Source organism: Pinus tabuliformis, chromosome 9, assembly GCF_031772625.1.
Source record: "Pinus tabuliformis cultivar Carrire ecotype Pingquan chromosome 9, CPIR1, whole genome shotgun sequence".
NCBI lineage: Eukaryota > Viridiplantae > Streptophyta > Pinopsida > Pinales > Pinaceae > Pinus > Pinus tabuliformis.
Window position 1 is genome coordinate 2,014,856,165 of NC_142307.1, and position 144,179 is coordinate 2,015,000,343.

General features: G+C 38.2%; 1 pseudogene; it reads right to left on the bottom strand.

Annotated features, from left to right (window-relative positions):
- Positions 1 to 42,883: 42,883 nt before the first annotated feature.
- On the bottom strand, positions 42,884 to 101,039 carry LOC149157156 (putative flavin-containing monooxygenase 1; annotated as a pseudogene).
- Between the last annotated feature and the right edge of the window lie 43,140 nt (positions 101,040 to 144,179).

Genomic DNA, 144,179 nt, shown 5'->3' on the forward strand with positions numbered 1-144,179 from the left:
TTCTGTATTGGATACTTTTCCCTACAACAAATTGGCGACTCCGCTGGGGATCGTATCTTGTTGGTTGTTTGTGTTTTTTGCTATTCATTTCATAAACACAAGGAGTACCGAATCGAACTGCATTTGGATCTTTCAAATGCAAAGTAGAAGGCAGCTACTCTAGCTCAGTTTCTGGGCATGTTTATGATTTGAAGAGCTGATCCACAAGGACTCTGAATAGCTCTTAGTGATAGCTTTTCATCCTCCTAATTACCCTTTAGTGTGTACTCGACTGATAGCTTCTGATTTGGCCAAAAACTGTGAATTTTTGAGCAATCTGTGACCTAGAAACCAAGAGAAACGAAAGTTTCGTTCTTCAGTGCAGGCACTGTGAAGGCAGTCTGCATTTCAGCGTAGTTCCCGAAGGGGCTACCTGCGCTGAATGTCAAACTGACAGTGTACTACCTGCGCTGAACCAGTCTTGCCTTGTGCTACTGGGGTTCCCTGCTGTTTCTTGCCCTGTTTTCACCCTTGTTTTTGCAGCCTGTTACCAGTCAATATACCTATCTGAAACCAACTTTCCTTGCCACTATTCCACCTCGGTTGTATAAAGAAACTGTGTTTGTTCTTTGTGTATTTCTTACATCATTTACAGTTTCCCATAACGAAAAGCGAACTAGTCTTGTTGTGGCCTCTTAGATCCAGAACTGTGATAAGTGTCACAGTGATCTTAAGAGTTAGTTTGTTTGCTGTTCATAGCTGATTGAGCTTTTGCTTTCGTCATATGGTTTGAATTTATATATTTCTAGTGTCGAAACAAGTAAATCTTAAGGTGTCTTTTGATTTTGGACAAGCTTGTTTGCTTTCACTTGAAATTGAATTCAAAATTATACAACAGCTTTCTTTTTGTAATACATCAACATTAAGAAAGAGAAAAGAAATACCTGCATTGTGCATGTGCATTTTGACAGCTTGCATGTTGATTTAGGGAAAAGTGCATTAGTGTGTGCTCTATGATCTGTGTGAAAAGATGATGTCTTTCTTTTCCCTCAGTAGTTAAGATTTTCAAAGTTGAAAGATTGAAAAGCTTGCTTATCATCTTAGACTGCATTTAGGAAGTTGTATATACATCTCGTGGTGATCCATAAAGGCAAACTGCTAAACAAGATCAACTTAAAATGAATTGAATTTACATAACAACGCTTTGAAACATAACGCAAACACATAGAGGTCTAAGCTAGAGACGTGTTCCGGCGTCGTTAAACGTGATATCTTAGCATTGAGTGGTTGGGTGATTCCTCCACGGTGAAGCGATAAGTATCAATACGGACTTGTGCTCCCACGTACCGTCGCGTATATATTGGGAGACCCCTATAGGAACAAATCCTTTATCCTTAGGAAGCCGTGTCGGCCGCCCTACTGATCACGATGCAGTGAACACAGCATTCACGAAGATCGACCACCCGTACCGTAAAACGTATTCTGTGGTTTCGCGAAAGGTTTGGCACACCCTCTGCCTAGATCTCCAGAGCAGTTTCTTTTGGCCTTTTTCAAACTCTATAACTGAAAAAGTCCAACCGAGCATTTGTCACTTCGGGCTCGTTAAAACATCGAAGGAGACTAGAGTCATCTTTAGCTTTTTCTCGACTCTTAAAAAGTGAAAAAGCAAGTTGTGTCTAAAGCGTCGTTATAAAATTTATTTTAAACGGAACATAATCACCTCCTATTCCTGCGTTGATCTGTAGGTTGAGAACATGGAACGCCCCAACCAAGGAATTCCCCATGATGGAAATCCTAGTCCTTTCTCCTCTTGGGGAGAAGTTGGTGCGCCCCACATGGCCACATTGTCACTTCCAGGACTGACAATTGGCCTGCCAATTTGGCTATTCTCAACCAATGTAGTTCAGAACACCATGGTTCCTGAACAATCGAGTCAACAGTTAGATCAGTCTAGAGCTGCCCACCAGCCTTCTACTTCCTATAACTCTTCCTCCAATCCTTCATCTTCGCAAGGTAGAGCCGGCAAAATCCAAGCTCCCATGGAGAAGAAGGAAAAGAAGAAGAGAGAGAAGAAGAAGAAGGAGCCTAAGGCGACTGGGGGCAAGCAAAAGACATCTGACAAAAATCCACACACAGCACAGACCGGGCCTAAATCGCCATGTGTCGTATGTAGAGGAGACCACTTCCATAGAGATTGTCCCTGTATTCCCCGGATACTAAGGGACTGGTCCCCTCGTTTGCACAATTCGGGAGCATCAACCTCTGATAGCCATGTTGAATGCTTACCGTCAACCAACGAAAGTGAAGGTTCAAGACAAAGAGGGGGAGTAAGATCTCCCTGCAGACTGTGTGAAGGCGATCACGCCATCCACCGTTGTCCCTTCTTAGACGAAGCGAAAAGAGTTTTGGAAGATCGTCCGGTTTCACCGTTGAGACTTCCTCCTGGATACAAAAAACTCGTGCCAAGTCCTTCGTTGGTTGAAAATACAGCTGGCCCGCTCAAGTGGTCGGCTGAAGCGTCAGTCACTAAAAATGAACCTATTGAATCCAGATCGGACGAAAGTCCAAAGGTCGAAATGGCAGTTGACCCGGTTCTCCCTTCAGAAGTTTCATCTTCAGATGACACCGTCATTGAAGATTCATCTTCAAATGACACCCTCACTGAAGAGAATAAGGATGACACCATCCAGATTATTTTCATCAACACAGACTCTGATGAGCATCAGGGCAATGCACCCATTCCTTTATCGCAGGAAGGAACATCGTCAGGGTCATATCCGGCCGTATATTCGATCCCACCACCAAGCAACCTGGTTGTATCCTTTGATTGGAACCAACTAGGCAGACCCCGGTTGCCAGCCGGTATACCATTCAGAATCATTGTCCAAATATACAGAATGATAATGGTTGGCACTATCATTGATGAAGGGGCATCTGTGAGTATCCTTTCCTCTATTGCTTGGAAAGCACTGGGTTCCCCAGCACTTTTACCTGAGATAAGAAATCTCTCGGGTTTTGATAAAGGAACCAGTCGACCATTAGGGATCCTCCCCAATGTGCCTGTTACATTGAAAGGGAAGACCATTCAAATGAACGTGATGGTTGTTCAAGGACCCTTGGATTATAACCTACTCCTTGGACGAGACTATATATATTGCATGGGGGCAATAGTCTCCTCACTCTTTAGAGTAATGTGTTTTCCACACGAAGGAAGAGTGGTCAAGCTCGTAGATACCAACCAATCGCGAATAGTCAAATACCAACCCTGAATGGTCTATTCAATCAAGAAATGTCTCCACCCCCAGTCCTCCTTCCCGATGAATGCGAGTAATTCGGAAAGATGGGACTGGAACCCAGGGGGCATGCATCCTGGTCTGCTTCGGGCAGAAGAAACCCTGGGTATAAGGTAGAATTTCCGCGAAAGAATATGACTAGTCCGTACCCCGTCCGTATTTGGAAGAGGGGTTGTTCTAGAATAGGATTCTTTTGTCAAAGTTACGTGTTTGACAACAGTCATTCACCCTTGTCTATTTCGATAGGCATTGCCGAGGAAGTTTTTTGTTTGAAAGATTAACGAGACAATCTTTGGGTAACCAGAAAGAGGTAAGCCTAACCCTTTAAAACAAATGTTTTATCGGATAAGTAGGGGCAACCTTGAAATTGTATTTTATACTTGGGGGCATGCAAACCTTTTGGAGTGCAAGCAAAGAGCGGTTATTTATCTGTTTTTTGGATTGGTCGTTTCCGAACTTGCATAAAGAAAGGATGAGATGGAGTAAAGCTTAGTGAAGATGAAACTCCTTAAAAAATAGAGATCTCACAGGAGACATTTCTTATCTTATGACTGGTATAATCGAGCAGTTTTAGCATAAAGTTCATGCTCGTTAAAAAATAAACGCAAGATCCGAGCAGTTTTAACGCAGTCTTCATGCTCATTAAAAAATAAATAAAAGCAGTGAGCAATGTTTCCCCCAGAGTTTAAGCTCATTTTTAAATAAAAAATGAACCTATTTCCAGTAAATGACCATTGTGATCGTAAATTCATCAGCCATAAAAAGCCTTGGTCGTGTTTGCACCTGTCACCTCCACCGTCATTTGGCCGATCGTTCACCTCCATATGATTGTTTACCCATTTTGAGGAACAGCTGCGAAGAGTGATTTCACCTAGCCATCCTTGTGACACTGCCGTGATTGGAAAATTCCAACCTGTACCTGGAATCTGCTGCTATCCCTGTTTATCACTCGTTCCTCAAAAGATGAGTCTTCTTTGAGCTCTTTTCATCTGACTCGTAAAATATGAAAAGTTTGCCGAGTTTTGGCCTTCCAGCTCGTTAAACGACCGGAAGAGCTATCCCTCCTCTAGATTTTAATCTTTTTTGGACCTGAGGGATTATTGCACAAAAAGATCGAGCGCTTGTTTTGTTCGGCTCGTTAAAAGTACCGAAAACTCATCCCTTCTGTATTGTTTTATACTTTTTGGGACTTAAGGGATTAGATGACGAAAAAGGAATTTTGGAGTTAACTTTCTGTACCTTTTCAGACTCTCTAAAAATGAAAAGGACCGAGTTTTCCTTGTCGTTAGACTCGTTAAAATGATTAAATAGCGACAAACTTGTCTTTAGACGAGAACAAGTTTCCCTATCGCTAGGCTCGTTAAAATATAGCGATGGGCTTGCTCGAAGGGCAGGTTATAGAACAAGCATATGTTATCCTCCTCAAGCTTGACAAAAATAAAGAGGTACTGGTCAGAAATGACTGGGGAAAAATTGGGAGAACCTCAAAGCTTTAATGGTAGCAAGTCGCTCTTGAACATGACACTTTTCCTCCGTACCACATCGGGTTGGGTTGTTTCATTCACCAGTCTCATCACCATGGTCTTCGCCAAACCATCCACATTTGGGGTAATGCTACCGAATCCATCGCATCAGTGTCGTTATATGTTCAAGAGATGTCGTTCAGAAAGAGTCAACCGTGTCCCATCCACTGCCATACATTATCCTTCATCCATCCATGATCGCCACCCTGAATCATATGTCACAGATTGCATTCACCTCCACTAAAATCATTAGCTCCGTTCCATGTCACTGATGTGGGATTCATTAAGGCCCTCCTTTGACGGATCGCTTCTTGTCGACTTCAACTCATTATCCAAGAAGTTGATCTAGGAACAACCCCCTCAGTACTTTGAAGCTTGCATGCCTCAATGGCAAGTTTCTCACTTCCGGCGACAGGTATACATCAATGACCTTCGACCAGAAGATTTTGCGTGGTGTTCGACGCCAAGTCCTTTATTCACACCACGTGAATTGTACTACAGTACCTTGAGGATCATTATCATTATCGGTGATTCCTCTCGCGCTTGTTAACGGTTTACATCATTGACCGGTAATCAAGCGATGTCTTTCCATGTTCGACTTCAGCGCAATTCTCACATGGATCGACTTGTACTTAGAGTGAAGATCGAACGAGTTTGAAGACCCCGGATCTAGTTTCATCCATCCGGGCTGCGATATATATTCAGGAAATATAAAGACATTTGTCATGTACATCATTGCAGCAGATGATCATCCTACTCAAAGGATGATAATTTCAGCAGAGAATTATCAGTCTACCATCAGACGATCGTCTGTTCTATGTACCAAAATGAATTTATAAAGCTGAGCATGGGAATGCCCGCCTCAGATAGATCATGAAAGCAAAATGAAAAATAATGTATTGTATTGTATCTTATTACATGTCACCTCTCAGCGATTGAATGAACTTCGGATCCTCCTGATAAAGCATTTCACCCGATAAACGACCTCATGCTTTAGGGGGCAACTGTTATAGACATTTTTGTGCCTTGCAGCATGAAGCATGAAATGTCCATAATCTAAGGGATCCAAAGTCCCTAAACATGTTGTTCCTACCCCTAGAGGAACAAGGTCAGCAAACCACAGCACTGAATATCAGTTCTCCACCTGAAAACACTCAAAAACAAGCAATTTCTGGATCATGTCAACTGCTCCACTGAGCATCTGCGCTGAATGTCAACTGCCCCTCTCTGTACCTGCGTTGAATGTCAAATCCAACAAAGGCTACCTGCGCTGAGCGAGATTGGACAAGTGGCACAGTCATTCCTCAAGGTGTCAATACCCAGGAAGCTTCCAAAATGACACTTGGATCAGGGAATTCGCCTAGTGATGAGTAAGAGGTTCTTAAACTCCAAGTGGAAGCAAGGATCTCCAAGTGGACTCAAGAACTGAAGTATAACTGAAGTGAGAGAGGACACTAGTCAGCTTGAAGCCAGCCTCAAGCTGACTCATCCTTTCTCCAAAACTCCTATATATAAAGCTCTCTCATGAGGTCTAAGGAGGCTGGAATTTTGTGAATGTAAGGAAGTGCTGTTGGTTTGAGTTTAGAGCTATTGGGTGATTGCTTTGAAGGAGGTGAAGAGGAGATTTCTTTCTGCTGGGAGGTGTTGCTGGATTGGGCCTCTTATGGTTGTAACACTCCTTGAACTTTACTTCTTCCATTAATAAAGCATTTGAGGTTCTTCTATATGCATGTGTCTCAATGGTGTATTGTTATACTTGTGTATTTGATTTATTCTAATCCTTGAATCAATTATGAATGTATGCTTCTTGTAGTTTCCCTCTCTTGCCTTTTTGCAGGATCTTTTTGTAGCTGGGCCAGTGAAAGAGCAAGGAGCTGGGAGCAAGAAGCAAGGAGAGAAGATTGGATCAATCATTAGCGAAAGACATCGGTTAGTGGATCCCTTTCTCCCCTTGTTTTACTTTCATAAAGAAGAAATCTTAGATAGCTTTGCTTCGGTTGTTGCTGAGGTACTATCACCCTTAGAGTGGGATAGGGTCATTCCGTATTGGATACTTTTCCCTACAACAGATTGGGCGAATATATTGTCTGATAAGTTAGCCTCTGCAATTCTTGATTTTAGATTCAATTCACGCAAAACCACCAGGACTATTCCCCCCTTCTATTACAGTGCTTATGTTATGGATATGCTTTGCTTTAATTCCGAATACCCAATACTTGGGTGGAGGTGGATGCCACAGGACCCTAAGCCAATCCACATCTACCATCAGATGTTATGGAAGGCACATTATAAAGACCACTTGTATCAAATCTATAATGGTTTCATGTTGCCTATCTATTATGCTATTTTTGATAAGCCTGCCCCAAGGATTTCCGAGGAGGCAGAAATTGACTTGACTGCTGTGGGAAATTGGTTCGAGGAAGATAAATTCACATATATAAGGGTGTTTGGTAGCGCCACAAGACCCCATGTCCTCCCATTGTATGTACCGGATAAATTGTTGGCACGAGAATTAGCTTACCAAATCACAACCGGTGGAACGTCCAAAACTCTTAAGACTTCCAAAAAGCAGCTATGGCCCATATTCCCTTTGAGATGTGGTGTTTATACCATACTTGATTGGAAACATGCTGAGAAGGAGGCAGGAAAAATAAATATGCTCAATCTTGCGACCATCCCTAACAGGCAATTCGATCCCCGGAAGGTTGCCTATAATGTGCTTGAATAGGCCAAACTCACTAAGTTTGACCATGAAAAAGATGAATTTGATGATTTGTTTTCTTCAGCAGAATCATTGTCTCAAGTTAAAACATTGGCCAGGATGAAATATAATGATGAAGGACTGGTAGAATTCAACAGGCTCAGAGAACAGAGGTTGCAAACTCTGCCTCTGGACTTGTTGGCTACTACACCAACAACTAAGTCAAGCGAGCCTGAAGAGAAGAGTATTGACGAGCCTCCTACTATAGAGAAAATTCCCGAAAAGGGAAAAGAGTCAGAAAAAGGAAAAGAGAAGGAAACAGAGTGGGAGAAAGAAAAGAAGCAGGACAGTGAAGTTATTGATTTAGAGACTCAAATTGATCCCAAACTCCTCCAAGAGTGGTAACAATTTGACTCTATTATAAACAATCCCAAGACTTCTCAAGGATTTGACACACCCCAAGTGACAGTCAGTCAAGAAACAACCACAACTATGGTTCCAAGTGAAGGAACCAACGGCCTACCCAGTAGGAGATACGCGGAAACAATTCCCACAGACCCATCCGATCAGATTGTTTTACAGATAGAAGACATACCACCATTAGATGTCTTTTACAGTCCTAAACACAGGGCTGTGGTGAAAAGACAAAGGAAAAGGAGGAGACTTGATCAATCTTCCCTTTTGCCAGATCAAATAGATATGGCTAATGTGGTGTGGAAGGAGGAATTAAACCCTTCCGATGACCTTACGAAACTCTCCCAGTATGCCGGAGCATATACGACAGCCACCATGGATAAAGCCTTGGAAGTGAGAAGTCTCCTTAAGGAAAAAGATCAAATGATTGATTCATTGCAGTCGCAGGTGTCTGAAGCACAGCGGAAAATAGAACAATTGGAACAATAACTATCAACATAGCGGCAGACAAACAACCAATTAAATGAGCAATTGCTCAAAGAGAAATAGAGGATAGATTCGAGTGCAGTGCAGAAATAGAAGGAATTGTCCGAAGCAGTGGCCAGATTAAAGGCGATGAATGAACAAATGAGCAAAACTAAGGATGAGAAAATCGCTCAACTGTCACAAGAAGTAGAAAAGTTCAGGAGCCTTCCTCAAGTAGCAGAGTTCAGAGCAGAAGCTCTACAAATAAATAAGGCATTGGTTACATAGCTAAAACTACTATGTCATAACATTTCTCTGGCTTAACCTCTTTGTGAGATTACTACATCGATAGTTGATAAATCAGTTGAAGCTAGATAGGATTTAGAACAGGCCGATGAGACCTTAACCAGTTTTCTTGCTTGGCAAGACTCCCTTGAAGGACAGGCTTCAGATCTGCCCAAAATTCTAGAGTCACACAAAGACATCCTGTTCCTAGAATGGCAGACGCAACTAATGAAGGCAGAAAGAGAAACCTCAAGATGTCGGTTATCTACTAGCAATTTAATTTAATTTGTCAACTACACTCTTTATCTGTCTAATATGATTTCACAGTGTAATCCAGGAAAATTGACATCAGCCAAAGCCTTGGAACAAACATGCAATCAGGAATTGGAAAAGAAAGGAAGACTAATCACTGGCATCCAAAGTTTAACTTGGGATACCTTTTGGCTTTTCTTAATCAAGCCATACAGTCAGAGATCCGCACTCAAATGTTTAACTGATGCCATCAGTTGCATGATCCCCGAGATCCAAGATGCCACATATTCAGCTCAACTGAATTCTCGCCTACGTTTCCCTCCAGAGGTGCAACCGATGCTAGATATCTGCCAGCTCAAGCCGAAGGGAGATCATCCGAAACAATGAATCATGTTGCCGACTGAGGACAAGTTGATTTTGAGGAGATATTCATAGCATAGTTGTACCAATTAAATAGCACTTTTATTTTGTAATTAGTTAGCTTAATTAGTATTTATAGGTCCTTTCATGCATTTGGAAAGGGTCCTTAGTTTTTGTATAAACTCAAATTAGGAAGTCACACTATTGTGCTTCTGATCTATTTTTTATAAAGACTGGGCCAGTATTCTGAATTTTGACAAAGAAAGCTTTGATGATATGTGCACTATTGCCTTTTGTGGAAGTGTTTCTAAGTTGGAAAAAGGAATTTGAATGCGATTGATATCGGGAGTGACTCAAATAACATATGGTACTATTATCTATGCTCTTGTGTCATTTTTATGTGAATCGACATTCGTTTAAATTTTGCTATCATTGAATATATTTATGTGTTTTAACAACATTCCTTGTACTTTTCACTACTGAATGTCTAAGGACTGTTATTCTTTCAATCATATCTATGTCTATGATATATATGAGGAATAGTGTAATAATGTTTGCTTGATTGCTTTGTTCAACTATTTGGGCTTAGTAACATATGAATAAACATCTTTGCTTACCAACAAGAGTCATCCATATGCCTGTTTGTGAATGAAGACCATCCAAAGTTACACTAAAAGTAGAAATTTCCCGGGATAGGATAGTTGTTTATAATTTTACTTTTAGATTAGATCATTCATCCATTATCATTAGAAATTAGAGAATCAATCACTTATCCATCCTATATACCAATCATTTGGAAACTGGTCCCATCATATCCAGTCGGAGCCACCACACCAAACGGAAAAGGAGCTGCCTTTAAGGTCCAGACCGGGTGGTTATCCCCGATGTTGATGCAGCGATTTTCGAGGCATCAACAGGTGGCAGACCTTTAGGTTCTTGAAACAATACATCATATTCTGAAACAACTTTTTCTAAATCATCTTGCTGTTTAGCATCACAACCCTCAAATACATTGGTTTTATCAGGTTTCTTTTCCTTTACAACCATCAGTAAAAATTGTTTGCATGAATTTACAATTCATTTCATCTGCCCTGAGTTTATGAGAGTATAATTATTCTTGAGCTTATGAGCTCTTACAATATATTCGATTCCAGTTTTAACGAGTAGATACTTGTTCTCAACTCTATAGAAAATAGCGTTTCTATCATACAAGTAAGGACTTCCTAAAACAATTCCAATATATCCAAAGGAACTATATCTAACTCAACCTCATCTACAAATGTTGACCCAAAAGAAAACTTAAGTTTACATTGTCTAGTCACTTGTAGCTTTGCTTTATCACATAGCCAACCTAATGGATATGGTTTCTTGTGAGGTGTGGTTAGTAACCCCAACTTCTTTACAATTGCTTCAGAAATTACATTTACTTGTTAGCCACTATCAAACAAAGTATCAAACTTTTGATGATTGGAAATAACTTGAATATGAAAAATATCACGTCTTTTTCTCTCATTTTTTTCATTTTCAGTAGATTGTGCAGAATTACTAGTAGATGCTTTAGAATTTTTACCTTTTATACTTGTGGTTGTGATTATTGCTTCATCTCCTGAGTCTGACCCCAAATCCTTTTGAATAGCTGCAACAGTCTTCTTCTTCTTGCCCTCGAACTTCTTAGGTTTCAGCTCTGGATGCAGAATCCAACAGTGTTCATCACCGTGCCCATCCTTCTTACAGTAAGTGCATGAAGACTTGTTTTTCTGTACAATGTTTGTTTTCCTCTCTTTCCATTTCTGTTTTCTTTTCTCCTTATTTTTGCTTGCAGTGGGTTTGGATGATCCCCCAACTTTTGGGTTTCCATTCTTACCTCTAGATTCGATATGCGTAGCCTGAACGGATACTTCATCTATACTAGTGGGATTAAACATGAGGATAGTGTGCCTCATGTAGCTGTGTAGACCACCTATATACTTCAACAGAGTCTCAGGTGAGTCTAGAGAAATTCCTAGCATCAAAGCTCTCTTCCTAAATTCTTGGGTGTAACCTTGTACACTTTTCCCTTTTAGTTGTTGAAGAGTTTGCCAGCTCATCATGGCTTGCTGCATGTAGGCTAGTGGATAGAATTGCTTTTTAATTGCAGAAACAAATTCACTCCAAACAGAAAGAATCTTACCATGTTTCTTCATGTCAGCTTGTGTCCTGCCTTCCCACCATACCAAGGCAGTGCCTCCAAGGTGTAGGCTGGCCAACTGAATCTTACTCTTGTCTGAGTCAATGCTTTGTACTTTGCAATAAAAATCAATCTGTTTGATCAAATTATCTAGCTTCTCTGCATTCAACTCTCCATCATATATCGGTAAATCAAATTTAACATCTAATTTAATCAAAGATGTCTTCTTTTTATTTTCAGGGCTATTAGGAGGTGTGAGAAATTTTTCTTCTTTCCCTTTGCCTTTAGAGTGGTCATGGAGGAGAGATTCTTCTACTCCTTTGTCTTGTTTGGAGCTTGATGAATCTTCATCTCTATGTTTCTTAAAGTCCCTATACATTTCCTCCACCATGGATCTCAGGGTCATAAAACTATCCATGAACTGGGGGTCTGATTCCAAGGGATTTGCTTTTGACATTTTCCTCTTAGAATAGACTCTTCCAATTTCCACATTAGTTTCAGCCAATTCTCCTTCTCCTAATTTAAGCTTTGATCTAGTTAGCGTTCAACAACAAGATCCAGCACAAGCTTGTCTAACCTTAGTAACCTAGAGCTCTGATACCACTTGATTTGGAATTTATCTAGAGCAAAGAATTAAAGGTATTACAGAATTGTGTGCATGGATGTGCCTATGTTATTTTTGCAACGGATTGATAAGATTTCTAGAATACATAGACACTGCAGTAAACAGTGAAAACATAACAGTCAAACATGTAAACAAAACAAGTTTAATAAGGAGTTCACCCAATGCTCCTGGGCTACGTCTCCTGGTCTAGGGTTTTAGTGGTGGCCTCTCTATTATGTTTTCATGTAGAGTTTTACAACAATGAACTCGATTCGAGTCTCACTAACAGAATGAAGTTAGTAGGAATGGAGTGCATAGAATCTCCTTACTAAAACTCGACCTCTAAGGGTCACAGTAGTATGACAGGCCCATATCGAGGAGCTTGCTTGAACCTCTCAAGCTTTCAATGGAGTACACAAAGTCTCTAACTCTCTCTGGCTCTGTCTAGCTTGATGCTACCCTTAGGTCAGCTCAACTTCTACTATCTGTTCTCTGCTATTAGCTTTTTGCATCTTTGTGTGTTTCCTTCTTCTGCTTTTGTCAGTTCATGGCTTTAAAGCCAATCTGCTCTTTGACTGCTCGTTTCCGCTTCCCGGCCTTCTGGTTTCCTTTCCTCTGTCTGTTCGAACTCCTTTGCTCTGCGTCATCATCACCAGGTAATGCCTCGTAGGGAGGTGGCCACCTACTTGCTAACGAATTGGGTGCCAGATTCCCTAAATCATATTCGAATGGCCGTTAAATCTGTTTACTTCAAGATCGGCTGTGAACACGAATCATTTACCACCTCATTATCCACATTAGACTTCAAATCCCTGTCATCTTGCTTTTGACCTGTCAAATCCGGTCAGCCATCGAGACATATCTATGTCGTCGATTTGGGCCTCCCAGATCCTATGGTCATCCTTCGTATCAGGCGGACAAGTCGCATGGTGTTTACCCATCCGATGCGGGTAGTTTTCTCTCTCATCCACCGGATGCGTGTCGCTCAATGTGTGGCATGGGGCGGAACTTAGTCAATACTGCTTATCGCCTCGAAGCCTTTTGATATCCTGCCAGTTTGGGGAATCCCACGCTACGGAACCGAAACAATTACTTTTCTGAATTTTATAGCGATTTCGAGTCCGAGCGCTTAGGGGCTTTCCTTCACTTAGGGTGATGCCCTACGATACGTGATTAGCGCTTAGCCTCTAGTTTTGCCAGTTTTATGCCATCGCGATTTACCATGGGCCAACAGTCTGCGCTCTTAACCAAGGGTCCTCGTCGCTCCGCTCTGGCCACAACTACAATTGTTATGAGGATTCCTTTTGATAGCTTCGATCCTTTCTAGGACTGGAAACTTTTAGCATAATTTGAAACAATCATGAAAACTTAGAGAGTTTCTAGGATCCAATTCGGATCACTTCTAGACACTAGCTCGAGCCGAGGCCAGGACTTAGCTGTGACTAACCTGCCCAAATTAGGCAACACCTGGCCTAAGGACCACCTTGAGAAAGGAACCGACCACATGCTTTAAACCTCAACACCACCTAAGCGAGACGAAGACCACCCTTCCAATAGCTCCCAAACAATCCACACATGGGTCAAGACCACCAGCTCCAGTTGAACCTCCTCTCCCTCTGGAGCCAAGAACCCAAAACTTACAAAGCTATTTCCAACCTCAAATCAACAAAATACACCCCCCTTGAAGTGACCCCTCACAAATCCAGCAAACCAAAACCCACAACAGGATCGCCAATGATACCACCCCGCATCCCAGGACCCTGTGAATTGGTTGGGGAGGCGCACTTCAATAATCCCGCTCCACCAAAGGCAAATTCACAACCAACCCAAACTGAAACCACTCCAAAAAACCAGAAGCCACATAAAACCACCCCCGTCAGACACACATACACCACATTCCTTGTATACTTTCTCTTGCCAAGCCCAATTAGGCAATTGACAGCTACTGACACCCACCATCAAGGGTGGAACCTTCTACGACAATGTCGACCCTTCAGGCAGCTCAGAGCACCCCTGCAACATCCTCCTCTTCTCCCAACACTCCACACATAGGATCCAAAACTCTCTCCATTGTAGAATTACCATAGAACACCCCCTCCACCCTCCATAACGTTAATGCGCTCACCACCCTCTGCAAGACCCAATGTGACTTAAGGTTTCCCATGCTGGTATTTAATGTATCTCATACTCAAGGTAATATGTGAGGGCCATGAGGCCAACTCACCATCCTGTAGCCACATGCTTACCATAGGTGCCCATGTGTTCCCTGGGGAACATCATCCTCTCCATTCCTCACCCCAATCGGGGATCCTTTTTTTAAAGCTTGCCAGGACTACATCTTCATCATGTCCAATATATCACCCCAATCAGGTTGGGGAATTGAACCAGTGACTTCACATTAGGAAGTGCCTTAACATAACACCCAATCAACACGTATTAAATACCTAATGGACATTTTGTAGAGATTGATTTAACAAAGACAAATTTATGAGTTTCAAAGAATATTTTTTTCCCCTATGAAATACATATCTTGGAGAAGTAAACCAGGTACTTTCCCTCATTCCAAGGATGGTACTTGGGGAAAAATGTAGTTTGTAAAATCCAAAGGATTTTTTAACATAGGGATTAATACCATTACGACAATATACTCAATAAGGGTTCAACATTCACTTTCATAAATTGAACCTGGGTAGGGAGGATAATAATAAATCATCCCAACCACTCATGCTAAACATAATGGTCAAATTCTCAGTAACTTGTTAATGTATCTCATGATTTGTTTTTCACATTTGTTGTCATTGATTTCAACTGCAACATTGTTAATGATGGCTAAGTCTAGGTGCACAACTTAGGTGGATTCCTCCCTAAGATCAAATAGTAGAGGGCCGAGTAGGGAAAGCAAATGAAATTTGGTTTTTCCACAAGGAGAGATAAAGTATTATACCGTAGGTGTCGAAGGTAATATTGTACTAGTATGTGATATAAGACCAAACATGGTATCCACATATAAACCTAGGTGGTTCATAACGATGAATCCCCTTAACAGTAAAATAAAATACTTTTTCACAAAACAACATTCATAATCTCACCCTTTAATTCACGATTAAACCATAATTAGTAGATACTAGAGCAATGAGCACCGAATTGCTTGTTAATTGAGCTCATTGGCATGACATGACACTTCCACATGGATGATAAGTGGCATATCTAGTGACATGGCAACAACAAGTGACACGTGGTAGCCATAAACAATATTTTTGTAAGATGATTTGCAGCTGATATGTGACAGGTACATGTCAACACTCATACACATGGAAATATATGATTGGTCATAGAAGATGACATGGTAGGTGACTTAGTGGGTGACATAGAAATGATGGGTCTACCATCGCGGTACTAGGGTGTCAAGCATTGAAATGAAATTTTATGTATGAAAATCAAGGTTAGTATCTGCTATGATGTGGTAGTGAGGATGTGGTAGAGATGACTTGGCAAAAGGATAGGTAGGTATGGTAAAATTGTGGCTACAACAAGTCGAGCTCCAAACGACATATATGTTCTAGATGAAGCAACTAACGCATGTATACTAGCTAAAGAAGATGAAAGCTGGTTATGGCACAAACGAATGGGTCACATAAACTTTGACAATCTTGTCAGGATAAACAAAATGTAAGCAGTACGAGAAATGCCGAAAATCTCAAAACCTTCCAACACACTATGTGAGGTCTGTCGGCACGGCAAGCAGACAAAATGCGGATTTAAAACAAAAGAACACTTCACATCACATCCATTGGAATTGATACATAATGATCTATGTGGTCCTACGGGAACAAAAGGCTTAGATGGAGAATTATATTCCATGTTAATGATAGATGACTATACCAGGATGACAACCGTCAGTTTCCTAAAGAAAAAATTTGAAGCATTTGAGTGCTTTAAGATTTAGAAGGAGTTGGTCGAAAATGAAACTGATTTTAAAATAAAGTGTCTAAGATCAGATAATGGCAGAGAATTCACTTCCAAATTTTTCAGCAATACTCTGACGAAAATGGAACAAAAAGACAATTTTCAACAACACGAACATCTCAGCAAAATGGAGTTGCTGAAAGAAAGAATAGAACCATATAAGAAATGGGTAGAACAATGCTGAAGGACTCAAAATTGGATGAAAATTTTTGGGTTCAAGCAATTGATATGACATTCTTCATTATCAACATAATTCTTCTCAGAAATAATTGCAATAAGACCCCATATGAATTATGTAAAGGAAAACCAACTAATGTAAAATATTTTAGAATCTTCAGAAGCAAATGTTATATCAAAAGAGAAGATCAAAAGTTGTGTAAGTTTGAATCGCGTGTTGATGAAGGTACCTTTGTTGGTTACTCATGCAAAAGAAAGGCCTATAAATGCTATAATCTAAGACAAAAACAGATAGTGGAGATTATAAATGTTACATTTGACAAAGAAAGTGTTGTAACGAATAATGATATGGATCTAGAATATTTGAAGCTTGAGACAGAGGCTGAAAAAGGTATAGAGAAAATTCTAGAACAAGAAGCAACTGTCAACCAGGAAGAAGTAAATAATAATCAACAAGATATACAAAAACAAAAACAAGAAGATCCTCCAAAGAGAACAAAAGGATGGATTCAAAAGAACCATCCATCAAATCAAATCATTGGCGACATAAATGAAGGAATTGAACAAGAAAAGGTCAACATCTTCATTTATCACAACAAGCTCACATTACTTTTATAACAACCTTTGAGCCTAGTGGTTTTGAGAAAGCCAGCCAGAATGAACATTGGGTAGCAGCTATGAATGAAGAAGTGGATCAAATCTAGAAAAATGACACCTGGGAATTAGTTCCACGACCAAAAGATAAAAATGTCATTGGGACTAAATGGGTGTTCAGGAACAAATTGAATGAAGATGGACATGTTACCAGAAACAAAGCAAGATTGGTTTGCAAAGGCTATGCACAAGTGGAAGGAACTGATTTCGATGAAACATTTGCACCAGTTGCTAGAGTGGAAGCCATCCGGATGTTTCTCACCTATGCATGCTTAAGAAAAATAAAAGTCTACCCAATGGATGTTAAGTCAACATTTCTGAATGGAGAATTAGAAGACAAAGTTTACATCGAACAACCTGAAGGTTTTATACTATGAGAAAAATAAGACTATGGTTGCAGGTTAAAGAAGGCTTTGTATGGTCTCAAGCAGGCTCCCAGAGCATGGTATGCTCGTCTTGATGGATATCTATGTCAACAAGGGTTCAAGAAAGGTACTGTTGATAGCAATATTTACGTACAAATAGATAAGGATAATTTAACAATCGTTGAGGTATATGTGGATGATATAATATTTGGTCGCAATGATGATAGACTAAGTAAGAACTTTGCTACAAAGATGCAAAGTGATTTCGAGATGTCTTTACTTGGTGAGTTGACATACTTCTTAGGGCTTCAAATATCTCAGCAAGAGAAAGGAATATTTATATGTCAAGCTAAGTACATCAAGGAAATGCTCAAGAAATTCAAAATGGAAGATTGCAAACCCGTCCTTACTTCGATGGTAACAGGTTGCAAATTGAGCATAGATGACTCATCTAAGGATGTGGATCAGAGGTTGTATAGATCTATGATTGGTAGTCTTCTATATGTAACAACCTCCCGACTAGATGTTATGCAAGCAGTTGGACAAGTAGCAAGATTCCAAGCAGCACCAAAAGAATCACATATTATTGCCGTCAAAAGAATTCTTCGATATCTAAAGGGCACAACAAAATATGGATTGTGGTATCCCAAGGGCAACAATATCATTATTCAAGCCTTTACATATGCAGATTGGGTAGGAAGCATTGATGATCGTAAGAGTACTAGTGGAGCAGCATTCTATCTAGGTGGTTGTCTCGTATCATGGTTGAGAAAAAAGCAAACCTCAATCTCGTTATCTACAGTGGAAGCAGAATACATTGCAGCAGAAACTTGTTGTACTCAAGTCCTTTGGATGAAACAAACTTTGCAAGATCTTCAAGTACAATTCAATGAACCTATTCCCATCTTCTGTGATAACACTGGTGCCATCAACATCTCCAAGAATCTTGTCATGCATTCAAAAACAAAACACATTCCGCTAAAATATAATTTTGTTAGAGAACAAGTCGCTGAAAAGAATATCAAACTTGAATATGTTAGTACAAAAGAACAAATCACTGATATTTTCACTAAACATTTACCTCGTGAAGCATTTGAATATCTTTGCTAGAATCTTGGGATTCTACCAAGTTCTCATTAGATTTTCCTTATTCAGAAAATAAAGGGGGAGTGGAAGTGTGTACAAGTCCACAGGATGGTTGTGTGTCAAGGGGAGTTACCCTTTTCCATTGATTTCAAAGAGGGAGAGAAGGTAGTAGGAAGAGGTGCCCTGATCGTAGGGGGAGTACTTGTGTTGCCATCAATGCCAAAGGGGGAGATTGTTGATCTAAAGATGATTTGAGGTTGTCATTGATGTCAATCCAGGAAGCACCAGGGGATACCTTGATCTTGCAAGGGAATTTTGACTTGAAAACTTACTCTATTTTGAGTCAAGGATCCTCTATATAGATTCTACTCGTCGAGATGTTTCCGTTGATATATAGCACGCCAAGTAATTCTTCTTGGTTTGAGAGATATTCATGTTTGAAGTTAGTAACCCCAGTTACTGGGCTAAAACCCTATGGGGTTGTGGCTTGGCACTCATAATTGGTTTTGGTCAATGAATTGTCATTAATTAATAATTTTTTAAGCTCCTAAAACCCCTCCAACATTCTCTATAGGAGCCCCTCTCAACTCTATAAAAAGAAATCTCATATATCCTCCAAATGGAGTGATCATGGAATTTTCGCTATAACTTCATTTCTGTGAAGTCTTAGATCCTGAAATTAAAACCCATTTGATTCGCAATCCTAATGAAGGTCGTGACCAAATTTCATATCTTGGTTCGCTATATTTTCAGAGATATGATCTGTGGAATTTAGGGTTTTTTCAGGCTACCGAATTTCATCTCAAAGAAGCAACCTTAGGAAAATCGTCATAACTCTCTCTCTGAGAAGAGGATTGGAATTCTGTAAAAAGTGGCGGATAATGAATGGAACCTAGTTTTCTCTGTATCAATTTCAGTGCCAAAGGAGGAAACAGTGACATGTGGCATGTCGTACAAGTTCTCTCTACTGAACTAGTCCATAATTAGGTCATTGTGAGAGATTGGGCATAACTTTGCCTTGAAGAGTCCAAATCGGGTCAGACTTGTGGCATTGGAAAGAAGACTCAGAGGGTTGCTACAGGACTGAATATCACATGTTGGGAATCTGAAATCGCAGAGATACATCAGATTAAATATCGTGCTCCTAGAAGGCAAGAAAATCTAGATCAAGTGTTGTCAAGGGGTGCAAAGGACCATACTTTCTAGGGCAGCAAAGAGCAAGGTGCAGCAAAATGATGTAGCAGAGGTAAGCTACAGGTAAGTATCTTTTGTATATGCATGTTCATCTTTTAATTGCATTAGGCTCTTTGTATTCTAATTTGTTGTTTTTGTTTAGCACTAACATATGATCTGCATGATGAGGTAAGTTTTGCTATTATCATGTCATGGGTATTTCGTTGAAGACTTTTTGCAGGTATTATATATTCATCAAGAGAAGACTCAATGCATAATCTAATGTTCTAAAGAGTTAGAAAGGGTAGCATGAAAAGAGCAGCAATCAAGGTGTAGAACAGTGACAAGAAGTTCACCACATGAAGTCTTCAAGTGGGAAGCACTACATACAATCATTGTAAAAGTATCATTGTACAGAGTCATTGTAAAAGCATACTTGTAAAATTTGTACAAGTGTCTATCTTATGCAGGAGCATCAAGACCATTTTTCCATTTGTAAATATGTGATTAGAGGGGGTGTGACAATTCTTAATATTTTATTAATTAATTTGTTATTTTTAATAAAATAGGAGAAAGTGAGGATTTTGTAAATATTCTTTTAAGGAATATGAGAGAAAATAGAGTTAGAATTAATGAGGGAGCCTAAGTTGGAATTAGTTTCTAAGTCTTAGGGATGAGAATCTATCTTTTAGGGATGTTGAGAGATTTAGGGATTTGTTGAGGATTTTAAGGGATTGAGCATTTAATTTAATGATATTTTTAAATTGTATAAACAGAAGAAGTTTTAAGAGGAAAAAAAAGGAGAGGAGTGAGGAGTGAGTGTGAGAAGTTCCGCTTGGGAACTTTGGGCAATTTGTAAGGGCCATCAATTGAAATGACCTGGCCAAGTTTGTAAGTAATCGGTTTGTTTTAAATAAGATATAGATAAATTGGATATGCGCATTAAGCAGTTGTCATTTGTCTTGTATTGTATGTATTGCATGCTTGTGGAAATTTGTAACTACTGTGCGCCAGAATTCAATGGAAACTGATAGGACTATGTGTAATTACGGACCAAACTGTGTATTTATTGACAGCGGAATTTTAAGTTTGAATCTGCATGAATAATGTGTGGCATTAAACCGTGGATTAAGAAACCTGTGTATGAATGTGTTGAGGCGCAGCATAATTCCGTGGTAAGTTAAGGATGGTTGGCGTATTTAAATTCTCGGCGTTCCGCTCATCAATTGAATACATATTTAACCAGCTGTGTGTTTAGAATAGAGTTGCAAACCGGCAGATAGCACTACCTTCATTATCATTTCTGAAGTTCTGATAAGATTTATTGCTGGTGGTTGTTGGTATTGTGATTTGGTATTGCTTCATTCATCCTTGTCCAAGGACCGAGTATTAATACTTCCCCAGAGCGCTGAGTACAAGAAAGAGGAGTCGATGAGCCGATTTCTTGTTAGCTTCGCATTTGTTGTGCGGGTGGATTGTAAACCTGTGTGTTAATAAAGGAATTTATGGCTTGAACTTGAGTGTGTGTATAGACCGTGGGTGCGCACTGCTATAAGAATTATGACAGCGGTTCATGGATAATCATTGTGTTGCATTAAATTGCTGGAAGGACATTAACCCCATAGCAAATACGCGCAAGTGTGAAATCGCCCTTGACAATTCTGAAAGTTTCACAGATGATAGTGCATGATTTGGATCGATTCCTCAATGGATGCGCAGTCTGTTGTTAATTTATGTTTGCATGGCTATGCCGGTGCGGAGATCTGGCAAGAGAGTTCATAATATGAAATGCCGGATAAGGGAGCAGCTGTTACGGTTTGAAGACAATGCGAATATTCTGGAGCAATATATGACAATCGGCTGCTAGCAATGAATTAAGAACCGGTTTTGTTATTGCGCGTATATATATATGTAACAGTTAAACCTCAAGGCGCTGTGTACACGGAGTTAACCATAGTCAACAGGAGTGTATTAATTACAAGTCTGTCCAGAATTGCATGCGTTGACATCGTGGCATTATTAGTGCTCTGTTCATAAAGACGGTGACTCACAGCGAGATGGGGCAGTGTGGCGGAAGCGAATCATCAACTGGAAGTTGCTCTCTGCAGAGAGAGACGAATAAGAAGCTGTGTTGACGTGTACCGAGTCTATAAACCTGGTTTGCTTACACTTTGTTTACAAAACCGTGACTGTTAAAGGCATCTAAACTGTGACAATTCGGGGAGGCGAACAGTATAACCGTGTTTCTATCAGCGTCGAAAACCTCATCGTATTGCGCCTATGCTGTGATGCATTAGAATTGGAACGATATCATATAAATTGTGATATATAATGACACCAGTCCGATTGTTGTTTGGAAAGCGTGATTTATATGTGTGTTGATTGAAGAATCGGTGTCAATCCGAGCTATGCCATTCCGCTAGGGAGATTGATATATGGTAGCCTGCCTATAAGTCAGTGCCGTATATATATGGGAGATTTGTTTTAAAATAAATCCAGCATACTGCCAGCACCAGAGCAGAGAGGTGCAGAAGGGATTATGCGCAAGTCCGATTTTAATATGTGTCATTAAGGGCGCTGTTGTAAATCATGAGACTATAATGCGGAAACAAGCTTTTATGTGCTTGGAAAGAAGATCCTGGTATTTGCAGGTCTAGCCCTGCATCAATTTTTGGTATCAGAGCCGGACGGCTCTGTTGAAATTGAAGATGTTTGTTTTTCTGAATAATTGCAGGATGGCTCTGTTGAGTTGGAAATTGCGTTGAATAATTATTACACTGTGTATAGAAAGGCTGGAATCGCCTTCCCATTTCCGTAGTGATGCTTTTGCTGCGTATTGATGTGTTTTAATTGTTATATGTGATTTCTGAGTGTTATATCATTGTTGAATGGCGTGAGTGCAAGTGAAGAGGCGATCTGAGGCCGAGTTTTGGAATTTGAGAACGGTCTGATATAAACTGTAACATATATGGACCGTGGAGCAGTTGCTAGCCGAATAGCGGAATAGCTCTGTTTGAAGGAGGAAGTTTTTTTTTTAATTGCATGTGATAAGATCAGATTTTGAGACTGATGAATGTTGTAGCACAGAGATGCCGTGCAGGTGGGAGATGAAGCGAGATCAATGGGATCTTGAAGGTGAGATGTTTTTTTTTCTGATTTGAAATTTGTGATGAGAGTTTATGGTTGCAGAGAAGACGATGGCATTGAACCTGGCATTCAGCTAAAGGCTGAATAAGGAGGACAATTGTAGTGTCCTGAAGAGGAAGGTGAGTTGAAGAGATAGCCTGAAGAGTGAGCAGAGGAGAGTGCTCAAAAAGGTTCCAGAGGCAGTGAACCAAGTACTTACCAAAAGACTGAGTGAGGAGGGCTTGGTGAGGTAAGTGGCAGCAGAAGAGATTGCTGTCGTAGAGGCTAGTGCAACTCATGGCAAGTGAGAAGATGATCATGGAGGATCACAGAAGAGGTTCAGAGGAATGCCGCAGCGATGAGATGACTGCAGAAGTCAGAGAAAGAGAGATTGCAGTAATGAAAGTGCAATTGCAGGTACTAGAGGAATGGCTGCAAGAGCAGGAAAACCAGAATAGAGGATGGATCTTTCCACTGAAGGGAAAGAAAGTGAAGTGGCAGAAGCTACAACAGAAAAGAGATCGACAGATAAACATGCAGTTAATGGAAGAGATGAGAAAGCTCGAGCAGATAATGGATGTACAATTGAGACGTGAAGAACTCAGAGCAGCTGAGTTGGAAGAGGAGGAGATCATTGATGATTTCTTGAACTATTGGGCAGATCCAGATCAGTTGGATAATGTGAACTCTTGTGTTTTTATAGCTGACAGTTGTGATGTGATTACAGGTTTTGTTGAAGAGGAAGTTCATGTGAATGAAGAAGAGGATCAGCTGGAAGAGCTGTTATATGAACCAATGGTTAAGGTTGTTGAAACTTGTAGTTTTCAAACTGACAAGTTGTGTATGAATGCAGGGACTGTAAGTGATGGTGATGTTATGCTTCAGCAATGTCACAAAGAAATTGCATTGCTAGAATATTTGTTGAAGAATTCGGAGTATGACAGGGAAATGGCAGAAGAAAGAGTTCAGTACAGTGAACGAGTGCAGAAAGATATCATGGAAACAGATGGTGTGAGAGAAAGACTGGTTGACAGTCTTGAGAATTCTTCAGAGGATTCTTTGGGAAAAGAGAATCAGCATACTGATGTGCTGGTTGAGATGGAAAATTCAGGACAGCATACTGAAGTGCTGGCAAAGGAGGACAAGGCACTGATGCCTTCTGATTTTTATTCTAACAAGTGTTTTGTGAATGCAGGTATTGTTGCAGAACATTTGACTCAATTGAGAAGTCAAATGAAGGAAGAAGAAGTTTTCTGTTCTAGAAAACAAGAGGGCATGGATGATTGGGTGGCAGTGAAGACTGAACAAGTCAGAACAGAAACAAGCAAAGAAATAAGAAGACAGCAAGTGACAGCACAGATAGAGAAAGTAAAAACTGAGCAAGCCGTCTTAGCTCAGCAGGGAGCTGGAAATCAGCAGCCGGGAGATTTATTAGACCGAGAGATTGAAAGTATCAGAAGACTGATGACAAAAGAATCCCGGAAGAGACCAGCAGTAGCAAGGAAGAGAAGCAGCAGAAGCAGCAGCAAAATGAAAATAGAGACAGATTGTGAAAGTGCAGCAAGTGGAAAGTTACAACACAAGATATGGGATCCAGGCATACACAGATCCGAACACATGATCAGGCGATCATGTTTAGTTTAACGTTGGGAGTCTGATGCAGGAGCATCAAGACCATTTTTCCATTTGTAAATATGTGATTAGAGGGGGTGTGACAATTCTTAATATTTTATTAATTAATTTGTTATTTTTAATAAAATAGGAGAAAGTGAGGATTTTGTAAATATTCTTTTAAGGAATATGAGAGGAAATAGAGTTAGAATTAATGAGGGAGCCTAAGTTGGAATTAGTTTCTAAGTCTTAGGGGTGAGAACCTATCTTTTAGGGATGTTGAGAGGTCTAGGGATTGTTGAGGATTTTAAGGGATTGAGCATTTAATTTAATGATATTTTTAAATTGTATAAACAGAAGAAGTTTTAAGAGGAAAAAAAAGGAGAGGAATGAGGAGTGAGTGTGAGAAGTTCCGCTTGGGAACCTTGGGCAATTTGTAAGGGCCATCAATTGAAATGACCTGGCCAAGTTTGTAAGTAATCGGTTTGTTTTAAATAAGATATAGATAAATTGGATATGCGCATTAAGCAGTTGTCATTTGTCTTGTATTGTATGTATTGCATGCTTGTGGAAATTTGTAACTACTGTGCGCCAGAATTCAATGGAAACTGATAGGACTGTGTGTAATTACGGACCAAACTGTGTATTTATTGACAGCGGAATTTTAAGTTTGAATCTGCATGAATAATGCGTGGCATTAAACCGTGGATTAAGAAACCTGTGTATGAATGTGTTGAGGCGCAGCATAATTCCGTGGTAAGTTAAGGATGGTTGGCGTATTTAAATTCTCGGCGTTCCGCTCATCAATTGAATACATATTTAACCAGCTGTGTGTTTAGAATAGAGTTGCAAACCGGCAGATAGCACTACCTTCATTATCATTTCTGAAGTTCTGATAAGATTTATTGCTGGCGGTTGTTGGTATTGTGATTTGGTATTGCTTCATTCATCCTTGTCCAAGGACCGAGTATTAATACTTCCCCAGAGCGTTGAATACAAGAAAGAGGAGTCGACGAGCCGATTTCTTGTTAGCTTCACATTTGTTGTGCGGGTGGATTGTAAACCTGTGTGTTAATAAAGGAATTTATGGCTTGAACTTGAGTGTGTGTATAGACCGTGGGTGCGCACTGCTATAAGAATTATGACAGCGGTTCATGGATAATCATTGTGTTGCATTAAATTGCTGGAAGGACGTTAACCCCATAGCAAATACGCGCAAGTGTGAAATCGCCCTTGACAATTCTGAAAGTTTCGCAGATGATAGTGCATGATTTGGATCGATTCCTCAATGGATGCGCAGTCTGTTGTTAATTTATGTTTGCATGGCTATGCCGGTGCGGAGATCTGGCAAGAGAGTTCATAATATGAAATGCCGGATAAGGGAGCAGCTGTTACGGTTTGAAGACAAAGCGAATATTCTGGAGCAATATATGACAATCGGCTGCTAGCAATGAATTAAGAACCGGTTTTTTTATTGCGCGTATATATATATGTAACAGTTAAACCTCAAGGCGCTGCGTACACGGAGTTAACCATAGTCAACAGGAGTGTATTTATTACAAGTCTGTCCAGAATTGCATGCGTTGACATCGTGGCATTATTAGTGCTCTGTTCATAAAGACGGTGGCGGTTAGAATGGAGTTATATTGTAACAGAGCCGAATGGAGGAGCGATTCATTATAAACCCGTGTGCATCACTAGACCGATTGCAGCTCCGAATGGAGGGAAGTGTAAAAGGTAAGTTCAGGAATTGGGACGACTTGATGTAAGCCACTGTATCGAATATATAAAGGTGGAACTGGCAAGTGCTGCGATTTATATAGCGACCGTCCAGGGTTTGCGAGCCATTGTTTATAGCATACAGCCAGCACCGAGAGCAGAGAAGTGCGCAAGTCCATTTTTATATGTTTGTTCTAAAAGTTTCATGGAGATGGTTTTATAACTCTGTTAGTTAACAAACATGAGTTTTACAGCCTTGCTAGACAAACAAGCTCGGCTTTTGGTTAATCATAAGATTACAAGTCATGAATCAAGCGTTGAATGTTTGATGTGGTTTAATGATCCTGGGTTTGGCGGGTTTAGCTCGCTATCACTATCTGCCAAGAGTTGAAGAGGCAGTGTCGTGAGTTCTAGGATTACCATGAGGTGGTTGTGTCATAGTTGGGGTTATGGTCTATTGTGTCTTCTTCTTCTACATCATTCTATATCATTGTAAAGTGGACCATTTTCCCTGGTACGGGAGTCCATTCTTCTTTTATTCTTCTATAGGGTGGTAGGGTGGTGCTAGGCTGGTGCATGAAGTCACCAACAGGTTCAAGCCTGTGAAAACTTCAGGGTGGTAGGGTGGTGCTAGGGTGAGTTGTAGCTCATTGGGTGTTGGGGCATCCGTTTAGTTGACTACTGAAGAATCTCGGGCATTGGAGCATCCATCCAGTGGGAGTTGGAGAAGAATGATTTTCTAGATTATAGGAAGTTGGAGCTTTCTTTTCAATTGGAGTTGAAGATTAAAGAATTATTGGAAAAGTGTTCAGTGGTTTTTGACACGGAGGGGGTTTTCCACCTAAAATTTTTGTGCCTCCTCTGTTCTTTTATTCACTGTTGTTACTGCATAAACATTAATGACAATTGGAGATTAAATAATGCTCTGAAAATATTTAAAAGTGCTAATTGCTAAGGAATACTGATTCAACCCACCGCCTCCACCCCTCCCCCCCACAGTATTTTCCAACACTACACTCACTTATCCTTGAATAGTTGAATACTACATGGTGCCTAAACATCAAGTTGCCTTTTGAGTAAGCTAGTATAACAAGTTTAATCTAAACAAAAAGGACATTTTAAGGAGTTGGTGGCAAGACCCCAATAAGTTCATAAGCAAGTTAAATGAAATATATAAAGCAAAATCACTCAGAAGAGCATATTAGCTAGTTGCAACTATGTACTATAGGCTATATGGAAAAGCTATAACTGAGATCTTCTAAGAAAGTTGTGTATACATGTGCCCATGATGGATTCATATTCAATTGGGCTGAAATCATTGTAGCATTCATCCAGGCTAAGGTAACAGAGGCTCAAAATCAAGCAGAAGGGTAGCAACCTAAGTTCTACATGGCCTCGTACCTACTTGATGGCATATGTTCCAGGTGTGAAGTTGAGATGATGGGGTGGAGGTGGACTCTAACCCTAGATATTCAATCGATTCATATTTACTGCAAGAAGTTGTGGGATAGCCAACATACAACATCACAAAAAAACATAGTTGAAGGCTTTATCTCACCTCTCTTTCACATTTTATTTGATCATGATTCACCTTGTATGTCATATCATGCTAAAGAAGCATTACAATAAGTTTCTTACTAGTTCATCCCACCAGACTAATGTATATAAGAGTTTTTGGGTCATGGAAGCCTCCACACCAACTCCCACTATTCGTCATCAACAATATAATTTTATAGGAGATTGCATATCAGGTAACCACAAGTGTTGGTGTCGTGTTGGTAATATTGAAGAAGGCACTGTTATCACTTAAGAAAAATGTCAAATTCTGAGCATCAGTTTTTATTTTAAGATTGGTGTCAGTCTTGGTCTGGTTCTTCCATGTTGTTTTAGGGTCTAAGATCTTGAATAGAGTCTTGTTGGTATGTCAAAAAGGGTCAATTCTCTGTTCTTGTCTATCATCGGTCTCATATCACACATGAACTCCATTTGTTGAAACTTGTTTTAAGGTTATTATGCGCTACGAAACTGTCTAGGAGTTTTCGTAGCGCAAAAACCCAGTCTAGGTGTTTTCGTAGCGCAAAACCCAAATTTTGCACTGGCTGTGCTAAGAAATCAGGGATTCGTGCAGATCCATAGAAAATCTCATCCAGCTGTCAAATCTATCAAAATCCGTTATCTTTACATCATCAGTTTTCATTCCATACACTTTGCCTATCACATTCAACTGCTTATCCTCATCATTAGGGTCATTAAATGTCTCGGTACGCTCAGGTTGCAAGTTTCAAAAAGAAACCAAGTAATCACAATCATAATTATTTTTGAGTTCATGCATGAGGAGAAAATTGACAAGCGTTCAATCAAAACCCCTTGAAGATCAAACGAGGCAGTTTTCAAGCGAGGCAGTGAACGAGATTGAGACAGTGCAAGTTTTTTCAAATTTGCATTTTGTGGGAATCTCATGGAGGGGTCTGCAGAAAGAAAAGATCATAGGTCCAGCAAATGTCTGAGGAATGAACCTGAGGGTTTAGATATCATCCTCAAGAATAATGAAGTTGAACAGGCCTTCAAACAGGTTGGTTGTTGGAGGTTTTGCGAAAAACTTCAAGGAGGCCATATGCAAGTCACTAGGGAATTTGCTTTAAACTTCATAGCACTGAATTCGAAATTTGGGGTGCTTGAATTACCAATCTCTCCAGAGGTTATATCTACAGTCACCGAGATTCCGAGGGGACAGGAAAGATGGTTCAAAAATTTCAAGTTTGATATGACCCCCTGCAAGGAATTTCTGAAGCCAAAGTTCATTGATTCAGACTTAAACAAATCTGTGCACAGGTGTTTTGTCAAGGACTCATATGCCAATTTAATTACCTACATACAGAGGTACTTCACCTACGAGGGGAGGTATCATAAGGTGTATTCATATCACTTCAAGCTTCTGCTGCATTTCACAGGAAAGATATCTCTTGATTTTCCTTTTTACTTGTTTCGTAACCTAGGAAAAATGTGTGACAAAGTTCAGTTAAAGAAGGAAGCCTGTGAGACCTCGTTGTTTCATCATGGCTTAGTCAAATTAATCATTTTGCATGAGCTCCAGAAAGTAGATAGGGAATGGTCCGTGTTCATGTTTATGTCTGGCTTCAAAAATGAAATTGGCCTCAGCCCTCAGGCTACGAAGAGTTCTCCACCGGTAGTTAGTCATCGTGCAGAAACAAGATCGAGGAGATTCGTAAAATTGAAGGCTAGGAAACAGGTAAAGGAGCCCACCAGACCATTAGTAATTCAAGACACACCCCAACAATCACAGAGAAATAAAGCTCAGAGCAAAGAGGGTGTACATGAGCAGTCTACAGGTGAAGCCGTTCAGAGAAGAATAACTAGGAGCCAGTTAGTTAAAGAAAAAGGCAAGACAGTGGTTACTGAGGAAAGCCCGGTTTCAAAGGGAAGTCTGAATGACTTGCTTCAAGCTATTAATATTGAGGAATCTCCTCTAGTTCGAGCAGACTTGATAGAATCAGGTAAAGACAAAACCCTGAAGGCCAAAGCCTCTAAAAAGCTCAAATTTGATGATCAGGTTTCTAAATTTGTCTTTAAGCCAAGAAGACATATGACGAGGCGTTCAAAAGAGGTACAAGAGGAGCTACCAGAGTCAAGTGAAATAGAGGAGGTAGAAAAATCTCATGAAGAACCTGTGATTTCATCAGGAACACCATCTCAGCTGTATAAAAACAATAAAGGTAAGGCAGTTATCCCTCAAGAGGAATAATGTTGAAGAGTTGAAAAATAAGTTGAAGTTAGCAAACCTTGAAATTGCTAAACTAAAGAAAGCCTCAAGGAAACATGCAATCAAGGAAGCTCATTTTAATAAAATGGAGACTCTGTGGGAAGACAAAACAATTTCAATACCCGAGGTGGTCGATTGTCATGCTCAATACTACACCTGGTCAGTCCCTGCAATAAAGGAAGCCAAATTCATCAGAAAAGTTAATACAAGACTAAGAGCTGGGATCAGAATTATGAAGAGGAAAATCGAGGATTTGAAGATACAACTAAGCCAGTGGGAAGGATTTCCTTAGCTAAGGAAAATCACTCAGCAAGTAAGGTTAAGTCATAAATTTTGAGGATTTACCTTTTTGAAGTTTTCTTTGAAGAATGGTGCCTCTGCACTCAGTTTTGAACAACTTCAGGGCAGATGAAAAGGACATTTCAAGAGAGAGAGAGCTCAAGACAGTCAAGTTTTGGCATTAAATTGTGTTTTTGAAATTACACAGCAGTTTCGTAGCGGCAGTTTCGTAGCGCGCTACGAAACTGCTGTAGGTGATGCCTAATGCACAGCAGTTTCGTAGCGCGCTACGAAACTGCTGTAGCTGCATGTTATAATTCGGTTGACCAATTTTGAGTGACAAAGGGGAGATCTTTTTGAAAGGGAATTTTTGAAAAGGATCATTTATAAAGTGCAAGCATCCAGCAAGGGCAAAACAAGCCAAGGAAAGATAGATATGAACCATAAGTTATTTGTTATAAAAATGATCACAGCTAGTATGGTTCATGATATTTCAAGCAACATTAAAGAGGTTTTGTCTTCACACATGTTTACGGGGAAGGTCAACAGTGCATGAAAAACATGGCAGTCCAATACATTTTTGTGTAATTAAAGAAGAACAACAGGGATAATTGATTTTGAAGATCCTTGTGGAGACCAAAAGCAGAAAAACAGGGGCAGTTTCCTAGTTTCCAGGAGCAATAAAGGGATGAGGCATCAAGGTCCAGCAAAGAGTTTCAAACCTCCACCAAAGCTAAACTGAAGAAGGACATTTGTCAGAGAACGAGTTTGGATTGTAATAAATGCTACTACCAACATGATGAGGAGTTATACTCCTAATTGTACTAGGTCTCTAAAACTGCCAGTTTACAGTTAGTTGTATTTAATAGTTAGTTTAAAGTGTCAATAGGTGTCATAATAGGAAGAATTCGAGTTCCCCTCATGCTGGAGGAGGAATCTCAATTATGTAAAGAGCTCTAGATATAGCAGAACATCTAATGTACAAAGGGTTGGAAAATTTCAGAGAAACAGGATATTGTGCTTTGTGTAAGACTCTGTTTTAGTAATACAAGTATTTGGCTTTGCTTCTCAGGAATCAGAAGGAATTCAATGTTCAGAATCTATTGTATTGTCCTTTTCTCAGTATTTGCAGTGGTATGAATGTGTGATTACTTAGAAATCACTGATTGTGCTCTAATTTCCTTCATACATTTATAAACTGTGTTGTCCTATATGTTTCTGGTGTGTTTTAAATGTGTTGAATTCTAGATGCCCTAACTTCTATGTAAGGCTGATATCATTGTTATACTGAAACAATTTTGACTCCATAAGCCCAATGGATACTTTCTAATCGTGTTTCCACCATTTACATTTCTTCATTTGTTTCATAGAGTTAGCCGTCTTACTCATAATCAAAATCTTTAATCTTGTGAGAGAGCCCTCTCAAGTTGGGGAGGCTAAGCCTCAGCCAAAAGTAGGTTTGAAACAGTTACTTAAGGTCTACCTGATTAGCAGCCTTTTAGGGTCTAATTTTGAGATAACATTTTGGTGCGTCTGTCGGGAGCCTGAAGATTATTCATTCCTGAAATCAAGAGGCTGAACTTCTAAAGGTAGCAGGAGCTCAGAAAACGTTTTGAGGTTGCAATCTACCTTGGTGACTCCATACATTTTCAAAAAGTTTAAAAGGTGGCTTCGAGAGGGAGATATACACGGAGCAATCCTGACCCAAATCCACCTACTCCTGTGGACAATCCAAACACACTTTCAAGGAGAAGACAAAGATTTACTGAAACACTAGGTACTTCATCTTTTTCAAAATCTTTGCTCTCTGAATTTTCAAGAAGTCCTGAGGATAAAATAGTTGATGACAAAATTCATGAGGTGTTGTTGAGATCAGAAAACGAAGAAGAACTCATTGGAATTATTTTAGATTTGCAAAAAAGAGGGATTGATACTTCATCTTTGGTTTCACAAAAAGATAAAGAGGAATTTTGGGAAGTTGTTACTTTTGAATTATTGTTAGAAAGGGAAGATTTAGATAAACTTAAAGAACTTGATCCTTTTGAAGTCTTACTCAAATCTAAAGTTGGTCTTCCCCTTCCAAATTGGAGTACATTTGTCAGTGGTTTGCAAAGCCCAAGTAGTCCTTTTCATATCAGCACCTCACCCTCTACTTCTACTAGTCCTAGTGGTTTCCAAACACCAAGTAATCCGTCTCATATCAGCGCTTTTTCCTCTGTCCCTTCAGTACCTGTCACCACTATTCCTCCATTAATCATGGCTGTACCTACTAGGTATGCTCCACTAGCACTCCCTGTTGTTTTACATGACCTTCCTAGTAAATATGCTACAAGAATTCCAACATGGGCTGGTGATGAAGAAATCACAGCAGAAGAACATGTAGACAGATTCAATGATTTTTTTGACAGAGAGGAAGTTGATCATGAGGATGTAAAACTAAGACTATTTGCACAAACCTTCATTGGAGAAGTTAGAAAATGGTTTAAAGCCCTTGCAGCTGGAAGCATTCACAGTTGGACAGAGTTTGAAGATAGCTTTCTAAGGAAGTGGGGAAATAGAACTAATCCGGTGCAAGCTCTTTCTGAATACAATAACCTTAGAAGGGCACCTGATGAGACCATTCAAAACTTCTCGAAGAGGTTTAACAAAGTGTTTAATTCCATCCCAACCCGTTTAAAACCTCTAGAAGCTTTGGCACAACTGAGATATGCTGAAGCATTTGATTCTGATTTCTCTCTGTTGCTTAGAGAGAGAGACTTTGCTACACTGGCTGATATGCAAAATGATGCAATTAAAGTGGAAGTAAACATGGTTGCTGCCAAAAAATCAAAGATGGGAAAAGCCAAGTTGAAAGAAGAAGAGAAACCTTCCTCCTCAACTCCAGAAGATAAGATTGACTCAATGATGAAGACCATGGAGAAGTTGATGGATCGGTTGGCTCTTGGAAATACTTCTGCTCCTCCTGTGCAGTAGGAACCTCAATTTAGAAATCCTCAGTTTAGAAGACCTCAAAATCAGCAAAGGCCAAGAGAAAATAGGAATCAACAGCCTGATCCTCCAGTAAGACCTCCTTTCCAGCAAAACTTGGTTGATGAAGAAGATGAGCCTGAAATTACTGAAGAATCCATCCATTGCCTTGATCAAGAAGTGTCAGGGATTTTCTTGACTAAGGAAGAGCATGATGAGTCCAATATGACCAAACAAGGAGAGGAACCTTCAGCCTATTAAAAGGTTATCAACATGCTATCTTTGAGATGCAAAAACAGTACAATCTCAGAAATAGAAATGTGCCAATTACAACAAACAAAACACAGCCCAAGAAGGATGCTCCAAAGGCTGTTGAAGACAAGAAAGACAACCCAAAGGCTGCTGAAGGTAAAAATGATTCTCCACTTGGCAAAAAGGATGTTCAAACTCCATCTCCTACTAAAGAAATTGAGAAAATTGTTTCTGTTTTCAACCTTGAGAATGAAATTGTGAAAATCAAAATATCAGTCCCTTTCAGCGAAATTCTCAAGGTAGATAAATACAGAAGTAAGATTGTAGAGATGCTTAATTCACAACCAGGAGTGGCTGATATCTTAAATGTACAAGAAGATAATCCTATCATATACTTGGGTCCAAGACTTGAAGATGATCAGAATGAAGAATTTCCTCCTTTCTACATAAGCATTAGTATTCATGATATGACCTTACATAATGCTATGTTGGATTCAGGGGCCTCTCATAATCTTATGCCCAAGGTAATCATGGAAAGGTTGGGATTACAGGTAACAAGACCATATAAGGATTTATTCTCTTTTGATTCAAAAAGAGTTCAATGCATTGGTTTGATTAAAGATGTTGTTGTGGGTCTAACACAAATTCCAGCAAAGACAATTGTCATGGACATTGTTGTAGCTGACATTCCACCCAAGTTTGGGATGCTGTTGTCAAGATCGTGGGCAAAAAAAATTAAAGGCACAATGCAGATGGACCTTAGCTATGCTACTATCCATGTTTTTGGTAAGCAAAGGAGGTTGTATCAGGAGACCAGGATGGCTTATATGGTAAGCAGCAAAGACAAACCTCAAAATTTTCCTATTTATTCATTTGATACTGGGCTTGGATCAGCCATCCTTTTCAATGAGTCAGTTGGAGATGAATCAGAGGAGATGCTTTCAAAAAATAAATGCCAAGGAAATCAGCAAGAAGATGAAAAAGAGACAATGAGCTGGTGGTCATTGTACTTTGATGGATCAACAGGAAGAGAAGGAGCAGGGGTTGGAATTTGGATCACAAGTCCAAATGATGAAAGTAAGTTTTTCTCCTACAAACTAAACTTTGATTGCACAAATAATATGGCTGAATACGAATCTCTGATTTTGGGCTTAGAAGCTTTGTTAAAGTTGAAGGCTTAAAACATTTCTATTTTTGGAGATTCTGAATTGGTGATTAAACAAGTGGAAGGTGCTTATCAAACAAAGGATGTAAGGATGAGAGCATACAGAAACTTAGTGTTAGATATGTTGGAAAAGTTTCAGGCATACTCTTTCACTATCAAAACTAGAGACCAAAACTCCATTGCAGACTCCCTTGCTGTTTCCGCCAGTCTATTTATTATTCCTATGCATTCTTCTGAAAAGTATGAGGTGGAGGTTCGTCATCGACCAGCTATACCAGACAACATCACTAATTGGCAAGTCTTTGAAGATGATCAGCAGGTAAAGAATTTCATTGAATTAAAAGAAGAATTTGAAAGCACTCAAATGGATCAACAAAATATGTTTGTGGAGTCAAAGGAAAAGTCTGAAGTTTTACAATTAAAAAACAACTTAATACCTAAGGGTCTCATTCCTCTTGAGAAGCTGTTTGATCAAAATGATGTGTTCAAAGCTCCAAAATTATAGGCTGATGAGGAGGAAATAGAGAGCTGCAATTTAGGAAATTCAGTTGTGCCTAAGATGGTTAAGATCTCAAAGTTTCTTTCAGCTGAGATGAAAACTAAATATGTTGAGATGATGAAAAGGTTTGTTGATGTTTTTGCATGGAGCTATGCTGATTTAAAACAATATGATGCTTCTATTATTCAGCATACTATTCCCATTAAAGAAAATGAGAAACCTTTTAAGCAAAATTTAAGAAGAATTAATCCTATTCTTATGCCATCGATTGAAAGGGAAATTAAGAAACTCTTTGATGCTAAAATCATTGTGCCAATCAGATTCTCAAACTGGCTTGCAAATTTAGTTCCAGTTAGAAAGAAGAATGGAGAGATTAGGATTTGTATAGACTTCATAAATTTGAATAAGGCTTCATTGAAAGATAACTATCCTCTTCCCAAGATGGATTTAATTCTACAGAATATTGTTGGTTCACAAAGGATGTCTATGCTCGATGGTTTCTCAGGGTACAATCAGATTCTCGTGCATCCAGAAGATCAAGAGAAGACAACCTTCACAACGCCATGGGGAACGTTCATGTACACCAAAATTCCTTTCAGTCTCATGAATGCAGGGGCCACTTTCCAAAGAGCAATGGATATTGCCTTTGCTGAAGAAAAGGACAAATCAGTGGTGGTTTATCTTGATGACATCACAGTTTTTTCAAAGAGAGAAGAAGATCATTTGAAGCACCTTGAAAGAATTCTGCTGAAATGTAAAAAGTTTGGTATTTCTCTTAGTCCCACTAAAAGTGTTTTTGCTTTAACATCAGGCAAGCTACTTGGTCATATTATTTCTAAAGAAGGAATTAAGATTGATCCTAATAGAGTTAATGCAATTCTAAAGCTAGATCTGCCAAGAAGCAGGAAAGAGATTCAATCTTTTCTTGGAAAGGTGAATTTTGTTAGGCGCTTCATTCCAAATTTTGCAGAAATAGTTAAGAATATAACAAGGATGCTGAAGAAAGGAGTGGACTTTAAGTGGACATCAGAAGCAAAGAAATCTTTTGAGGAAATCAAGAAAGCGCTTACACAAGCACCGGTACTTATCAGCCCTGATTTTACCAAGGAATTTCTTATTTTCACATTCGCTTCTGAAGATACAATTGCTGGAGTTTTGTTGCAAAAAGGGAAGCAAGGTATAGAACAGCCTATTTCTTTCTTTAGTAAGACATTAGAAAATGCTGAACTGAAGTACAACATTTTAGAAAAGCAAGCTTATGCCTTGGTGAAAGCCATAAAAGATTTCAGAATCTATGTTTTACATTCTCATATTGTTGCTTATGTTCCAAGTGCTGTAATAAAAGACATCTTAACACAAGCAGATCCTGATGGAAAAAGAGGCAAATGGATAGCAAAGTTGTTGGAGTATGATATTGACATTAAACCTACCAAATTGGTGAAGGGTCAAGGCTTGGCAAAGCTGATGACTCAGTCAAATCTGGACTGTCTTGACATTAATTTGGATGCCCAAATTGCAGAATTTTCTGAAAATGAGGAGGAATTGGTCCAAATCAATGAGAAGTTCTTGGTTTCAGAATGGTACAAGGATGTGGCTTTTGTTCTTCAGCATAATAAAGCCCCTACCAATTTAACAAAGTCCAAAGCACGATTTGTCAAGCTAAAATCTTTAAGATATTTTGTGTATGACCAAAACTTGTTTTGGAAAGATGCAGGAGGGATTTTGTTAAACTGTCTACTTGAAGAAGAAGCTGATAAAGTGATTGAAGAATTTCATAAAGGAGATTGTGGAGGACACCATTATTGGAAAGCTACTACAAACAAGGTCCTAAGGGCTGGATATTTTTGGCCAACTATGTTCAGAGACATTTATAAAAAGGTAGCTACATGTCATGAACGTCAACTATTTGAAGGAAAGAGGAAGCTCGTGCCGTTGCCTTTGGTTCCTATATATGTTGAAGTGCCTTTCCAGCAATGGGGATTGGATTTTATTGGGGAAATTCATCCTCCTTCATCAGGACAGCATCGCTGGATTCTCACAGCCACCGATTATTTCACCAAATGGATAGAAGCGGTTCCAACAAGGCAAGCTAATGATTCAGTGATTATCTCTTTCCTAGAAAATAATATATTGTCTAGATTTGGTTGCCCAATGAAGATTATAACTGACAATGCTCAAGCTTTTAAGTCCAAGAAAATGATTAATTTTTGTCACCAATATCACATCACTCTTGGACATTCCACTGCTTATTATCCGCAAGGAAATGGCCTTGCTGAATCATCAAACAAAAGCATTGTAAGGATCATTAAGAAGCTGCTGCAGGAAAACAAGAAAGCTTGGCATTTGAAATTGAAGTATGCTTTGTGGGCTGATAGGATTTGTACAAAGAGATCTATTGGCACTTCGCCATATGAATTAGTGTACGGTGCTGAAGCTATATTTCCAACATCACTTGGGGTACCTGTAATGAAACTAATTCAAGGATTAGAAGAGGAACCAAACACTGTACAAAGGAGAATCAATCAGCTGATAGCCCTACAGGAGAAGAGAAATGAAGTGTATGATAATCATCAGCACAGTCAGAACAGAATCAAGAATACATTTGATAAAAAGATCAAAGAAGTTAGTTTCCAGATCAATGACAAAGTGCTGAAATGGGAGGCTAGAATCGAAGAAAAGGGTAAACACGGTAAGTTTGAGAATTTGTGGAAAGGTCCTTATCAGATTGCTGCTTTCCATGGAAACAACACTTACATTTTGCAGGAAATTAATGGAGAACCATATGCTGGAGGGCCTGTTAATGGCAGGTTCCTTAAGCATTATCATTGTTGAAATACTATCAGTTTCTCATAACATTGTATATATCCGTTTTATCAGTCTTTCTTTGTTGATAATAATGACAAGTTGAAACAGAAGGCTTAAGCCCGAGGTGAAGGCCCAAGAAGTCTAAAGGGGATGCTTGTCAAATAAATTTCTGTTTACAATAAGAGGATAAAGCACTGGACCTGCGAGTTCTTAGTGTACCACAAGGGCACACTATCCCAAGTGGAGCCACTGTTATCACTTAAGAAAAATTTCAAATTCTGAGCATCAGTTTTTTTTTTAAGATTGGTGTCAGTCTTGGTCTGGTTTTTCCATGTTGTTTTAGAGTCTAAGATTTTGAATAGAGTCTTGTTGGTATGTCAAAAAGGGTCAATTCTCTGTTCTTGTCTATCATCGGTCTCATATCACACATGAACTCCATTTTTTAAAACTTTTTTTAAGGTTCTTATGCGTTGCGAAACTGTCTAGGAGTTTTCATAGCGCAAAAACCCAGTCTAGGTGTTTTCGTAGCGCAAAAACCCAGTCTAGGTGTTTTCGTAGCGCAAAACCTAGATTTTGCACTGGCTGCGCTACGAAATTGGGGATTCGTGCAGATCCATAGCAAATCTCATCCAGCTGTCAAATCTATCAAAATCCGTTATCTTTACATCATCAGTTGTCAGTCCATACACTTTGCCTATCACATTCAACTGTTTATCCTCATCATTGGGGTCATTAAATGTCTCGGTACGCTCAGGTTGTAAGTTTCAAAAAGAAACCAAGTAATCACAGTCATAATTATGTTTGAGTTCATGCATGAGGAGAAAATTGGCAAGCATTCAATCAGAATCCCTTGAAGATCAAACAAGGCAGTTTTCAAGCGAGGCAGTGAACGAGATTGAGACAGTGCAAGTTTTTTCAAATTTGCATTTTGCGGGAATCTCATGGAGGGGTCTCCAGAAAGAAAAGATCATAGGTCCGGCAGATGTCTGAGGAACGAACCTGAGGGTTTAGATATCATCCTCAAGAATAATGAAGTTGAACAGGCCTTCAAACAGGTTGGCTGTTGGAGGTTTTGCGAAAAACTTCAAGGAGGCCATATGCAAGTCACCAGGGAATTTTCTTTAAACTTCACAGGACTGAATTCGAAAGTTGGGGTGCTTGAATTACCAATCTCTCCAGAGGTTATATCTACAGTCACTGAGATTCTGAGGGGACAGGAAAGATGGTTCAAAAATTTCAAGTTTGATATGACCCCCTGTAAGGAATTTCTGAAGCCAGAGTTCATTGATTCAGACTTAAACAAGTCTGTGCCCAGGAGTTTTGTCAAGGACTCATATGCCAATTTACTTACCTACATACAGAGGTACTTCACCTGCGAGGGGAGGTATCATAAGGTGTATTCATATCACTTCAAGCTTCTGCTGCATTTCACAGGAAAGATATCTCTTGATTTGCCTTTCTACTTGTTTCGTAGCCTAGGAAAAATGTGTGACAAAGTTCAGTTAAAGAAGGAAGCCTGTGAGACCTCGTTGTTTCATCACAGCTTAGTCAAATTGATCATTTTGCATGAGCTCCAGAAAGTAGATAGGGAATGGTCCGTGTTCATGTTTATGTCTGGCTTCAAAAATGAAACTGGCCTCAGCCCTCAGGCTATGAAGAGTTCTCCACCAGCAGTTAGTCATCGTGCAGAAACAAGATCGAGGAGATTCGTAAAATTGAAGGCCAGGAAACAGGTAAAGGAGCCCACCAGACCATTAGTAATTCAAGACACACCCCAACAGTCACAGAGAAAGAAAGCTTAGAGCAAAGAGGGTGTACATGAGCAGTCTACAGGTGAAGCCGTTCAGAGAAGAATAACTAGGAGCCAGTTAGTTAAAGAAAAAGGCAAGACAGTGGTTACTGAGGAAAGCCAGGTTTCAAAGGGAAGTCTGAATGACTTGCTTCAAGCTATTGATATTGAGGAATCTCCTCTAGTTCGAGCAGACTTGATAGAATCAGGTAAAGATAAAACCTCGAAGGCCAAAGCCTCTAAAAAGCTCAAATTTGATGATCAGGTTTCTAAATTTTTCTTTAAGCCAAGAAGACCTGTGACGAGGCATTCAAAAGAGGTACAAGAGGAGATGCCAGAGTCAAGTGAAACAGAGGAGGTAGCAAAATCTCATGAAGAACCTATGACTTCATCAGGAACACCATCTCAGCTGCATAAAAACGATAAAGGTAAGGCAGCTATCCATCAAGAGGAATATAGTGTTGAAGAGTTGAAAAAGAAGTTGAAATTAGCAAACCTTGAATTCGCTAAACTGAAGAAATCCTTAAGGAAACATGCAATCAAGGAAGCTCATTTTAATAAAATGGAGGCTCTGTGGGAAGACAAAACAATTTCAATACCCGAGGTGGTCGATTGTCATGCTCAATACTACACCTGGTTAGTCCCTGCAATAAAGGAAGCAAAATTCATCAGAAAAGTTAATACAAGACTGAGAGTTGGGATCAGAATTATGAAGAGGAAAATCGAGGATTTGAAGATACAACTAAGCTAGCGGGAAGGATTTCCTTAGCTAAGGAAAATCACTCAGCAAGTAAGGTTAAGTCCTAAATTTTGATGATTTACCTTTTTGAAGTTTTCTTTGAAGAATGGTGCCTCTGCACTCAGTTTTGAACAGCTTCAGGGCAGATGAAAAGGACATTTCAAGAAAAAGAGAGCTCAAGACAGTCAAATTTTGGCATTAAACTGTGTTTTTGAAATTACACAGCAGTTTCGTAGCGCGCTACGAAACTGCTGTAGGTGATGCCTAATGCACAGCAGTTTCGTAGCGCGCTATGAAACTGCTGTAGGTGATGCCTAATGCACAGCAGTTTCGTAGCGCACTACGAAACTGCTGTAGCCTCATGTTATAATTCGGTTGACCAATTTTGAGTGACAAAGGGGAGATCTTTTTGAAAGGGAATTTTTGAAAATGATCATTTATACAGTGCAACCATCCAGCAAGGGAAAAACAAGCCAATGAAAGATAAATATGAGCCATAAGTTATCTGTTATAAAAATGATCACAGTTAGTATGGTTCATGATATTTCAAGCAACATTAAAGAGGTTTTGTCTTCAGACATGTTTACGGGGAAGGTCAATAGTGCATGAAAAACATGGCAGTCAAATACATTTTTGTGTAATTAAAGAAGAACAACAGGGATAATTGATTTTGAAGATCCTTGTGGAGACCAAAAGTAGAAAAATAGGGGCAGTTTCCTAGTTTCCAGGAGCAATAAAGGGATGAGGCATCAAGGTCCAACAAAGAGTTTCAAACCTCCACCAAAGCTAAACTGAAGAAGGACATTTGTCAGAGAACGAGTTTGGATTGTAATAAATGCTACTACCAACATGATGAGGAGTTATACTCCTAATTGTACTAGGTCTCTAAAACTGCCAGTTTACAGTCAGTTGTATCTAATAGTTAGTTTAAAGTGTCAATAGGTGTCATAATAGGAATAATTCGAGTTCCCCTCATGCCGGAGGAGGAATCTCAGTTATGTAAAGAGCTCTATATATAGCAGAACATCTGATGTACAAAGGGTTGAAAAATTTCAGAGAAACAGGATATTGTGCTTTGTGTAAAACTCTGTTTTAGTAATACAAGTATTTGGATTTGCTTCTGAGGAATAAGAAGGAATTCAATGTTCAGAATCTATTGTATTGTCCTTTTCTCAGTATTTGCAGTGGTATGAATGTGTGATTACTTAGAAATCACTGATTGTGCTCTAATTTCCTTCATACATTTATAAACTATGTTGTCCTATATGTTTCTGGTGTGTTCTAAATGTGTTGAATTCTGGATGCCCTGACTTCTATGTAAGGCTGATATCATTGTTATACTGAAACAATTTTGACTCCATAAGCCCAATGGATACTTTCTAATTGTGTTTCCACCACTTACATTTCTTCATTTGTTTCATAGAGTTAGCCATCTTACTCATAATCAAAATCTTTAATCTTGTGAGAGAGCCCTCTCAGGTTGGGGAGGCTAAGCCTCAGCCAAAAGTAGGTTTGAAACAGTTACTTAAGGTCTACCTGATCAGCAGCCTATCAGGGTCTGATTTTGAGATAAGAGGCACCATGGCCTACATATCCCTTATATGTAGACATGTACAAAATAAATAATTACAAAGAGTTGCAAGTAAAATATACTGACTTGAAGAATTTCAAATTTGGGGAGCTAGGTTTCCATAGATATGACCCATGGGGTGTGGGCACAACACATTGCTCTAAATGTAAGTGCAAGTGGAGTTATTTATAAAAAAATAGGAAATATGAAGAAAATATAAAAAAATGTTACAATCTTGTGGAAGCCTTGGGAGACATGAATGGCTCATACCCTACAACAGGGAAATATTCCAAAGGTAAGGATGTAAAATATAAGAAATATGCTTAGAAAAGAAAAAAGAGAGGAAGCTTCTATAAAAGAAAAGGAGAAGAAGATTAAAGAAGATCTAAGGTTGAGGAAAGAGAGAGAAAAGAGAGGAGGAGGCATGATAGAAAGTAAGGGTAGAAAGAGAGATTAAAATAGGAGGAAGAAGAAAATAAGAGACAATATGAAGAGCGAATTGAAAGGGAAATATTGGAAAAAAATTTAGTCTCATCTGTCTCTTTAAATTGTATAACAATTATACACCATAATTGTAAAGTAAATTTGTCTTTTTGAAACAATCCAAATCAATAATTTAGCTTTCGTCAAATGAAGAATCCTTCGTTTCACAGAACTCAATGCACAGTAGCCTGCTCGTCATTTCAATTCTAACCAGTGTCAGGTGGGTCCAAGCCATTATGATCTTATTCAATTTTTCAACATGGTATAATGACATGGAACATTTTGATAAGGATTCGATGTGTATAAAGACCAAGTTGAGAAATCCAACACTTTTGATTCGTTTTGATGTAATCGCATTAGAATGCATCGATTAAGCTATCATTCCTTGCATGTGATATTTGTCTTTTCTATTGGACATGCTACACGAAGGAGTTTGGCAAAGATTATCAGTGTAAAGTTATTATCAGTGCAAAGAGTGTTGATAAATTGAGTGCTAATTTTCATGGAATCGTTCAAATTTCAAATCAGCGGTTAAATAAGAAGAAATTGATTCACTTCTACCAAACTTATTCCTATGTTAAATACACATGCACTTTCTGCAGACAGCCTTATATTTTCCTGGACACACTATTGTCTACAACTCTCGATAATCAAAATTACTGTAAGGAGAGAAAAGCTCGCAAAACCAATTCTTTCTCATTGGATTCCGTCCCATGTCTCTGCAAAGGGTATCGTTGTCCAATATCTGAAAACTGTCGAATAGAAGGGTGTAAATTTCTTCATATGCTTGGAGTGGTTGTCGATATCTGCCTCCATTTCCTTGATACTTAGAAGGACAAATTTTCCTGACAGAAAATGGGCGAGCCACTGAGTACGTATTTCAGTGGAATGCAAATTCGATAAACATTCTGGATATCCAAGAATTGCCATACAAGGAATGCATGGATGGATGAGTCCCATGTTTATTCTCAGTAGAAAATTGACTTAGGCGTTAGGGGTCAGACCTTCATCAGTCACCAACTTTTTCACCTCAATTGAAGCACTTGAATTAACAAAAACAATAAATAGGAAAACATTAAAGAGTCCAGAGCTGTAGTGAATAACTAACCTGTATAGAGGAACTACAGCTGATTCCTCGTGAGAGTCTGCAAAAATCTTTGGAAGTAGGCTCTTCAGTTTTTTTCACTGTCATAACCAATAGCGAACAGCACAAGATCAGCTTCCACCACCGTTTGATCATCTAATACAATCCCCTTACTGCAAAAACCCCAGTTGGTAGATTTTCGAAAGTGTATGAAACCTTTCTCTGCTTTTGAAAAGTCAACTCCTAAAGAAAGCTGTGGTGTGGAACAAGGCCGTACTTTCGCAAAGGAAGTTTCCAAATAAGGTAGAGCTCCACAAACTTGAACATTGCCCATTTCTGCAGAAAAAGGGAGACAAACGATGAACTCTTACACTGTACATGAATTTAAATAATAAAATTGTTGAAATAGGGGCTACTTTCTATAAAGTTATCTTCACTCTACTACTTTTATTGTGAATTTTAAGTATGTTTATGCGGATTTATGTCTGGAATTTTTGGTGTTGTGTACAAGTAAGCGAAAAACTTCAGACATATTACCACTGCTTTAAAAAAATCCAGAAGTTTTGGAAACAACTTCTACAAATTACTCCTAATATTATCCACCGATTTCCTTTCGGAAATACTCTTCCTTCAGGAACAAGATGCAGGATGTTAGTGTGAGGTTGTAAGTCTGCATCTAAAACCTTTGTATTCCTGAGCTGCCATGTTGGTTTCCAACTACTTTTATATTCATCCCAACTCTGATCTTCATTGATTGTTCTCAAGACTTCTTGTTGTTGAGCCGGGTCCCATTTTGTTACAATGATCATTACATGATCTTGATGCTAGTTCTGAATATGTTCTCTGCTGAGAAAGTTTGGCAAACAATTTTCATCTTCTTTTATATGCTCAACTTCAAAATCGAAGTTAGCAAAGAGAACTTACCATCTTGCGAATTTTGCTTCTCCTGGATTTTTGATATCTTTGGTTAAGACTTTTTTGAGAGCTGATGCATCTGTTCTGAGGAGAAATGGCTTATTGACAAGATGTATTTCAACTTTATCTATACAGTTCCATATTGCTTTAACTTCTATTGTGGAATAATTTTTCTCAGCAGGATTCCATGTACCTGAAACAAATTGTACAATTTGTTCTTCACGATTATTCTTTTGCTTCAAGATTCCTCCACATCCAATATTGCTGGGATCAGATTCAACAATCTTATATGCCTCATCATCAGAAATGTGCAAAATAGGAAGAGATTTCACCTTGGCTTTTATATTTTTGACTGCTCTGGTATGTGCCTTAGTCCAAGGTTCTGGATTTTTCCTAAGATGCTGATTCAACAAACTTCTATTCTTAGCACAGTCTTTGTAGAAGTTGCTAACATAGTTTAGGCATCCAAGGAATCTTTGGACCTGCGTCTTATCAGAAATAACATCTGGAAATTTGCTGCAAATCCAGACAATTGGATTTGACATGTCCAAAAAGAGACACAATATTTCCGTACAAACTAGAGGTTGCTTCCGTCATACAAACACCCTATATCCGACAGTTTTACATGCCCCCAGCGAAGAGTCAAAAGCAAGTGTAGTGGTGTTAACAGATTCTCGAAATCAAAAGATTGAACACCAAACTATAAGATGGGAAGATCTTAATTTCCCAGAACATTGGGTGATATCCAATCCCAAGCCTCTTGCCATAAAGAAAATCACGTCTGTTGATATTATAGAAGAACCCTATTCTGCTATTCTTTCCTTCCCTCCAAGATCAACTATTGATAGGCAAAGAATAGATCAGATGTGCAGAAGTTCACCATTGTACAAAAATCCTGAGCTTGTAGATACAGCTTGTTCTAGCTCCAGTTCAAATTCTTGTAAACATATTTCATTATTTGAGTTCGCACAAATTGTCAATTTCTCTTCACTTGAAGTAAAATGTCTAGAATGCCATTGCTCTGTAAATCTTAGCCATCTTGCTGAAATGGTCATGCATGAGAATCATCATCCTAGGACAGGTGAAGCCCCACCTTCTACTTCAGTAAATCCTTGTCCAAACCCTAAATGTTCAGACATACCATTTCCCCATGACTCTGAGCATATCCTGATCATGCATGAGATAACTACTTTGGAAAATTAAAATCAAAGGCTAACAACAATTTTTAGCACCATGAGGCCAGCAAAGCATAGCTATGGGCTAGGATACTTAGAGCAAACCAATGGTTTAATTCCAGATTCAAGATTTGGCAAAATCCCAAATGACTGTAAGAAGCCTGCAATCATGGAAATGCAGAAATTTTTTACTTTGATGGATGGCTGTCTGAAGCACAAAATCGGTGCTCAATGGATGAAAGCAATGTTAAATTTGGACATTTTTACTTATCCAAAGGCTGAAGAATTTAGCCTAAGTCATTCAATTGAAGAAAAGATCAGACTATCCCAAGATTGGAAACAGTTCATGGAAGAAACCAATCCCTGGATTTCATTCTATTCATGGATCCAGAAGAAACAATCAGAAACAGTTATGATGACTGATGACAGGGCAGCCACATCATCTAAACACTCATGGTCAGTAGTAGATGGTAGCAAAGTTGAAACTCCTACCACATTCCCTCCTTACAAAGGAATAGTCCTAGGAGAGGGCCAAAGTTCTGCTAAAGCCATTCCATTAGTATTAAAAGATGACAATGCTTTAGGCATTGATGGTAGAATACAAAAAGCCAGTGAACAGCTAAACTGGACTAACACAGCTATAACAGGGCTAGAGATGCACGTAGCCAAATCTACAGAAGTAAAAGAACAGTTCAACACTATTCAAGTTTCTATTAATGATGTAAATAAATCTCTAAATGATGTACAGTGTTCCACGTCAATAGTCAGAGGATATGTCAGAGAATCCTTGATGAAACTAGAAAATGTAGAAGAAAAGTTTGTAGAACACATTGGTTCTACTTCAGGAAAATTAAATAAATTGGTAGAAAGAGTTGATAAAATGTCTCTATCAAAAGAAGATAAACCAGTTCCATCCTCCTTTATGCAAAAAAGGAGTATAAAGATACAACACCCTGTCAAACCTATTGATAGGTTTCCCCATCTATTTCCTAAAGAAGTTGCATCCCCACAGAAAGATAAAGTTGGAGCCTCCAGTTGTTGAATCTGATGCCAACAATATTGGATGGGGAGGAATCCTGAAGCAAAAGAAGAATGGTGAAGAACAAATTGTACAATTTGTTTCAAGTACATGGAATCCTGCTGAGAAAAATTATTCCACAAAGAGAAGGAAGTTAAATCACCATGGAACTGTATAGATAAATTTGAAATACATCTTGTCAATAAGCCATTTCTCCTCAGAACAGATGCATCAGCTCTCAAAAAATTCTTAACCAAAGACATCAAAAAGCCAAGAGAAGCAAAATTCACAAGATGGCAAGCTCTCTTTGCTAACTTCGATTTTGAAGTTGAGCATATAAAAGGAGATGAAAACTGTTTGCCAGACTTTCTCAGCAGAGAACATATTCAGAAACAGCATCATGATCATGTAATGATCATTGTAACAAAATGGGACCCGGCTCAACAACAAGAAGTCTTGAGAACAATCCATGAAGATCAGAGTTGGGATGAATATAAAAGTAGTTGGAAACCAACATGGCAGCTCAGGAATACAAAGGTTTTAGATGTAGACTTACAACCTCACACTGACATCCTGCATCTTGTTCCTGAAAGAAGAGTATTTCCGAAAGGAAATCGGTGGATGCATGATATGGTGTACACCAGCAGTATGGCTGCAGCACACCAAGTTGGAGAAGCATTACAGTATGATTTCCATGACATTGCAATGGTATGGTCAGAAGGAGGAGACAGAAGGAAAATCTTTCATAGATTTTTCTCGATTAATAGAACCAGAAATACAAATTGGCCAATCATGAGAAATAATATTGCACTTTCGCCAAGAAATGATCCAAATCTCATTTTTCCTGATACCATTTATAATTTTTCTGGGTATAAGAAATTACGGTGGGACATTTTAAATGTCAATGGAAAAGATGAAATTCATTATATAAAGCTTAAATTTGGATCCACAGGAAGTATGCAGAGAAATCAACAAGAATAATGGTTAAGGGACTAGTGGAAAGATTATGCAGTAAGTAGAACTGCAATTGATCCAGTCTACAATGAAAGCTACTTCCAAATGCAGTGTCAAAAATATTTTGAAAGAATATTGTAGAATGTTTTCATATACCATGTAAATCGGTCAAAGATTTATTTCAATATCCTGACCATGCATGCCTACACCAATTCATGGCTAGACATGATGAATGGCTAGTTATGACTAAAATAAAACATCAATATGTACTCAATAAACCCATGATCGTTCGACGCATTTATACCAAGGCATGGGATGGCCTCATATATCCTAGGATCCATTTTCCAGGCATCACACCTCTTGGTGGCCCCACTTCATAAATGGTTCTTGTGGGCTTATCCTTAAAGCTTCCACACTGTAATTATGATGTCTAGTCACAAAGACTATTTGTGACCAGTTTTCTCATGGGCTTTACTGTCCAAAAGCATCCACTTTGTAAAAAGAAGTATTTTTTTATATACCTAAGTACGAAGATTCTTAAGTGATGAGACGCGGAGGACTTCTCCGACTAATGGTGTGCTTTGAGCCACATCTCATACACTAAAAGAATATTACGTACATAGTTTGTCTGTCCGATGGTCGGATGTTTGTCCCCTCCTCTTCCTATATAAGAAAGGAGTAAGGTTCATTCAGGGAATTCGGAGTTGGAATATTTTAGTGTGTGAAATCTACTGTCGAGATATTTTCCTGCTCTGCAACTGCGGACTTTGGTCTGATCTGCTTACATCACGAAGAAATCTCAAAGTCTTAGATGATTTGAGAAGCCTGCGCATCTGTGTGTTCGGCACAAGTGAGAACCTAAAGTGGCTAGATCTTCAGAGAGTTTGTCTATATGAGTGTTTGTCATTATTCAAAGACTGAATCTGTGATCTTGCCAGGTAGCCTCCAGTAAGCTATCTCCTTGTTGAGTAGCAAAAGTCTGGTAAAAGCAAACACAGTCTATCTCAGGATTGAATAGATTGTAATCCATTGTAATCCATTTCTGAATTAATATGAAAGAGTGTAATCTTGATTTCGCATCTGAGTACTTATGCAATATAAATGAGTTGTTGAGATAGTATTTACTTGAGTTACTCTGTATTGAGGTTTGCCAGAGGTTTGCCAACGCACATAAGGGATGCTAGACCATGTAAGGCGAGGAAACCGTTGAAGAAGGTAGATAGAGCGAGAAATGTGCTAGTAGGTTCATGTATGGGTTCATGTAAATCAGAGTAAGTGGCAAAAGTAGAGAAGAGACTCAGCAAGGCCTAGCAGCTGTGTTGCTATTGCAATCTTCTTTGAAGCCCCTACGTAAAGCAGCTGTGTTGGTGTTGCAAGCTTCTTTGAAGCCCCTGCATAAAATTGTGCAAAAGTAGAGAAGAGACTCAGCAAGGCCTAGCAGCTGTGTTGTTGTTGCAAGTTTCTTTGAAGCCCCTGCGTAAAGCAGTTGTGTTGTTGTCGCAAGCTTCGTTAGAGCCCCTGGGTAAAATTGGTATCAAAGCTAAAGCATCTGGTTCAGGTTAGTACTTAGAAAACACTCTATATTAAAAATGGAGCCTTTCAGAAAACCTATTTCTTTCCGAGATTTAGAAGAAAGAGAATTATCTGCTCAAGAAAATCTCCTCAGGGATATGTTCGCATCTACATCTAGTCGAGTTTTAAATTCTGTTGAGTTAGAGTATGAGGAAACACAACCCTCTGCTAGATGGCAGCTACCCAGAATAAATGCATCTGAAGTTTACTCAGATCTGTCTGCTTTTCATTTAAAAGTTGCAACTAGAATTTCTATTAAGGAATCTATAAGCCAAATTCAAGAAAATTCCGATTGTGTCCAATCCATTCCTCTTCTAAATTCTAAACAACTTCAGGCCAAGGAAAAAAGACTAAAAACTCAGTATCTTCATTTGGGTTGTATACATATTGGGATACATGCTTTAACACATCAGGGTCTAAATACATTTGTCTTAGCCACTGTTCAAGATTTGACCCTTAACAAATACACTGACTCATTGATAGGTGGGATTGTAGCTCCTCTATCCAATGGCCCCATCTATTTCGATTGTTATCCTAATTTCTCCGTATATGTTTTCGATGAAACAATTGAAAGTACTCTTCAGCTGCAAATCCAGACAACTGGATTTGACATGGCCAAAAAGAGACACAATATTGCCATACAAACTAGAGGTTGCTTCCATCATACAAACACCCTCTATCTGGCAGTTTTACATGCCCCCAGCAAAGAGAAAAAAGCAAGTGTAGAGGTGTTAACAGATTCTCGAAATCAAAAGATTTAACACCAAACTATAAGATGGGAAGATCTTAATCTCCCAGAACATTGGGTGATATCCAATCCCAAGCCTCCTGCCATAAAGAAAATCACTTCTGCTGATATTAGAGAAGAACCCTCTTCTGCTATTCTTTCCTTCCCTCAAAGATCAACTATTGATAAGCAAAGAATAGATCAGATGTGCAGAAGTTCACCATTGTACAAAAATCCTGAGCTTGTAGATACAGCTTGTTCTAGCTCTAGTTCAAATTCTTGTAAACATATTTCATTATTTGAGTTCGCAAAAATTGTCAATTTCTCTTCACTTGAAGTAAAATGTCCAGAATGCCATTGCTCTAAAAATCTTAGCCATCTCGTTGAAATGGTCATGCATGAGAATCATCATCCTAGGACAGGTGAAGCCCCCCCTTCTACTTCAATAAATCCTTGTCCAAACCCTAAATGTTCAGACATACCATTTCCCCATGACTCTGAGCATATCCCGATGATGGATGACATAACTACTTTGGACAATGAAGATCCAAGGCTAACAGCAATTTTTAGCACCATGAGGCCAGCAAAGCCTAGATATGGGCTAGGACACGTAGAGAAAGACAATGGCTTAGTTACAGATTCAAGATTTGGCAAAATCCCAAATGACTGTAAGAAGCCTTGATCTGGATTTAAACAGGAACGCAACAAATTACAGAGATAACCATATACACAAAGATGCAGCGGAAATAATACTTCATTTCATTAATGGAAAATACTGAAATATGCTTACAAACAGAAATGGAAATAAACTAGCTAGGGCGATGGTAGCTTATCTCTGAGAAGAGATGTGATGGCTACATGCCTCTGAACTGTGTTACAATGAGGCTCGAAGGCCTATTTATTGTTGAGAAACAATGGAAAAACCCTTAACATTCCAAAACCTAACCCTAGGAGATGAAACGCCAAACTGTGGGCCCCGTTTGGGGGTAAGTTGGTACATCAACTTCCCGGGGTCGTAACTTTGGCATATGATCTCCGTTTGACGCGTACAATAGCTCATTAGAAAGATCTATTCCCCAAAAAACGTCGTTTAGGGCCTCAAAACGGCTCCGGAAGTTCAGGACCCGAAAAGCTGCTAAAAATAGTAAGTTGTGCTACAATTAAGGAAACTGAAAATGCTGAGAAAGACAATGGTGGGGGTCCAGGTGGACTTGGTAGGTGGCCACCAATATCCACCTGGATCATTCCTCCCCCCTTAGGAAGCAATGGTCCCCATTGCGTTGAGCTCCTCCATGAGATGAGGAAACTTCTGCTGAACTTGTTCCCTGGTGAGCCACTTGCCCTGCTGAAGGAGTTGGCCCGCTTTGACAACTCGATACAGTTGGATATTCTGTTGGCGAGTGTTCTTGATCTGTGTGTCCATGATCCGATCAGTTGCAGCTTGTTCCATGCAATCTGGATTTAATTCTGTGGGTTTGAGCTGTTCTGCAATGTCGGATGTGTCTAGCAATGGTGGAAAGTATCGCCGAAGGCGGTCCACAATGAATACTGGGTGCAGGCCAAGGAATGGGGGAATGCTGAGCTCAAATGCATTGTCTCCCATAGCCTTAGTAATGGTGTAAGGACCATATCGAAGTGGTCTCAATTTTCGATAGGCTCCAGTAAGGCGTTCCTTTTGCAAATGCAACCAGACTTTGTCGCCCACCTGAAACTTGTGTGGCACCCGATGTTGATCATGTCGCTGCTTGTACTTGGCATTTGATTTCTCAAGAATGTCATGGACCTGCTGGCGAATATGTTGGATGCGCTCAATGAAGCTGGTGGCCTTATCTGTTTCGGACTGGACATGAGCTGAATTCATGTGAGTAGCTGCAAGTGGCATGGCCACATCAATGGGGCATAGTGGCTGGAATCCCAAACCCACCTGAAAAGGGCTATGGCCAGTGGAGCTGTGAAGAGCTCGGTTGTAGCTGTGCTGAACGTAGGGGAGGCTCTCGTCCCATGTGCGTGGATGCTTTGAGTTATACATGCGCAGAATGTGCACAATCATCCTATTGACAACCTCTGTCTGGCCATCAGTTTGAGGATGGAAGGCTGTGGACTTCGTGAGTTTGGTGTCCAGCATTGACCAGAGACTGGACCAAAAGGTGCTGAGAAACCGACTTTCCCGATCTGAGATGATAGACTGTGGGATCCCAAAGTGCACCCACACTCGTTCAAAGAAGAGTTTAGCAGTGGCTTCTGCTGTGATATTCTTCTTGCAGGCCATCATAATGGCCATCTTTGAGAACCTGTCGACGACCACAAAAACACAGTCATTTCCATGCTTAGTGGAAGGAAGGCCTGACATGTAATCCATGGAGATGGATTCCCAAGGTCGACTAGGGGTAGGCAACGAGGTATAGAGGCCTTGCTTCTTAATGGTCGGTTTGGCAATGGCACAGGCAGTACATGATCGGATGTACTTCCCAACATCCTGTCGAAGATTCGGCCAATAGAAATAGTTTTGCAGTACTGCCACTGTTTTCTCGACCCCGAAATGCCCAGCAGCCTGACTGTAGTGTGCTTCCCAAATCATCTTGGCACGCTCGCTTGAAGGAACACAAAGGTGACCGAGGTGGCATAATAGGGCATCTTGGAGGTGAAAATCTGCAACCTGCCGACCCTCCAAGAGTGTCTGGTATGTGTGGCCGAATTCTGGGTCGCTTTTGTAGAGAAGTGGCCAATCAGAAGTCTCGTGCCCGCAAGAGTTGAGCACGGTGGTTAGCGCCATGATCGGTGGTCGACTGAGGCAATCTGCAACATTATTGGTGCTGCCCTTTTTATACTTGATATTCAAGTGAAACTGTTGCAGGTATGTAGACCACTTCTGATGGCGATCATTCTGCAATTTCCCTTGGGTCTGTATGAACTGCAGAGGTCGGTGGTCTGTGTGGATGACCGTTTCCTTCCCCAAAATGTAATGCTTCCATTGTCGGCAAGCCTGTACAATGGAATACATCTCTTTATCATAAGTGGGGTACTTCCGGACTGTGTCTGAAAGTGTTTCACTGTGATATGCCACTGGATGTCCATGTTGAGTAAGGACTGCCCCAATAGCATAGTCAGAGGCATCTGTCTCGACCTCAAATGGTTGTTGTAAATCTGGTAACGCGAGCACTGGTGCCGTGCAGAGGCGATCCTTCAACTCCCTGAATGCCTTCTGTTGAGATTCAGACCAAAAGAATTTTGCTTTCGCCCCGCCCTTGGTGACTTGACTCAAGGGCCAAGAAATATGAGAAAATCCCAACACAAACCTGCGGTAGAAGTTGGCAAGACCTAGAAAGCTGCGGAGCTCTGTTAGAGTGGTTGGAGAGGGCCAATCCCGAATGACTTGGACCTTGGCTGGATCGACATGCACCCCCTGTTCATCAATGATGTATCCCAGATACTGAACCTCGGTCATGCCAAAAGTGCATTTCTCCAAATTGGCACATAGCTTGTGTTGCCGCAGTGTTTGGAGAACCTGTCGGATGTGGTGGAGGTGCTCTTCCCAACTCTGGCTGAAGATCAGAATGTCATCCAAGTATACTACTACAAAGGAGTTGGTGAATGGCCGCAAGATGTCATCCATTAGCCTCATAAAGGTTGCAGGAGCATTCGTCAATCCGAAAGGCATGACCAACCATTCGAAGAGGCCCTCCTTGGATTTGAAGGCAGTCTTCCACACATCTGAGGGTTCAATTGGTACCTGGTGATATCCTGACTTCAGATCGATCTTGCTGAAATATTTCGCCCCCTTTAGTTGGTCTAGGAGGTCATCAATCCGCGGGATCGGGTACCTATTACGGACAGTGATCTTGTTCAGCGCCCGATAGTCAATACAGAGTCTCCACGTCCCATCCTTCTTCTGTACCAACACTATCGGGCTCCCACAGGGCGAAGAACTCGGACGGATGTGACCTTTCTGTAGGAGCTCCTGAATCTGCCTCTTGATTTCATTGTTCTCCAGAACGGAGCGCCGATAAATTGGTCCATTGGGTAGCGGCGCACCTGGGGTCAGATCGATGGAGTGCTTGACTTGACAGTGCAGAGGAACCCCTGCCGGGGAGGTGAAGATGTCTTCGTACTCCTCCACAATCTTGTCCATCTGTAGCTGCCGTGCAGAGGGACCCCGTTTGGAGGCCGCGGCCACTGTCTTCTTCTTCCCTTGAGGGCGTATCATCAGGAAAACAAATTTCCTGGTTTTGGAAATGATCTTACTGCATTGTTTTGCAGTAATCAAAGAGATGGCGGCAGGTGGTGCTACCTCTGGTATCCTGAACAACTTATTTCCCAATGTAATAATAACAGCACGGGGCCTTGATTCATACACAGCATGTCGCTTCCACAAGTATGGTTGTCCTAGTAATACATCACAAACTTCAAGGGGAGCAATGTCACACAATACCTCATCCGTGAAGGGCTTGATGTTGTATGGAAGGCGACACTGCTGGCTCACGCGAAGATCTCGCCCTTGGTGAAGCCACCCAATGGTGTATGGTTGTGGATGTGCTGTGGTCGGTAAGCCCAACCGCTTCACGACCTCTGCCGAAATGAGGTTCTTTTGACTCCCGCTATCAACAATGAACTGTATCGGGGAGCCCTTTACCCACATCTGGGAGTGGAAGAGACGCTCCTCCTCCTCTGGATCTTCGGGTTCATTTTTCTGGATCTTTGCGGTAGCAACAGTGGCGCTGGGATCCGCATCAATGATCTGCTTCCCTTTTTCATACCCCTTATCGGGTTCTGACTCAGAGTCGGAACATGCATCTGATTCTGAAACCTTTAGCTCAGCCACCAGTGACTGCTTGGCCCGACACTCACTTGTGTTGTGAGTGGAGCTCTTATGGAACTCGCACCATTTTCCAGTGTCCTTTCTCGGCTTCGCGGCATTGCTCTTTGCTTGCAGCTTCGGCTGGTTGTCTTGGGCTGTCCCGCCTTGGCTTTGTCCTTTGTTCTGTGGTTTAGGGGCACCTTTCCCCTGCTTTGGATTCGCAGATCCAAAGTCTCGCTTCTTTTGTTTAAACTTCTGCTCGACCTTGACGGCATACCGGTATGCTGCACCGAGCGAGGGGATGTTTAGGAACTGTATTTCTTCCTGGATGTACTTGTGCAGGCAGCCACGGTATTTGAGTATCAAATGTTGCTCCGAATCCTTGATACCCAACTTTGTGCGAAGGGTATGGAAAAGATTGGTGAACTCCGGTACATCTTGGTCCCTTCCCTGCCGCAGCGTGGTCCACTTTATGTATTCATCCTCATAGCTTCCGACAGGGTAGTACTGCTCCTTGATGGCATCCCGGAATGAATCCCAGGTGGGTGCGGCTGAAAATAGTGAGCCAGTACTTTCATCCTTCTGCTCACAGTAGGTTTCCCACCAGTCCTTGACGTGGGGGGCTGCTTTGAGAAGAGCAAAAACAATCTTTTCCCGACTCAAAAATTCATGAACAGAAAAATAACCCTCTAGCAGATTTAACCATTTATCTACGGCATCGGCATCTATCTGACCCTCGAATATGGGGATTTCAAAATTAACTTGTACCTTAAAGGGTGTGGCATTTCCAGAGGAGCTGCTGGAAGCCGATGCGCCGCTTCTGGGTAGCCGCTGAAGGATCTGCGCAAAGCTGTCCATCATCGCGTTCCGTTGTCGCTCGAGCGCTTCTTCGAGCAAGATTTTGATGGGATCTCCTACCCCCTCATCTTTCTTCTCGTCCGCCATGGGAGGTCGTCGGGATTTGCGAGGCTGGTCTTGCAAAGGTTCAACTAGTTCAAGCCCTAACTCCTTATATCCCGACCTTGTTGGGGACATGCAAAGAAAAAACAGAGAAAAAGTAGACCGCTCTGATACCACTGATCCGGATTTAAACAGGAACGCAACAAATTACAGAGATAACCATATACACAAAGATGCAGCAGAAATAATACTTCATTTCATTAATGGAAAATACTGAAATATGCTTACAAACAGAAATGGAAATAAACTAGCTAGGGCGATGGTAGCTTATCTCTGAGAAGAGATGTGATGGCTACATGCCTCTGTACTGTGTTACAATGAGGCTCGAAGGCCTATTTATTGTTGAGAAACAATGGAAAAACCCTTAACATTCCAAAACCTAACCCTAGGAGATGAAACGCCAAACTGTGGGCCCCGTTTGGGGGTAAGTTGGTACATCAACTTCCCGGGGTCGTAACTTTGGCATATGATCTCCGTTTGACGCGTACAATAGCTCATTAGCAAGAACGTCGTTTAGGGCCTCAAAACGGCTCCGGAAGTTCAGGACCCGAAAAACTGCTAAAAATAGTAAGTTGTGCTACAATTAAGGAAACTGAAAATGCTGAGAAAGAAAATGGTGGGGGTCCAGGTGGACTTGGTAGGTGGCCACCAATATCCACCTGGATCAAGCCTGCAGTCATGGAAATGGAGAAATTTTTTACTTTGATGGATGGCTATCCGAAGCACAAAATCGGTGCTCAATGGATGAAAGTAATGTTAAATTGGGACACTTTTACTCATCCAGAGGTTGAAGAATTTTGCCTAAGTCATTCAATTGAAGAAAAGATTAGACTATCCCCAGATTGGAAACAGTTCATGGAAGAAACAAATACTTGGATTTCATTTTATTCATGGATCCAAAAGAAACAATTAGAAACAGTTATGATGACTAATGACAGGGCAGCCACATCATCTAAACACTCATGGTCAGCAGTAGATGGTAGCAAAGTTGAAACTCCTACCACATTCCCTCCTTACAAAGGAATAGTCCTAGGAGAGGGCCAAAGTTCTGCTAAAGCCATTCCACTAGTATTAAAAGATGACAATGCTTTAGGCATTGATGGTAGAATACAAAAAGCCAGTGAATAGCTAAACTGGACTAACACAGCTGTAACAGGGCTAAAGATGAATGTAGCCAAATCTACAGAAGTAAAAGAACAATTCAACATTGTTCAGGTTTCTATTAATGATGTAAATAAATCTCTAAATGATGTACAATATTCCACGTCAGTAGTCAGAGAATCCTTGATGAAACTAGAAAATATAGAAGAAAAGTTTGTAGAACACATTGGTTCTACTTCAGCAAAATTAAATAAACTAGTAGAAAGAGTTGATAAAATGTCTCTATCAAAAGAAGATAAACCAGTTCCATCCTCCTTTATGCATGAAAGGAGTATAAAGATACAAGACCCTATCAAACCTGTTGACAGGTTTCCCCATCTATTTCCTAAAGAAGTTGCATCCCAACAGAAAGATAAAGCTGGAGCCTCCAATTCAAATGAACACATCTCCTTGGCTTCTCTATTTAAAGAAGAAGAAAAGGAAGCAGAAGTACTTCCTATATACAAGCCATTGGAAAGCCAATACAACAAATATTCTACTCCAAATTTAAGAGGCAAAGGTAAGCTCCCAAATTCTCACACATTTTTTCCTAATTCCCATAAAGAATGGAATATTGACAACCTTAGTGTTGGTCAAATCAGGGAAATAGTGGACATGATGTTCACTGAATATAAGCTAATGTGCCTAAGAGGGAAAAATGAAATAGAAGCCTGTAAGACAATAATCCAGTGATTTACCAGGACATTACTGAGATGGTGGGAGACTGAGACTTTTGAGATCTAGTAACCAAGATGGAAGAACAATTGCTCAAGGATGAGCAAGGAAATATTATACACAATTCTGATGGGACTGTTCAGAATAACATGATTGGAGCATTAACTTCCATGATTGTAGAACACTAGTGTGGATCAGAAGTAGAGATGGCTGATAAACATGAAGTCATTCTAATGAACTTAAAGTGCAATAAGATGTCCCAATTTGAATATTTTCATCGGCACTAGATGCAACGCATTTATGAGGTGAAAGATTCAAAGAAACTTCTCTGGAAGCAGGTATATCTAGCAGCTCTACCTTCAAGGTTTGTTGATTACATTCGCCTGCAAGAAACTTTTCAAATTCCATTTGAATCTTACACGTGGGGACAAAATTATTCTCATATAAAAAAAGCCTTGGTTGGTTTATGCACTAGCTCAAAAGTTAACAAATCTCTAGAGAAACTATCTAAGCTTCCAGACAGTAAATCTATTTGCATTAAATACGGATTATCCATTGATGATCCATTGGTCAGAAGAAGAAAGATCAAGAAAATAGCTAAAAAAGAAAAGATGACAACCAGGTTTTATTACAATAAAAGAGGCTAATCTTCCTGGCCGAGGAAACAACAAAGAAAAGGATATTACAGGTGTGTCCCTAAGACTCATTACTACAAGCCATCAGATATTCACTTGCACAGTGCTAAGCAAGAAGAATGGAATAAATTAACATGTTGGCTTTGTGGTAAAACTGGACACACTGCAAATAGATGTCCAGTGGGAGAAGAGTCCAAAAAATATAGAGGTAAAAAGTCCCAATCACAGAAAAAGATTGTAAAAAAAGAAAGAGAAGAGACCTGTTAGTGTCAGTCTTTCCAGCCTTCCTACAGTGATCAAATATGCTCTTACAAAGTGGTCTCAGAGTGTCAAGGTCAAATTTTGTCATTTCAGTGAGTCTTCAAGCAAAATTTGGTCACTAGGCATTAGGTCTAGGGTTTGCCCAAATGTCAGTCCATGTCATCATTCAGCTGAGCCTATCACCATTCAGAGGGTTGTCATTATCATCTCAGTGTCTAATGAGTCATTGTACACCTTGTTCATGCTTCAGTTGTGCCTAGGCAAGGTCATTTCCCTCTCCTAGGGTTTTGGAGGTAATTTCTCTTGGGCGGCTAAATAATTGGCCAAAATTGTTTCCAGATGTTCATACACCTTCCCCTATCCTTCATGTACCTTACCAAATGCTTCCCATCACTGAGATCCCCCAAATTCCTCATTTTTGCACAAACCCTAGTTTCTAGCTACAACCTGGCAATTTTCTAGGTTGGGCCTGTGTTTTTCCCTTTTGGACCCCTTCCCCTCACTCAATCTCTGAGATTCCACTTTCCCCTGCTTCCTAACATCCCTCCCCACTCCCAAAAATTTCCCCAAGAATTTAGAAGCCCCCTATCCCCTTCATTTCGCTTCATTTCAACAAAATTCCTTGTTTCACACATCGGGACAAGTTTCACTCAAATGATGTTTCAGAGCAATCAAAGATGAATTTTGAAAAACTGAGAGAGGTTTTTGTCCAGAACATGCCAAAGAAGAAAAACCTCATTCACTTTTTGCACAGGTGTCATTTTTTGAGAGAAATGTCAAGAATTCCATTGCCTCAGGAGAATCAAAGACACCTCTGAAGTGACCTTGGGAAAGTCAAGTTTTCTCCTAGCTGGGTTGGCCAAATGATTTTCTTGATGGGTAAAATGATAACTAGACACAAAGATATTTCTAATGAGCTATCATGAGCTCAATGTGGGGTTGAGGAAGGCATTCAAAAGTTGACTGCAACAGAACTCTTCTTTCAGGCAGCCTCATTTGGCACTTTTTGACCAGTCTTGGGAGATTTGATTTTTGACAGGTCAAATCAACTCAAAATTGCAAAATTATAATTGGGTTGGAAAGTAGACTCAAAAAAATTTCCAACGAGCCATCCTGCGCCCGATTCCAACACCAGGAAGGCCTCCAAAAGCCTCCTGTAAGGTGCGCGACCCGTTGAGCCAGAGGTGCGCGACCCGTTGGGCAAGGTGTGCGACCCGTTGAGCTGTCTTGCTGCAAACTTCAAAAAATTGCCCAATCTTCCTCCAAATCATCAAATTTGTTCAAGATAGGCTCTTTACACATTGTTTTGGAGGTTGGTGGTGGATGTAAGCCCTCATGCTATGATTTTAACCTCAAATCATGCAAATGAAAAGACTTACATGGCTGCTTGCTAATGTTTGTAAAATGCTAGGGTTTTGTGACTGTTTCAAGTGTTTTTTGTCCCATTTGGTCCCTTCCCTCTTTTCCTCTTTCATTCATAGTCATGCTTGCATCTCTGTCCCATATTATTTGTACATAAAATGTTGACTTTTTCTCCCATCCCTAAGCTATAAAACCCTAATTCCCTCTACCATACACATGCAAAAAATAAAACAAAAAGAAAGATACATTTGTAAATAAAGAAAGAGTCATGTGAAAATAAATGTTGCTGTATATCTAGAGGCATGTACATAACCCCTATATACCCTTGACATCCCCTTGTACATGAAAACCTTCCCTCTATGTGAAAACAATGTGCATGTACTCCTTAAGAACAAAAAGAGCAAAAATTTGCCTTATGACACACATGAACTCCTATAAGCAAATTTGGTGTATGGTGTCCCTATGTCCCTATTGATACATGTATGCCCCTTCCATGTTCACTATCATACATGTTCTTGTCCCATATGAGATGTTCTTTGCAAATGATTTCCCAATGTTAAAATGTGTTCCTATTTGCATGACAATTTGTAAAGTTTCCCTTGAAATTCCCTATTATTTTCATATATTCCCATTCCTTGTTAAGAAGTTCCCTCCCCTAACATTCCCCTCATGTTTTTTCCCCTTGAAACAGCATAGAGTTCAGTACTTTTGCAGGCAGAGGCAGCATTTCAATTTGTCCACTTTGCTCCTAAACCATGTCAGAAACCGAAACTTATGAGCAAAGTGATGACCATTCATCATCTACAGAGGTTGAGGTACAGAGGAGGCCTCATAAGGGTGGAAAGGGCGGTCATCATAGGCTATTGGGCAAGGATGCATGTTTGTAAAGCAAAGATGAAAATGTTCCAAAGAAGGTTGACCGAGGCTCTTAAGAGGAAGAAGAAGACCAACCCCCTCCGCATCTTGGCCGAAAATTCTCTCACTCATCATGACACCCACTAGCCTCTTCACAGCACCAAGCACAAGAAATTTTGGAAGTTTTGGCTCATTTTTGGCATTTTTGAGAAATTTACAGGTTTTGGCTTCTCAACGGGTCTCACCCCCGGTGAGACCCTTTGTCATCATAGCTCCGTTCTGCACAAACTCAGCATTTTTGGATTTTTCATGCAAAGTTACATATTCCCATGCATTACCTTGAGTTTTCATGGAGTTTTGGGTCTCCAAAAGGTCAAAATACAGCCAAATTTTGACTTTCTGCCCCTTTTTTGAGCTGCAGAAGCAGTCTTGGGAGAATTGACTTTTGACTAGTAAAATGACCTCCAAATCCAAAAATTCTAGTTGGGTTGGAAATTAGACTCAGAGACCTTTCCAACGAGCTATCCTTCACCTCATTCTGACACCGGGAAGGCCTCCAAACAGGGCTCCAAAGTGCGCGACCCGTTGAGGATGATGTGCGCGACCCGTTGAGGAATTTGTGCCAGATTTGACCAGTTCAGCCCAGAATTTGCAGTTTAGCTCCAGTTTGACTTGTTGAGGTCGATGATGGTCCTTTTGACTGTACTTGTGGCACTTTTTGGGTACTTTTACTCTTGTTTTACTCTTCTAGAAGTTTCTCTCATGTAAAAGGGTAAAATTGACTGTATGAACTGGTTTCCAAGTTTTTAGAGGCAAGTTGTTTTGACTGCCTATTTTGTAGTGCTTAGTTTAGAAGTTGTTCAAACAGCTCCTAGGATAGTGAGCTCGACCCATGGAGGCAGGGAAAGAGGTTAGATCATCTATATTATGTACTTTCATGCTCATTTTCATGGTTGGACTCTTGAGGGAGGAACTATCATTGTATTATTCACTTGTATCTCTGCAATTTTTGGCGAAGGAAGACCAGGGTTTTGCAGACATCTTTGGGATTCTTGTGGACTCATTGTGTTGATGGTGTGTCTCTTCATGTTATTGTAAGCTTTGTTATGTGATTCATTTCCTTTCTATACTGCTGCATATTAAACAAATGAAGTGATAAAGTTAGAATTCATGCTTGCCATGCTCTGCTTTCAAATTTGTTTAATTTCTATGTTTTCTGCTGTCTAAAGAGAATTCAAATCCATTGTTTGCTCTCTTTAGCCTTCTTATCTTTCCTCCTAATCATCCACTTCAGTTAAAGACATCAATACAGGCTCCTACCTTGCCCCAAAGACCCCCCTGCAGAAACTGTGTCAAATCCCCGCACCCTAAATTGCAGTTCCTCAATTTGCCACCAAAAACCCCAAAAAACCCCAAATCAACCTTTATAATCAGTTTACTAGCCTAATATCAGTGTTACCTTGTTGGTCATCTCATCCCATTGAAGATCTGTCGAGATTGACCGGAGAGAGCCTTCTCCTGCCCCGTAGGGCTAGCTACGAGGCTAAATGGTTTGATGTAGCCTTGAGGTTTACCTTTCTCAGCCTGAGGTGAAATTTCAAGCGCTAACAAGACCCAAATGTGTTGCATGCAATGTGGGTCTAGAACAAATAAAACAGATCATTGTCCAAATGTAGTGATCAGAGATCGTCCTCAGATTCAGCAGCAACAGTTACTTTATTCTTCTACTAAAAATTCTAGTTCTAGTTTTGTCTACTTATCAGAAGAAGAGTATGAGGAATTAAATCTTCATGCTCAGGCTTGTAATTGCTCAGATTCTGAAGAATGTCAATGTAATTTTTCAAATATAGATTCTGACTCTTTTGATGACTCTTCCGATGATGAAACAGAAGATAAACCGAAGAATGAAAAAGTTTTAATGGCTCAGACAAAAGAAGAAGAAATAAAGATTTTGTCACAAATAAGAGCAATGGAAGATAGCGAGATGAAAACTCGTCTTACTAAAGCATTCATGGACCAGCTTAAAACCTCCAACCACAGTAAAGGATCTTCAAAAAAGCCCCTATTCATTGATGCCTCTTATGAACGCAATACAAGATCTTTTCAAAGGCAAAAACAATAGGACAAGGTTCGTGCACTTACCTTGGGAGAGGTAAGTAAAGAAATTCATAACCTTAAATTTGAAATCTCTGCATTAAAGCTTCAGGTTAACATGTTAGAAAAAAGGAAAACAAAATATTGCAGTAGACCCATTTTATGAATACGATCCACCAGAATTTCATGAATCAAATATCCAAATATTTGAAGGAAAAAAGTATCCTACTGTTGGTTTTCAAGAAACGAGGATACTTGCAATAGAATATCAACAGCACCATGTACAGGTTAATATATGTATTTAGGGTGAAATGTTTAGCTTAACTGCTCTTATAGATTCAGGAGCAGATGTTAATATACTAAGCACTAAAGTTGTTCCAACTATATACTGGATTTCTGCACAAAGAAAAGTGATTGGGTTGGGTAGCAAAACGCTTAATTACGAAGTACCCAAGGCTTCAGTCTATTTTGATAATCATTGTATCAAGTGAAAATTCGCAGTCGGTGATATCCCAGTAGATTGTATTCTAGGCAATATTTTTTTGGTTGCAGTAGAACCACATGGGTCTATCCGATTGAAGAAAAACAAAGGTGGATATTTCATCACACTTCCAACATTCAGTGGCACTCCTAAAAGGATTGATATGCCTTAAATTTCAAATCCCAGAGTTTCAACAATGGTACAAGCCATGAAGGAGTTGGACAGAGATGAGTCAAAGCGGTTAGATCTTAAAGATCTAAAATCCACTATTCAAGTCTCACAACAGTTGAAGCATCCAACCAACCAGAATAAAATTGCTGAGATTAGACAACAGATTGAAACAGAAAGCTGTGCTAAAGAACCAAATGCTTTCTGGCTTCGAATGCAGTATTCAATACAACTACCATATAAAGAAGAATATACAGCGTGGCCATGTAAAAGCAAAGCCATACCTATGAATAAAGAGTATCGTGATCTCTGTGAAAACGAAATACAGAGGTTGTTGGAGAAGAAGCTAATAAAAGAATCAGATAGTCCTTGGAATTGCTATGGATTCTATGTAAATAAAAGAGCAGAACAAATCAAAGGCATCCCAAGATTGGTAATTAATTACAAACCTCTGAACTCTGTTTTAGCTGACAATACCTATCCAATCCCTCATAAGGGAGATCTTATCAGAAGAATCGCAAGTGCTAAGGTATTCTCCAAGTTTGATTTGAAGTCAGGGTTGTGGCAAGTTGCAATTTCAGAAGAAGATAAATTCAAGACTGCCTTCAGTGTGCCAGTAGGGCAGTATGAGTGGAACGTGATGCCTTTTGGTCTCAAACATGCACCATCCAAATTTCAAAAGGTGATGGATTCCATTTTTAAACCTTTCCTTGATTGTTTAATTGTATATATTGATGATATTCTTATTTTTTCCAAGAATGTCCAGGACCATTTTCGCCACATACAGATTTTTGTAAATACCATTAAAAGAAATGGTATTGTTCTCAGCAAAAAAAAATTGAAGTCTTTCAAATTTCAATTAAGTTTCTTGGCGATTCAATTTTTAATGGCCAGATATCTCTGCAAAAACATGCTCTAGAATTTTTCAACAAATTTCCAAATGTTATTTCTAATAAGACGCAGCTCCAAAAATTCCTTGGATGCCTAAACTATGTTAGTAACTTCTACAAAGACTATGCTAAGGATAGAAGTTTGTTGAATCAGCATCTTAGGAAAAATCCAGAACCTTGGACTGAGGCACATATCAGAGCAGTCAAAAATATAAAAGCCAAGGTGAAATCTCTTCCTATTTTGCACATTTTTGATGATGAGGCATATAAGATTGTTGAATCTGATGCCAGCAATATTGGATGGGGAGGAATCCTGAAGCAAAAGAAGAATGGTGAAGAACAAGTTGTACAATTTGTTTCAGGTACATGGAATCCTGCTGAGAAAAATTATTCCACAATAGAGAAGGAAGTTAAAGCAGCATGGAACTGTATAGATAAATTTGAAATACATCTTGTCAATAAGCCATTTCTCCTCAGAACATATGCATCAGCTCTCAAAAAAGTCTTAACCAAAGACATCAAAAAGCCAGGAGAAGCAAAATTCGCAAGATGGCAAGCTCTCTTTGCTAACTTCGATTTTGATGTTGAGCATATAAAAGGAGATGAAAATTGTTTTCCAGAATTTCTCAGCACATATTCAGAACCAGCATCAAGATCATGTAATGATCATTGTAACAGAGTGGGACCCAGCTCAACAACAAGAAGTCTTGAGAACAATCAATGAAGATCAGAGTTGGGATGAATATAAAAGTAGTTGGAAACCAACATGGCAACTAAGGAATACAAAGGTTTTAGATGTAGAGTTACAACCTCACACTGACATACTACATCTTGTTCCTGAAAGAAGAGTATTTCCGAAAGGAAATCGATGGATACATGATATGGTGTACACCAGCAGTATGGCTACAACACACCAAGCTGAAGAAGAATTATAGTATGCTTTCCATGACATTGCAATGGTATGGTCAGAAGGAGGAGCTAGAAGGAAAATATTTCATAGATTTTTCTCGATTAATAGAACCAAAAATACAAATTGGCCAATCATGAGAAATAATACTGCACTTTGGCCAAGAAATGATCCAAATCTCATTTTTCCTGATACCATTTATAATTTTTCTGGGTATAGGAAATTATGGTGGGACATTTTAAATGTCGATGGAAAAGATGAAATTCATTATACAAAGCTTAAATTTGGATCCACGGGAAGTATGCAGAGAAATCAACAAGCATAATGGTTAAGGGACTAGTGGAAAGATTATGGAATAAATAGAACTACAATTGATCAAGTCTACTATGAAAGCTACTTCCAAATGCAGTGTCAAAAATGTTTTGAAAGAAATATTGTAGAATGTTTTCATATACCATGTAAATCAGTCAAATATTTATTTCAATATCCTGACCATGCATGCCTGCACAAATTCATGGCTAGACATGATGAATGGCTAGTTATGACTAAAATAAAACATCAATATGTACTCAATAAACCCATGATCGTCCAACGAATTTATACCAAGGCATGGGATGGCCTCATATATCCTAGGATCCGTTTTCCGGGCATCACACCTCTTGGTGGCCCCACTTCATAAATGGTTCTCGTGGGCTTATCCTTAAAGCTTCCACACTGTAATTATGATGTCTAGTCACAAAGACTATTTGTGACAAGTTTTCTCGTGGGCTTTACTGTCCAAAAGCATCCACTTTGTAAAAATAAGTCTTTCTTTTCTGTACCTAAGCACGAAGATTCTTAAGTGATGAGACTCGAAGGACTTCTCTGACTATTGGTTTGATTTGAGCCACATCTCATGCACTAACAGAATATTACGTACACAGTTTGTTTGTCTGATGGTCGGATGTTTGTCCCCTCCTCTTCCTATATAAGAAAGGAGTAAGGTTCATTCAGGGCACTCGGAGTTGGAAGATTTTACTATGTGAAGTCTAGTGTCGAGAGATTTTCCTGCTCTGCAACTGCGGACTTCGGTCTCATCTACTTGTATCACGAAGAAATCTCAAAGTCTTAGGTGATTTGAGAATCCTGCGCATCTATGTGTTCGGCGCAGGCGAGAACCTAAAGTGGGCAGATCTTTAGAGAGTTTGTATATATGAGTGTTTTTCATTATTCAAAGACTGAGTCTGTGATCTCACCAGGTAGCCTCCAGTAAGCTATCTCATTGTTGAGTAGCAAAATTCTGGTAAAAGTGAACACAATCTATCTCAGGATTGAACAGATTGTATTCCATTTCTGAATTAATATGAAAGAGTGTTATCTTGATTTCGCATCTGAGTACTTGTGTATTATAAATGAGTTGTTGAGATAGTATCTACTTGAGTTACTATGTATTGAGGTTCGCCAGAATTTTTCCAGAGGTTCGCCAACACACAGAAGGGACGCCAGACTGTGTAAGGCGAGGAAGTCGTTGAAGAAGGTCAATAGAGCGAGAAATGTGCTAGTAGGTTCGTGTATGGGTTTGTGTATGGGTTCGTGTAAATCAGAGTAAGTGGCAAAAGTATAGAAGAGACTCAGCAAGGCCTAGCAGCTGTGTTGTTGTTGCAAGCTTCTTTGAAGCCCCTGCGTAAAGCAGCGGTGTTGCTGTTGCAAGCTTCTTTGAAGCCCCTGCATAAAGCAGTTGTGTTGTTGTTGCAAACTTCTTTGAAGCCCCTGCGTAAAATTGGTATCAGAGCCAAAGAATTTGGTTCAGGTTAGTACTCAGAAAAAAAAAAATTGGCCATCATGAGAAATAATACTGCACTTTGGCCAAGAAATGATCCAAATCTCATTTTTCTTGATACCATTTATAATTTTTCTGGGTATAAGAAATTATGGTGGGACATTTTAAATGTCAAGGGAAAAGATGAAATTCATTATACAAAGCTTAAATTTGGATCCACAGGAAGTATGCAAAGAAATCAACAAGAAGAATGGTTAAGGGACTGGTGGAAAGATTATGGAGTAAATAGAACTACAATTGATCCAGTCTACAATGAAAGCTACTTCCAAATGTAGTGTCAAAAATGTTTTGAAAGAAATATTGTAGAATGTTTTCATATACCATGTAAACCGGTCAAAGATTTATTTCAATATCCTGACCATGCATGCATGCACCAATTCATGGCTAGACATGATGAATGGCTAGTTATGACTAAAATAAAACATCAATATGTATTCAATAAACCCATGATCGTCCGACGAATTTATAACAAGGCATGGGATGGCCTCATATCCTAGGATCCATTTCCCAGGCATCACACCTCTTGGTGGCCCCACTTCATAAATTGTTCTCGTGGGCTTATCCTTAAAGCTTCCACACTGTAATTATGATGTCTAGTCACAAAGACTATTTGTGACCAGTTTTCTCATGGGTTTTATTATCCAAAAGCATCCACTTTGTAAAAGGAAGTCTTTCTTTTCTGTGCATAAGTACGAAGATTCTTAAGTGATGAGACTCGAAGGACTTCTCCAACTATTGGTGTGCTTTGAGCCACATCTCATGCACTAACAGAATATTACGTACACAGTTTGTATGTCCGATGGTCGGATGTTTGTCACCTCCTCTTCCTATATAAGAAAGGAGTAAGGTTCATTCGGGGAATTCGGAGTTGGAAGATTTTAGTGTGTGAAGTCTAGTGTCAAGAGATTTTCCTGCTCTGCAACTGCAGACTTCGGTCTGATCTTCTTGCATCACGAAGAAATCTCAAAGTCTTAGGTGACCTGAGAAGCCTGCACATCTGTGTGTTCGGCACAAGTGAGAACCTAAAGTGGCTAGATCTTTAGAGAGTTTGTCTATATGAGTGTTTGTCATTATTCAAAGACTGAGTCTGTGATCTCACCAGGTAGCCTCCAGTAAGCTATCTCCTTGTTGAGTAGCAAAAGTCTGGTAAAAGCGAACACAGTCTATCTCAGGATTGAACAAATTGTAATCCATTGTAATCCATTTCTAGATTAATATGAAAGAGTGTTATCTTGATTTCGCATCTGAGTACTTGTGCATTATAAATGAGTTGTTGAGATAGTATCTACTTGAGTTACTCTGTATTGAGGTTTGCCAGAAGATCGCCATAGGTTCGCCAACGCACAGAAGGGACACCAGGCCATGTAAGGCGAGGAAGCCATTGAAGAAGGTCGATAGAGCAAGAAATGTGCTATTAGGTTCATGTAAATCAGAGTAAGTGGAAAAAGTAGAGAAGAGACTCAGCAAGGCCTAGCAGTTGTGTTGTTGTTGCAAGCTTCTTTGAAGCCCCTGCGTAAAGCCAGTGAACAGCTAAACTGGACTAACACAGCTGTAACAGGGCTAGAGATGAATGTAGCCAAATCTACAGAAGTAAAAGAACAGTTCAACACTGTTCAGGTTTCTATTAATGATGTAAATAAATCTCTAAATGATGTACAATATTCCACGTTAGTAGTCAGAGGATATGTCAGAGAATCCTTGATGAAACTAGAAAATGTAGAAGAAAAGTTTGTAGAACACATTGGTTCTACTTCAGGAAAATTAAATAAACTGGTAGAAAGAGTTGATAAAATGTCTCTATCAAAAGAAGATAAACCAGTTCTATCCTCCTTTATGCATAAAAGGAGTATAAAGATACAAGACCCTGTCAAACCTGTTGACAAGTTTCCCCATCTATTTCCTAAAGAAGTTGCATCCCCACAGAAAGATAAAGATGGAGCCTCCAGTTCAGATGAACACATCTCCTTGGCTTCTCTATTTAAAGAAGAAGAAAAGGAAGAAGAAGTACTTCCTATATACGAGCCATTGGAAAGCCAGTACATCAAATATTCTGCCCCAGATTTAAGAGGCAAAGGTAAGGTCCCAGATTATCACACATTTTTCCCTGATTCCCATGAAGAATGGAATATTGACAACCTTAGTGTTGGTCAAATTAGGAAAATGGTGGACATGATGTTCACTGAATATAAGCTAATGTGCCTAAGAGGGAAAAATGAAATAGAAGCCTGTAAGACAATAATCCAGTGCTTTACCTAGGCATTACTGAGATGGTGGGAGACTGAGTCTTCTCCATATCTAGTAACCAAGATGGAAGAACAATTGCTCAAGGACGAGCAAGGAAATATTATACACAATTCTGATGGGACTGTTCAGAATAACGTGATTGGAGCATTAACTTCCATGATTGTAGAACACTGGTGCGGATCAGAAGCAGAGATGGTTGATAAACATGAAGTCATTCTAATGAACTTAAAGTGCAATAAGATGTCCCAATTTGAAGATTTTCATCGGGACTGGATGCAACGCATTTATGAGGTGAAAGATTCAAAGAACCTTCTCTGGAAGTAGGTATATCTAGTAGCTCTACCTTCAAGGTTTGTTGATTACATTTGCCTGCAAGAAATTTTTCAAATTCCATTTGAATCTTACACATGGGGACAGATTTATTCTCATATAACAAAAGCCTTGTTTGGTTTATGCACTAGCTCAAAAGTTAACAAATCTCTTGAGAAACTGTCTAAGCTTCCAAACAGTAAATCTATTTGCAGTAAATACGGATTATGCATTGATGATCCATTGGTCAGAAGAAGAAAGATCAAGAAAAGAGCAAAAAAAGAAAAGAAGACAACCAGGTTTTATTACAATAAAAGAGGCCAATCTTCCCGGCCGAGGAAACAACAAAGAAAAGGATATTACAGGTATGTCCCTAAGACTCATTAGTACAAGCCATCAGATATTCACTTGCATAGTGCTAAGCAAGAACAATGGAATAAATTAACATGTTGGCTTTGTGGTAAAATTGGACACACTGCAAATAGATGTCCAATGGGAGAAGAGTCCAAAAAAGATAGAGGTAAAAAGTCCCAATCATTGAAAAAGATTGTAAAAACAAAAATAGAAGAGACCCCAATGCTTTGCATGCAATGTGGGTCTAGAACACATAAAAAATATCACTGTCCAAATGTAGTGATCAGAGATCGTCCTCAGATTCAACAACATCAGTTACTTTATTCTTCCGCTGAAAATTCTAGTTCTAGTTCTGTCTACTCATCAGAAGAAGAGTATGAGGAATTAAATCTTCATGCTCAGGCTTGTAATTGCTCAGATTCTGAAGAATGTGTTGTGCCCTACAACAACCCCCCATTTCGTATATTATTTTTATTCATAAAACTATCATGTGAAATGGGTCCCTTTAGATTTTAATTGGTGTCAATATTGTATTATTTAAAAAGGTCCGAAAACCAAAGGAAAACATTATAAAAAACCTTTTTGAAAAACTCATTTTAATCAAACAAATCAATTCTTAATCATTGCGATAAAGCGATCGCAAGATCGCATATCGCAATGACATAAGGAGCATATGTATATGGCACATTGGTTTCCGCCAATGCGATTTCGCTACCGGCGATCGGCAATACTCTATGCACATTGTAAGAACGCCCCCAGGTCATACCCCCGATGCGATGCGATATCGCAATCGGCAATCGGCGATACACTATCTATGCACATTGTAATACCCATTCACCCCGATGCGATGCGATTTCGCTATCGGCGATCGGCGGTATGCTATCCATATGTTTATATAATGCCAATACTCCCGATGCGATGCGATATCGCTATCGGCGATCAGGGTTTCAAAAAATGCCAATATAAGGATTTAAGCCTTCCCGACGCCCGATTGCGATAAAGCGCGGATTTCAAAAAGCCGTTAAAATGGAGGAATATAACGATCAATTCATATTTAAAGCTTGATCTGTCGAACAATGATTCACCTGCGCTCAACCGCCAAAAACATCTCTAAGCATGCTTAAAGGAATCATACGGCCAGTTAATGGTATAATGGGCATTTAAGGATTGGCAGGTTTTAAACGGCCATTTAATATAATTGTAAGTCCTAAAATCTCCCATGGATTGTATCCGCAGGCCATTATAAAAATTTTCTCTAATCACGCATTGATCAGTATATCTCACCATACTGGAGCTTTCATTGCCAACTCTCTGTGTTACGTTCATTTTCGCTTTTGTGCAGAACTCATCCAAAGAAGAAAGCTCAAACAAAATGGGGAAGAAACCTAAGAAGACCACAGGCCCTTCCATTGCGCCAGCCACAGGACAAGCCGTCGCTGATCCCTCAAACAAAAGAAGGGATTAATATCAGACACTACATGTTCTGGTCTCATCAGAACAACTTGGCAAGGCACCTACAACCTGATTGAAGCCGAAGAACCAGAGGCAACAGTAGTACAAGCCACTGTATATTTAACTCGGAAATTCGATGGCACTCTTAAGGACTTGGCTGACTCTTTCCTGCATCGGATAGCAGCTAGGGAACAAATTCTCCCATATACTGATGTAGTGCGGTGGGTAGTTGAGGAAATCCCAGTCCTGGATAGAACCTTCAGCACCAGAGACGGGAGAATTTTCGGGTCATTCAGGGTTGAGGATTTGAGACAAATGTATCATTTGCCCAAGCCAGAGAAAACATACAATAAGGCGTTCCTGGAAAAATTTCGAAACGAGAATGAAGTTGAATCCGAACCCATCCGGGATTGGAGACAGAATCCGGCAAAGCACAAGCATGAATCTTCCGGTAAGTACTCAGTTGATTCCCTGGCTTCTCCTTATTGCTACACTGGAATAATGATGTGTAGATTATGGGGATTGCACGACTCTGCTAATTTTACCATAGAAATGGTTCCCCTAATGGAAGTGGCATGCAACAGTGTAATTATGGATTGGGCTACTATTCTCTCAGATAAATTAGCCTCAGCTCTTCTTGAATTTAGGAGTAAGACCCGCATTTCTGAAAGGATAATTCCCCCATTTTATTACAGTGCCTATATCTTAGATACCTTGTGTTTTAATTCTGAATTTCCTATGCTCGGCTGGAGGTGGAAGCCACAAGACCCCATGCCTATTCACATATACTATCAGAAATTATGGAAATCCTCTTATAATCACCATTTGTACCAAGTCTGCAATGGCTTTATGTTACCTGTTCCTTACACTATTTTTGATAAACCTGCTCCCAAGATTTCTTATCAAGCCGGAATTGACTTAACCTCAATAGGAAAATGGTTTGGGGAGGAAAAGTTCACTTATGTAAGGATTTTTGGTAGTCAAGCCGAACCCCATGTCCTCCCTTTATACATACCTGATAAACTGCTGGCAAGGGAGATCGCTTACCAGATCATGGCTGAGAGTGTTACCCAGACCCTCAAGAAAAACAAGAAGCAGGGCTGGCCCTCTTTTCCTTTTAGATGCGGTGTCTATACCTTGCATGATCTCAAGCATGCAGAAAAGGAAGCTACAAAGATTAAATCATTAACTTTAGCAACTCTTCCTAATAGGCCATTCGATCCAAACAAAGTTGCCTATAATGCCCTAGAGCAGGCCAAATTGTCAAAATTTGATCATAAGGAAGATATGTTTGATGACCTGTTCTCCTCCGCTGAGTCAATAGGGTAGGTGAAGACATTGGCTAGAATGAAATATCATGATGAAGGGTTGGTTGAATTTAACAAACTTAGAGAACAGAGGTTGCAAACTCTGCCTCTAGATCTATTAGCAACAACCCCAACGACTTCTACAAGCGAGCCTGAAAGGCAACAGCCAAAAGAGCCTCCAGTTACAACCATAGAACAGGAAAAGACACAGGAGGAAAGTCAGAAGAAAGAACAGGATAAAGTGCAGGGGGAGACCTAGGTAAAAGGGCAGAAACAGACCACCACTGAAATAAACGTGGATACTCACATTGACCCCAAATTGCTCCAGGAATGGCAGCAATTTGATTCTATCTTCAGTGGCTTGGAATGCTCAAAGGAGACTGACACTTCAAAGGCAACTGACACTCAGGAAATCACTTCAACACAGTTTCAAAGTGGAACCAACGGCCCACCCATTTCAAAGGAAGTAGAGGTAATACCAAAGGATCCCTCCGACCAAATCATTTTGCAGGTAGAAGAGATTCCTCCTTTGGATGTCTTCTACAGCCCAAGACATAAAGCTGTAGTAAAGCGACAAAGGAAAAGATGAAGGACTGATTAACCTTCTATCTTTCCAGAGCAGACAGTCACGGGCAATGTGGTTTGGAAGGAGGAATTTGACCCCTCCGATGACCTAACAAAATTATCACAATATGCTAGAGCTTATTCAGCAACGACAATAGATAAGGCATCAGAGGTAAGTCTTTTACTCAAGACAAAGGACCAGGATATTTTCTTGTTACAGGCACAGCTGACCGAAGCACGGCAGAAAGCAGAGCAGGCGGAGCAGCAATTGTTGACGCAACAACAATTAAACAGTCAACTGACTCAACAATTGCAGGCAGAAAAGCAAAGAATCAACCAAAGTGCGATCCAAAAGCAAAAAGAATTATCAGAGGCATTGGCACAATTAAAGGCTTGGAATGAGAAAATGTTGAAAACAAAGGATGAGCGAATCGCTCAATTATCAGCATAGATTGAAAAGACAAAGGGCATTCCACAAGTGGCTGAATTTAGAATAGAAGCGCTACAAATAAATACTGCATTGATAACACAAATTAAGCTTCTATGTCAACAAATTGCCCAGGCAGAGCCACTATGTGAATTAACAGCATCCATAAGTGCTAAAGTAGACAAGGCTAGGACGGAACTAGACCAAGCTGAAGAAACGATAGCAGCATTTCTCGACTGGCAAGATTCTGAGCAAGGGCAAGCAACGAATTTACCAAGAATATTAGAATCGCATAAAGATATACTCTTCACAGAATGGCAATCACAGTTAATGAAAGCAGAGAGGGCAGTGTCAAGATGCAAATCAACTTCAAGCAATCTAGTTGAATTAGTCAATAACACTCTCTACTTATCAAATATGATCTCCCAATGCACACCAGGAAAGTTGACAACTACGAAAACATTGGAGCAATCATGTTATCCCGATTTAGAAGAAAAGGGAAGATTAGTTGCTGGGATTAACAGTTTAACCTGGGATACATATTGGTTTTTCTTGGTAAAACCACACTCACAGAGAGCCGCCCTCAAATGCCTTACGGATGCAATCGGGTATATTATCCCCGATATTCAGGATGCCACCTATGCCGCCCAGCTCAGCTCTCGCCTAAACAGACCACCCGAAGTGGAGCCAATGCTTGCAACAAGTCAGCTCAGATTTAAAGGAAAGCAGCCTACTTGATGATTCATGCCGCCGACTGCCAGATTGCTAGAAAAAATAGGATCAAAATCAATTGATACCAATTTAGTAGGATTTCAGTTTATTAGATATTTAGATTAATTTAATATTTATAGACCCTTTCATTGTTTTGGAAAGGGTCGTAAAGTTTTGTACTTGACTTTAAGACTGAAGTTGCACTATTGTGCTTCATCCATATTCTTTTATGAAACTGGACCAGTGATTCTAATTTCAACAAGGCATCTTTTATGCAATTGTGCACTATTGTCTTTGCTTTAAAGTATCTCTGCGTTGAAGGAAGAATTGCAAGTAGCGATTGATATTGGGAGTGTCTAGCAGCTCATATGGTATTTTTATCTATGTCTGAATTCATTCCTTTCATATGAATTGTTATTTGATTACCTTTGCTATCATTAAATACATGTATGTGCTTTAACAGCGGTTCTGTATTCCTTTCACTATTGGATGTTTATGGTATGCTTAGCTTTTAATCATATATGTGTTGATGATATAAATGACAAGTGTTGTAATTTTGCTTTAATCGCTTTGCTTAACTATTTGAGTAAAGTAGTCTTTGATTGAATTAATATCCATGTCTGTTAGATGGAGTCATCTATATGCCTGTCCATAGACATAGATCATTAAGCGCTACGCTTCAAAACACAAAAGTTCCCGGGATAGTTAATAGTTCTTTTATTTTGCTGATAGATTTAGCTATTCGCCTATCATTAGATTAGTCAATCAATCCCCCATTCATCCCGTTTATTCATTGCTGGGAAACTGGTCCCATTATCCCCAGTTGGAGCCACCATTCCAAACGAAAAAGGAGCTGTACTAAGGTTCGGACCAGGTGGTTATCCCCCAATGTTGTTGCAGCGATTTTCGAAGCATCAACATTTTTGGCGCTAGAAGGAGGGCCATCAGCTGTGAATGGCAAGCAAGCCCAAATCTGCAAACCATTCTAAGAGTAATTCTCCCTCCATTTCTCCTCGTACTTCCCAATTGCATGCTGGTTCCCCAGTATACAAACAAGAAGAAGAGGAATCAACTACCACTGCTCAAACCCATCATACTCCAGAACAATTAAGTCTTGAATCCCCTGAAGTCCAGTCCCTTATCCACAAACTTCAGAGCTTCTCGATTTCACCACAGAAATCTGAGGTATCACAAAGCAGTGTGACTTCGCAGTTCAATCTACCTCACCCTCTCACCAGACTTCAGAGTGAAAAACTCGATATTGAACCCACTGAGTTCCCTTTACCCAAAAGGAAAAAGGCGAAGAAACATACTGAAGGATCTGACACTGAAGAGCTTTCATCCACATCCTCCATTTCATCTTCCCCTCTGCGAAGTCAACCATCCACTCCCCCATTACATATTGTCGTGCATCAGGGATTAGGAGCTACAACATCCCAACCTGCTCACTCCTCAACAGTATTTCATTCCCAGATATTTGGAATTCCAACAGTAGTATCATCTACTACTGCTGTTATAATGGCAGACCCATGGACCAGGCCAGGTGCAGTCAACATGCCTGCACCATTGCATCCTTTACCAGATGCTCCTGAAAAATGGCTACCCAAGTTTAACCCAGATGATGGGACCCAGGCTGAGGAACATATAAATAATTTCATGTTAGCAGTCAACTTAAAAGGAGTAACAGAACAAGATGTTGTTGTTAGGCTTTTCCCTTACACCTTGCAAGGATCAGCAGGATCCTGGTATTTTTCTTTACCCTCTGGTTCCATTACCAGTTGGAACACTTGCCAGGAGTAGTTTCTTACCAAATATGGAGATGATAGGTCTTTGGCTACGTTAATAAACGATCTCTCCAATCTTAGGATAGAGCATAGGGAACCAATAAAGGAATTTAATGCTCGATTCAATAAACTCCTGAATAAAATCCCGACAGCCTCCAAGCCAAGTGAACAAATTCGAAGCGAATGGTATATAACCGCCCTACCTGCCAACATAGCCATTTTTGTAGATAGGGCTGGGAAACCTACCTTAGCCGAAAACATGAAAGAAGCACTTGCTGTGGAGAAACGTATTAATGCTCTAGAAAAGAAAGCTGCTCTGGAAGACAGAAAAGCCAAAAAAGTTTCTTTCAAAGATGATTCTAAGAAGAAAACCCCAAAAGATCCATATGACATGGAGGGTTTGCAAAAGGTCCTGAAAACTTTGTCTAACGAAATGGTTGAAATAAAGAAACAGGTGGCCGAAACCTCAACCAAAAGACCCTTTAGGACTTATAAGAAAACCGAATCAAAGCCACCGAATGTCATATCTAACGCAGATTCAGAGCAAGAAGAAGAGGAAGAGGAAACAACCTTACCAACTGATGATGAAGAAGAAGTAGCTGAATGTCACGGAATGTGGGATTTTATACTCCCCAACTCCGATACCGATAATGAAGAAGAAGCCTTCCCAGTCACTACTAGAAGTAAAAGTACTTCTGAACCTGTCCAGGCAACTTCAAAGAAAAGGAGTGCAGGTGCTGCTACAACAAAAGAAAAAGTACCTCCAAAGAAATCACCTGTGGCAGTTCCTCAAAACCAACCTTCAACTTCTAATACTCCTTCAACATCTAAAACATTAGTGGTATCCGATTCAATGGAGTATAATATTGTTGATGACATGAAGAAAACTAAAGCAAACATTACTATGTTTGAACTTAGTAAATTGAAACATCAGCAGAAATTACTGCTCAAAGAATTGAATGTTGTTCCTTCTTCACCTCTTCCCAGTGCTAAAGCTGCTAATGATTCAGGGCAACCTCCTCCTGGTATGGTTGAAGCTACCGATGCGGTACTAATTGGAGATAGATCCAACTCCCATACTCCCCCCTTCCTGCTAACCTATGAGATCTACAACAGAAACTTGCACAACTGTTTGATTGACTCAGGGGCATCTTCGAACATAATGCCAGCTTCAGTTTGCTCTAAACTGAACATTGAACCCCAGAAGTCTGCCATTCATATTGTACAGTTGGACAGGACCAAAGTACAGGTGGTGGGAGAGATTAATTCCGTAACTATCAGGTTATCTGCTGACCCCAGAGTGGTACAGAGGATTGATATCCTAATAGCCGATATACCTGAATTTTACGGTTTGATCTTGAGCAGGGATTGGTCTGAAAAACTACATGGGTATATTTCAACTGATTGGTCACATATGTGGCTTCCCTATAAGGGTAAGCCAAATCAAATAAGGATTGATCGAGAAAAACATATGACCCATACAGTTACTGAATTTGAGCAAGAAAACCAACCTGTAGCGTTCAACAATAACATTTTGGGGAATTATTCATCAGAGTCATTTTTTGGCAATTTCACTGCCCAGTCATCTCCTTTCTCGGTAAACCATTCTACATCCCAGATCGAAAATTATTCACAAACAGATAGGTCTAGATGTTTCAATGGTACTGAGAAAACTGTAAATAAACTTGTTAATACTTCTTTATTTTGGTCTTTATATTTTGATGGCTCCAAGTCTAGCGAGGGCTCAGGAGCAGGATGTGTCTTGGTTAGCCCACATGGGGAAAAAACAATGCTGTCCTGTAGGCTAGAATTTGAATGCACAAACAACACAGCCGAATATGAAGCCTTAGTTCAAGGTCTTTATAAAGCAATCGGCCTTAAAGTGCAATATTTGAAAGTATTTGGCGATTCTGAAATCATTATCAAACAGGTGAGAAATACAATCCATTGTCTTTCAAATCATCTTAAACATTATCAATCGCTAGTACAAGAACTCACCTCACACTTTTCGGCATTCAATATTTCCTCCATTCCTAGGTCGCAAAACTCGGCAGCCGACCTACTAGCCAATGTAGCTTCCAAGCTCCTACCTTCTGAAGACTACAGCCCAGATAGATTTTCGATAGAATTGCTTTTTAGGCCTTCAATTCCTGATAATATCACTAATTGGAGAGTATTCAACCATGATGAGGACATTCTACAATTCTTAACTTCTGAAAAGTCCTATGATAATCAAATTATTGAGGAAAATGAACATGACCTTCAAATGAGAGAAACACCTCAGGAAAATTCAATTCCCAAGCCTGTGGTAAAGCTGGAGGATCTTTATGATATTAAAGACAGGTTTAAACCTGCAACTAATGCAAAGCTCCAAAGTTCTACCCTAAGGTTTGAATTGATAAATCTTGGCTCTGAGCAATCTCCTCAAAATATTAATTTAGGATTAGGACTTTCCTCAGAGGAAAAGGAGGCATTCATTAAACTGTTAAGGAAAAATAAACAGGTTTTTGCTTGGAAATATGATGACCTGAAGACATATGATACATCTGTTATCCAGCATACCATTCCGGTGCTTCCCGATCAGAAACCAATTCAGCAGAAGTTAAGAAAAATACATCCAAGCCTAGAGAGTCAGATAAAAACTGAACTTAACAAACTCTTGAAGGCAAAGATTATTTTTCCAGTCCGACACTCAAATTGGGTTTCCAATATGGTGCCTGTCAGAAAGAAAAATGGCGACATTCGGATTTGTATTGATTTCAGAAATTTAAATAAAGCAAGCTTAAAAGATAACTTCCCATTGCCTACGATGGAGCAGATACTCCAATCAGTAGCAGGCTCTGAATTAATGTCCTTTCTAGACGGTTTCTCAGGATATAACCAAGTCTTGGTCCATCCTGATGACCAGCTTAAAACCACATTCAGAACAAAATGGGGGACATATGCATATCAGAAAATGCCTTTCGGCCTTATTAATGCAGGAGCGACGTTCCAAAGAGCGATGGACATAGCTTTTAAAGGGTTGATTAATAGAACAGTAGTCGTTTATCTAGACGATATTACTGTATTCTCAAAAGAGAGGTCCAGTCATTTGCAAGACCTAAATCAAATCTTTCAACGTTGCAAAAGATATGGTATTTCTCTTAACCCCAAAAAATCTTTCTTTGCTCTTGACCAAGGAAAGCTCTTAGGCTTTATTGTGTCTAAAGATGGCATTTATATTGATCCTGATCGGATCAAAGAAATCTCTGAAATCCCTTTCCCACATAATAAGAAATCCATGCAGTCATTTTTAGGCCAAATCAATTTTGTTAAAAGATTTGTTCCAGATTTTTCTCAAATTATTTTGCCACTTCAAACTATGATCAAGAAAAATTCAGTCTTTAAGTGGGGATCAGCAGAAAAAGAGGCATTTGAGTTAATCAAACAATCAATAATCAATGCCCCAGCCTTAAATACTCCCAATTTTTCTAATCATTTTACATTGTATACTATCGCGTCCAACTCGTCTTATGCAGCAGTTCTCACACAACTTAACGATCACAATTTGGAAGCACCCATTTCATTTTTTAGTTCAAATCTTCAGGGTGCCGAATTGAATTACTCCGAAGTAGAAAAACAAGCCTTTGTTGTATTTAAAGCAGTCAAACATTATAGACCCTTCCTTTTGAAAACCCACACAAAAGTAATAGTTCCCTTCCCTGCAGTTAGGCAACTATTAATTCAAAGAGAACTGGGTGAAAAAAGGGCAAATTGGGTCACAGCGCTTCAAGAATATGACTTAGAAATTAAACCAGCAAAGATTGTTAGGGGTCAAGGTTTTTGCAGGTTATTGGCAGGAGCATCCAATATTCCAGAATCAGGTGATACAGATCAAACTGAAGAAATCAACCAGATAAGTGTTACTGATTCTGAGTCACAATATGCTGACTTAATCTTTTATTTGAAAAATGGATATGCACCTCCTAACCTGTCTTACAAAAACAAAAGGGCCATTCGGTTAAAAGCGAAAAATTTCACAATTATTGATGATGTGCTTTTTAGGCAGAACTATGATTCAATCTTATTAAGATGCCTTGAGAAACCTGAAGCACAAAAGGTTTTGCAGGAGTTACATGATGGACCAGCAGGAGGACATTTTGGAGCTGACACAACAGCCCACAAAATTATTCATGCTGGATACTATTGGCCCACTCTGTTTAGAGATGCCCACGAGTATGTAAGGAAATGTCGCAATTGTCAAACTTCTAGTGGAAGACAACGAAAACCGGCTTTCCCTTTGCAACCAGTCAACATTGAACAGCCATTTGAGCAATGGGGATTGGACATCATTGGGGAGATTACTCCACCTTCTTCCAAACAACATAAGTATATCCTTACTGCTACCGATTATTTTACTAAATGGGTCGAAGCAATTCCTTTGAAGACGGAAAATTCTGAAGCAATCATTGAATTCATAGATCAATTCATTATGCCAGGTTTGGTGTCCCAAATGCTCTTGTTTTTGATAATGCATCTTACTTCTCAGGCAATGCTATGTTTGATTTCGCTATTAAAAGAGGATTTAAATTGAAATATTCTGCTAATTAATATCCCCAGGGTAATGGTCTAGCAGAATCTACCAATAAAAACCTGATCAAAATCATTAAGCGAACTATCAAACAAAATCATAGAAACTGGCACAAAACCTTAATGTTTGCATTATGGGCTGATAGGATAACACAGAAAGCTTCCATAGGAACTTCTCCGTTCAATCTTGTGTATGGAAAAGAAGCAGTATTACCCACAAATCTTGTTCTTCCTTCTTTAGCCCTAGTTCAGTTCATTGAGGAAAGTCCTTCTTCTTCTATTCAACTTAGACATGATCAAATTCTAAAACTAGAAGAGGAAAGGGAAAAAGCCAAAGTTATTCATGCCAAACATCAGCAAATCATCAAGGCAGCTTTTGATTCAGTCTCATCCGGTTCAAAACAATTTCAAGTCGGTGATTTAGTTCTGAAATGGGACAAAGCCCATGAGGACAAGGGAAAACACACCAAGTTCCAGAAGATGTGGCTTGGACCATTTCAGATCTGTGAGAAGATAGGCCATTCGACCTTTATATTGCAAGATTTATCAGGTTTGAGAGATTCTCTCCCTGTTAATGGCCTTATCTTGAAAAAATTCTTTAATTGAGGAGGTAACCCCTTCTCCTTTCATTTTAGTAGGATTTTGTAGTTTGTAGGACTTTCAAAAATAAAGGTTGTAAGGGATCTCCCATTGACCTTTGCTGTGTTTGAAAATTACTCCACAGAAGTATGGATATTTACTTTTAAATAATAGAAGTCTTAAACCAAAAGGGATAATTTCTAGGAAACTAGGTATCATTGTATTCTGAAACCACCCTTCAAGTTTTGTGAACTCCTCTCAAAGTTTAGAAGTAGTGTAAATCATTTTCTGTTTTCAAATTGGTCAAAAAAGGTTATCAATATTAAGATAGAAACTAATCCAACTTCAGCATCCTCAACTCTTACTCTGTCATCCATTTACTCTTAAGGAGAAAATTGTCCATCCCATTCATCAAAGCTTATGATTACTCAGAGTGTAATTCTAAAATATTTGATATAAAAGATAAGAGGTCTTATTACAAGCCTGCTTACCATGTTCATAGGGAAATAGTTTAACCGACATTACCAATACTGCATACCATAACAGGGTAATGGCTTAGATTTATAAGACAAGGGGTCTCATCACGAGCCAGCTTGTTCGGTTAGATTACTACCAGTGGATGGCATTGTCAATAGCTGGCCACCAAACCAGGACAATGGCTTTTTATCTTATCAATAACAGAAAAAGGAAAAGAAATACAAAATATGAAAACATGTTTTGAATTCATTCTATTAATCACACTCTTAATTGAATGGGACAATGGACAATAACATGGTTAAAAGGTATCCCTGTCGAAACTATGAACGTTTGCTGGCAGTAGAGGCTCTACCTATGACACATGAGTTCACCATAAAAACTGATTTGGAAAGGTTTTCTGTTTTATCATTATCAACCAATAGAGGCCTATTTAAAACTTAGAATGTATCTATTTTCTTTAAAAAGAGAGGAAATTAACAAAAATAGTTTCATTTTATTCGGAATACATATATACCTAGTTAGATTAGAATTTTCCCCTTTGATTAGAGTTCTATTTTTGAAAAAGTTTAAGTATTTCTATACTTTTCAGAGATAACTGTTTCTTCCAGCAAATCGCCAATTGTTGTGCCCTACAACAACCCCCCATTTTGTATATTATTTTTATTCATAAAACTATCATGTGAAATGGGTCCCTTTAGATTTTAATTGGTGTCAATATTGTATTATTTAAAAAGGTCCGAAAACCAAAGGAAAACATTATAAAAAACCTTTTTCAAAAACTCATTTTAATCAAATAAATCAATTCTTAATCATTGCGATAAAGCGATCGCAAGATCGCATATCGTAATGACATAAGGAGCATATGTATATGGCACATTGGTTTCCGCCGATGCGATTTCGCTACCGGCGATCGGCAATACTCTATGCACATTGTAAGAACGCCCCCAGGTCATACCCCCGATGCGATGCGATATCATATCGCAATCGGCAATCGGCGATACACTATCTATGCACATTGTAATACCCATTCACCCCGATGCGATGCGATTTCGCTATCGGCGATCGGCGGTATGCTATCCATATGTTTATATAATGCCAATACTCCCGATGCGATGCGATATCGCTATCGGCGATCGGGGTTTCAAAAAATGCCAATATAAGGAGTTAAACCTTCCCGACGCCCGATTGCGATAAAGCGCGGATTTCAAAAAGCCGTTAAAATGGAGGAATATAACGATCAATTCATATTTAAAGCTTGATCTGTCGAACAATGATTCACCTGTGCTCAACCGCCAAAAACATCTCTAAGCACGCTTAAAGGAATCATTCGGCCAGTTAATGGTATAATGGGCATTTAAGGATTGGCAGGTTTTAAACGGCCATTTAATATAATTGTAAGTCCTAAAATCTCCCATGGATTGTATCCACAGGCCATTATAAAAGTTTTCTCTCATTACGCATTGATCAGTATATCTCACCTTACTCGAGCTTTCATTGTCAATTCTCTGTGTTACGTTCATTTTCGCTTCTGTGCAGAACTCATCAAAAGAAGAAAGCTCAAACAAAATGGGAAAGAAATCTAAGAAGACCACAGGCCCTTCCGTTGCGCCAGCCACAGGACAAGCCGTCGCTGATCCCTCAAACAAAAAGAAGGGATTAATATCAGATACTACCTGTTCTGGTCTCGTCAGAACAACTTGGCAAGGCACCTACAACCTGATTGAAGCCGAAGAACCAGCGGCAACAGTAGTACAAGCCACTGTGGATTTAACTCGGAAATCCGATGGCACTCTTAAGGACTTGGCTGACTCTTTCCTGCATCGGATAGCAGCTAGGGAACAAATTCTCCCATATACTGATGTAGTGCGGTGGGCAGTTGAGGAAATCCCAGTCCTGGATAGAACCTTCAGCACCAGAGACGGGAGAATTTTCGGGTCATTCAGGGCTGAGGATTTGAGACAAATGTATCATTTGCCCAAGCCAGAGAAAACATACAATAAGGCGTTCCTGGAAAAATTTCGAAACGAGAACAAAGTTGAATCCGAACCCATCCGGGATTGGAGACAGAATCCGGCAAAGCACAAGCATGAATCTTCCGGTAAGTACTCGGTTGATTCCCTGGCTTCTCCTTATTGCTACGCTGGAATAATGATGTGTAGATTATGGGGATTGCACGACTCTGCTAATTTTACCATAGAAATGGTTCCCCTAATGGAAGCGGCATGCAACAGTGTAATTATGGATTGGGCTACTATTCTCTCAGATAAATTAGCCTCAACTCTTCTTGAATTTAGGAGTAAGACCCGCATTTCTGAAAGGATAATTCCCCCATTCTATTACAGTGCCTATATCTTAGATACCTTGTGTTTTAATTCTGAATTTCCTGTGCTCGGCTGGAGGTGGAAGCCACAAGACCCCATGCCTATTCACATATACCATCAGAAATTATGGAAATCCTCTTATAAGCACCATTTGTACCAAGTCTGCAATGGCTTTATGTTACCTGTTCATTACTCTATTTTTGATAAACCTGCTCCCAAGATTTCTTATCAAGCCGGAATTGACTTAACCTCAATAGGAAGATGGTTCGGGGAGGAAAAGTTCACTTATGTAAGGATTTTTGGTAGTCAAGCCGAACCCCATGTCCTCCCTTTATACATACCTGATAAACTGCTGGCAAGGGAAATCGCTTACCAGATCATGGCTGAGAGTGTTACCCAGACCCTCAAGAAAAACAAGAAGTAGGGCTGGCCCTCTTTTCCTTTTAGATGCGGTGTCTATACCTTGCATGATCTTAAGCATGCAGAAAAGGAAGCTACAAAGATTAAATCATTAACTTTAGCAACTCTTCCTAATAGGCCATTCGATCCAAACAAAGTTGCCTATAATGCCCTAGAGCAGGCCAAATTGTCAAAATTTGATCATAAGGAAGATATGTTTGATGACCTGTTCTCCTCCGCTGAGTCAATAGGGCAGGTTAAGACATTGGCTAGAATGAAATATCATGATGAAGGGTTGGTTGAATTTAACAAACTTAGAGAACAGAGGTTGCAAACTCTGCCTCTAGATTTATTAGCAACAACCCCAACGACTTCTACAAGCGAGCCTGCAAGGCAACAGCCAAAAGAGCCTCCAGTTACAGCCACAGAACAAGGAAAGACACAGGAGGAAAGTCAGAAGAAAGAACAGGAGAAAGTGCAGGGGGAGACCCAGGTAAAAGGGCAGAAACAGACCACCACTGAAATAAACGTGGATACTCACATTGACCCCAAATTGCTCCAGGAATGGCAGCAATTTGATTCTATCATCAGTGGCTTGGAATGCTCAAAGGGCACTGACACTTCAAAGGCAACCGACACTCAGGAAATCACTTCAACACAGGTTCAAAGTGGAACCAGCGGCCCACCCATTTCAAAAGAAGTAGAGGTAATACCAAAGGATCCCTCCGACCAAATCATTTTGCAGGTAGAAGAGATTCCTCCTTTGGATGTCTTCTACAGCCCAAGACATAAAGCTGTAGTAAAGCGACAAAGGAAAAGACGAAGGCTGATCAACCTTTTATCTTTCCAGAGCAGACAATCACGGGCAATGTGGTTTGGAAGGAGGAATTTGACCCCTCCGATGACCTAACAAAATTATCACAATATGCTGGAGCTTATTCAGTAGCGATAATAGATAAGGCATCGAAGGTAAGTCTTTTACTCAAGACAAAGGACCAGGAGATTTTCTTGTTACAGGCACAGCTGACCGAAGCACAGCAGAAAGCAGAGCAGGCGGAGCAGCAATTGTTGACGCAACAACAATTAAACAGTCAACTGACTCAACAATTGCAGGCAGAAAAGCAAAGAATCGACCAAAGTGCGATCCAAAAGTAAAAAGAATTATCAGAGGCATTGGCATAATTATAGGCTGCGAATGAGCAAATGCTGAAAACAAAGGATGAGCGAATCGCTCAATTATCAGCACAGATTGAAAAGACAAAGGGCATTCCAGAAGTGGCTGAATTTAGAATAGAAGCGCTATAGATAAATACTGCATTGATAAAACAAATTAAGCTTCTATGTCAACAAATTGCCCAGGCAGAGCCACTATGTGAATTAACAGCATCCATAAGCGCTAAAGTAGACAAGGCTAGGACGGAACTAGACCAAGCTGAAGAAACGATAGCAGCATTTCTCGACTGGCAAGATTCTGAGCAAGGGCAAGCAGCGAATTTACCAAGAATCTTAGAATCACATAAAGATATACTCTTCACAGAATGGCAATCACAGTTAATGAAAGCAGAGAGGGCAGTGTCAAGATGCAAATCAACTTCAAGCAATCTAGTTGAATTAGTCAATAACACTCTCTACTTATCAAATATGGTCTCTCAATGCACACCAGGAAAGTTGAAAACTACGAAAACATTGGAGCAATCATGTTATCCTGATTTAGAAGAAAAGGGAAGATTAGTTGCTGGGATTAACAGTTTAACCTGGGATACATATTGGTTTTTCTTGGTAAAACCACACTCACAGAGAGCCGCCCTCAAATGCCTTACGGATGCAATCGGGTATATTATCCCCGATATTCAGGATGCCACCTATGCTGCCCAGCTCAGCTCTCGCCTCAACAGACCACCCGAAGTGGAGCCAATGCTTGCGACAAGTCAGCTCAGATTTAAAGGAAAGCAGCCTACTTGATTATTCATGCCACCAACTGCCAGATTGCTTGAAAAAATAGGATCGAAATCAATTGATACCAATTTAGTAGGATTTCAATTTATTAGATATTTAGATTAATTTAGTATTTATAGACCCTTTCATTGTTTTGGAAAGGGTCGTAAAGTTTTGTACTTGACTTTAAGACTGAAGTTGCACTATTGTGCTTCAGCCATATTCTTTTATGAAACTGGACCAGTTATTCTAATTTCAACAAGGCACCTTTTATGCAATTGTGCACTATTGTCTTTGCTTTAAAGTATCTCTGCGTTGAAGGAAGAATTGCAAGTAGCGATTGATATTGGGAGTGTCTAGCAGCTCATATGGTATTTTTATCTATGTCTGAATTCATTCTTTTCATATGAATTGTTATTTGATTATCTTTGCTATCATTAAATACATGTATGTGCTTTAACAGCAGTTCTGTATTCCTTTCACTATTGGATGTTTATGGTATGCTTAGCTTTTAATCATATATGTGTTGATGATATAAATGACAAGTGTAGTAATTTTGCTTTAATCGCTTTGCTTAACTATTTGAGTAAAGTAGTCTTTGATTGAATTAATATCCATGTCTGTTAGATGGAGTCATCTATATGCCTGTCCATAGACATAGATCATCAAGCGCTACGCTTCAAAACACAATAGTTCCCGGGATAGTTAATAGTTCTTTTATTTTGCTGATAGATTTAGCTATTCGCCTATCATTAGATTAGTCAATCAATCCCCCATTCATCCCGTTTATTCATTGCTGGGAAACTGGTCCCATTATCCCCAGTTGGAGCCACCATTCCAAATGGAAAAGGAGCTGTACTAAGGTCCGGACCGGGTGGTTATCCCCCAATGTTGTTGCAGCGATTTTCGAAGCATCAACTGAATGTCAATGTAATTTTTCAAATATAGATTCTGACTCTTTTGATGACTCTTTCGATGATGAACCAAGAGATAAACCACAGAAGGAAAAAGTATTAATGGCTCAGACAGAAGAAGAAGAAATAAATATCCTGTCACAAATAAGAGAAATGGAAGATGGCGAGATGAAAACTAGTCTTACTGAAGCATTCATGGACCAACTTAAAACCTCCAGCCACAATAAAGGATCTTCAAAAAAGCCCCTATTCATTGATGCCTCTTATGAATGCAATACAAGATCTTTTCGAAGGCAAAAACAACAGGACAAGGTTCGTGCACTTACCTTGGGAGAGGTAAGTAAAGAAATTCATAACCTTAAATCTGAAATTTCTGCATTAAAGCTTTAGGTTAACAGGTTAGAAAAAAGGAAAACAAAATATTGCAGTAGACCCATTTGATGAATATGATCCACCAGAATTTCATGAATCAAATATCTAGATATTTGAAGGAAAAAAGGATCCTACTGCTGGTTTTCAAGAAATGAGGATACTTGCAATAGAATATCAACATCACCATGTACATGTTAATATATGTATTCAGGGTGAAATTTTTAGATTAACTGCTCTTATAGATTCAGGAGCAGATGTTAATATCCTAAGCACTAAAGTTGTTCCAACTAAATACTGGATGTCTGCACAAAGAAAAGTGATTGGGCTGGGTAGCAAAACACTTAATTACAAATTACCCAAGGCTTCAATCTATTTTGATAATCATTGTATCAAGTTAAAATTCACAGTCGGTGATATCCCAGTAGATTATATTCTAGGCAATATTTTTTTGGCAGCAGTAGAACCACATGGGTCTATCCGATTGAAGAAAAACAGAGACGGATATTTCATCACACTTCCAACATCCAGTGGCACTCCTAAAAGGATTGAGATGCCTTACATTTCAAATCCCAGAGTTTCAACAATGGTACAAGCCATGAAGGAGTTGGACAGAGCTGAGTCAAAGCTGTTAGATCTTAAAGATCTAAAATCCACTATTCAAGTCTCACAACAGTTGAAGCATCATGCCAACCAAAATAAAATTGTTGAGATTAGACAACAAATTGAAACAGAATGTTGTGTTGAAGAACCCAATGCTTTCTGGCATCGAATGTAGTATTCAGTAAAACTACTATATAAAGCAGAATATACAAGGTGGCCATGTAAAAGCAAAGCCATACCTATGAATAAAGAGTCTCGTGATCTCTGTGAAAAAGAAATACAAAGGTTGTTGGGGAAGAAGATAATCAGAGAATCAAATAGTCCTTGGAATTGCTATGGATTCTATGTAAATAAAAGAGCAAAACAAATCAGAGGCATCCCAAGATTGGTAATTAATTACAAACCTTTGAACTCTGTTTTAGCTGACAATACCTATCTGATCCCTCATAAGGGATATCTTATCAGAAGAATCGCAGGTGCTAAGGTATTCTCCAAGTTTGATTTGAAGTCATGGTTTTGGCAAGTTGCAATTTCAGAAGAAGATAAAGTCAAGATTGCTTTCAGTGTGCCAGCAGGGCACTATGAGTGGAACGTGATGCCTTTTGGTCTCAAACATGCACCATCCAAATTTCAAAAGGTGATGGATTCCATTTTTAAACCTTTCCTTGATTGCTTAATTGTATATATTGATGATATTCTTATTTTTTCCAAGAATGTCCAAGACCATTTTCGACACATACAGATTTTTGTAAATACCATTAAAAGAAATGGTCTTGTTCTCAGCAAAAAGAAAATTGAAGTCTTTCAAACTTCAATTAAGTTTCCTGGCCATTCAATTTTTAATGGCCAGATCTCTCTCCAAAAACATGCTCTGGAATTTTCCAGCAAATTTCCAAATGTTAGTTCTAATAAGACGCGGCTCCAAAGATTCCTTGGATGCCTAAACTATGCTAGCTACTTCTACGAAGATTGTGCTAAGGATAGAAGTTTTTTGAATCAGCATCTTAGGAAAAATCCAGAACCTTGGACTGAGGCACATAGCAGAGCAGTCAAAAATATAAAAGCCAAGGTGAAATTCTTCCTATTTTGCACATTTCTGATGATGAGGCATATAAGATTGTTGAATTTGATGCCAGTAATATTGGATGGGGAGGAATCCTGAAGAAAAAGAAGAATGGTGAAGAACAAATTGTATAATTTGTTTCAGGTACATGGAATCCTGCTGAGAAACATTATTCCACAATAGAGAAGGAAGTTAAATCAGCATGGATTTGTATAGATAGATTTGAAATACATCTTGTCAATAGGCCATTTCTCCTCAGAATAGATGCATCAGCTCTCAAAAATGTCTTAACCAAAGACATCAAAAAGCCAAGAGAAGCAAAATTCACAAGATGGCAAGCTCTCTTTGCTAACTTCGATTTTGAAATTGAGCATATAAAGGGAGACGAAAATTGTTTGCCAGACTTTCTCAGCAGAGAACATATTCATAACCAGCATCAAGATCATGTAATGATCATTGTAACAGAATGGGACCTGGCTCAACAACAAGAAGTCTTGAGAACAAACAATGAAGATCAGAGTTGGGATGAATATAATAGTAGTTGGAAACCAACATGGCAACTCAGGAATACAAAGGTTTTAGATGCAGACTTACAACCTCACACTGACATCCTGCATCTTGTTCCTGAAAGAAGAGTATTTCCAAAAGGAAATCGGTGGATACATGATATGGTGTACACCAGCAGTATGGCTGCAGCACACCAAGCTGAAGAAGCATTACAATATGCTTTCCATGACATTGCAATGGTATGGTCAGAAGGAGGAGACAGAAGGAAAATCTTTCATAGATTTTTCTCGATTAATAGAACCAGAAATACAAATTGGCCAATCATGAGAAATAATATTGCACTTTGGCCAAGAAATGATCCAAATCTCATTTTTCCTGATACCATTTATAATTTTTCTAGGTATAAGAAATTATGGTGGGGCATTTTAAATGTCGATGGAAAAGATGAAATTCATTATACAAAGCTTAAATTTAGATCCACAGGAAGTATGCAAAGAAATCAACAAGCAGAATAGTTAAGGGACTGGTGGAAATATTATGGAGTAAATAGAACTGCAATTGATCCAGTCTACAATGAAAGCTACTTCCAAATGCAGTGTCAAAAATGTTTTGAAAGAAATATTGTAGAATGTTTTCATATACCATGTAAATCGGTCAAAGATTTATTTCAATATCCTGACCATGCATGCCTGCACCAATTCATGGCTAGTTATGACTAAAATAAAACATCAATATGTACTCAATAAACCCATGATCGTCTGACGAATTTATACCAAGGCATGGGATGGCCTCATATATCCTAGGATCCATTTTCTGAGCATCACACCTCTTGGTGGCCCCACTTCATAAATGGTTCTCATGGGCTTATCCTTAAAGCTTCCACACTGTAATTATGATGTCTAGTCACAAATATTATTTGTGACCAGTTTTCTCGTGGGCTTTACTGTCCAAAAGCATCCACTTTGTAAAAAGAAGTCTTTCTTTTCTGTACCTAAGTACGAAGATTCTTAAGTGATGAGACTCGGAGGACTTCTCCAACTGTTGGTGTGCTTTTAGCCACATCTCGAGCACTGGCAGAATATTACGTACACAGTTTGTCTTTCCGATGGTTGGATGTTTGTCCCCTCCTCTTCTTATATAAGAAAGGAGTAAGGTTCATTCGGGGCATTTGGAGTTGGAATATTTTAGTGTGTGAAGTCTAGTGTCGAGATATTTTCCAGCTCTGCAGCTGCAGACTTCGGTCTGATCTACTTGCATCACAAAGAAATCTCAATGTCTTAGGTGATCTAAGAAGCCTGTGCATCTATGTGTTTAGCACAAGTGAGAACCTAAAGTGGCCAGATCTTTAGAGAGTTTGCCTATATGAGTGTTTGTCATTATTCAAAGACTGAGTCTATGATCTCGCCAAGTAGCCTCCAGTAAGCTATCTCCTTGTTGAGTAGCAAAAGTCTAGTAAAAGCGAACACAGTCTATCTCAGGATTGAACAGATTGTAATCCATTGTAATCCATTTCTGAATTAATATGAAAGAGTGTTATCTTGATTTCACATCTGAGTACTTATGCATTATAAATGAGCTGTTGAGATAGTATTTACTTGAGTTACTCTGTATTGAGGTTCGCCAGAGGTTCGCCAACGCACAAAAGGGACGCCAGATCGTGTAAGGTGAGGAAGCCGTTGAAGAAGGTCGATAGAGCAAGAGATGTGCTAGTAGGTTCATGTATGGGTTCGTGTAAATAAAAGTAAGTGGCAAAAGTAGAGAAGAGAATCAGCAAGGCCTAGCAGCTATGTTGTTGTTGCAAGCTTCTTTGAAGCCCCTGCGTAAAGTAGCTGTGTTGCTGTTGCAAGCTTCTTTGAAGCCCCTACGTAAAGTAGCTGTGTTGCTGTTGCAAGCTTCTTTGGAGCCCCTGCGTAAAAATCTTTGAAGCCCCTGCGTAAAATTGGTATCGGAGCCAAAGCGTTTGGTTCAGGTTAGTACTCAGAAAAAACTCTATATTAAAAATGGAGCCTTTCAAAAAATCTATTTCTTTCCGAGATTTAGAAGAAAGAGAATTATCTGCTCAAGAAAATCCCCTTAGGGATATGTTCGCATCTGCATCTAGTCGAGTTTTAAATTCTGTTGAGTTAGAGTATGAGGAAACACAACCCTCTGCTAGATGGCAGCCACCCAGAATAAATTCTTATGAAGTTTACTCAGATCTATCTGCTTTTCATTTAAAAGCTGCAACTAGAATTTCTATTAAGGAATCTATAAGCCAAATTCAAGAAAATTCCGATTGTGTCCAATCCATTCCTCTTCTAAATTCTAAACAACTTCAGGCCGAGGCAAAAAGACTAAAAACTCAGTATCTTCATTTGGGTTGTATACATATTGGGATACATGCTTTAATGCATCAGGGTCTAAATACATTTGTCTTAGCCACTATTCGAGATTTGACCCATAACAAATAAACTAACTCATTGATAGGTGGGATTGTACCTCCTCTATCCAATGGCCCTGTCTATTTCGATTGTTATCCTAATTTCTTTGTATATGTTTTCGATGAAACAATTGAAAGTATTCTTTAGCTGCAAATCCAGACAACTGGATTTGACATGGCCAAAAAGAGACACAATATTGCCATACAAACTAGAGGTTGCTTCCTCATACAAACACCCTCTATCCGGCAATTTTACATGCCCCCAGCAAAGAGTCAAAAGCAAGTGTAGTGGTGTTAACAGATTCTCGAAATCAAAAGATTGAACACCAAACTATAAGATGGGAAGATCTTAATTTCCCAGAACATTGGGTGATATCCAATCCCAAACCTCCTGCCATAAAGAAAATTACTTCTGCTGATATTAGAGAAGAACCCTCTTCTGCTATTCTTTCCTTCCCTCGAAGATCAACTATTGATAGGCAAAGAATAGATCAAATGTGCAGAAGTTCACCATCGTACATAAATCCTGAGCTTGTAGATACAGCTTGTTCTAGCTCTAGTTCAAATTCTTGTAAACATAATTCATTATTTGAGTTCGCAAAAATTGTCAATTTCTCTTCACTTGAAGTAAAATGTCCAGAATGTCATTGCTCTGTAAATCTTAGTCATCTTGCTGAAATGGTTATGAATTAGTTTCATCATCCTAGGACAGGTGAAGCCCCACCTTCTACTTCAGTAAATCCTTGTCCAAACCCTAAATGTTCAGACATACCATTTCCCAATGACTCTGAGCATATCCTGATGATGCATGAGATAACTACTTTGGAAAATGAAGATCCAAGGTTAACAGCAATTTTTAGCACCATGAGGCTAGCAAAGCCTAGATATGGGCTAGGATACTTAGAGAAATCCAATGGCTTAATTCCAGATTCAAGATTTGGCAAAATCCCAAATGACTGTAAGAAGCCTACAGTCATGGAAATGCAAATAAATTTTACTTTGATGGATGGCTGTCCGAAGCACAAAATCGGTGCTCAATGGATGAAAGCAATGTTAAATTGGGACATTTTTACTCATCCAAAGGCTGAATAATTTGGCCTAAGTCATTCAATTGAAGAAAAGATCAAACTGTCCCAAGATTGGAAACAGTTCATGGAAGAAACAAATACCTGGATTTCATTCTATTCATGGATCTAGAAGAAACAATCAGAAACTGTTATGATGACTGATGACAGGGCAGCCACATCATCTAAAAACTCATGGTCACCAATAGAGGGTAGCAAAGTTGAAACTCCTACCACATTCCCTCCTTACAAAGGAATAGTCCAAGGAGAGTGCCAAAGTTCTGCTAAAGCCATTCCACTAGTATTAAAAGATGACAATGCTTTAGGCATTGATGGCAGAATACAAAAAGCCAGTGAACAGCTAAACTGGACTAACACAGCTGTAACAGGGCTAAAGATGAATGTAGCCAAATCTACAGAAGTAAAAGAACAGTTCAACACTGTTCAGGTTTCTATTAATGATGTAAATAAATCTCTAAATGATGTACAGTATTCCATGTCAGTAGTCAGAGGATATGTCAAAGAATCCTTGATGAAACTAGAAAATGTAGAAGAAAAGTTTGTAGAACACATTGGTTCTACTTCAAGAAAGCTAAATAAACTGGTAGAAAGAGTTGATAAAATGTCTCTATCAAAAGAAGATAGACCAATTTCATCCTCCTTTATGCATAAAAGGAGTATAAAGATACAAGACCCTGTCAAACTTTTTGACAAGTTTCCCCATCTATTTCCTAAAGAAGTTGCATCCCCATAGAAAGATAAAGCTGGAGCCTCCATTTTAGATGAACACATCTCCTTGGCTTCTCTATTTAAAGAAGAAGAAAAGGAAGCAGAAGTAATTCCTATATACGAGCCATTGGAAAGCCTGTACAACAAATATTCTGCTCCAGATTTAAGAGGCAAAGGTAAGCTCCCTAATTCTCACACATTTTTTCCTAATTCCCATAAGGAATGGAATATTGAAAACCTTAGTGTTGGTCAAATCAGGGAAATGGTGGACAAGATGTTCACTGAATATAAGCTAATGTGCCTAAGAGGGAAAAATGAAATAGAAGCCTGTAAGACAATAATCCAATGATTTACCAGGACATTACTGAGATGGTGGGAGACTGAGTCTTTTGAGATCTAGTAACCAAGATGGAAGAACAATTGCTCAAGGATGAGCAAGGAAATATTATACACAATTCTGATGGGACTGTTCAGAATAACATGATTGGAGCATTAACTTCCATGATTGTAGAACACCAGTGTGGATCAGAAGTAGAGATGGCTGATAAACATGAAGTCATTCTAATGAACTTAAAGCGCAATAAGATGTCCCAATTTGAATATTTTCATCAGCACTAGATGCAACGCATTTATGAGGTGAAAGATTTAAAGAAACTTCTCTGGAAGCAGGTATATCTAGTAGCTCTACCTTCAAGGTTTGTTGATTACATTCGCCAGCAAGAAACTTTTCAAATTCCATTTGAATCTTACACGTGGGGACAAAATTATTCTCATATAACAAAAGCCTTGGTTGGTTTCTGCACTAGCTCAAAAGTTAAAAAATCTCTTGAGAAACTGTCTAAGCTTCCAGACAGTAAATCTATTTGCAATAAATACAGATTATCCATTGATGATCCATTGGTCAGAAGAAGAAAGATCAAGAAAAGATCTAAAAAGGAAAAGAAGACAACCAGGTTTTATTACAATAAAAGAGGCCAATCTTCCCAGCCGAGGAAACAACAAAGAAAAGGATATTACAGGTATGTCCCTAAGACTCATTGCTACAAGCCATCAGATATTCACTTGCACAGTGCTAAGCAAGAACAATGGAATAAATTAACATGTTGGCTTTGTGGTAAAACTGGACACACTGCAAATAGATGTCCAGTGGGAGAAGAGTCCAAAAAATATAGAGGTAAAAAGTACCAATCACAGAAAAAGATTGTAAAAACAGAAAGAGCAGAGACCCCAATGATTTGCATGCAATGTGGGTTTAGAACACATAAAATAGATCATTGTCCAAATGTAGTGATCAGAGATCATCCTCAGATTCAGCAACAACAATTACTTTATTCTTCTGCTGAAAATTCTAGTTCTAGTTTTGTCTACTCATCAGAAGAAGAGTATGAGGAATTAAATCTTCATGCTCAGGCTTGTAATTGCTTAGATTCTGAAGAATGTCAATGTAATTTTTCAAATATAGATTCTGACTCTTTTGATGACTCTTCCGATGATGAACTAGAAGATAAACCGCAGAAGGAAAAAGTATTGATGGCTCAGACAGAAGAAGAAGAAATAAAGATCCTGTCACAAATAAGAGGATTGGAAGATGGCGAGATGAAAACTTGTCTTACTAAAGCATTCATGGACCAGCTTAAAACCTCCAACCACAGTAAAGGATCTTCAAAAAAGCCCTATTCATTGACGCCTCTTATGAATGCAATACAAGATCTTTTCGAAGGCAAAAAAAGCAGGACAAGGTTCGTGCACTTACCTTGGGAGAGGTAAGTAAAGAAATTCATAACCTTAAATCTGAAATTTTTGCATTAAAGCTTTAGGCTAATAGGTTAGAAAAAGGAAAACAAAATATTGCAGTAGACCCATTTGATGAATATGATCCACCAGAATTTCATGAATCAAATATCCAGATATTTGAAGGAAAAAAGGATCCTACTACTGGTTTTCAAGAAATGAGGATACTTGCAATAGAATATCAACAACACCATGTACAGGTTAATATATGTATTCAGGGTGAAATATTTAGATTAAATGCTCTTATAGACTCATGAGCATATGTTAATATACTATGCACTAAAGCTGTTCCAGCTAAATATTGGATGTCTGCAGAAAGAAAAGTGATTGGGTTGGGTAGCAAAACACTTAATTATGAAGTACCCAAGGCTTCAATCTGTTTTGATAATCATTGTATCAAGTTAAAATTTGCAGTCGATGATATCCTAGTAGATTGTATTCTAGGCAATATTTTTTTGGCTGCAGTAGAACCACATGGGTCTATCCGATTGAAGAAAAACAGAGGTGGATATTTCATCACACTTCCAACATCCAGTGGCACTCCTAAAAGGATTGAGATGCCTTACATTTCAAATCCCAGAGTTTCAACAATGGTACAAGCCATGGGGGAGTTGGACAGAGCTGAGTCAAAGTTGTTAGATCTTAAAGATCTAAAATCCACTATTCAAGTCTCACAACAGTTGAAGCATCCAGCCAACCAGAATAAAATTGCTGAGATTAGACAACAGATTGAAACAAAATGCTGTGCTGAAGAACCCAATGCTTTCTGGCATCGAATGCAGTATTCAGTACAACTACCATATAAAGCATAATATACAGGGCGGCCATGTAAAAGAAAAGCCATACCTATGAATAAAGAGTATCATGATCTCTGTAAAAAATAAATACAGATGTTGTTGGGGAAGAAGCTAATCAGAGAATCAGATAGTCCTTGGAATTGCTATGGATTCTATGTAAATAAAAGAGCAAAACAAATCAGAGGCATCCCAAGATTGGTAATTAATTACAAACCTCTGAACTCTGTTTTAGCTGACAATACCTATCCGATCCCTCATAAGGGAGATCTTATCAAAAGAATCGCAGGTGCTAAGGTATTCTCCAAGTTTGATTTGAAGTCAGGGTTTTAACAAGTTGCAATTTCAGAAGAAGATAAATTCAAGATTTCTTTCAGTGTGCCAGCAGGGCACTATGAGTGGAACGTGATGCCTTTTGGTCTCAAACATGCACCATCCAAATTTCAAAAGGTGATGGATTCCATTTTTAAACCTTTCTTTGATTGGTTAATTGTATATATTGATGATATTCTTATTTTTTCCAAGAATGTCCAATACCATTTTCGACACATACAGATTTTTGTAAATACCATTAAAAAAATGGTCTTTTTCTCAGCAAAAACAAAATTGAAGTCTTTCAAACTTCAATTAAGTTTCTTGACCATTCAATTTTTAATGGCCAGATCTCTCTGCAAAAACATGCTCTGGAATTTTCCAGCAAATTTCTAGATGTTATTTCTGATAAGATGCAGCTCCAAAGATTCCTTGGATGCCTAAACTATGTTAGCAACTTTTACAAAGAATTTGCTAAGGATATAAGTTTGTTGAATCAGCGTCTTAGGAAAAATCAAGAACCTTGGACTAAGGCACATACCAGAGCAGTAAAAAATATAAAAGCCAAGGTGAAATCTCTTCCTATTTTGCACATTTCTGATGATGAGGCATATAAGATTGTTGAATCTGATGCGAGCAATATTGGATGGGGAGGAATCCTAAAGCAAAAGAAGAATGGTGAAGAACAAATTGTACAATTTGTTTCAAGTACATGGAATCTTGTTGAGAAAAATTATTCCACAATAGAGAAGGAAGTTAAAGCAGCATGGAACTACATAGATAAATTTGAAATACATCTTGTCAATAAGACATTTCTCCTCAGAACAGATGCATCAGCTCTCAAAAAAGTCTTAACCAAAGACATCAAAAAGCCAGGAGAAGCAAAATCCGCAAGATGGGAAGTTGTCTTTGCTAACTTCGATTTTGAAGTTGAGCATATAAAAGGAGATGAAAATTGTTTGCCAGACTTTCTCAGGAGAGAACATATTCATAACCAGCATCAAGATCATGTAATGATCATTGTAACATAATGGAACCCGGCTCAACAACAAAAAGTCTTGAGAACAATCAATGAAGATCAAAGTTGGGATGAATATAAAGTAGTTGGAAACCAACATGGCAACTCAGGAATACAAAGGTTTTAGATGCAGACTTACAACCTCACACTGACATCCTGCATCTTGTTCCTGAAAGAAGAGTATTTCCGAAAGGAAATTAGTGGATACATGATATGGTGTACACCAGCAGTATGGCTGCAGCACACCAAGCTGAAGAAGCATTACAGTATGCTTTCCATGACATTGCAATGGTATGGTCAAAAGGAGGAGACAAAAGGAAAATCTTTCATAGATTTTTCTCTATTAATAGAACCAGAAATACAAATTGGCCAATCATGAGAAATAATACTGCACTTTGGCCAAGAAATTATCCAAATCTCATTTTTCCTGATACCATTTATAATTTTTTTGGGTAGAAGAAATTATGGTGGGACATTTTAAATGTCGATGTAAAATATGAAATTCAATATACAAAGCTAAAATTTGGATCCACAGGAAGTATGCAAAGAAAGCAACAAGTAGAATGGTTAAGGGACTGGTGGAAAGATTATGGAGTAAATAGAACTGCAATTGATCTAGTCTACTATGAAAGCTACTTCCAAATGCAGTGTCAAAAATGTTTTGAAAGAAATATCGTAGAATGTTTTCATTACCATGTAAATCGGTCAAAGATTTATTTCAATATCCTGACATGCATGCCTGCACCAATTCATGGCTAGTTATGACTAAAATAAAACATCAATATGTACTCAATAAACCCATGATCATCCGACGAATTTATACCAAGGCATGGGATGGCCTCATATATCCTAGGATCCGTTTTCCGGGCATCACACCTTTTGGTGGCCCCACTTCATAAATGGTTCTTGTGGGCTTATCCTTAAAGCTTCCACACTGTAATTATGATGTCTAGTCACAAAGACTATTTGTGACCAGTTTTCTCGTGGGCTTTACTGTCCAAAAGCATCCACTTTGTAAAAAGAAGTCTTTCTTTTCTGTACCTAAGTACGAAGATTCTTAAGTGATGAGACTCGGAGGACTTCTCTGACTATTGGTGTGCTTTGAGCCACATCTCATGCGTTAACAAAATATTACGTACAGAGTTTGTCTGTCCGATGGTTGGATGTTTGTCCCCTCCTCTTCCTATATAAGAAAGGAGTAAGGTTCATTCGGGGCATTCGGAGTTGGAAGATTTTAGTGTGTGAAGTCTAGTGTTGAGAGATTTTCCTGCTTTGCAACTGCGAACTTTGGTCTGATCTACTTGCATCATGAAGAAAACTCAAAGTCTTAGGTGATCTAAGAAGCCTACACATCTGTGTGTTTGACACAGGTGAGAACCTAAAGTGGCTAGATCTTTAGAGGGTTTGTCTATATGAGTGTTTCTCATTATTCAAAGACTGAATCTGTGATCTCGCCAGGTAGCCTCCAGTAAGCTATCTCCTTGTTGAGTAGCAAAAGCGAACACAATCTATCTCAGGATTGAACAGATTGTAATCCATTTCTGAATTAATATGAAAGAGTGTTATCTTGATTTCGCATCTGAGTACTTGTGCAATATGAATGAGCTATTGAGATAGTATCTACTTGAGTTACTCTGTATTGAGGTTCACCAGAAGTTTGGCAGAGGTTCGCCAACGCACAGAAAGGATGCCAGACCGTGTAAGGCGAGGAAGCCATTGAAGAAGGTCGATAGAGCGAGAAATGTGCTAGTAGTTTCGTGTATGGGTTCATGTAAATCAGAGTAAGTGGCAAAAGTAGAGAAGAGACTCAGCAAGGCCTAGCAGCTGTGTTGCTGGTGCAAATAGGCACGATATAAGGTTGTACAGAAACCCTTGACTGGGTTTTTCAAGTAACAACTGGGCAAAACGTGTACCATAAAAAATGATAGGGGCACTCCCCAAACACTGTTGGAAGGAATTGTTGAGTGCGCTGCTCTGAACACCACTGTACAGGGATGGCCACCTTCTCCCCATCAAATGTTAAAGAGAGCTCATTAGTAACCCTAGTATACTTAATGAATCAAAAAACATTTATGGTTGAAGGTCTATATTATCTAACAATATATACCTTGATTTGCCTAAGCGCATTCCACTGCTAAATCCATTGTTGACTTCCTAATACCAATAACTACATTTTTTTTCCCTTTGATAAACTCAGCGGCACTCTTTTCATCCAAGGCTAAGTAGTCCAATGTATGCAAAACTTTTCCTTGAAATACTTTCAGCCCATTACCAGGAGGAAGTGATGGGATCTTGGGCACATCCCAATATCTACCAATGCATAGTATTAAGAATTCAAAATGATGCCACTGCATGAACCAAGAGCAACAAACACAATTCAATATATTCTTGGATGGCAGGAAATTTTCGTGGCACCAAGTGAATCTAGCTATTCTTTCAAATTAAAATAGGGTGTATAACCATTAACTCAATGAAAACATTTGCTTTGAAATATATATATATATATATATATATATATATATAGATATATATATAACTCAAATCTATAATTATAATCATAAAAAATTCTAACAACTTTAAAATTAATTTAAAAAACCAAAACTTAAAACATTTAAACTAAATTTATATTTAAAGATAATATGAAGAAGAAATTTAAAAATCCAATTTATCCCATTTGTTATACAGGATAATCTAAAATAATAATAATAAAATAAATTACTATAGTGATTTTACTATTGCCTTCATAATTAAAATATTTGGTTGAAGTGATTAATTAATGGGTACCATGCGTAAAAGGAAACAACCATATTCTATCCTCTATCTGTCTCTACCTCTGTGTATTCTCCATTGCTTTTCTTTACACCCACTTCCCAAACTGCATTATCTGTATATGGACCTCCGTTATTACCCCATAACCAAGCATGTTCCAGACTGTTTTCACAATATTGTTGGCCAATATATCGAATCTCCACCACTTTGGAATTGAAGTGAATGTGATCAAGCAATCCAAAATGCATGGCATAGCTCTGGAAGTAGTCCAACACCTCAGAGTGAGTTGGGAATTGGTTAGTTACATGGCTTGGCCATGGAAAATCAGTAAATTCGAAGGCAGGGCGACTAGTCTGTAGCTTTGTTGAAGAAAATGTTTCTCCACAGGCCGCCAATTCCTTGTTTTGCTTCAAACACCGTGGGCTTCAGATTTCGACTCAGTAAATATTTGGTTGCAAGGAGACCACTCATTCCTGCCTCTATGATACAAACCCTTCTATTCTCAGTCTTACCTTCCATCACCAAATTCTCTCTGTAGTTAGCCACAAATTTGTCTAGCAAATCAGAGAATTCCAACTCTCAACGTTAACATTGTACGCCATCCACGTTAACTTGAGGCATCCACATTTTTCAGTCTCCACGTAAAGCAAATTTGTCACTTTGAAACAGACAAAATCAATAATTTAGCTCTAGTCAAAAAGAAAAATTCTTAATTTCACATAGCCTGCTGTTCGTTTCATGATTTTTATTGAAGTTTCAATATGTTATCAAAACAACGTCCATATCCATTGTCTCTTTCACAGGGGATTGAAATGACTTCCCTAAACAGTATTTGAGGAGGAAAGCTCTCCCGTGAAGATTTGGAAAGCTTTCCCGTGGAGTCCTGTTCTAAAAGCGAAGTTTACGTTCAATTATTATGTAGGTTTTTTATTAAATTTAAAGATAACTTTTCTAATAAAATTAATTTTTTTAATATCTAAAACGTATAAATAAATTGAAATTTTAAAATTTCCATGCAATAGATTTCACATCTTGTTTCGGTATGTCAAAGAAAGAAAAGGGCATGCATCAAAGAAATGTGTTGAAAACTCTCTTATGGAAAGACTTTTTTTTTTTGTAATTTTCAATTATTATAATCCTTGGAGTTTGTATAAGAGCTATATTGGGTATGGTCAACTCAATATGTGAGTGTGAGTTTATTAGAATTGACCACTCTAACAACTACCTCATGAAGAAGAGAAACTCCAAGACAAATATTGTACCAAGATGAAACATCAAGATGCCTAGGAAGTGAATAAAAATAGAGGAGGAAGATCATATTATTTTCATACATGTGTGTTATTATCTCTTGTGTTATGTGGAGTCAACAAAAACAGTGCAACAATAGATAATAATGTTTGTGGTAGCAGTAGAGATGGTGGACAAGATTGTGTGGTGTGTTGAATAATAGCAGACTCATAGTCAAATTATAGTGTAAGCCACACAATGTAATTGTAAGCAAGTCTATGATGTTTTGTAGTGGTCCTTGAAAAGTTTGTAATAATATGCACCCATGTCAATTGTGATGTAATCTTGATAAGGCATGTGTACCCTTGTGAAGTTCATGGTAATATTGAAATTACCTTGTAAGTGCAGGTTTGTGGTAAAGCATGAACCACTTTGTAGTGCATGTTTGTAGTAAGCTTGAAACCACTTGTGAGAGGGAAATGGATAGGGATTCTTGTAGCCTAGTTGAGTGTCAGTTGACAAAACTCAAAGCATGGTTGAGGGTTCGTCAATAAAACCTAAAGCATGATTGAGGGTCAACCGAGAAAACCTAGAGCATGGTTGAGGCTTAATTGACAGAACCCAAAGCATGGTTGAAGGTAAGTCGACAAAACTAAGAGCATGGTTATGGGTAGTCCAAGGAAACCTAGGATGATGATGATACAAGGGGAATTAAAGGTAGAAGTATAAGTACATGTATACAGACATATGGTTCAATGAACCATGTACACGAAGGACATCCTATTAGACCAATGGTTGCAGTGGTAAGGTACCCAATTATTCGAGCAAATTGTTGTTCCTTTATATGGATGACAACATTATTTTATAATGGTTTTAAATACAAGGTTGGACCATAGATAGACTTTGTTGATCTAGATTAAGACAAGTAGTTGTTAAGAGGGAGAATTAGAAAAATAACTCCTACTTGTATTCGATATGCTCATTAATTCTAGGAGTATTCTCTTGTTAGTTAAGAGGTTGTTGAGGCCTAGTTGGTTGCAATATTCTCTCCAACTAATTAGTCTCCTAAATTAGGGTGTGGTTAAGATATTCCTTCAACCAATTGATTGCATGTCCAAGATAGTTTTCCTATTAGGGTGTGGTTAAGATATTCCTTCAACCAATTGATTGCATGTCCAAGATAGTTTTCCTATATTGAAACATAGTTTGATGTATTAATATTTTTGAAATTATTAATATTAATGTAAAGTGCTTACAACTTATTTGTTAAGAGATTTTAAATTCAAAATATTTTAATTATCAAAATGTCTTTTGAATATGTTAATGGAGAATTTATTTAGTAAACAAAGTGTATTTTGAATGAATTATTAGAGAATTTATTTTGATTTATAATTAAAAAAGTTTATGATTTCAATTAAAATGTATTTAGAATTAAAATATTGGAAAACTATCTAAAATTTCTTTTAAATTCAAATAATATTAATAATTTAAAAAATAATAATAAGATATAATTTTAAGAAAAAAATCATTTTATTATCTTAAAAATTGTTTTCTTTATATAATATTAAACTTAAATTTAGATTTTTACAAATTTACATTTAAATAATATCTAAATTTAAGACCCTCACCTAAAATGTTCTCTTTCAAAATCATATTATTATCGACCTCTCATTTTTTTGAATATTTGAAGCCATCTAACATGGAAAGAGAGCGTAACATGGAAAGCAATCTCTGGTTTAAAGATAAATAATATATTTTTCTTTCGTTTAAGTGAAGGATTGTTTTTAAGTGGTAAGATAATAAATTTATTGATGGCTTCCACTATGTGTCATTGGTACCTATGTTATTGTTTTTTATCTTTTTCTTATCAGGTTTGTAAAAAGGTCCTATCAAATTCAATTTATTTCAAATTTGCAGATAGAGGTTGAAATAATATCTTAACAATTTCGAACACACTTTAATTAATTTTAAAGTAAGTATTAATTGTAATACTCTTTCTTAATGTTTACATCATGAAATTTTTTTATTGAAATCATATAAAAATATTTTTGGACTTCGATCTCTGCCTGATCTGGTCTTTATCAACATTTTTGTCCACTTTTGAACTCTCGTATACTACTCTCCTTCTCAACCCTTGATTATGATCTATCACTTAGTTCATTGAAGATACAATTGCTTCTGGCCATCAATTTCGAAATCTGGTGAGTCTTTAAAGATTCCATTTGGCGATTCTTCAAAGACAGTTATGTTAGTTAATTCTTTTATTTTTACATTTAGAAGATCTTTGGCATAGATTTTGTAATTCAACCTTGTATGTCCATGTGTTCGATAGTAGAATCATTCAATCAAACTCGTGTTTTTATTTATTCTTCCTTTAGATAAGAGTGCAAGTTCATATTGTCAAGTGACTTCTATGTCTCGTACATTCATCCTCTTTTATTGTACTAAAAGTGTTGTTATCATTTCATCAGTGTTCGAGAGAACAATTAACTTAATGTAAAAATAACATCATCATACTTCAAACATAGATTGTTTAATAAAATTGTCTTTGCATCTTCATCGTCTGCTTAATTGCTAATTTTTTCCAACTATCTTATATGATACTTTAGATCATTTATGTGAGTATACAAGGATGTCTCATCATGCATTTCAAGTTTGGATAGCTGTAATTTTAAGGAAAACTTTGCATTTATAGCTTTTTCACCAAATATCTTACTCAATTGCTCCCATTTTTTTGTAGATGATGTTTCTATATCTATAAGATGTAGCTAAGAATGTGAGAGAGATAAGCCAATGAAAAAATTAATTTTATCCTCATTTTTTCCATTCAATTAATTCCTTGGCATGTACGGGTGTTGGTTATGTTCCCTTTACAATACTCCATAAATTTGTATGCATCAATTGCATTTCAACCTTTAACTTCCAAGTATGGAAATTAATTCCATTAAATTTTTCAACAATTACATACTCCAGGTTCAAAAAAGAAACTGATCTTCAAAATGATTACCTCATCCAGTAGTATGATTGGTGGTGGCTTCTCCCTTTTGATGCAGCCTCATCAAGAAATAACACTCTCAACAATGCATATTTATGATGGATTCTCCAAAGAAATGTATTTTTTTTCACATGGTGATGTCACAATCTATAATTCTCGTCCATTTCATTAGAGATGGGAAAATTGGGCTCGATGACATAGAGAGCTCTATATTAATTCTACATCAGATCATGACAGTCATTGAATGGGTCCAACCAATTCTTCAGTACTCTCATTAAGTTCACTAATATGCTATGCCTGAAGAAGTCATCATTTGGCCCACAAGATTTAAAAATACAAAGCTTGAAATTATGTATTTGAATCAGATGGCAAGGCAGTCACAATTTCATCTAAGGGAAAGATAATTTCACTTCCTTTACATCTCATCTTGCATGCATCTCTAAAACATACCACATCATACTCAAACTTAAAATCGTGAAGACTGGGTTATTGAAAAAAATGAGATGAAGACACAAACTAACCAAGGTACATCTCCCTGCACAACTTCAACGAATGCATCCACACCAAAACACAAACAATAATCTAACCTACATCTATAAATCAATCTCACAACTCTCACATATGTTTGGGCCCTCTCGTGAGGGAGTTACACACAGGCCTAGCTACCAACTCTGACAACAACTTAGAAAATCAATTTCATGCACACAAAAATCACACTCCTAATTATTATTGTATAATGAAACTACGATACAATACATTTATAAATGTTCTCAAATCCAATTTATTAAAAACTTGGAGGTAGAAGTTGAGAGAATATCTTAACAATCTCCAACAAACCCTAACCAACTTTAAAGTAAACATTAATTTTAATAAAAATTGGACTTTATCTTAATAATAATAACAACAACAACAATAACTACTTTAATTTTAATCGTAACATAATGAAAAATAATAAAGTAAGTTACTTTTATCAATAGTATAAAAGGAAGGATCAATTTTTTTTATTATTTTTTTTTGGGGGGGATCATTTTATAAAACATATTAAATCGAAAGAAAACTATTATTAATAATGAAGATTAAAATAAATAGTATATACCCTTCATTGCAATATTTGAACTTAAATCCCCAATGGGGATGTTACTCTTCATTTGATGGACTCGTTGGAGGTGGTTCCCTCTTCCTCCCAAGGGTACCGATTCCATTAAGGAGCTCATGCATTTTTTACTATGTCAACTAGTGTTCGATGGTGGTAGCATCTTCCTTTAATATTTATGTCTCGGCGATTTTGTTTTGTGGAATAATTAGTATGAATGGTGGTGAGGGTAGGCCCTCTACCACCTTTAGTTTTTGTTTCTCCATTGCTCTGTGCTTATGTTGTCCTTATTGGTTTGTTATTTCGTTTTTGAAAATGACGTGCAGTGATATCTCCTTTTAGGTGAGCGGTCACAGGTTTATTAGTGTGTTGGTGAGCAAGCTCTGGCTTGTTTCTTTTATATTATTTTGATTCTTGATCTGGTGTCTTATTTTTAGCTAAGTCATTCATCTCTTACTCCTGTCTATCCTCAGGTTAATTCTCCATTCCTTGAGGCTCTGTATTAGTCATTCGGCTTCTTTAAATTTTAATTCAAGCCAGTTTTTTTGTTTTAGAGTGTATGTTGCTTGTAATAGTTATAAGTTTTACTTATGGAATTTCCTTCTGCTTTTTTCGGGTTGGTTATTGATTCATGCTCTACTATGTTAGTGTTGTCTCTTTTCTTTTCAAAATCAAGTCAGTGTAAAGTCCAACCCTTCTCTATTCCATGGCATTGTCGAGTCGGGTGGGTCATAGTTCTTGTCTATCATGAGCTTGATTACTTGGTGAATTTGGACCCTTTATTTTGGAATTTTGGTGATGATATTGTAGTTATTAGTTCTGGTGTTCTAGGTTTTGTGTTTAGTCCTTCTTTCTAAGTATTATCTCTATATAGTTCTGATGCCTCCTAGGAAAAGGATGAATAGCAGGTGGGGTGGAGGGAGTGACTATTCTTTGGGGTGAAAGATATTTCTTCTTTTTGCATATGATTATGTGGCTACCCTTTTCAATGTTATTCCTCCTATGATGAGGAAAGAAATTCAAGTTTTGGATACTCAAGATGAAGGAGATCATTTATATCATTATGATTTGGATCTAGTGGATGTTGACTTGAAATGGAAAGGCATTTACTACCTTGGAAAGTCTAAGAGTAGGAAGCTTCATCTTTTTAATTCTCTTTCTTTAAATATTTAAATGTATACTCTATTGTGAATGATATTCAAGGATAGGCAGGTGGAAAATTACAATGTATTCATGTGTCTGGATGATATCAAACGCATGCTCTAAAATCACAGGTTTTGTTTGGATAGTTTGGACTCTCATTTGGCCCATGTAGAGGGATTTCTTGTGAGTGACTCTACCTATGGTGACCTCATGTATCCTCTGGGATCCATTGCTCAGGCTCTATCTACAATATCTTCTTCTGACCATGATTAAAGATGAATAAATTTAATGCTTTTAGTAGTAGTTTTGGAGAATATTTAATGAAATGTAGAAGTTATGGCTTTTTGGCTCCCTGGATTATTGGTTTGTATCCTCCACATGTTTTAGTCTAGGTTTGATTTGGTTGAATAACTCCTCTTAGATGATATGTGTAATAGTAGTGGTGAGAGTTGCTCATATTCTAAGCTTTTGGTTTGGTTGTGGTTTATATGGTATTGTTATGACATTGTGCATTTATGAGGGTTCTCGGTCAAGGTGTGTTTGCGTCATTCCAAATGAATATTTTGGATTTGATTCCCTTCCATATTTTGCAATGATAGTGGACTAGATGTGTATATGGTGTGTTTCCTATATGTTGTCTTCATGTTTTCTTGGTACCTCGTGTCATCTTCTTTGTAACCTGGACAAAGTTATTTTATACTCTAATGGCGATGATACATATTCCTATTGTTCATTGGTTTAACTGATGTTGGGTATTTCCTGGATGGAGATGATACATCTTCCTCTTGTTTATTGGTATTGTTGGAATTGGGTATTTTCTTCTATGGAAATTAAATTCTAATGATTTCTGAATGGTGTGGAGGAACTTTTCTTGGCACATTTCGATGACATTGGGTATTTCCTGGACAATCTTTTTCTTCTGTGGAAAGTGATTTATGGTTATTCTGAGAAGCATGGAGGCATGCTTCGATTTGGTATGTTTTCATTCAGCTTCTAGTTTTACTGGTGCAAGCCTATCTTGTTGGTTTGCTAGTGTTGGTATACTCTATTTCCACTTGAGGAACTTGTTGGTCTCTCCTATTAATGCATTGTAACTTTATAATCAAGTTTGAGAAGTTCTTGTGGACGTTGTCTCATTCGATATTGTTTGTTCCCAATGTGGAATTGATTAGTATGATTATGCTTACATGCATTGGATTAAACATTCTTCTCTCTGGCTTTGAATGTACTTGGGTTTCTGGGTTATGATGGTTTTCTGGTTTAAGACTAAATGAAAAGCTTTGTAATCTCATTTTACCAATAAAATATAAGTTCAATTTACCAAAACAAAATTGGAACTTAAAAATTTATATGTTTTTTCCTAAATTAATTATCTTTCTTATGCAATTTATATAAAAAATAATAAAATAAATGAATATAGAAAGAAAAAACAATTCTTTATTTTTATAGAAAATGAAAAATGAAAATTTCTCTATTATTATTAAGAAAAAAAACTAATAGTTCTTTAAGGATAAATGACCATTTTTTACCAACTTATTTGACTAAAGATGAGATATATTCATATTAAATATATAAATCTTGTTCACATGGATTTAATGTCATTAGCATGTCTGGTTTAAATCATCACCAGTTGCAAGCTCAGTAGCATGAATAGGTGGAGTAATCTAATATACATAGATACATTTGTTGTCCTTCAGAGGCTGGAAACCGTGACTGGCATGAAGCATTTCGATAAGGATTCGGTGGGTATAGAGATCAAATTATAAAATCTATTTTTTTTTTAGATATAATCCCATTTTCAGAATGCACAGATTGTTAAAATTTTCAATTAGAATGCTTGGATTAAATTATCATTCTTGCAAGCTCAACACCTTGTATGGCTTTGGTATTTTCTGTACATGTTGTAGTTATTGTCTCTTTGACATGTTGCAAATAGTGACAGGGACGAAGGAGTTTGACAAGGATTATTACAGTGTAAAAACCAAGTTGAAAAATTGACTACTTTTGCAAGAGTGTACAATGTTAATTTTCATGCAATCATTCAATCAGATGCAGTTAAATGGAAGTGGGATCGTTCAAATTTCGACCAGTAACTGTTAAATAAGAAATTATGAAATTTTATCCCCACATATAAATCTTCAACGACTTAAAATAGTCGAAATCAAGTTAAGGAAATGTATTCAAGCGTTTAATACATGAACATTGTCTACAACTCTCTAATAATCAATGTTAATGAGTGGAGAGAAAAGTTCTCCAATCCAATTCTTCTATCTGAGTTTATTGCAAAGAGTATCGTTGTCATGTGAAAAGATATATATATATATATATATATACCATGAAATAATGAAAGATAAATAATCAATAATAATTATTATTATAATATTATATGTTAATTCTTCTAGGATTATATATTTCCACTCTGGGTGGATGGAGATAGGTTTAGTTTTTATTTTTTTTCAAAATGTATGGACCATATTTCATATCAATCGAATATGCTTAGTCTAATAGAGCCTTCCATGGCTGTGATTTAATGAGCCGCTTCATTTTCTGCGTTACAAAAGGGTTTAAAAATATTTTAAATAATATATATGAAACAGGGTTTTGTGCATTTCATTATGATTCCCACACCATCATTTAACCATCATTGTGCAGGGAGCGATACACAGGTGACAGGCCTTTGGTCTCCCAAGTTTCCCAAGTTCTGCATTCAATCATGTAGTCATTTTAGTTACAATAGGGACATTAACCCATTTCAACTTCATTGGATCCAGTTCGAAGATAATCATTGGGACTGACTACATCCTGACATGGAAGATGTTGGTCTAGGGTATGCAAGAGGCCACAGGATGGTACACCATTCGGGATGTATATAACTGTGGTATGACACCTCGCACATTGTTCAAGATGTATATAATTGTGGTATGACACCTCGCACACCATTCAAGATGTATATAACTGTGGTATGGCACCTCACTAGCATTGTATCCAGTTTGGAGGACAAATATTACGGCCTGGGTGTCATTCTGAAGAGAAACAACCTCATTAAAGGAAAGAGGATAACGTCCTCAATGTTGTTTATATTTTTATTAATGTTTAATGGAATAATTGTTTGGCTTCTAAGATATACAATCGTCGAGGGGTGTAGTCATGGACTAAGGAAAGCGATAAGGGATATGAGTGGAGCACTTATTCTTGGGTGATGAGTCGACTGTAGAATTATTATAGCACAGATATAGATCTAGATGAAGAATAATTGCACAAACTCACAAGAATTGAAAAAGAAAATTGGAATTGAGAATGAATTTTATTACTGAGTATTGATTTGAGAATCAATATATAAATAAACTAATTTATGATTAGTTGTAAATGCAATAACTAAGGCTAATTAAAGCTAACTAAAGTTAAGTGTGCTTTATGTTCTCTTAATGTGAACATGCACCACATGCAAACACTAGAGTTAACTAACTAAAGCCAAGTGCAAACCACATATAAGCACTGTAGTTAACTAACTAAAGCCAAGTGCACACCACATGTAAGCACTAGATTTAACTAATGCTAACTAAGTTCACATCACATGTATGAACTAGATTTGAACTAAAGCTAATTAAGGCTAACTAGGTGCATGTACACCAACAACCCCCCTTAAGCATAACTTAGGTGAGTGTGATGCAAAATGAATGAGTCCTGGCAATAATGCCATTTTAGGTACCCATGTACAATCCATGAAAAGAGGAAAGAGGGGAAACCCAGTGGGAAGAAAACCCCCCCCCCCCCCCTCCCCCACCCTCAAAATATAATGTAAAGAGTAGAGAAAAGATAATTGTTAGGACTGACTACATTGGATCCAGTTTGAAGATAATCATTGGGACTGACTACATCTTGATGTTGAAGATGTTGGTCCAGGGTATGCAAGAGGCCACAGGATGGTACATCGTTCAGGATGTATATAACTATGGTATGACACCTTGCACATTGTTCAAGATGTATATAATTGTGGTATGACACCTCGCACACTGTTCAATATGTATATAACTGTGGTATGGCACCTCACTAGCATGGTATCCATTTTGGAGGACGAATATTACAGCCTGGGTGTCATTCTGAAGAGAAACAACCTCATTAAAGGAAAGAGGATAACGTCCTCAATGCTGTTTATTAATGTTTAATGGAATATTTGTTTGGCTTCTCAGATATACAATTGTCGAGCGATGTAGTCATGGACTAAGGAAAGCGACAAGGGATATGAGTGGAGCACTTATTCTTGGGTGAGGAGTCCACTGTAGAATTATTATAGCACAGATATAGATTTAGATGAAGAATAATTGCACAAACTCGCAAGAATTGAAAAAGAAAATTGGAATTGAGAATGAATTTTATTACTGAGTATTGATTTGAGAATCAATATATAAATAAACTAATTTATGATTAGTTGTAAATGCAATAACTAAGGCTAATTAAAGCTAATTAAAGTTAAGTGTGCTTTATGTTCTTTTAATGTGAACATGCACCACATGCAAACACTAGAGTTAACTAACTAAAGCCAAGTGCAAACCACATATAAGCACTGTAGTTAACTAACTAAAGCCAAGTGCACACCACATGTAAGCACTAGATTTAACTAATGCTAACTAAGTTCGCATCACATGTAAGAACTAGATTTGAACTAAAGCTAATTAAGGCTAACTAGGTGCATGTACACCAACACCCCCCCTTAAGCATAACTTAGGTGAGTGTGATGCAAAATGAATGAGTCCTGGCAATAAGGCCATTTTAGGTACCCATGTACAATCCATGAAAAGAGGAAAGAGGGGAAACCCAGTGGGAAGAAACCCCCCCCTCAAAATATAATGTAAAGAGTAGAGAAAAGAGAATTGTTAGGCAGTCATGTCCTTCACCCCAAGACGATCTCGCAGAAATTGAAACTTTTGCTTAGTGAATTTCTTGGTGAAGATATTAATAGTCTGCTCAGAACTGGGACAATACTAAAGATCGATGATCCCATCACGAATCAGCTCTCTAATGAAGTGCATGTGGATCTCCATATGTTTGGTCCATTTTCGCTACACTAGATCTCGGAAAAAATTTAGTGTACTCTGATTATCACAACATATGACAATCTAGTGATGGACATTGACACCAAGCTCAGAAAGGAAATGTTGTAGCCAAATTGATGGAAATAGTGGCATTGACTACTCCTCTATACTCAACCTCTACTAATGACAAAGAAATGAAAACCTTCTTCTTGCTTGACCAACAAATTGGGTAGAATCCCAAACTAAGTACATAACTGGAGGTGGAATTGTAATCAATGTTGTCACCAACCCAATCTGAATCTGTGAATCCAATGAGATCCAAAGAATAATTTGTTGCATAATGAATCCCATAGGTGATTGTCCCCTAGACATATTGAAGGATGCACTTTGCAGCTTTCCAATGTAGCTCATGTGGCTCCTGCATGTATCTAGAAACTGCTCCTACGACATATGAGAGATCAGTATGAGAGAGTGAGATAAAGAAGACTTCCCACAAGATAACCGTTAAATGTGCAATCAACTAATGATGTGTCTTCTCCATTCTCAAGCTTTATCCCGGATAAGAAAGGTGTGGTTGTTGGCTTGCAATCACTCATGTGAAATCATGTAATATCCCTACCCTTAATAATAAATAATAAATAATAAATGTTAAGTAATAAATGATATTAAAAATATATACAAGAAAATAAATAAAAATAATAAAAATAAAAATAGTAATAACCATACTAAAGCTCTAAATAAGAATAAATTGAAATAAAACAAGAAAACTATCAAAAAGACGAAAATAAAACAAGAAACTAAAAATCAAAAGAAAAGTAAAGAAATAAAACAAGAAAGCTAAAAATCAAAAGAAAGTTGCATGTAGACACATGGAGTGTGTACATGTGGTTTCCCATCCAATGTTTGTTCTATTTATTAGATGGTGAGGAGGATGGGAGGCATTCCATCATTCTAAGATTCTATCTTTCATTCTCTTGGGAGAATGGTGTTCTAAAACATAGGAGTCACTGGCAGTAGTACATTGATTGAGGGCTCGAGGGTGGCCAGTTGTCGCAGATCCTTGCGCGATTGAGCCTACGATTGGGTGGAGAGTCGTCCCCAAAACCTTGTTGTGGTAAGCCTACTTCCACCAAAGGTAAGCACAGGTAAGCCCTATTCATAGTTTGAATTTAGTTTATTAATTACATGTTTATTTGGCTGTTACATATGGTATCAGAGAAAGTTCAACCCTTCGGGACCTTAGGGCTTTAAAATTTTTCTTAGTTAGAACACCTTCCATAATTACTCAGGAGATGTACATGTGGTTGGTGGCAACAGACTTATGATATTTGGAGTGGGTGATCTTAAAAGCAATTTTTAGTAGTTTTATGGGTCCAAGATTGCATGAAATGTAGGTTTTGTAAGGAGAAGATAACATCAATTCTTTCTCCACAGATAAGTTGAAAAGATGAGCAGCTGTGGGTAGGCAATTAAAATTTAGGGTTGTGGATGAATCTCTCCAATTTTTATTTTTTTTTGGTGGTAAGCTCAGTTATGATTTTGGAATTTTTTTGTTTTATTTTGAATTTGAGGGCGTAATTGTTTCTGATGTATATAGTGTGTTATACAACTATCGGAAAAAGGTTATACTGTCGAGACAAGTAGATATTTATGACAAGGCAAAACAAAATTATCTTTGCACGGTAAATTGGAATTAAATCAACTGGAAAATAGGTTAAATGATCTGCCATATACCATTTAATTAATCATGCATGAAACGTCTCATGGATTTTCTTTCTTGATTGTTGAATTGTTGCATTACCCTGTTATCATCCATCGCTTGTTAGCATCCTGGGCTGATGTACTGTGCTTTATCATAGACGTCAAACATGAAATGGTCCGTTGTGATGTAGAGGTATGCACATTTGTATTTTGGGAGGTGGTGCTACTATTTGATATGCATCTCTCTCAACATGTTTGTTAGTATCCATGTATTTTGAATTAGTTTCCTCAGTCTATACAGATCCGTTGCTTTTATTTCCACATAATTTTTCAGCAAAAAAAAAAAAGAGCAGTCTTTTCATTTTCACCCTGCTTAGTTGGTCCATCACTAAATTTAGTTTTGTAAGCAATGTCTGATTTAAGTGGTGAAGCAGAAGTATTAGCATGTCCATTTGAATATTTTGGTTTGAAGATCTCTACTTTTCTCCGGAAAAGAAGTGTTCCCATTTGAATATTGCATTTTCAGATCTTTATATTTATATGCATGACATGAATTCTTGTTTTCCGAGATCTGTTACCAGCTTGTCTTGTCTATCCATGATCTTCTTTGCTTCCTAAGCCTGTATTAAAGGGGTAATCCACCATTTTTGCTTGATCCACTCCTTATTTGAAACATTTTTTACCAGGAACAGCCAAATGTCTCACTTTATCGGCATGATCAACAGATTCAGTGGTGCTAGCAGCATCAGTATCCACAAAACTAATATTAGTTGTCCATTAGAATCACTTAAAGAACTAAAGGATTTGTGTGCCTTTGTTCTCGAGCTAGAAAATGACTTCATTTGCTTTACTTGAGAAGTCTTGCCAAAATTGTCTGGAATAATAGGAATCTCTCTAAGACTACTTGAAACAACAGGAATATCTCTCTCATCCGGAGTCTTCCATTCTACCAGAAATTGTAGTTTTCTGTGTAATGGCAGATTTCTAGTCGACTTATCCTCATTATAATGTTAGAATTATAACATTGCAAATAGAAAGATGGAAGAAGATGCAATTAATGCAGCTATAATTTATGAAGAGTATGGTCTCAGATGTTTGAGTGAATTTAACTCTTTGGTTTCTATTATTGTATGGTTGAATTTATTGCACTTTGGTCGGTTTATATCTTTCCATCATATATATGCAAACACCGTAACCTACAGTGCCACTATAACCAAGTTACATATTTCTGCTATTTGTAACCAAACAATCCAACTTTGTGATGAAAGCTTATTATTTCAAAGTAATGGTTGCATGAGGGCAATGCCATTATTATGGAGCTAATTCCAAATTGCTGGAGATTATTGACTTGGTGGTTGAGCATGTACCACATATTCAATTATTGTCTCCATTCTCTCTCTATAGATCGAGTTTTAGGAGCACTGGCTATATTATTCTCACTCAACAATATAGATATGTGCCTCTTGTATTATTTTGTTAACCTCTACAAGTGCTAAGGATCATATATCAGTGGTATGTACCCTTTGAAGTTTAATATCAATCATCTTTTCATGCTTTGTGGAGTTATTTCCTTGGAGTACTTCCATTTTTGTATTAAATATGATAGATACCATCTTCAACAACGTGTAGACGAGTCTCACAAACAAACCAGAGACAAAATAAATAGAACCTAAAAAAACTTGTGAAACTCAGAGATAATTTTTGCATGGGACTAAGGCACGAATTATCGGTGAAGGAAAAGGCTGTAACTATCATCCTACGCTGGTTGGTATGCTTATTCCTTGAGCCTTTGTGCTTTCCATCCTTGTATTCATACTGTTGTTCATGTTCGAGAGTTGGGAATGAGATTGCATTCTTATCATTGAATTGAAGGGACTGAGTACACTCCAGGTTCTTGTGTCATTTCCAACATTGTCACGGAGGTATTTACTTGTTTTTACATTTATTTATCAGTGAAATTTTTGTGTGTTGTGCCATGATATATCAGTCTGAGTATGCTCAGTAAAGAAGTTGTTATTGTTGATGGGAGAGAATGTTTACAATCACTAGACTTGTCCCCTGAATATCATGAGGTTATGCAATATCACTAATGTCAGTTCTGGGTTGATATTTGGGACTGTAGAATATTATTTGGAATTGAATAGACACCATATTCATATACAACAAATTTGACAAAATTCCCTTGTGGCTAAAACAAACACAAAACTTAATCTCTCTGCTAAGACAAGTAATAAAAATAAAATACCTATAGTACCTTGCATTCACCATTTGACCTCAAGTTCAAGGACTTCAACAAGTGAAACTTGGAGAAAATTTTAAAATATTGAGGTTGAAGCTTAAGGGGCTGAGTTCTAGGAGGATCATGGTAGCAGAGGACTTCCCATAGAATATGAACTGCTTCAGGTACTCTGTTCTATTATAATATTGGGATATATGACCAGCTATCTTAAGAGCATCGAAGGATTGAGTATTGAATGTGTCAGAGATATATTGTGTCCTGTCATGGCTGAGTGTAATAGTTATTGTTGTTGATGTTGATAAGCTTGTGCTACGAGCGGAGGTTGGAGGTGTTTATATCTTGTTATACCTTTTTATGTACACTGTCATGACCTTGGTATTGTTGTAACCCTCTTATGATATTGGTCATGGTCATATATCACCTATACACATTATTGCAAAGATATATTGCCATGTATTATCAGAAGCATTATATCTTTACAACGAGTTATATGTTGGCCAAGATGTTGGATAAGCAAAAAGGGCTTATACTATAGTGAGTTACAGTTGCTATATAGCATTGCTATTGTATAATTTCCATAGCCTGGTATATGTTGTTCAATAATGAAGTATTTGAAACGCCTCATAAACTAGCACAATAGTACCTCAATGGACATGATATAGACTAGAAAACCAGGCTGAACAATAGACCTTTCGAAAGAGGGGTCCTGAAAGCGCTGAAGCATGAGGCAGTATTGATCTTTGTCCACAAAAAGAGGATCAAGCTCACCTTGGCCAGATATAGGTGATGGAAAATTTTAGAATACTATTGTCACAGCCTCCAATCACACCCAGAAAATACACATAGCAAGCAAAGAAGGAATAAATCCCTCCCAATTGTTGTCGAATGGAATAATGGAATTTTTCGGAACGCGCATGGCCATGGCCGCGGCTTACAATCTAACTAAATAATGTGAAATGCTGATTGGGGGTTGGGATTTTGTACACATGCAGGCAATTTTATGTCTTATCCATGAAATCATTATGGCTAAAATGTATTGTAATTTAAGGGTTTTGATATGGTGTTGCCTTCGCGGGTGTGCTTGCAGGCGGGCCATCTTATTAATAAAATGATTTTATTTTGTGTTTTGGGGAGGGATAACCTTTCCAGTCATCTGATCCAGTTCTAGGTCAGGTGGCGGTGTCTCTTCTTGTTTATGGTGTGAAATATTTCTTTGGTTGTTTGATTTCTTAAATTCCCTTAGAGTCATTATTTAATAGCCATAAGAATCTCAAGATACATTCAATAAATTTGTTTAACGATTTATTTTGTTAAAAGCAGTCCATTTAATTCTTCTAACATAAGTTATGGTTGCTTAAACAGATACTTAAATATTTCACTCTACAACACAAAATTTCAATTTATCTTAAAAATCATGAATCTGTAGAATTAATAAATTTCCTTTCGAAATTCAAGTACCTTCTTAACACAATAATGCCACTAATATTCTTAAGCTTTAGTCATTCGAATTTGGATTTTTCATTGAGACAATTCTCTAAGTTTTATTCTGACATCATTACTATCTTCTAACTCATGTTTTCCATGGTTTTATACTACAAAATTTGTGATTGTTGATAATTTATGGTTTAAGTATTTATGATAAAAATATATCTTATTAAACTCATAACTTTGATAATAAGGATAACTTATTAGACTTTGATAATAATTATTATTGAGTATATTGGTTCTTATTTTATGCTTCTTCAGTGATGAATCTTGAGTTACAATAGTGTTTTTTTTTTTACAAGGTCTCTAGATCAACCTTCTTTTCTTTTACAGTTCATCAACTTTCTTTTTATCACATTTTGATAACTGATCTGGCTTTGGTAGACTGATATACTTGTTAAACTAGCTACAACCAGCTTATTTCTTTAGAATCATTACAAAAGTTTGATATTAAATTATAGAAGTAAGACTTGATATTAAATTAAGTGTAAGTTAAAGTTTGGTGCACTCATTAGTTCCTCATTGGTTTTCTCATGCATCATTATAGACAACAGATTATTTGGTATGGATACCAGTCCTTTCCTCTATGGTTCTCTGCTCTCATTACATGGTAAAACCACTATCTCATTTTCTTGAGTTATTTGTGCTTGCATAGCTCTCTCCATTACAACCATATAACAAAGCGAAAATCTAAATGAGTCACATAATTAAAGATATAGTTTTATTATGACTCATTGATTCATTGGAAAAGTATATAATCTTATAATCTTGATGGTGATAATCTACCCATAATTGACGATGTATAATTCTCTGAAAGATCACACTATTGATACTGGCATGTTATTGTAAAAAATATTTAATGATGGTGTAACTACTCTCCACTAGTTCATTTTACAACACAGTTTACATAGCACTTGAAGTATTTGGATAACTGAACTTTAAATTTGTCACCAATTAAAGTGCTCTAAAATAGTGAAATCTGTTCCAATTCACAATGGATAAACTCTGATATCTTATTACCTTTAGATGATCATTGTTCACTTGCATTTGTTCATTATTTTATTGTTCAATCTGATCTAAAAACACAGAGATAACATTCCTTGAATTTTGATCATACTATTCACTAATTATTTGGGTTGGATTGTTCTTCTCATTGTCCTTTAGCAATAGCAGTTGCTTGGCATTTCTCTGGCCTATTATTGCAAGAACACAACTCTCTCAATATGATCTTCTAATAAATTTAATTTTGCATTGTAATTGCCATTCAGATTACATGTATTTGCTCATTTACTACTCATATCATTTGTATATTAAACATCATCAAGCTACCATTGAGTCCCCTTCATTCTTGAGTGAATCAGTTGGGTTTGCAGTATATATATATATATAAATCACAGGATGGTATATTTTAGTCTCAGAGGCAAATCGTACTGCTTTTGGTTTCAGTTTAGATGTTGAGTATAATGTTACATGAGGTTTCATAATTCAAGGTTAATTGCATATAGTGGATAAAGTTGTCTATGGAGAGATGGAAAGGAGAAACTTGCAATTTAAAAATTAAAAAAAAAGGATGATAACTAATGATAGTTCATGTGATTATGTCCAACTTGGATCAGATGATTAAGGTGGTAGAAAAGAAGTATCACAACAAGGGTAAGAAATCAGTAAGAAGAGACAACCTATTTTAGAACATAATGTAAGAGTTTGGTATAATCATAACTTGGTACTCTAAAGGTATCACTATAAGGTCTATCTAAGGATGATGCACATAAAGAAGAAAATATTGGCAGTCAACTAGTGAAGTTGAAAAATCATGGTAATAATGAAGGTCATTTTAAGGAACCCGTAAGGTATGATAAAATAGAATGATTGGAGAAGATAAGTTGTGTGCATAACAACATCTATAACAATGGGAGAGCCGCATTGTAAAGTTTTCCATAGCTGACTAACTAGATGAATGAATTATGGATAACAAGATGAAGGATCAGGAGATTTTATTATATTGATAAGCGGATTATACTTGGTAGCTATCTTAATGTTGCTAGAAATTTTATAAGGATACCTTGAGAAGGATTGTGTACATAGTGACAAAAGAAGTGAAAGTCAATTAATAGAGGTTGTACTTGACTAATTGTTTCATGAGTAGGACTTCCCATAAAGTTAAAAGAGGTTGTTTCCACATAACACCTCACATTTAAATTTTTCATGGACAATGATGGTAGTAGTGTTTCCAACTATTTCAAAATCTAAAATAATGATACTATTTAATAAGAAAGAGTCTTTTTGATAAAGCAATCAAATGGTATTGAGATACGAACTTGACAAACTCGACGAGATAAGAAAATATTTATGTGGATGAAGTGCTAATTGTTAAATAAGTTAACATGGATCAACAAAACCTCGTACAAGTAAATTAAGCATGATGAAATAATGTTTATATGCAATTGCATATAGCGGTATTGGAATCAGTAAGCCAAAGGGTAAATGAATGTAAATCAAGGAATTTTAATAGATGATATCTTAAACAATGAGTTCCACCATAATTTCCTTAGGGAAGGAAGAATATATAATGAGAGATTAAGACCCAAGATGATGAGGCTCATGCAAAATTTAATGATGTACTTAAATGATTATACTGTTGGTGTAAATGATCAACTACCTAGTAGAAAGAAGTGGAAATTATTATTGAAAAGTAATTGACAACTTGATGAAAACATATTGATGATGTTTCATGGTATCATGGTAATGATGCACATATGGTTCTTATAGTGATAATGTATCCTTATGATGATAGTGAGATACATAGGTATTATGACGTTATGACAAGGTATGTTGACACATTCATTTACGACGTGATGATAGGTATTTAATGTTCAATACTCATGATGGATATGATATGCATAATGTGGCATAGGAATTATGATGCTATAATATGAGGTTTATTGACATGTGGTTCGCTTATTATGTGAAGTCATGATGCAAATACGTTGATGATTTAACTTATAATGGTATTTCATGAGGTGAAGCATGCAATAGTTGTGTATAAATTTATGACATGCATGAGCATGCAGTTCGTTATTATTCATAATGTTTCGATTAACATTGATGAATGTTCTCATGATGACATGCAAGACTTGGCATGTGGATTATTTCCTATGATACTATGATGGTATGGTTAATGCATTGGTTGCATGTTGGGGTGTGATGATTCACAGGACTCCACAAATGGGCCGAGAGGGCCAGTTTATTTGATGATCTCATGCGAGCCCATATGCACGAGGGAGAATAAGTAACACCATATGGAATGGGGACAAAACTCAATCAACACTACATATGCCAATGGTCCCTTTGTCTTGTGTATAGCTCTTGATGGATAGCTCTTGAAGAGCTATGGGACCATCTTGAGGAGGCCAAGTGCATGATGTTCTAAGCTAGGTGCCTCTTATTGGATTGGGATGCCGAAGTCTGGAAGGGATGTAAAGGAATTTGATGCCTGGGGTTGTGCGCCTTAGTAGTTGTGGAGGGAGTGGGTCAGCCTTGCGAGATGCCCGGGGTCATTGAGTACCAGACCGAATGCCTGCCTTGGGGCAGATGAGGTCTGAGTCAGGCGCAAACCTTGGGGCCAACCTTGGACTAGGATACAGACCGAGTTAGGTTTATGCCTGTTGTCGAAAGTGGGAAAAAGGACAGAGATTCCTTGAGATTTCTCGGGGTGTTGGGGACTTTCGATGCCTGCTAGTTATACTAGTTCAGCAGAGGGTGTTGGCAACATGAAGTAAATAAAATAATAAATAATAAATAATTCAACTTAACTTCGGGACTAAGTTCCTTAAAGTGGGAAAGTATGTAATATCCCTCCCCTTAATAATAAATAATAAATAATAATAAATAAATCACTTAATAATAAATAATAAATCATAAATGTTAAATAATAAATGATATTAAAAAAATATACAAGAAAGTAAATAAAAATAATAAAAATAAAAATAGTAATAACCATACTAAAGCTCTAAATAAGAATAAATAGAAATAAATCAAGAAAACTATCAAAAAGAAGAAAATAAAACAAGAAACTAAAAATCAAAAGAAAAGTAAAGAAATAAAACAAGAAAGCTAAAAATCAAAAGAAAGTTGCATGTAGACACATGGAGTGTGTACATGTGGTTTCTCATCCAATGTTTGTTCTATTTATTAAATGGTGAGGAGGATGGGAGGCATTCCATCATCCCAAGATTCTATCTTTCATTCTCTTGGGAGAATGGTGTTCTAAGACATAGGAGTCACTGGCAGTAGTACGTTGATTGAGGGCTCAGGGGTGGCTAGTTGTAGCAGATCCTTGCACGATTGAGCCTATGGTTGGGTGGAGAGTCGTCCCCAAAACCTTGTTGTGGTAAGCCTACTTCTACCAAAGTTAAGCACAGGTAAGCCCTATTCATAGTTTGAATTTAGTTTATTAATTACATGTTTATTTGGCTGTTACAAATCATGCCAAAAGATCTCTAGAATACTTTGGTTGAGAAATGGTAATCCCATAACCACATTGATTGATCTCTAGTCCAAGGAAGAAATTTAGCAATCCCATGATTGTCATATAAAACTGCTTATGCAATGTATTTTTAATCTAAGCAATGGTAGAATTTGAACTACCTTTTATCAAAATATCATCTACGTAGAGTACTATGATCAACAAGGAGTCAATTTTTTTCAAAAATAAAAATTGGAATTAGATTTGCAGCATACCAAAATTTGAGATAACAAATAGGAATCCATCTTTGCATACCATGCTTGAGGCCATAGAGAGACTTCTTTAGTTTGTATTATAGAGATGAATTTTGTATGTATCCCTATGGCTGCTCCATGTAGATTTCCTCCTTGAGATCACAATGAATAAAGGAATTCTTCACATTCATATGATGCACCTCCAATCTTCTTGTTACTGATATGGAGAGAGCTAGCTAAATGGAATCCATTTTTTCCACTGGAGAAAAAGTCTTATCATAGTCAACACCATGTACCTGTTGAAATCATTTTGCCACCAATCGTGCCTTGTATCGACTAAATGGTCCATCTACTTCTTTCTTGCACCTCACAAGTTTACAATTGGAAGGTAGCGGAACCAGATCCGAAGTCTGGTTCTTAATGAGAGATTTGTATTCCTCATCCATAGTTGCTTCCCATTCCGGATGCCTAGCTGCTTCTACATAAGTATGTGGATCAGATCCTTGCATCATATAAGTGTTCATGGGCATGCATGGATCCATAGCTAAGAGTGCTTGTGTAGTTTCCTCAAACTGAGGTATAGTGGTAGGATCATCTAAGAGATTACTCATGTTACACAATTTTTGTGCTGAAGATGGTCAAGAATATTCTGAACTGCATGAGAAAATATTATCTTGATGTTCAAAAACTAGTGGTCCAACATGTGTCATGGGAAAAGACTCATCTAGATCAAAATTTTGATCTGAAGTATCATCTGCATACTCATCAATTAATGGTGAGGGAAACTTTGTAACAGGTTCATTTGATGATGCATTCGAAGCATCTTCTTCAAACTTTACACTTTTTTCGATAAAGACCTATTTAGTGTTGATATCAAGCAATTTGTACCCTTCGACTTCATCATAATATCCAACAAAAATGCATGCATTTCTCTGAGGCTCTAGAGCCTTTCTTTTCTTGGTAGGAATGCGGGCCCATGCTCGAGATTTGAAAATGCGAAAATGACTGATTTTCGGTTGCATGTCAGTCTAAGCCTAAAAATGTTTTTCTCCAGTAACAAATTTATTAAGAGATCTATTTTGGATGTGTAAGGCACAATTTATAACTTCAACGCACAATTTTGATGGAAGAGATCTCGGATGCAACATGCAATTGGCCATCTCTTTCAAAGATCTATTATTCCTTTCAACCACCCCATTTTGTTGTGGAGTGTAAGGAATTGTATGTTGCAACTATATGCCTGCTTCATTACAAAGATTTTGGATATATTTGTTGACATATTCCTTCCCATTACCTATGCAGAGGATCTTGATGCATTTTCCAAACTGATTTTCCACATGCGCTTTGAAAATATTTAGATGCCAAAAAACTTCAAACTTGAGTTTTAGGAAATAAACCCAAGTGAATATTGTGTAATCATCTATAAATGACAACACATATCTTTCTTTACTCATTGAAGGTACTAGAAATGGACCCATGAGATCACTGTGTACAATCTCCAAAGGTGAAGAGGCTCTCCATGCATGCCCCTTCTCGAACTTGTCTTTTGGATGCTTTCTAGGAGCACATCCATTACAAATGGCATTTAAAAATTCAATGGTCAGAAATCCTTTAACCATCCCTTGCTTGCTAAGTTGTTGCATGTATCTAAAATTTAAGTGCCCAAATTTCTCATGCCAAATCCTACTTTCTTCATTTGCATGTGTAATTAGCAAAATAGAATCTGACTGAGGAACAAAATCAGAAAATGTATACATACTAGATTGATCATTTACCTTGCCAGATGCAATCTTCAAGTTGGTTTGCATATCATAAATGCTCACAGAATTCGAGGTAAATTCTACTTTCCTTCTGGTGCCAGTTGTAGAAAATCATGTAGATTCACAAGCTCATGCAATGTACTAAAGCACAGGACAGGAATCTACTTCTACTTTCAATCAGCAGAAATCAACAGATCAATGAAAACAATATGAACAAGAAGAAGATAAATCAATGGCACACAACACAAGATGTATCTGGGGAAAGACACTACTCAAAACCTCATTGTCTGTATTGCATATATCAAAAATATGAGTGAAGATACAAAGCTTGTTCTCACTAGAACAATTCCGCACAAGAATGCTCAACTCTCTCAGCTCACAAGCTAGCTCTTTGCCAACACTTAGCCAATTATGCAGCTCTCCAAGCCCCTAATCTCTTGCGTAATTCCTAGGATGAATAGCCCATATTTAAATGGAATTCATGCTTCCAAAATTGTGCAATCCAAACATAGGATCAATCTCTTATGCATGCATGATATTTACACTCCATTAAATAATACCATTGATAGTACATTGTCCCTGCACTCTAGTATCAACGAGGTCTTTCTCATAATTGACATGCATGAGATTCTCATGAGGGAATCTCTAGCTAACTGGAGTAGCATTAGTGGATGCACTAGTGAGCCAACTGAATGTTAGTCCTCTATTAGTTCCACAAACAATTTGGAACTAATTTAACTGAACTTTAACTCAGTAAACTGAGTGATCTAATTTCCATCTCAATTTAAACTCATACTGGACCGCTAAAACTCAGGGAGAACATATGCATGACTACAGAAAGACTTCCAGCTCGAAATTCCTAAGCTAATTAAATTAATTAAAATTAATTAAATATTTACAAGCTTCTATGAGAATAGAATTCAATTTTAATTCTTAGTTTAATTCAAGGACAAATTAAACTGGAATTTCTTGTTTCCATTTCTCAACACGAAAGGGATTATCATCTACCTGGATCCTGTTATTATCACTAGGTTAGAACAGGTTGGGTTGTGTCAACCTTCAACCCAACATAACTATTTCAAACCACTTTGACTGGAAGTTAGCCCTTCCAATCTGAGAGGGCTCTCTGAAAACACTTATCAAATTCACTTTAATCAACTCAAAACTACATATGGCTAACTCTGATTTCTTTTTATGTAGTTCTACAGGTGAAGGAGAACGTGATGGCTGCCACCATTGGGAATGGAGTCAAATAAAAGAAAATCATTGGCAAACAACAATGTTTAATGGAAACTGAGGCATTTTAGGCTTTAAAACTAATGTCAAATAAACATTCACAGTCATACATAGAAAATGAAGGAAGTTGGAGCACTTGACATGAATTCCAAGTAATCAAAATACTATGAACACTAATAGCAACATAAAAAACATGATAAGAACACATAAATCCATAACATGAGTCTCAGGTATAAAAATAGAGTTGTTGCAATATATATTAGCTGGATCAAAAGTTTACATAGAGTCAGTTTCTCACATTATTGATCCAGAGTAAGACCACTATAATCATTAATTACAAAATTTTGCCACTTGCGCTAGATTCGATCAATCAGTTTAGAGACCTTATCCTACTTGACACCTATTGAGAAATATTAGGGATTTTGATTTTGCACAATTTGAATACAAGTAGAACTCTTCCAACATTAATGAAGTCAATCAAATTCTGTTGATAGAACTTATCGAACCCAACTGATTTTCTAAATGTGCTGGAGCTGATGATGTGTCTCATGCCATGTGGATTTTGACTTGGTTGACTTGTTGACATGTCTCCCTGAAAAGTAGGAGTTGATGTGGACACTTTCATGACTTGTAATCCATCTAGCTGCCTCATTGTTTGATGTCCAAAAACTTCCAAAACGCAGAAAAACATAGTTTTAACAGTTTTGTAGCAAACTTTAGTATAAAATTCAAAAAACGCCTTTCTGATACCCCTTTGCTATTTCTAGAAGTTTTGAGGTTTTCCTTGATGTTTTTAAGCTAAATAGATTCCCTTAGAACTCCCTTTCCTGTGTTTTTAGTTTGTCTTATCCTCCATGAAAAGCTACAACAATTTCGTAGCAAAAAACTGGCTTTACTATGGGGAGTTGCTACAAAACTGTGCATTTCTGAGTTTTCTGGTTTTTTTATGGTTTCTTGTGCCTCCTTATTACTTCTAATACCTTTTTCAACTATACATAAGGTTGAATTTACTGGTTAAACATAGTAAAGACAAAATTTTAGGAATTCACCATGCTTAAGGGTTGCCTCCTGTTACTTCAGCTATGAGCTTGAGGTTCTTTTTGGAAAGCTTGCTTTTGATGAGCTCTACTTGTGCTTGCAAGTCTTTGACTTGAGTTTGCAACTTCCTTCTGTTAGCTTGCAGCCACCTGTTCCTTCTATACATGTGCTTCAACATATTTTGCAGTGGTAGAATTCTCTGTGTTTTTCTTGGCCTTTTCTGCAATTTCCTCATCGAAATCTAGTTTCTCCAACACCTACTTCTTCATTTCTTCAACTTCCAATTTGGCCTCTATCAGCTCTTCTCTAGCCTCCCTTAATTATTCTTGTAATACTTCTTCTTAGCTTTTCTCTTGCATAGTTTCTTTTCCATGTCTTTTCTTTTTTAGCTCTGGAATTTCTAAAGGTACTTCTGACATCTTTTCAATTTGTTGCATTGCTCTTGCTAATCTTGTCATAGGTTTCCTTGGCCTAAAGATGAAACCATGTTCTTCTTGTGAGAAGTCCAGCTTCTTAACCCTCTTTCTCTTCTCATGAATTTATGTTTGTGTCATTTCTACAACCATTACATCTGGGCTTTCTTCAAGCTCAATGGCTTCTAGGATGTCAGTTAGTTTACCTTTCCCTTTGCTCTGTTCTTTACTCTGTCTTCTGGTCATCCTCCTCTCGGTGCTTGTGGAAGCCTTTACTATAGGTTTCTCTTCCTCTGGTTGTTTCTCTACCTTTAGGGGTTATTGATGGAGCCTTTGGAGTTTTCCTAGAGGGGGTGGTAGTATCTAGCTCATAGCCACTTAAAAACAAGAAAGTAAGCCAATCTTTATTCAACCTATTAAGCTCTTCTACCACGAGTAGTTTAATGAGGCCATGTTGAAAAATAGAGGTGTCACTTGCATCAGGTTTGTCTTGGACCTTATCTTTCATATTTCCCAAACTTCTAAACAGATAAAATGGAATGTCTAGAGGTTCCTTACCTGTGAAATGAAGTAGAAATCTGAAATGATAGTGGTACATCATGTTAAATTTGCCTTCACATGTGAAGTACTTTTGGATGACCATTAAGAGATTGGAAAATTTTTCTTTAAGAAAAGTTCTGGGAATGCTTGCAGTCATATCAATCCCTTTGTGTTCCTCCTTGAGAAATTCATCTCATTTTTGCAGCTTTATCTTTTGGACTTTAACCGCATTTCTCCTGACCTATGAATTTCTGTAGCATGGGCTATGGACTGTTATCCATGATAACACCTGTCTCTATGACACTCGAATTTACATCTTGAAAATTCCTTTGTCAAAATGTCATCATCTTGCTCATCTATGGTAATGTACTCTAACAACATAATCCACCTCAATACCAATCTCTGAGATGATTATATTGGATATCAATATGCTTGGACTGATCATGAAAAACTGGATTTTCAGAGAGTTTGATACAACTCTATTTATCGTAGTAAATCACAGTTGGATCCCTTTGTTGAGCAAACAAACCAACCAGGTTCTTCCTCATCCAGATGCCCTCATATGTTGCCTGACTTGTAGCCATATACTCTGCCTCTACCGAACTGAGTGCAACCGATCTTTGTTTCCTTTTGTACCAGGAAACTATCGCTGACCCAATACTAAAGATCCCTCCTGATGTGCTATTCCTCTCGGATGGAATCCCTTCCCACTCTGCATAGGTGAAGCCTTGAAGCTTCACTCCCTCTGTCCATTTGTACCATAATCCATACTAAGAAGTTCCCTTGAGGTATCTCAACACATGATTTGTCGCCTTCCAATACAGCTTGGTAGGCCTAACCATCACTTGATTGAGTTGGTTAACTGCATAACATATATCGAGTCATGTGTTCACTAAGTACATGGGTGAACCCACAAGCTGCCTGTAAACAGTAGCTTCCACTACTTCCTCTAAAGTAGCATCCTCCTTCCTCTAGTTACTTGTTAGAGGAGTATCCATGGGTTTGTTGCTCTCCATGCGGAATCCCTTGAGTATCTTGTTGACATACTTGCCCTGAGACACAAACAAATCCCTATCTCCCTACCATACCTCCATGCCAAGAAAGTAATGCATGAGCCCCATGTCCTTCATCTCAAACTCTCTTGCAAGGTCCTCCTTACAAGACTTGATCAGTTGATCATCACCTATTAGTATGAGATCATCAACATAAAGTAAAATGATCAACAGTTTACCTTCCACCACTATGTGGTACAGGTTCACATCTACTTCACTCTTCATGAAGCCCAACCTGATGATGTTTTTATCTAGCCTAGTGTACCAAGCACAGGGTGCTTGCTTCAGCCCATACAATGCTCTCTTGAGTCAGCTCACATGTGACTCACGGTTAAGGGTTTCAAAACCTTCAGGTTTCTCTATGTACACCTCTTCCTCAATCATGCCATTAAGGAAGGTTTTCTTCACATCCATCTGATGTATCTTCCAACCCATTTGTGCTAATAGTGTCGATATAGATATGATTGATGAGTACCTTGCTAAAGGAACAAAGGTCTCATCATAGTCAATCCCCTCTACCAGTGAAAAACCACGGGCCACAAATCTAGCCTTATGCTTCTCCACACTACCATCTATAGCTTTATTTACCTTGTAAATCCAACAAAAGCTCACCACTGACTTGTCCTCCAGTCTTGGGACCACATCCAAAACATTATTACAAAGTATGGTGTCATACTCCTCCACCATGGCATCAACCCAAACCGGCTACTCCACTGTTTCCTTAAAGGAATATGGATCTATCACAACACATTCACCCATAACATCCATGTATCCAGTGTACCTCTCAGGTGACCTCCCTTGCCTGCGCTGAGAAATGGGTGCTCCCACATTCTCCTGTGCATCATCCAACAATCTGTCAGCCTCTCTGGTGCAATTCCTTCCTTATCTGGAAGACTCTGCTTGAGTGGATGTCTCCATTCTCGGATCCTCTACATGTGGTTGCTCCACATCAGTTTGAGACTCTTCAACCTTAGGAGCTAAAAGCTCCTCATCTGCATGTATCTCAAGCTCCCTCTCAAGGGAAACTCGCATGGCCTTCTCCTCATCAAATCTGACATCCCTACGAACCACTGTCATCCTGTTGGTCAGCAAATACACCTGATAATTGTGAGGTGTATCAGTGTACCCCACAAATATCCCCAACTCTACTGTAGGTTCAAGCTTCCTCCATGCATCTTTGGTCACATGGCAATATATCGATGACCCAAAAATCCTGAAGTGACCAACATCTAACCTCTTACCGAAATAAGCCTCCTCTGGTGTCTTCATCTCAAGTATCTGATGTGGGCTACGGTTTTGAACATAAATTGCTGTGTTTTATGCCTCATCCCACAAGTGTAGTGGTAGGCCCTGATCATGTAACATTGCCCTTGCTACCCCTACTATGCTTTTGTTCTTCCTCTAGGCCACCCCATTCTATTAAGGGTTATGGGATGTTGTCAATTCCCGTTTAATCCCTTTTGTTGCACAGAAGTTCTTAAAATCATTTGAGACATACTCACCACTGTTATCACTTTGTAGAGATTTAACCTTCTTGCCCGACTCTTTCTCCACCAATGCTTTAAACTCACAAAACTTTGTGAAAGTTTCATCCTTTTCCTGCATGAAACATATCCAACATTTACGAGAATAGTCATCAACAAATATAACATAATACTTGTGTTTGTTCGTGGATATTGTCAGGAATGGTCCACACACATCTGAATAGACTAACTCTAGAATAGCCTCTGATCAATTGTCTCTATCACGAAAGGAATACTTGGTGTATTTTCCCAAAGTACACACCTTGCACGTATAAACTTGCTCAAGCGTACCTTTGAAAATACCAAAAGAGATCTACTACAATATATTCAAAGCCCCATGATGCAAGTGACCCAATTGCCTATGCCACAACTCGCCAACATCTCGGCTCTGCACCCTTTCTGCTTTTGTGCTCAAAGCAGTACACCCCTCTACCTCCAACTTATAGAGATTCTTCACCTGAATCCCTATCTTCTTTACTTGAACCATGGCTATGTGTCGAAGAAATTCCTTTCCTTTTGAGAAGATCACATCATAGCCTCTATCCTAAAGCATGGCAACATATACCAAGTTCTTATTTAGCCTAAGTACATACATGAAATTCTTCAAGGTGAGTTGATCCCCATGCTCCCTCTGAAAAGTAATCGTGCCCAATCCAGTAACACTATACTTCCCTTCATCACCCATCTCAATATACATTTGGAGATCTTTCTCCCCCAGGTCACTGAATAACTCTTTGTCACCAATCATGTGGAATGAATCTCCACTGTCTAAGTACCATACACTTCCCATCATTGATGACATCATGCATGTAATGAGGGGAAAGTCCAATTCGAATTCAGAGGCCAAAGCCTCACCCACCACTCCTCTTGAGTACTTCTTCTTAGACTTCTTGAGTGGACAATTTATAGCAAAATGGCCTAGCTCATGACAATGAAAGAAATTAACTTTCATCATGTCTTTCTTCTTACCTCCATAATAAGAATTTGATTTAGAATGGGATTTTTTCCCTTTGCCCTTCCTTAGCTTAATCACTAAGGCATGGTTCTCTTCATCATCAGTCTTTGATGAAGAGCCATCCCTAGTGTTCCTCTTAATCTCCTCCTGCATCAAATCTGACCACAATTGTTCCCAATCTCGCAGCTTCTCTTGACCATTGACAAAGTCCTGATAACTATACCAACTCGTTGGGAGCCCTAGAAGAGAAAGACTCACCATATCATCCTTGGAAACCGTGATTCCAACACTTCAAACTTCATCACGACATTGAGTGAACTTTGTCAAGTATTTTGGAATAGTCTCACCTTTCTACATTTGAATTTTTCAAAGTTTGTCCTTGAGTGCCAATTTCCTTTGGTCACTACTGTTCTAATACAAGTTCGTCAATGTTTTCCACATAGCATACGGAGTTTCCTTGCCATGGAGACTCGAGGCAATGTGGTCTCGAATGCTCTCAAGGATTATCTGCCTCACCTTCACCACACAATTCTTCCATTCAGCCAAATTCTATGCATTTGATGTTGATTGATCAATGAATTCCTTCAAGCCATTATCCTCTATCATAGCCTCCATTCTGTCCCTCCAAGCTATAAAATTTGTTTTACCTTCCAAGGCATACTCGAGCCACAAACCGTCGAATGTCATCTATCGATCCTGAAGTATGTATTGCAAATTTGAATTTCACCTATAACCCAAAACTCAAATCTTCGAAATTTCCTCTAGTATATTAAATTCAGCTCTGATACCATGTGGCAAATCCTATAGATTCACTAGCTCATGCAATGTACTAAATCACAGGACATGAATCTACCTCTACTTTCAACAAGTGAAAGCCAATATGTCCATGAAAACAATATGAACAAGAAGAAGATAAATCAATGGCACATAACACAAGACGTATTTGGGGAAATCCAATGCTCAAAACCCTACTATATGTATTACATATATCAGAAATATGAGTGAATATACAAAGCTTGTTCTCACTAGAACAATTCTACAAAAGCATGTTCAACTCTGTCAACTCACAAGCTAACTCTTGGCCAACACTTAGAGAATTCCACATCTCTCCAAAGCCCTAATCTCTTACATAATTCCTATGATGAATAGTTGTATTTAAAGGGAATTTGTGCTTCCAAAACTGCGCAATCCAAACATAGGATCAATCTTTGATGCATGCATGTTATTTACACTCTAGTAAATAATACCACTGATAGTACACTATCCCTGCACTCTTGTCTCAAATGGGTCTTTCTCATAATAGAAATGCATGAGTTTCTCATGAGGGAATCTTCAGTTAACTGGAGTAGCACTAGTGGATGCACTAGTGCACCAACTGATTGTTAGTCCTCTATTAGTTCCACAAATAGTTTGGAACTAATTTAACTAAACTTTAACTCAATAAATTGAGTGATCTAATTTCCAACTCAGTTTCAACTCATATTGGACCCCTAAAAATTAGGGAGAACATATACATGACTACAGAAATACTTCCAACTCGAAATTCCTAAGCTAATTAAGTTACTTAAACTTAGTTAACTATTTACAAGTTGTTATGAGAATAGAATTCGATTTTAATTCTCAGTTTAGTTCAAGGACAAATTAAACTAGAATTTCTTGTTTTCATTTCTCAACACTAGTGTGTGTCATATGATATATTTAAAGAAGATTCATAGAAAGCCTCGGAATATGAAAGACATTCTCAAAACATCCTTCTTCAAATTGCACTCTTCCTTGTCTAGTTGCTTCAACTGCAGAATTGTCCCCCATGAGAATAGGAGGTCCCGAGTATGCATGTAGAGAAGAAAATGATTCCTTTGAAGAAGCCATATGATGTGAAGCTCCTGAACCAATGATCCATTCTTGTGGTGTAGAATGAAGGGAAATCAAATCATGACCATTATCCCTGGTTTCTGATGGTTTTTCCTCCATCTTCTTCTTGGCACTTTCTGGAATTTGATGACCAAGATTATTTTGCTGAAGATTATTCTCCATCAGATCAATAGTCTTCTTCATGCAAGAGGATTCAGTATGATATCCTCTATTAAAATGAGGACGGATTGAGTTTCCTTTCTTTCCCTTCTTACCCTTGGAGCTGGAAGAGTCATATGGAAGTTTTGGATTTCCTCCCTTTTTTGGATCTGTATCTCTTGCCTTTCCTTTGCCTTTGGATTGTTGATTTGGTTTCGAGTTGGAATTTATTTTCTCATGCATGACAAGTGCATGTGCATTTGAAGACTTTAATGAGCCCATCTTGATGAGCTTATCTTGCTCACAAATGAGAGACTCAATAAATGCATCAAGTTTGGGCATTTTCCATTTATCTCCAGTTGCAAGTCTAACCGTATGAAATACAGAAATAAAAATAGCATATTCGGGACCTAATTTAAACTAAATAGAAAGGATAAATTGACCTTCCTATTTGGATTTATCGATCCCACAATCCTGCAATTGAAGAAGCAATGATTTGAATTTAATAAAGAAATCTTGAATGATCTCAAAGCTATTTGGATCTAAGGAATTTAGCTCATTTTTTAGAATACGAGCCCTCATATCATCCTGCTTTCCAACTAAATTCTCCAAGGTTGTCAAGACCTCATTCAGAGTGGTGCATGTGTCTACATGGAAACACAATACTGGAGATATGGTCAGTAATAGAAGACAAAAAGCCTCGTCCATCTTGTTGAAGTATTTGGATTTTTCAATGGCGGAATTGGGTTCAACTTCCGTATTCATAGCTATCTGATACAAGCCTTTGCCTCTAGGGTGAAGAAAAATATTTGGCTTCCACTGGAAGTAGTTATAAAAAGTAGGAATAGTTGAATTTGGGAACTCCATTCTTTCACTTTGTAGTTGTACCAACAATTGTGACAATTCTCCAATATTTTGATCTGTAAATCAAATCTCCGAACAATTTCTAATTCTTGATCTTCAAACCTGCAAAATATTGTTCATGCACCTTCTCCAGGCCCCAATAGCTATGGTACTGTGTAAAATTATTAGAACATAGATACGGATCTAACTGAAGAACAATTACAAAAATTCACAAAAATTTAAAAGGAAAATTGGAATTGAGAATGAATTTGATTACCAAATATTGATTAGTTGTACATGCAATAAATAAGGCTAATTAAAGCTAATTGAAGTTAAGTGTGCTTTACGTTCTGTTAATGTGCACATGCACCACATGCAAACATAAGAGTTAACTAAATAAAGAAAAGTGCACACCACATATAAGCACTCGAGTTAACTAATGAAAGGCAAGTGCACACCACATGTAAGCACTAAATTTAACTAATGTTAATTAAGTGCACATCACATGCACGAAATAGAGTTGAAATGAAGCTAATTAAGGTTAACCAGGTGCATTCCAATTCAGATGCATCCAACCCCTTCGAAGGGTTAAAGTAGCAATACAACAATTTTTTCTGCCCAATGAATGGGACACTAACACCGAAACAATCTAAACGGGTCCAATTAGCACACTCTCTGATTTCACACCATACCTAAACAAAAAAAATATGTAGTTTCCCCTCCTCTCTTAGTTTCTATATTAGAATCAAGATTCTTTGAACATGATATCTCATTTGATTGTTTACCTGTACTATTCTCATTATGGAAACGCCACTCGCTCCCCTCCCATCTAGCATTTGTTCTGCAGTCTACAAGCGGAGCAAGCTCTTCCTTCGGAGATGAGAGTGACAAGGTTATTCAAGAAGATTGAGGTCATGTTGCATCCAAGCTAATGAAAAATATGAAGACCATTTTCAAAATATGGCAAAGCTTCCCCAGGTTGCGAATTTCATACAATAATCTCATTTTCGACTCATTGCTTGATCATGTTGATGAGTCAAACGAAGTCAGTCCACAAAACTTTACAAAAAGAAGGTTGTCGAGTCTCGTCCATGTAGAGGACCGTAGAGTAGGTGAACCACCCGAGGGTTATAAGATAACCTACGTTGGGAAGTGTAGGAGATGATATTTCATCAGTGCACACTATTTGAATCATCCATTATTGAGGATGTTGATCATTGGGAGATTCAGGGACGACTTCTCAGTGCAGTGTGAGGTGGTTATGTTGGAGCAATTGGTGTGGATGTTGGAGAATGACAATCCAAAGGCCATTATGTGTGGTGCCAGCCTCGAGGAATTGACACAATTCTATGCTTGTAATTAATGTAGGCAAAAGAGCCATTAATTTATCTTTTGTATGCTTATGGGCCAAATATTTGAGAGTTATAGATTAGCACCTGAGCTTGCAAAAGCTAATGGCCTGATTGGAGGTGTGTTATCTGTGGATGTAATGATGGATGTATGGAAGTAGTAATGGTTATGGCTACTTGTGGATGTAAAGATGTATGAATGGAAGTAGTAGTGTTATGGTTACTTGTGAGATTAGTTTAATTTTATTGTAGATACTAAAATATTTTGGAAATGTGTAATTTGAAAAAGAAACATATATATTGTTTGAGTTAATTAAAATTAAAAATATTAAAAACACTACAGTTTAATTAAATGATCGATATAATGATGAAAGTGTTACATAAATGTAATATAAAATGGCAATCAACCTTGTCAGTTGCCAATGACATTCTGGAAGTGATTGATATAGGTGAATCTACCCTTGGCACTGATAAGTTTATGTAAACCACTATAGTCAATGTGCGTAAGAAATATTACTATACCTTTAAGACTAGGATTATGGAGTTACTTTTGAGTATATACAATATTGATCTTAAAGTAATTTTGGTTTAATGAGAAATATTATAGGCGTAACTTTTCGTCTTAAGTCACTGAACAATAAAATGCTATGTAGACTCTTAATGGTGTTCTTAAAAATTTATTATTCTATGTACAAAAAGACAATTGGACTAATGTTCAAATAGCATTGAAGAAATAACATTGGCCATGTGTCTAGTTCCATGGATCACTTTAGCCCCACTCATAGACACTGAGTTTTAGATTTTATGTGAGGCAATCATACACATTGAATCATTTATTCTCTTTGTCACATTGTTCTGGTCAATAAAATGTGCCTTTATGTACTATCATCTTGGGGAGTTTTTTTCATGTAATTGTTTTCATGTGTTTCACATGCATTTATAAATATCAATTCTTTATTTATTTTAATAGTTAATTTTAATTATAAATTAATAAAATATGAAGAGAAATAAAATAATTTTGTTATCTAACTATTTTATTTTAGTAACATGGCTATATATGGGTAAATGTCTATAGGTATTAATTTATAGTAAAAGTCAAAGAACTCACTTATTAATACATTTTTATGTGGTTAAAATTAAAAAAACAATAAAACAAACTAAATTATTATTTTATTATTATTATTATTACAATAGTTTTGTTAATGTGATGTGGATGTTGATGTTGTGCGTGTTATATTTTGTCTATAAATCATACCACCATGAGAGTATAGATGATGATTCATATTTCAAAGTTCATAATGTGCACGACTATGAGCCTTTGAGGACTAGGATGTAACAACCCCACATTAAAAGTTCATGTAATAAAAGTTAATAAAGGAAAAATAAGACCAACGTCAAGGGACATGTATTCCAAGCTGAGTGTTGGGAAAAATATCCTAGTGTGAATCACTTGTTGCATATTATGGCTAAGGGGAAATTGGCAAAGGCAATGGAAAAGACTTTGAAAAGGGAAAAAGGTATTTTTGGCATTTTATCTATGAAAATAAAGGAAAATAGGAGAAAAGGGAGGTGAAAGGTCATAGGTTTCATGTGAGGAGGAAATTGAAGGAAAATAGAGGAAAAATGAAGAAATTAGATGCATCAATAATAAAAGGAGATCAGAGCATCAATTGGTAACTTTTTGTCAGCTCATTTTCAAAATTGGTTTTTAGAGAGAGGAAAAGCAAGCAAGAAAAGGAAGGACAATGAAGGACAAGGAAAGCAAAGTAAAGCAACGATCAAGCAAGGAAAGGTTGGGTCAAGCATATTCAACAAGAATACTTGCAGGTAATAGGTTGCATGTATGATTTCCTAGTTGGTTTTGGCATGCATGGTATGTGCATGTGTGTATTTGGTTTCATGGTTTTCGGTGGCATGGATTTTACTGGTCCTTGACAGTGGTTTTTAGCCTTGCCTTTCCATTTCTAGATAGCCATGGTGTGATAAGATTATTTCTCAGTTGAGCTATGGATTCCTAGAAGGTATTGGATTTGGGTGAGGTGGTCTCGGTAAAATACCAAGGGTTAGGGGTGGAGATAGTATTCACTAGGAAGCCCTCAATAGGTGGGTGGAGACAGGAAAATTCCTTAAGGGATGGTGAAGGAATTCGTAGGAATCCAAGCTGAGTTGGTTTTGTGATCCCGAGACCGCTTTAGGTGAGATCACAGTATGGCAAGGCTGGAGGTGGTTTAACCTGTGAATTCCCTTAGTTGTTTATGGATTGATTTATCTCATGAGATCCCACATTCCTACTTGGAATATGGCATGGGGGTGGTTGGTTAAAGAATGATTTGGTTTAGCCCAATCTATGGTCAAGTGATACATGGAAGTCCCTGACTTGGTTTACTTTTTCATATGGTTAATAAACTCTAAGTTTCTCTTGTCTTTGATAAGTAAATGTACTTGTTATTATGTGGCTTTAATGGTTGTTCTATCATTGTTATCTATCTAGTTATATGTTGGATATAAACATGGTTATATGACAAATCTCATTATGGCTCTTATCACATTTCATTCAAATGAATGTGTGGTTAATGAATGCATGACCTAATTGGTGTTATGACAACTATTGTGAGAAAGCATAAATCCTTCTTTTTAAACCTCAGATAAGTTTTCAGAACCTTATGTTCATATATGCATTCATGACTTATAGGTTGCATGTTCATCATGTGTTTAACAGAATGTCAATCCTAGTTTGGAGAGGTAAGGTCAAAACCTGGTTTAAGTTTTAGTTTGGAAGACTTGTTTCTATGTGATTCATCATTTATGGGAGTTTCACTAAGTTCTGGGCAGGGACTTGAGTCTTAGCCCTAAAAAGTGGCTCAGAATTCAGGGTCATTAGCATAGAACTAACTGAAAAAGTCTACGGTCAGTGGGAGGCAAGCCTATGGGAGTGACTAGAGGGTTACAGTTTCTTAGAGGCCTTGGCAAAGGAACGACTGAGGCTCTAGGTCAATGAAACAAAGAGTTAACTCAGGGGTTTGTTACACAGTATTTTGTCACCGACCCTGCATCCCCTGATCCTGGGTAGAATTGGTCCCTGAATGGCATCTGCTCTATGTCATACATCAAAATATGTGTCCACATCTTCCATATCACTCAAGAAGATTAACCATGCTCATTAATCCTAAAGTTGGCCCTTTTTACCTATGTTTCAAGATCATCGCAGGACATCAGTATCATGCCTGCGAAGATGACCCAGAGTGAACGAGAACCTCGCGACACCGTTGCAAGAGTACATATGTTCTCAGCAACGATAATATTTTAGGGATTGTCATAGGTCATTAGTATCCTACCTGTGCGATAACTCAGAATGAATTAACGCCTCGCAATGTCATCTTTGAGTCTCAATGTTTGACCTGCGACGACGCAGATATGGCGAATTAGTTCAAACAGAATGTTTCTGGGTGGTTCTGGAGTTGGTTGTTGGGTCAAAGAAGTTCGCCTCTCCTCATTTGAGATGGTAGTTCCGCCTTTTGAATAACCTCCCATGAAGATAAGCCTCCTCTCCCCTCATTTATGGAGGCTCCTCTTATAAAAGCATCCTCCATGACTATGATCAGCTAGTTCTTGGTTTGTTGGATTGATAGCTTATATCTTGGATTGTTGATAGCATAACAATAGCTTGTGAGGTATGAAGATAGCCTTTTGTGTTGTGGATTGATAGTGTGAAATGGTTTTGTAAGAAGGAAGCCTTGTTGTGATTGCCTTAGTTTCATACTTGAGCTACTAGGTGAGAGAGAGTCATCAACCTTTCTAGGAGACCTTTGAAAGTGAATGCTTATGGGGACATACTGATCGGACCCTTCAAGGAAGCTTGTGACATCAAGGCATGGTTGTAAGCTTTACTGTTGTTTATAATAATACAATCAATGGTTATTTCCTATATCATGTATGAAATGTATGTTGATAGCTCATGGTTCCTTGACTCTATAGGTAGATAGTTCATTATTGTGCTCTATTATGTGTTTTGTCATTTTCATATGTTGTTTCAAGTGAATCATTCATTAAGGAGAAGAAAGTGATAGCTAAAGCAATGTGTCGAAGACTTCATCAAACACCGGTATAAGGTAGGCATCTTTAATGATAACTATTTAAGGAATTAGCTATTGTCTTTGTCTTGTTGTGACTAGACCCACTCTAGGGCTAGATGGGTTGTCTCTGTCCACAAAGGGAACATACATACATCACAAGTTTGCAACTCCGTTGGGGAACCTTTTGTGTGTTGTCTCTTGAGTTTTCTCTTGTTGTTTTCGATTGAATTACATTGTGTCTCTTTGTTTTGGGATTGAACCATCAGTGATTTGGATCACTTGAGTAGATTTGGTAGTCCACTTCACTGTCAAAGTGATAAGCCTGGTGTCTTTCTGTTGGTTTTGCCTTGTTTTCCCTCTTTATTGAGATCATCGATGTTTAATTCCTAATAGCGGCGACAAATTGCTCCTATTCTCTTTACCTTCGATGTACATCGTGGATATCCCGTCATATAGTTGCGACGATTCCTGAAATCAGACCATCAACAGGTGTACCCTTGCAATGACGTCGCTCAGTTGCCCGTGTTGTGCTTGTGATGATTAGTGATCGTCTCATGTTGTCAATGTTGCGCCTACGACGATTCCTGTAGGGTTAACTTTTACAGTTCTGCCTCCTTAATAGACCAGTGTAGCTTGTACTTTGTTGTTTCTTTCACCTTGTTAAGCTCGTTTTGATTGTGTTTACTGAGGCATGTCCTTCTTGGTTCTATTTGTATGAAATTTGGCTTTTTGGATTGTGTGACCTAGGTCTTTAGGGTCCGTCAAGAATTCACTGGGTTTGGGTTGCTTGTCCTTTCAAGTTTCTCCACTACATCCACAACAATCTTACTAATTTGTTTGAAGTTGTTCCCTTGCTACTTGCTCATATTCCTAGTTGATCCCTAGTGATTGGTCACCAAACTAGCTTGTTGTGTTGATTTGATTTCCATTCATTATTGAAGCATAGATTACATTTTCCTTTTGATCAGTCAGGCTATGCATTAGCTTGTTTGTTATTTTTTCCAAAAAAAATAAAATTGAACTCATATAGTATACGAAAATGAAACCATGTTGCATTAGTAGATTTCTTATTATTAGGAATTGAAAAGCGAAATTCAAATCTTTCATTTTTCTTCATAGTAGTTGTGAGATAAGCAGAAATCGATGCATTGTGTTTCCTATTGATTGGATTACTTTCTTGCACTGTTGTTCTTTCATTTGCTTGTTATTGTCTTCGCTTGCTTGGAAATGAACTCCTTACCCTCAATTAGGTAGTCATTCATCGAAAGGAATGGTTTTTTTCTCATCTAGTTGCATTCTAGGAGTGTTAAAAATACATTCAATAAGGCCTTGAAATCGAGACTTAATTCAAGATTAACTGTTAAAATCCATTGAATGAACTTAAAAATGCATTGGAACCTAACACTCATATCTAGAGGTCTAGGCTAGAGACGTTTTCTGCATTGTTAAACCTAGTGGCTGTTGTTTTCACTGAGGTTGGGTGATTCCTCCTCTATGATTTGATAAGTGCTAGTACAGACTTGTGCTCCCTGTACTGTCGAGTATATGGTGGGAGACCCCATTAGGTTGAAATCCTTTTATCCCTAGGAATCCGAGTCTGTTTCCTTATAGATGGTAATGCACTGGACACAGCATTCAGGAATATTGACTGTCGTATGGAAATTCCTTGGTCATTTCCCTTTCATTTATCACCAAGGTGTATATTGAAGTTTTACGATTTGTCTGGTAAACCCTCTTGTCTAGAGTTTCCAAAGCTGTCACTTTCGTTCCTTTTCAACTCTTTAAAAGAAAAAGGATCATCTGAGCACTTGTCCTTTTAGGCTCATTAAACTTCGAAAGAGATAGAGTCACCTTTCGTCCTTTTCTCGACTCTTAAAATATGAAAAGGCATAGTTTTGTTTCGATGTCATAAAATTAATTGCCCACGAAATATTCCTCGTTAAAGTTAGCATTACTTTCAAGGTCTATTCCAATGGCAACATTTCCAGAGTCTACCAGTCAAGTTCTGCCCTTGGATGGGAATCCTGGTCCTTTGCCTTCTTTCAGAAATGTTGGTGCTCCTTATATGGCAACAGTGTCCTTGCCTAGGTTAACCATTGGTTTACCCGTTTGGTTGTTTTCAACCTCGATGGTCCCAAGCGTCCTGACTCCTATTCCATTGTCTCCTTCATTTGAATCATGATAAGATGATTCTAGGGTTGACCCTTAGCCTTCTTCCCCTATTTCTTCACCCTCCCCTTCTACTTCTCTTGGTGAAAGTTCTAAATCCAGTAACCAAGAGGCTAAGAAGAAGAAGACGAAGACGAAGAAGAAGAATTTAGATAAGCGAGAGGCCACCCGTGCAACTATTTCTCTAAGTACACCTCCAGTAAAAAAATCTTTTGATCCTCCATGGAAGGTTAAATTTCCTTGTAAGTTGTGCAAGGGTGACCATTTTCTTCGTGATTGTCCTGGTATTCCTAGGATCTAAGAAGTATGGTCTCAAGATCTGATTCATCAATCCTCATTTCCCTCTGAAGATCATGTCGATGTTACACCCTCAACTAGCAGTGGTAAGAAGAAAGGGGAGATTAGATTCCCCTATAGGTTATGTGAAGGCGAACATCTTCTTCACCTTCGTCCACTCATGGGTAAAGCTTCCACCATTTTGGAAAATCTTACAGCTCCTCAACCCCAACTTCCGATTTGTTATCTGAGGCTTTCTTCTAACCCTCTCTCAGTTGACAAAGAGATTGAATCGGATTCATCTCTTGCTTGTCCTGCTCTCTCTTAGCAAGACTCTCTCATGATTGTTCTTGACCAACCATTGGTCGAAAAGAATGTTGACTTGGCTCTGCCTTCGGTTCCTCACTCTTTTCCAGAAGAGAGTCATGATCATACTACCCATGTTCTTCTCATTTCCTCAGATTCTCATGAACCAAAGTGTGACCCTCCCGTTGTTCAGGAGAGTCCTCCTCTTATTCATGTACAACATGGGGGCAATCATATGATACCCCCACCAAGTAGTTCCATTGTCTCCTTTGATTGGGGTCCATTGACTGTTTTTCGCCTCCCGTCTCATGTGCCTTTCCCAATCACAATACACACCTATAATATGGTGGTACCCAGCGCTATACTCGATGAAGGAGAATCCGTTAGCATCATGTCTTCTACTACTTGGCAAGCTTTGGGTTCCCCACAGCTTGTGCCTGTCACCCAGAATCTGATGGCCTTCAATGAAGGAATCAGTCAACTTTTAGGATACTTTTGAAGTTCCCTATTAATTTGGGAGGAAAGACCGTCTATGTAGAGGTGATGGTAGTCCAAGGTTCGTTAGATTTTGATCTTCTTCTTGGACGTGACTATGTATATGTCATGGGAGCTCTTGTTTCTTCCCTCTTCCGTGTGGTTTTCTTTCCACACGAAGGAAGAATTGTGATTATTGATCAATTGACGTTCATCGATCACCAAGTACCTCCTCTTCAACCATCATCCCCTATCGGCTCTTTTTTGGAAGTAGTACCTTCCTCGCCATAGGTTAATTATGTGGCTACTCGTTCCATCTCCACGTCCATTGATGATCAAACAGATGGTATAGTACATTATATATTGGGGGCATTGGAACTTGATCTGTCTATGGTACCAAACGACATGTATTCCTCCTAGAGCATGGTTCTTCCATCTAGTAAAGACCTCTTGGGAACCATGTTTTCATATGGTTCATGAGTAGGTGTCATGAGGATAGTTCTTGCTCTTGTGTCGACCTCATTAAAAAAATGAAATGAGCACCATGGAGCATAGTTCCTTATCTTGTGTCAAGCTCGTTAAAAAATGAATCAAGGAGTCTTGAGGAGAGTTCTCGATCTTGTGTCAACCTCGTTTAAAAATGAAACAAGAGGTCTGAGGAGAATTCCTAGTCTTGTGTCGACCTCGTTAAAAAATGAAACAAATGTCTTGAGGATAGTTCTTTCACTATGTCAACCTCGTTAAGAAATGAAACAACTCCCTTTTCCAAATCGAGTCTTTGATTAAGATCTCGTAAAATCCCAATCAAGTCTTTCCTGAATCTCGAGAGTGAACCTTCATTCCATCCACCCAGTTGAATGCAATGAAGCTTGGGGGGCATGTACCTCGATTGGATCATTATGTTGGGGCATGCAAACCTTATTCAAGCATATTTTTTCGTTTCAAGCTTGTGTAAACATGAAACCAAATCCAAGCATAGTTCTCCATGGTTCGAGCTTGTGTAAAAATGAACCCATGCACTGATGTACCTTTTTTGGTTTGGTGTGTAAAGCGATTTCTCGCTTAATGTGTCTTTTGTCTTTTATGCAGATATATTGACTGATGCATTATTGAATTATGTATTAGATAGACATTTGCACAAATTATAAATCATAAACAAGCATTCAGACATAATAAGTAGATACAGTAAAACATAAATAGATCTATATCATGTGTTGCGCACCGTGGCGCTAAGAAAACGTATATATATGTCCAAAAAATATGTGTGTTCAATTACATTGTGAGACACATGTCTCTCAAAATCTGTGGAAAAAGAAACCTAGAAGTCTACTATGCATTATTCTCTCTATAGCAGACTACTGCCCAGACCATGCGTCTAAGCAGCTGGTGCATCCTGTTCGACACACTCATGGTGTGTCGCTGTTACTACTTGGGAATCTCCTTGAATCCTCTGTAGTCTGGGATCCCCTCAGTTAAGCCCTCTAGGTTACGGGCTATCTCCTCCTCAGCATCTCCACCTAGAGGTAGTAAGTCAATCTCTCTGTCAGCGCTTTGAGTAGTAGGAGCAAGACCTACTAGTCTCTTAGGTCCAACATCTGCAAAGAATTGAACATAATAATTAGGGCATGTATATTTAAAATCCAAAAACAACAAAAATTACAAAAAGTTTGTCGATCAAACTGAGTATTTTACCTCTCTCATCCCACTGTTCACTAGGAGGAAGCAGCATGTCTGGATCACTCCTGAAGTCCATCCTAGCATACGACCAATCCTCAACTATAACTTGTTGACAGTTCATCCACTCAACAAATTCTAGACCCCATGACACAGGCTGGCCACCGCCTCCTCGTGGCATCACAAGATCCCAACAAGTAATCCATGTCTGTCGTGGTCCTACCCATCCCACCATGATGTCCTGTCTCTGGAGGATTGGTACTCATTCCAGCATGAGCGGTACTAATATTGAACCATAGCCAAACTGTTTCACCTCACCTCGATGGCACTTTG